At 52.5% G+C, this 122,127-nt stretch overlaps 5 protein-coding genes and 3 pseudogenes across 8 annotated transcripts; 5 read left to right on the top strand and 3 right to left on the bottom strand.

The window, feature by feature from the left end:
- Positions 1-466: 466 nt before the first annotated feature.
- Positions 467-1,402, bottom strand: LOC309603778 (olfactory receptor 14A16-like; annotated as a pseudogene). The gene has a single exon. The product of its transcript is annotated as an olfactory receptor 14A16-like (transcript).
- Positions 1,403-27,124: 25,722 nt separating this feature from the next.
- On the bottom strand, positions 27,125-28,071 carry LOC309603777 (olfactory receptor 6M1-like; annotated as a pseudogene). The gene has a single exon. The product of its transcript is annotated as an olfactory receptor 6M1-like (transcript).
- Positions 28,072-34,212: 6,141 nt separating this feature from the next.
- On the top strand, positions 34,213-35,139 carry LOC309603776 (olfactory receptor 14C36-like; the record flags this gene model as incomplete). Its single annotated transcript, XM_082338688.1, has 1 exon — positions 34,213-35,139. The coding sequence occupies one exon, from the start codon at positions 34,213-34,215 to the stop codon at positions 35,137-35,139; it is 927 nt and encodes a 308-aa protein (XP_082194814.1).
- Positions 35,140-44,155: 9,016 nt separating this feature from the next.
- On the bottom strand, positions 44,156-61,708 carry LOC309603775 (olfactory receptor 14J1-like; the record flags this gene model as incomplete). Its single annotated transcript, XM_082338687.1, has 3 exons — positions 44,156-44,803; positions 61,253-61,599; positions 61,705-61,708. The coding sequence occupies 3 exons, from the start codon at positions 61,706-61,708 to the stop codon at positions 44,156-44,158; spliced, it is 999 nt and encodes a 332-aa protein (XP_082194813.1).
- On the top strand, positions 52,327-53,273 carry LOC309603780 (olfactory receptor 6M1-like; annotated as a pseudogene). Its single transcript has one exon. The product of its transcript is annotated as an olfactory receptor 6M1-like (transcript).
- Positions 61,709-70,941: 9,233 nt separating the features above from the next.
- Positions 70,942-81,582, top strand: LOC309603774 (olfactory receptor 14J1-like; the record flags this gene model as incomplete). The annotated part of the gene is made up of 2 exons (XM_082338686.1): positions 70,942-71,166; positions 80,872-81,582. 2 exons carry the CDS (start codon positions 70,942-70,944, stop codon positions 81,580-81,582), a joined length of 936 nt encoding a protein of 311 aa, XP_082194812.1.
- Positions 81,583-108,238: 26,656 nt separating this feature from the next.
- On the top strand, positions 108,239-109,195 carry LOC309603773 (olfactory receptor 14J1-like; the record flags this gene model as incomplete). Its single annotated transcript, XM_082338685.1, has 1 exon — positions 108,239-109,195. One exon carries the CDS (start codon positions 108,239-108,241, stop codon positions 109,193-109,195), a length of 957 nt encoding a protein of 318 aa, XP_082194811.1.
- An 8,712-nt stretch (positions 109,196-117,907) lies between these two features.
- On the top strand, positions 117,908-118,861 carry LOC309603772 (olfactory receptor 14A16-like; the record flags this gene model as incomplete). Its single annotated transcript, XM_082338684.1, has 1 exon — positions 117,908-118,861. One exon carries the CDS (start codon positions 117,908-117,910, stop codon positions 118,859-118,861), a length of 954 nt encoding a protein of 317 aa, XP_082194810.1.
- Between the last annotated feature and the right edge of the window lie 3,266 nt (positions 118,862-122,127).

The raw sequence follows: 122,127 nt of genomic DNA, 5'->3' as shown, positions 1-122,127 counted from the left end.
ATGCAGCAAAAGTCACCCATAAACCTGGGGTGAGTGGAGAGTGCTGGAAGAGGCCAAATAGGGAGGCCACCAGTGAAAGCTCCCTGCAGTCCCATTCCCTAACACATTGCCTGAGCTCTGCTGCCCTCAGCCCATGGAGAACACCAGCACAGCGGCATAGACAAACGGACGCAATCCCTTTAGCCTGTTCCTGACCTCAGCTTTGGAAAAAGAGCCAAACCTCCAGACACCAGCACTGAGGAAATCCCCTTTTATTACAGAGATGTGACATGGGAGGCCAGCTGGACCATCGGGCCAGACACATGTCCAAAGACTTTTTGGGTCAGACAGACTGGGTTCATGCCTCTGCAGAAGTGGAGTGCATGCAGACATTCCTGGAAAAACACAGTGATCACAGATAAAATGCCCAAAGCACAGAAGGTTCCCCAGATATACTGGAAATCACATGGAAAGAGACACGGGCAGCTTATTGCTGCTGAAAGACTACGGATTGAATGAGCTTCTTCAGTGCGTCTTTGACCTCCTGGTTCCTCATGCTGTAGATGAGGGGGTTCACTGCTGGAGGCACCACTGAGTACAAAACAGCCACCACCAGATCCAAGGATGGGGAGGAGATGGAGGAGGGCTTCAGGTAGGCAAACACTACAGTGCTGATAAACAGGGAGACCACGGCCAGGTGAGGGAGGCACGTGGAAAAGGCTTTGTGGCGTCCCTGCTCAGAGGGGATCCTCAGCACAGCCCTGAAGATCTGCATGTAGGAAAGCACAATGAAAACAAAACACCCAAAGTCTACACAGAAACTAACCACAAGAAGCCCAATCTCCCTGAGTTAGGAGTGTGAGCAGGAGAGCTTGAGGATCTGAGGGATTTCACAGAAGAATTGGTCCACAGCATTGCCTTCGCAGAGGGGGAGTGAAAATGTATTGGCAGTGTGCAGGAGAGCATGGAGAAACCCAGTGCCCCCGGCAGCTGCTGCCATGTGGACACAAGCTCTGCTGCCCAGGAGGGTCCCGTAGTGCAGGGGTTTGCAGATGGCAATGTAGCGGTCATAGGCCATGACGGTGAGAAGACAATACTCTGCTCCTACCAAGAAGGCAAAGAGAAAGATCTGGACAGCACATCCTGTGTAGGAGATGTCCCTGGTGTCCCAGAGGGAATTGGCCATGAATTTGGGGACAGTGGTGGAGATGGAGCCTAGGTCAATAACAGAGAGGTTGAAGAGGAAAAAGTACATGGGGGTGTGGAGGTGGTGGTCGCAGGCGATGGCAGTGATGATGAGGCCGTTGCCCAGGAGGGCAGCCAGGTAGATGCCCAGGAAGAGCCAGAAGTGCAAGAGCTGCAGCTCCCGTGTGCCTGCAAATGCCAGGAGGAGGAACTGGGTGATGGAGCTGCTGTTGGACATCTGCTGCCTCTGTGCACAGGGTCCTGTTCATACAAGAAGGGTTAATGATGAGGACATTTCTCTGAGCAAAATCTAAGCCTTTCTCCTACACCTTCACCCTGCTACACTACACCCGCCACCCCGCCTACTCCTTTTCCAGGAGACCTTCCTTCAGCTCAGTGGCTGCAGCCCTGGCTGAGCATAGTGTGGGGAGCAGGGCCTCTGCCCGCTGGCTGCTGAGGAGTCAGCCCTGCTCTGTAGCAGTGGGTTCATGGGAACGGTCAGGGCAGGGGCCAGTCCTGGTGCTCGACTTTGTCAGATCAAACTGCTCCTAGTGCAGAAGAGGCTGTCAGCATCTGCACTCCCAGTGCTAAGGAACGGGGATAGCGGATGGCAGATTGAAAGTGTTAGGGGTTTTTAAAGCTCCCCCCATCTCACCTGGGGAGTGTTCTTGGATGCCAGAAAGCCTCAGCATTTCTGCTGCACTCAGGGAGAGCAGCAGAGAGTCCTGCGACGCAAAAGGATTGCCTGGGGCTTAGTGGAGACTGAGGGGAGCTGGTCTGTCCCTCTGACTTGTTCCTTCCAAGCTGCCATGGGCTTGTTCTCCATGAGATGGGGGGTGATCACACTCTTGTGTTACCCTGAAAAAAAACCCAGACACTGCTGTGAGCAGAAGGAACCAGGGCAGACCATTAAACGCCTCAGCCTTTCTCAAGGTGTCAGCACCCCACTTCTAGCCAAGGATACGCACGTCTCATTCCACCAACCCAAAAGAACGTTCTCTGTCATAACATCTCTGCACTTCTCCATGGGGATTTCAGATAACACAAAGGTGCTATAGGACAGGTTTGCATCCTGGAGGGAAGTTGGGAAGGAAACCTCAGGGAGATAGCCAAGTCTCCTAATGACACCATCTCATTAAGGAAAACCAGCTTATTCTCCAGTCCCACACACTGCATTGCACACAGCCACACAGGTTGGATGAAAGCTGGGACATGTGTTCCCATGGACAGAACTTCATGAAAAGACCCACAAGATCAGTGTGTGACTCTGCAGCTGAAACTCCACCTCCCCAGAGAGCCTGGCAGCAAGAACAAGATAACAGCAGCAATAGCACAGACCAGTGGAGGAACAAGGCAAAATACAGTGAGGGCGTGGCTGAGAGAGGCCAGGGCAGAGGCAGTCGGGCACTCAGACAGCGTTCCCCTTCCCCAGCTGTGCACGCCACCTCCCAGACCCCAACATTGCCGGGCAGCTGCTCTCAGCCCCTGTGCTCTGCAGAGGGAACTGGGCCCGTGGCTGGAGAGCTGCACCACGGCTCTGCTGGAGCTCTGGCTGCAGAGGAGGTGGTTCATGCCTTGGAGCCCCCAGCCCTGAGGGCAGAGGCTTTGGTGGGTGGGAGAGGAGGCAAGGGGGCTTGCTCAGAGGAAGGGGTCTGCATTGGAGGGGATCACACAGAGTTTTCTGCATTCTCCCTCCCACAACATTTCTGGTTTTAGTTTCCTCTCATTCCCAGAGCATATCCCTGCTGCCTGGAGATTTTCCTGCTGGGAAGTGTTTCCCTGTGCCATATCTTTTCCCTGTCAGCAATCACAGACCCCATCCCAACCTCTGTGCACTCACCTTGGCCCTCCAGAAACCTGCCTGTTTGCAGGGCACTGGCTGGGTGCATGTTCCTGTTTGCAGGTGGAAAAGGGCAGGTCAGAAGAACCCTGATGGGTCCAGCAGAGGTGATGCTGGTGCTGTCCATAGGCAGAGCAGTGGCTGAGGGTACTTCAGGAGGCTCCTATCAGACTTACTGATCACTTGCTCGGCAGTCTCCGTGGCTTCTTCAAAGTTGACAGCTCCTTTTCCATTCATCCCTTTTCCACTACCCCCCCACTCCAAGTACAAAACTGAAAACACAAATTCAGGAAATCTGCATTATCTTTATGGCACTCCCTGCCAGGACCTTCTCCTTGAAACATCCCCTAGTAAACATTCTGGGGCTGAAATGGAGCTGTGAGCAGCCCTGACCCACGCAGCACTCTCTCAACAGCAGAAGGACCCTGCCCTACCAGGGGTCCCTTCTTCCACCCACAGATTCTCCCCACAGCACCGCTGGGAGCTCCCCGGGCAGGCTGAGCACTGACCCTGGCACACAGACCGCTGGGGCACAGGGACCCTGCTCTGAAGGACAGCCCTGGGCATCCCTGGCTGTGCACCCGGCTTAACATCCTTGCAGTCATCCCCAGAGGAAGGCAGCCAGCATGCTCTGTTCCTCTGATAGTGCAGCTTCACTGCCCTGGTTCTAGGGACTTACCGTGTCAAGGGCTGTGAAGATTTTGCCCACAATGAGCTCTCAGCGTCCTCCCACTCCACACTGCCTTTACAGTCTCTCTGCCTCGCTCCTCTCCCCTCGCTGCCTGCAGGCAGTGCCCTCAGCCCTGCTGCCCTTTGCAGAGGAGCTGCTCCTGGGCAGAGCTGTCTCTCTGCAGGGCTGCCCACTTGCCATCAGCTCCCTCCATCCCAGGAGCCCAGCCCAGCTCAGCAGCAGAGGCCCAGCCCAAGGCAGCACTTTCTCTGCCCCTCTGGGCTCCCTCCAGGTGTCCCTGGGGCTCCAGGGGAACCTGCTGTGAAACAGGCTGAAGGCATCTCTGATGTTCCCTCCCTCAGCTGGGGAGACACAATTTTTACCAGCACAGTCATTTCTTCTATCAGGAAAAGATTTGGGCATGAGAATCAGCTCACCATGTCCCATCATGAGACAGGACAAGCAGACAGTGACAAGGAGGAATCTCCTTTACCCCTTGAGAGGGAAGGGATGCAGATGAGTCAATAGACAATCTCATTTGTGGGTTTGCAGTCATGGAGCTAGGAGGTGACTTAGCTCCCTCCCATGCACAACACAAACCAACAGGAGGTGAGAGTCCTCTTGCATCAGGTGTGCAGGTGGGCACAAAATAGGCACCTGCATGGGAGCTCCTTGCCTCACTTCCTATGCCTGTTAATGGAGATGGAGGGCAGGATTGGGCTGTACAGACACAACCCCTGGTGATATTGAAGGTGTCAGGAGTGGTCAAAGATCTGTGCAGGCAACTGCAAGCTCTAATGGAGCCGTTCGTAGAGACAGGCCAACATCTGGGGGAAACCTCTTAGAGGCTGCTGGGAATTTTCTTTGGCCAACTGAAATGACAGCTGATGCCCAAATGAGGGCAAGTGAACCTTCCCCCACTCATTATGTTCTGGGCAGCCTTGAGAGTTATTCATCTGAACCACTGTAGCCGTGTGCCACAGGGAGAGCTCAGGCTCCCTCTTTCTCTTCTCCATCAGCTGTATTCACTAGGTCTCCACTCACTCTACTGGCAGTTTCCTCATGTTCATCCCCACATTGCCTTACAGAGATCTAGGTGTTTAAACCCAGGCCCACAGAGCTCCATGAGATGCCAAGGCTTGCAGAGACAGCACAGGACTAGTGACGAGTAGCATTCCCCATGGGTCAGTACTGGGACTGGCGCTGTTTAACATCTTTGTCGGCCACATAGAGAGTGGGATTGAGTGCACCCTCAGCAAGTTTGCCAATGACACCAAGCTGTGGGGTGCAGTCGACACGCTGGTGGGAAGGGATGCCATCCAGAGGGACCTTGACAGGCTGGAGAGTTGGGCCCATGCGAACGTCATGAAGTTCAACAAGGCCAAGTGCAAGGTCCTGCACATAGGTCAGGGCAATTCCAAGCACAAATACAGGCTGTGCAGAGAATGGATTGAGAGCAGCCCTGAGGAGAAGGACTTGGGGGTGTTGGTTAATCAGAAACTCAACATGACCCAGCAATGTGCTCTCGCAGCCCAGAAAGCCAACCGTATCCTGGGCTGCTTCAAAAGAAGCATGACCAGCAGGTCAAGGGAGGTGATTCTTCCTGTCTACTCCACTCCACCTCAAGTACTGCATTCTGGTCTGGGTTCCCCAATAGCAGTTGGACATGGACCTGTTGGAGTGAGTCCAGAGGAGGGCCATGAAGGTGATCAGAGGGCTGGAGCAGCTCTCCTATGAAGACAGGCTGAGAGAGTTGGGGTTGTTCATCCCAGAGAAGAGAAGACTCTGGGGGCAGCTTCTAGCAGCCTTCCAGTACCTGAAAGGGGCCTGTAAGAAAGCTGGAGAGGGACTTTTTATAAGGGCATATAGTGCTAGGACAAGGGGTAATGGTTTTAAAGTGAAACAGGGTAGGTTTAGATTAGATACAAGGAAGAAATTCTTCTCTATGAGGGTGCTGAGGCACTGGAAGAGGTTGCCCAGAGAAGTTGTGGATGCCCCCTCCCTGGAAGTGTTCAAGGCCAGCTTGGATGGGGCTTTGAGCAACCTGGTCTAGTGGAAGGTGTCCCTGCCCATGGCAGGCGGGTTGGAACCAGGTGATCTTTAAGGTCCCTTCCAACCCAAACCATTCTGTGAATCTATCATAATTTTATGACCAACAGGAAAGCAATTCCCATTCAGGGTGGGTGTGTGACAGACACCCCAGAAGGCATTGCAAGCAGTGCGATTTGGTGCCTGTGTGCCGCTGACTGATACCATCAGTCAGAGGCATCAGGCATCAGATGCCATCAGAGAGGCAAGGTCCCTTCTCTTCCCAAGAGCTGCAGGCATTGCCTGAACACAAAGCACATCACACTGGGGTCTTTACTCACACCCATGATGATACAGCCAAGGAACAGATGAACCATTTTCACCGTGTGCCTGGATACACCTTGTCTTCAAAGAAAGTGTCCCCCAAGCACAGCAATGAGTCCTACCAAAACTCAACTGAAACTAAAATGGTCATGCAAGGGCACCAAGATGAGCTCTTTCTACTTCAGGAACAGAAGCTACAGAGGAATCAGAAATACTGTGGGACCACTGCTAAATGTAGTAAGAGTAGGTGTAGGTAGGCTGAGATACTCTACGCACTCTTTGCCTCAGCTGCCACCAGCAAGGTCTCCCAGACCTTTGTGCTCTGAGGCAGAACTCTGGAGGAGAACACCCAGCAGTGGATGAGGATCAAGGCAGGGGTTACTTGAGCAAACTACACCCTTACCAGTCTATGGGACCAGAGGGGCTGCACCCAAGGGTGCTGAGAGAGTGTTTTTCACCAGGAGGCACTGGTCCATTCTAATTCCAGTAAGAAAGGCACTCGGACGCTGTGAGGGATCTTTTAAAATGCTGTTCATTAGTGCTAACCCTGTAAGGAGAGAATCAAGCAGATAATCTTAGGTGCCTTTAGATGGTGGGACCCCCAGGTGGTGTAGCACTGAACAGGCCTCTGACCCCCACGCAGCATGCCATGCAGACCCTGCCCACAGAAGACAGTCTCCTGGTTTGGTCATTCAAGCTGCTCTTAGCTTTGTTTACAAGAAACCACCTCTTTTCCTCATCTCTACAGTCAAAGAGCAAGGGTGTTCTCATGAGAACTCCTTGCTGCACTGTTAGGTACAGGCAAGGCCACGGAGGAGGCGTAAGGGCTGGTCCTGAGTGGGACCTGCCTGCAGGCCCCTTGGGACAACGAGCTGCTGAGGTTGTCCTGCAGCCAAGGGATCTGTGCAGCACAGCACAGGCGTGAAGGCCAGGCTGTATGTGCAGTGCAGCCCAGCTGGCTGTACCGTGGTCTTCTGGTCAGGATCACTGCTCAGGTTTCCCTGTGAGAAGTCTGCGCTCCACCCTGGTGCCACAGCTGAGCTGCTGCGGCCAAACCGTGCACAGCCAGGAGGAGGTGGATCGCAGGCAGGAGGAGCTGGATCTCCGGGGCTTGGCACACAACTGTGACGGTTTGGGATGAAATGAGATGTGGTGGGACAGCTTGCTTACATGGGGTTCTGTAATGGAGGAAAACAGGCTCTGCTGGAGAGACAGGCAAAGAGGATGAGTCTGGCAGAGGCCCTCTGCGTTGAGGGGATGCCCCCTGTGTTCTCCTGCTGTGGAGGACGACAACCAACAGTGGATGGGGATTGACTCAAGGGTTCCTTGAGCAAACTCAAGCACCTTTACAGAAATGGAGATGGGTCATGTGACCAGATCCCTGAACACAAGTATTGGTATGCCCTGACCCCTGAAATTCCACTTTTTGGTCCAGAGGAATATGATGGCCCTTGAGAAGTCCTGGAATATCTCCTGACCCATGTGGTGGTTTAGGCTGTGAGGGGAATCCAAACAGCACCTCTGACTGGAGTAATTTCACCTTCAATTCTGAAGTACAGGGCAGATGGAGGCACTTCAGACCTTCCAGGCCCTCTGTGGAAGGGTTAGGTCTTCAGAGCTGCAAAATGAAGATAATGGTGTTGTGTCAGTGTCCATTACATAAAGATTTGCCTTGTGTTGTGCTTTTTCCCAGTTTGGGATCTGCCCCTTGACAGTTTTTGGTAAAACCGTAAACTCCTCACACACACACACACACACACACTTGAAATAAGGATGAAAGACAGGCAGCAGAAGTGAATTAAGGGCAACATCGTCTGAGAGGTATTACCATGAAATGATAACAAAGCTTCACCAACGAGCAAAAAAGCACTGTTCTAAAATCTTCATGCCAGAATCTAAATACTCTCAGGTTACAGCTATCTTGTCAAGGAAGACGGAATGACAAGAATAAAAGCAGAGAAGATTTAAATATTAAGGAAGGATAAATCATTTTTTCTTCTTTTTCCAGTTTTCTTTATTTTTCTGCTTGCAGAACAAGTGAGATCAGCCTTCTCCTATTCATATTCATCCAGACCATCTCCTGAGGAACTCTGCTTGGCCTCAGTTGCCACGGTGAGCAGCTTTGGGCTGATGAGACCTGGGCAGGGCCAGGGGTAAGAGCAGCCAAGCCCCTGCCACGTATAAAGGAAGCCCTTAGGGAGCGCGAGCAACCCAGAGCACCACCAACAGGGCGACCAAACAGGGCATGGCATGTCAGAAAGGGCGTCGTGCATCAGAAAGGGTATGGCACATCAGAAAGGGCATGGCACGTCAGAAAGGGCATGGCGCAGCAGTTCACGCGGAAGGGTGTGCAGGAAGGGCCCTGAAGATCAACCAGGGAGCAATGTTCTCCATCCGGCGAAAAAACATGGCCTCGCTAAGCTCTGCACCCACCACGATGGATGCAGCTGCCCAGACAGAGCTCTGGTGGGAACACACTGCCACCCAGGTGTCAGGCTGCAGGGTTTGCCCTGCTCTTACACCAGTACCCGATGGCAGCAGTGAGCACCCCTGTGGGAGGTGTGCCCAGGTAGAGGAGCTCCTCTGCTTAGTGATGGAGCTCCGGGAGGAGGTGAGTAGGCTGAGGAGTATGAGGGAGTGCAAGAAAGGATGGATTACTGGAATCGCACCCTACCTTCCCTCAGACAGGCCCAACAGGCAGACAGGACCCATGAGACAGAAGATGCCTTATCCTCTCTCCATCTGGCTGAACACAGTGACTTAAGGGATAGGGGGCAATGGCGACAAGTTCCTGCCCGGCGCAGCATAGGCGAGACTCCTCTGTGACTGCCCCACCTTCCCAGGTGCCATTACCAAACAGGTGTGAAGCTCTGCAAGTGGAACCAAACAACGCCAGGGACGATGGTACATCCAGCTTGGAGGTGTCACCAAGGGTAGGTCAGCCTACACTCTGCATCAAAACAGCTTCCACAAAGAAGAAAAGATGGGTCATTGTCATAGGAGACTCTCTCCTGAGGGGAACAGAAGGCCCGATATGCAGACTGGAGCCACTTCTTAGGGAAGTCTGCCGCCTCCCGGGGGCCCGGGTTAAAGATGTGAAGAGAAAGCTTCCTACCCTGATACAGCCCTCAGACTACTACCCATTATTGGTTTTTCAGGTAGGCAGTGAGGAAGTTACAACTAGAAGTCCAAGGGCAACCAAGAGAGACTTCAGGGCCTTGGGCCGACTGGTTAAGGGATCAGGAGCACAAGCAGTGTTCTCCTCTGCCCTTCCAGTTGCAGGGAATGATGAGGGAAGACACAGGAAGAGCCAGCAGATCAATACCTGGCTCCGAGCCTGGTGTCTCTGGCAAGATTTCAGTTTTTTTGATCATGGGTTGGTTTACACAACTCCAGGCCTGCTGATGACAGACAGGGTACACCTGTCTCAAAGGGGGAAAAGGATCCTAGCACAGGAGTTAGCAGGGCTCAGAGCTTTAGACTAGATTGGAAGGGGGAAAGGGGTAAAACCAGGCTTGCTAGAGATAAGCCTGGGGGCGATACACCAATATTTGAGGGACGGTGTGCTAGCGAGGTCCTTTGGTCTGTCATCTCAGTGGAGGTAGGGGATGGAGAGCCATGCAGCAGAAAACACGCAAGGGCTATGGATGTGTTAGAAACCACAGAAGTGCATCAGAATGTTCACGTAGGAACTAGGGCTTCTCTCCCCCAAAAGGAGACAGGAGCAATGGCTCAACTTAAGCACATCTACGCCAATGCATGCAGCATGGGCACCAAACAGGAGGAGCTGGAAGCCATTGTGCAGCAGGAAAACTATGATATAGTCACCATCACGGAAACATGGTAGAATGACTCGCACAACTGGAGTGCTGCAATGGACAGCTCTAAACTCTTCAGAAGGCACAGGCAAGGAAGGAGAGGTGATGGGGGTAGTCTTGTACGTTAGGGACTGTTTTGGTTGTCTAGAGCTTAATGATGGTGACCATAGGGTTGAGTGTTTATGGGTAAGAATCAGGGGGAAGGTCAACAAGGCAGATATCATGGTGGGAGTCTGTTAGAGACCACCCAAGCAGGATGAAAAGGTGGACAAAGTATTCTATAAGCAGCTGGGAGAAGTCTCCACAATCGCTAGCCCTTGTTCTCATGAGGGACTTCATCTTACCAGATGCCTGCTGGAAATAAATACAGAGAGAGGAAACAGCCTAGGAGTTTCCTGGAGTGTGTGGAAGATAACTTCCTGACACAGCTGGTGAGGGAGCCAACGAAGGAAGGTGCCCTGCTGGATCTGTTTGCAAACAGAGAAGGCCTGGTGGGTGATGTGACAGTTGGAGGCAGTCTAGGGCATAGCGATCAAGAAATGATAGTTTTTGATTCTTGGAGAAGGAGTAGGGTCAGCAGAACTGCTACCTTGGATTTCTGGAGGGCAGCCTCTGGCCTGTTTAGGATCCTGGTTGACAGAGTCCCTTGGGAGGCAGTCCTGAAGGGCAAAGGAGTCCAGGAAGGCTGGACATTCTTCAAGAAGGAGACCTTAAAGGAGCAGGAGCAAGCCATCCCCAAGTGCCAAAAGACAGCAGGGGATAAGATGGGTCTGGCTGAATAGGGAGCTTTGGCTGGAACTCAGGAATAGGTGACCCACTTAGTGGATTAGGGAAAGTCTGTGGCTGTTGTCTACTTAGACTTTAGTAAAGCCTTTGACACTGTTTCCCACAGCATTCTCCTGGAGAAACTAGCGGCTCATGGCTTGGATGGGCATACTCTTCACTGGGTAAAAAACTGACTGGATGGCTGGGCCCAAAGAGTTGGGGTGAATGGATTTAAATCTAGTTGGAAGCCAGTCACAAGCGGTGTTCCCCAGGGCTCAGTACTGGGGCCAGTTCTGTTTAACATCTTTATCAATAATCTGGATGAGGGGATCGAGTGCACCCTCAGTAAGTTTGCCGACGACACCAAGTTAGGAAGAAGTGTTGACCTGCTGGAGGGTAGGAAGGCCCTACAGGGGGATCTGGACAGACTGGATCAATGGGCTGAGGCCAACTGTATGATGTTCAACAAGGCCCAGTGCCGGGTCCTGCACTTGGTAAGCCAACAACCCCATGCAACGCTACAGGCTTGGGGAAGAGTGGCTGGAGAGCTGCCTGACGGAAAAGGACCTGGGGGTGTTGGTCAACAGCTGGCTAAACATGGGCCAGCAGTGTGCTCAGGTGGCCAAGAAGGCCAATGGCATCCTGGCTTGTATCAGGAATAGTGTGGCCAGCAGGACCAGGGAAGTGATCGTCCCCCTGTACTTGGCACTGGTGAGGCTGCACCTCAAATGCTGTGTTCAGTTTTGGGCCCCTGACTCCAAGAAGGACATTGAGGTACTGGAGCGTGTCCAAAGAAAGGCAACAAAGCTGGTGAAGGGTCTGGAGCACAAGTCCTATAAGGAGTGGCTGAGGGAGCTGGGGTTGTTTAGCCTGGAGAAGAGGAGGCTGAGAGGAGACCTTATTGCTCTCTGCAACTACCTGAAAGGAGGTTGTAGTGAGGTGAGTGTCAGTCTCTTCTCCCAGGTAACTCCCACTCCTCCCCCAGCCTGTAGCGTTGCGTGGGGTTGTTGTGACCGAAGTGCAGGACCCGGCACTGAGCCTTGTTGAATCTCATGCAGTTGGCCCCGGCCCAATGATCCAGCCTCTCCAGGTCCCTCTGCAGGGCCTTCCTACTCTCCAGCAGATCGACACTTCCACCCAGCTTGGTGTCATCTGCAAACTTACTGAGGGTGCACTGGATCCCCTCATCCAGATCATCAAGGAAGATGGTGAACAGGACCGGCCCCAGTACTGAGCCCTGGGGAACACCACTCGTGACCGGCCGCCAACTGGATTTGACTCCATTCACCACCACTCTCTGGGCTCGGCCGTCCAGCCAGTTTTTAACCCAGCGTAGAGTGCACCCATCCAAGCTGTGTGCAGCCAGCTTCTCCAGGAGAATGCTGTGGGAGGCAGTGTCAAAGGCCTTACTAAAGTTCAAGTAGACAACATCCACAGCCTTCCCCTCATACACTAAGCGGGTCACCTTGTCATAGAAGGAGATCCAAGTAAGAAAGGCACTCAGACTTTGTAAGGTATTTTTTAAAACGCTTTGCATGACAGCTAACATTGTAAGGAAAGAATCTTATAGAGGATCTTATGTTCCTTTAGATGGTGGGTACCCAGGTTGTGTAGCACCGAATGGGCCTCCAACCCAAATGCAGCACACTATGCAGACCCCATCCATAGCAGGGAGTCTCTTGTTTTGGTCATTCTAGCTATTTTAGGATTTTCTTACAAGGAAACAGCTCTATTTGTCATCTCTACAGTCAAACAGAAGCAATGTTCTCAGGAGAACTTCTTGCTGCCTTGGTCGATACAAGCAAGGCCATGCAGGGGGCATAATAGCCAGTACCGAGTGGGAGCTGCCTGCAGGCTCCTCTGTAACAACAAGCTGCTGAGCTTCGCCTGCGGCCAAGGGATCTGTGCAGCAGAGCCCAGGTGTGAAGGCTACTGTGTACGTGCAGCCCAGCGCAGCCCAGCCCAGCCCAGCACTGACTGCTCCAGGTACAGTGTTCTGGTCAGGATGACCACTCGGGTTTCCCTGAGAGGAGTCTGCGCTCCACCCTGGTGCCACAGCTGAGGTGGTGCAGCCAACATGTGCATGGGCAGGAGGAGCTGGAGCCCAGCCAGGAGGAGCTGGAGCCCCATGTCTTGTCACAAAAGACTTGGCTGTCGTGACCAGGAAATAGTGGGGTCCCAGGTGCCAAAGAGGATTCAGGAAGGCCAGCAGTGGAGCACAGATGGGTGGACCCCCGAGAAGAAGATGTTGACGTACTTTGGAGGCTGATACAGGTGGTGCCATGGGAAGCAGCTCTGAAGGCTGAAGGAGCTCAGGAAATCTGACAGGCCTTACAGGACAGCCTCCAGCAAGGACAAAACTGATCTCTTTGAATAGCCATGAAGAGAAACATTCATCTCAGGAGGCTGCTGCTATAAACTGAGCAAAAAGGCAGCCCCCAAGAGGTGGAAGCAGGGGAAGCTGCAAAGGAGGACTTGAGAGACCTTGCCCCAGAACGAAGGGAGGATGCCAAAGCCAAAGCTCCCATAGGCTTGAGAGTTGCAGGGAAAATGAACATCAAAATGAACATCAAGATGAGCTGATAGAGGCTTAGAAGGTCATACAGAATGTGTCACACTCTGCCTGGAGGCCTGGAACAAGTGGGCACAGCAGAGGTTTGCATCTTGAATGCATGCCTCAGCCTAGCAGATGGGGATTCCCCCTGATGGGGGTGGCTGTGCCAGTCCATCCCCATGGGTCTCAATGGTGCAGACTCTGCTTGAAGACATTCCTATAACCCAACCACGTTGGGATTCATGCAGAACTGGCTATTCAAAATCAAGCATTTGATTCACTTTGCCTCTTTGCTTTGACATCTTTTCACTTTGACTACACTCCTGAAATCTCTCTAGGAAGCCACATAAGAATTGACGACTAAAGGAAAGTTATGCCCACAATAGGCTCCGTAGGGTGTTTTCTGTGGCAATGAGCCCTCTGGTGCCAAGTTCCTGAACTGCAGCTCCTGAAAGACTCAGCAAGCCTCCAGAGAGGAAGCACAGCTGAAGGTTTCAGAGGGTGTTAGCAGGCCCTGGTGAAGGCCATCACTGAAGAGACCATGCAGGGAATGAGCAGACAAGGTTCCTGTCCCTGGGGGATGGTGAAGCAGGGAGTCGGAAGCACTTGGGACAGGAGGACATTTCAATGTGAGATGTTTTCACACTGTGAAAGCCCTTGATGTGCTTCACCAAGCAGGATGGCCAAGCCCTGATACCCATCCCCTGCAGAGGGGGATCCTTTCCCTCCTATGATGCTCTGGGCTCTGCCTGGGGGCATTGTGATGTGGGAGTGTGTGACGGCAGGCGCAGGTCAGTGGTAGGACACCTGCCAGGCTCTGTGGAGGGTGGGTGAGGAGGAGGCAACGAGGCGCTGGAGCTGTAACGACCTCATGTCCTCTCATGGGTCTCAGTGGAAGAGACAGAAGCCATAGCTGAGTGGACAAGGGTCCCAGTTCTGTTGGGGTTTCAAAGCCCCACCAAGGCCCTTGGCCATCGCCACCACAGCTACACTGACCTGTGCCTGTGCCTGCTTCCTTGCTTCCAGCACCAAGCTCTGGGTCTCTGAGCATTTGCCAATGCCTCTGAGCTCCCCACAACCCATCCAATTTCTTCCAAAGCCTTGCTAGTGCTGCATTCTCACCCAAGAGTTCCAAGCCCCAGGCATGCTAGAATCCTCTGTTTAGCTCCCCATCCCAGCACTCAACTGCACATCCTTCTGCTGCCTCCAAATCAAGACTCAACCTATTTCACTTCAGCATGACAGCCCCCGACATGTCAAGTCTTCTTCCTGCCTTCAATGCACTCACTGCTGCACCTGCACTGCTCCCTCCCTGCATGCCCATGTGTCTCACCAAGCCTTCCTCTTCCCCTGCAGTGGTGGGACCTCACCCCAGGAGGGCTGTGCATCCTCCAGGCTCAGGGAGGTTTCCTGACACCCACCCAAGTGTGAGGAGTGAAGGAGGGGAGGAGAGCCAGGTCAGCTCATGGGGCATGACTGAGCACAGACACCCCAAGCAGTGGGCGTTCCCCATCTGTCAGGCTGAACCATGTACTTAAGGTAAAAAAAAATCCGTATGTGGTCAGTGCAGTTTGGGGACACCTGTGAAGCAGCCCTGAACCTGATGTGAATGACTTCTGGGGTCAGGGAGAACCTGAGCGCTCTCCCTAGTTTGCAGACATGAGGGGGAAGGAAGGACAGCATCATTCTGGCTGGAAGGTACCTCGGGAGGTGTCTGGACCAACCTCCTGCTCAAGGCAGGGTCAGACAGAGTACTCAGGGCTTTATCCAAACACATCTTGATCCCATTCCAGGACAGAGCCAGTGCACACTCCCTGGGAAACAGCTTCCACCGCTTGACTATCCTTATGCTGGAATAATTTCTCCCTCTATCTAGCCTGACCTTCTCTTCTTTCAGCCCATTGCCTCTTGTCCTTGTGTCATGAACATGAGCCTGACTCCGTGTAAGAGACTGAATTGTTAAGAACAATTGTCTCAAAGCTTGCTTGTGTGTTTGTCTGATAAGACCGGACAGTAGACCACTCTTTTGTCTGACAAGACCCGAGGGCAGACCACTCTTTGGCTTATCAAGTACCACCACCTGGCAAGGAAACCTGCAAACTTGCTGAAGTAGCAGGCCATTCTTTGGCTTATCAGGCACCACCAAGAATAGGACACCAACTGGTATCTGGTCAGGCTGCTTGCCCCACCAGTAGCTGTGCATGTGTTGGGTACGTGATGTTGCCCTGGGTAACCAAACGGAAAGGAGAGGGCAAACTCCCTCTCCAACACCAGATAAAAGACGGCACAACGAAACCTGAGTGTGGCCATCCACCACCGAAAAACTGAAGACAGGACCAACGGGACACCGCTGGATCCATGGTGGTGACTATCCTTTGCTTCTCTCTCTCTGGATTCTTGCTTAATTTCCTCCTAATATTTCCTGCCTTTCCTATCGCTTTACTCTTATATATTTACCCAATAAAATGTCTGATTGGTGGCACATGACCTCGTTTGTGTCTTAATTTCTCCCTTGGGATCTTTACAAACCTTCCCCGAGCCTGACAATCAGGCTGGGACTTAACACTCCGTCTTCCTGGGAACCCTGCAATGCTGCTGCATGTTTCCTACAAGATCTTCTCTACTCCTGTCTGAACAAGCCCAGCTCTCTAAGCCTCTTCTCACAGTACAAGTTCTCCTACCCTGCTGACCTTGGTGGCCCTCCACTGAACTGGCTCCACTATGTCGAGGTTTCTCTGGCATTGTGGGATGTCAAAACCTAGGAAAATATTCTGGCTATGGTGTCTAAACTGCTCAGCAGACTGGCTGTGCTCCAGCTCCTACAGCCCAGGATGCTGTTGGCCTTCTTTCCTGATTGCTCCTCTTTTGCCTAATGGAACCCAAGGACCATCAAAGCCTTTCCACAGAGCTGCTGCCCACCTGGGCAGTCCCTGGTCTGTGTTGTGTCATGGGCTTAGTCGACCTCAAGGGCACAACTTATTGGCTATCCTGAGGTTCCTGTTGGCCCATTACTCCACCTTGTCTTTGTCCTTTGGGATGGCCACCCTGCCCTCCACTGTAGTGTCTGCTCTCCTCAATGTTATGCAAAAGCACTCTCTCATCTCCTCTGGGTCATTAAAAACATATTAAACAGGGCAGGTGGCAGCACAGACCCCTGCAGGACCCTACTAGCTAGGTGCCTCCAGGCAGAGTACCACACAGTGACCACGTCCCTCTGAACTCGACCATCCATCTGGTTATTTACACACCAATTTTTTCAAACAGGCAGACCATAATATACTAACGTGGGCACAAGAATATTGGAGCAAGTGGGTGATGTTGAAAAGTTCACTGACTTCCAGGTCAAAAGACAACCACTGGTCTCCCCGCATCCAGCAATCCTATCCTTTCAGCACAGAAAGCAAAGTGGATGGTGAGAGACAAGCTCCCCTGGGCAAATCTAATCCCCTTCTCGTCCAGAAGCCCAGAAATGGGATCCGAGTGGACACATTCTGGGGCACAGCCTTTCACTCCTCTGTGCATCCTTTGGGCATTTTGAAAGGTGCCTGCAACGTTTGTGTTTTCCCCATTGTCAGGGCGTTACCACAGACTCCCTGACCTTTGAAAGATGCTGGAGAGTGGCCTGGCTGTGACAGTGGCCTGCTCACTCAGCTCCCTGGGATGCTGCCCCTCCTGTCCCATAGGCTGGGAAGGATGGAGTTTGCTCAAGTGATCCCTGACTTGATCCCCATCCACTGCTGGTTGATCTCCTCCAGAGTCCTGCCCTGAGTCACAGAGGCCTGGGAGACCTTGCTGGGGAAGACTGAAGCAAAGAGCACACCGAGAATCTCACATCTATCTACACCTGTTCTTCCTAAATTCAGCAGTGGCCACACAGGATCTTTGTTTTCCCTTTAACTGTTCCTGAAGAGGTAACACTCCTTATGGTGCCCTTCAACTGCCTTTCAAGTTTAGACTCAGTTTCCATCTGGACCCTTGCGGAGCCTGGAGGATGCTGTCCTTGAAGAGCAGCTGTCCTGAGCTCTGCCACCATGTCACAGCTCTGTCTGCTCAGGAACAGCTCCAGCTCCTCCTGCCTGTGCCCCTGGCTGAGGGCACTGCTGCACATTTGGGCTGAAGCACTGCAGCTGTGCAACCACGCCAGCTCTGATTTGTCATAAGGAATCCTGGTGCCAAGTGTCCAAGACACTTTGAAAAGGCTTTTTGTCAGTGCAGAGACAAGGCATGGAAAAAAGAGAGCTGCATGTCTTTCTAGCCCCAGGTCTAAAGACCCAGAATGAAATACCTATTTCACTCAACTGAAGATATCCCCCTGGCTTGAAGAAATTAGATCTTTCCTTGTCACCTTCCTGGGTGTCCTGTCTAATGATGGGACAAAAAAAGGGGATTCTCATGCCAAAATCTTTTCCTGATAGGAGAAATGACACTGCGGGAAATAAGTGTCTCTCCGCAGCTGAGGGAGGGAACATCAGAGATGAGTTCAGCCTGTTTCACAGCAGGTTCCCCTGGAGCCGCAGGGACACCTGGAGGGAGCCCAGAGGGGCAGAGAAAGTGCTGCCTTGGGCTGGGCCTCTGCTGCTGAGCTGGGCTGGGCTCCTGGGATGGAGGGAGCTGCTGGCAAGTGGGCAGCCCTGCAGAGAGACAGCTCTGCCCAGGAGCAGCTCCTCTGCAAAGGGCAGCAGGGCTGAGGGCACTGCCTGAAGGCAGCGAGGGGAGATCTGCAAGGCTCAGAGAGCTAAAGGGCAGTTGGGAGTGGGAGGATGCTGAGAGCTCACTGGAGGAGAATTATTCACAGCCCTTGACGCAGTAAGTCTCTGGCAGCGGGGCAATGCACATGAGTGTCTTGGAGGGGTCTCCTAGACATGGCACATCATGTTGCAGATCGGAATTGGCAGGGTGGTTCTCAGGGTTTCTTTACTGTGGAGAAGGACATGCTCTCTCCTGCCACACTGCCAGAGGACAGGACATCATGGCTGCCTTCTCCAAAGGATTGCTGCAAGAGTGTGCATCCAAGGTTGGCCAGGGCTGTCCTTCAGAGCAGGGTCCCTGCACCACAAGGGGCTGTGTGCTGGGGCAGGGACTCTGCCACCTGCCAGGGTCAGCACTCAGCCCACCCAAGGAGACCCCCACAGCTCTATGAGAAGAAGCTGTGGGTGGAAGGAGGGACCACTGGCAGGGCAGTGTAGGATCCTTATGATGTTGAGAGGGTGCTACATGGGACATTGCAGCTCACAGATTGAGCTCATGCCCAAGTCATTTCCGAGGGGACTTTTCATGAGTCCATTCAGGGCAGGGCTCTCCTGCTTCAGTCTGTGCTTTCCTCAATTTGTGCTTCCACTTTTCTCTGGTTCAGCTTGGTGGGAATGGAAACACAGTTGTGTGCGTTAGAGAAAGGGCTGAGACAGCTAAACCATCACACTGAGGTTTACTGGGAACTTCAGCAAGTGCCTTCACCCTCACAAGCCCACAGATAACACCAGCATCACCTTTCCAGGTTCATCAGGGTTTGCGTGACCTGTTCTTTAGCACCTGCACACACAGAGCAGCTGCAGGGTGTGCTGTGCCCTGAGGGTGCCTGCCCTGCACTGTCACTGTCCGGGAGGTGGTGTGCAGTGCTGGGTAAGCGAAAGGCTTTCCTGAGTGCCCCCTGTCTCTCTCCTTGCCTCCCTCAGCTGCTCTTGGTCTTGATGTCAGGCTCTCTGGGAATGGGAGTTTCAGCTGCAGAGTCAGGCACTGATCTTGGGGGTCCTCCCATTTGGGTGTGTTTATGGCAATGAGGTGTCCCAGCTTTCCTCTAACCTGTGACGCTCTGGGCAATGCAGTCTGTGAGGCTCGAGAATGAGCTGACCCTCCCTTAACCAGATGCCATCATTAGCACAGCTGGCTACCTCCTTGGGCTGTCCTTCCAAGCTGTGAGCTGCCTTCCAGGATGCAAACCTGCCCTATAGCACTTTAAGTTATCTGAAGGCACCATGGAGAATTGCAGAGATGCTACAAGAGAGAAAATGCTGATGAGTTTCTGAAATGAGCCATGTGTGCCTTAGGCTAAAACTGGGGTGCTGAGACCTTGAGAAAGGGTGAGACATTTAGTGGTCTGCAGTGGATCCGTCAGCTCCCAGCAGTGTCTGGTGGTTTTTCAGGGTAAAGTGGGAGTGTGATCGCCCTCCATCTCAGTTAGATGCAAGCACAAGGCAGCTGGGAACTAGATGGAGAAACAGACCGGCTCCCCTCCCTCTGCACTAAGCCACAGGCACTCTTGCCTCGCAGGACTCCCTCTGCCCTGAGAGCAGTAGAAATGCTGAGGCTTTCTGACATCCAAACACACTCCCCATTGGAGATGGAGGGAAGCTGTAAAACTAACCTCTCCAACTGCCTTCTGCAATCGCTGTTCCTTAGCACTGGGAGTGCAGATGCTGACAGGCCCTTCTGCACTAGGAACGGTTTCATCTGACAAAGTCAAACACCAACACTGGACCCTGCACCGACCGTTCTCATGAACTGTTTCCTGCAGAGCAGGGCTGACCCCTCGGCAGCCAGCGGGCAGAGGCCCTGCTCCTCAAGGCACACTCAGCCAGCGCCAACCTGAGCTCCAGGCACGGAGCTGAAGGAAGTTCTCCTTGAAAAGGAAAAGGGTGGGTGCGTGTGTCAGGGAGAGGGTCCAGGGGAAATGGACTTGATTTTGATCAGAGAAGTTCATCCTAACTTGTCTCTGCCTTTTCCTCCTTGGACAGTGCCCCATGTCCAGAGGTAACAAATGTCCAACACCAGCTCCATCACCCAGTTCCTTCTCCTGGCATTTGCAGGCACACGGGAGCTGCAGCTCTTGCACTTCTGGCTCTTCCTGGGCATCTACCTGGCTGCCCTCCTGGGCAACGGCCTCATCATCACCGCTGTAGCCTGCGACGACCATCTCCACACCCCCATGTACTTCTTCCTCCTCAACCTCTCCCTCCTTGACCTGGGCTGCATCTCTACCACTGTCCCCAAAGCCATGGCCAATTCCCTCTGGGACATCAGGGCCATCTCCTACACAGGATGTGCTGTCCAAGTCTTTCTGTTTGTCTTTTTTATTTCAGCAGAATATTGTCTACTCACCATCATGGCCTATGACCGCTACATGGCCATTTGCAAACCCCTGCACTACGGGGCCCTCCTGGGCAGCAGAGCTTGTGTCCACATGGCAGCAGCTGCTGGGGGCACTGGGTTTATTAGTTCTGTGCTGCACACTGTGAAAACATTTTCCCTACCCCTCTGCCATGGCAATGCTGTGGACCAGTTCTTCTGTGAAATCCCCCACATCCTCAAGCTCTCCTGCTCACACTCCTACCTCAGGGAGGTTGGGCTTCTTGTGGTTAGGGTCTTTGTGAACTGTGGGTGTTTTGTTTTCATACTGGTGTCCTATGTGGAGATCTTCAGGGCTGTGCTGAGGATCCCTTCTGAACAGGGACGCCACAAAGCCTTTTCCACGTGCCTCCCTCACCTGGCCGTGGTCTGTCTGTTTATTAGCACGAGCATGTTTGCCTACCTGAAGCCTCCCTCCATCTCCTCCCCATCACAGGACTTTTTGGTGGCAGTTCTGTACTCGGTGGTGTCTCAAGCTGTGAACCCCCTCATCTACAGCATGAGGAACCAGGAGCTCAAAGATGCAGTGTGGAAAATGATGACTGGATGTTTTTCTGAAGCAATAAACTGTCCATTTTCTTATGCATACCACTTATAACGTATCTCATTACAGCTCAGCCTTTCTTCTGGAAGTTTGGTGGTTGTGGTATTTTTTTTTTTTTATTCAGTTTTATTTGTGATAATGTTGTGCACAAAGAAATGTCAGTTTTCATACTAATAGTGTCTAATTCACTATCTACCTTTCTAGTGTTAGCCAGAGCCTTGAAATGAGAACCATGTTCTCTGTGCATTTAAAAAATAAAGGACCCTGCAGCGACTTGTTTGTCTGAGACTTTCCTTTTTCTGAGACTTTCTCTGGAGCTGCACGGCACTGCCTGTGTGCAGAGGTGGAGGGGGAAAGAGTCTCAGCACAGCAGCACGGCCAGGCAGCACCAGCGCTTGGTCTTTCCAGAGCTGCTCTCTTAAATTCCACACTCTCTTTCTGAGCTCCTCTCTTGGTGTAAGGAAGGATTGCTCTGGCAGCTGGGTCACAGGCCTTTTGTGTGGCAGTCCTGTCACTGCAGGCAGGGACAGGCCATGGGCACTTCTGTGACAGAGCTGACCTCCAGAACAGAGTTTCCATCATACAAGGGGTTCTCCTGATGGCAGTGCCTGAAATTCTACTTTTTTCGCTCAAGAACAAGCCCAAGAAAGTGCCCTCAAGAGGAAAACACAGCTAAACTGTTTGAGTATTCAGTGTGGGAGCATGTGGCAGTGTCCTTGCACAGCCAGGCCTCCTGGGGGAGATAGGAAGGACCAGCAGAGCAGGCTCTGGGCTGAGCCCATGGTCACTGGACACCCCAGGGAAGCTGCTCCAAGGCAACCGTCACAGAGCAGCCCATGACAATCACCCTTTCCAGCACTGGACTGTCACCCCACCTCGTACAGGTTGTTTATCCCTCCGCATTTGGCACACCAAATGACTAGGTCAGAAGTCCATGTTTGTGTTGTACAGAGGTGAGATCACGGAGGAGATATTCCTGGAAGACATGTCAAAGCGTATTGAAGAGAGGGAGGTGATTAGAGAAAGCCAACACGGCTTCACAAAGGCCAACTTGTGCCTGACTACTCTAGTGGCCTTCTGCCATGGAGTTACTGCATTAATGGACAAGGGAAGAGCTACAGACATCACCTGTCTAGCCTTCTGTAAGTCCTCTGAAATGAACATAGCAGACATTTTAGAGGGATTGCCCATAGACCAAGGGACTGATCTCTGTGTGTTTATATCAAAAGAAAGGAAAAATGGTGGTGATTAATTGGAATGTATTGGAAAGTGTGGGACCTGGGCATGAGGTATATGGTACAGAATGAGGGGTGGATACTGTCCTTGGTTCGTCTGGGATACAGGTAATTTTATTTGGTTTTCTGTGGTATCTGGTATCGTGCTGTGTTTTGGATTTAGCATGAGAATAATGTTAAGAACACACTGATGTTTTAGTTGTTGCTAAGTAGTGCTTACACTAGTCAAGGGCTTTTTAACTTCTCATGCTCTGCCAGCGAGAAGCTGGGAGGGGACACAGCCAGGACAGCTGACCCAAACTGGTCAAAGGGATATTCCATACCATATGACATCATGCTCAGTATATAAACTGGGGGGAGCTGGCCAGGGAGGGAACCGTTGCTCGGGAACTGGACGAGCATCAGTCAGTGGGTGGTGAACAATTGCATTATGCATCACCTTTTTTTTATATTCTTATATCATTATTATTACTATTGTTATGATGATGATGATGATGATGACAATTTTCTCTTCCTTTTCTGTCTTATTTAACTGTCTTTATCTCAAGCCATGAATTTTACTTTTTTTTTTTCCCCCTCTATTCTCTCCCCCATCCCACTGGAGAGGGTGGGGAGTGAGCCAACACCTGTGTGGTGTTTAGCTGCCTGCTGGGTTAAACCACAACAGTGTCTTTGGAGGGGATTTCTTTTTTTTTTTGAAAGGAAGGTGTTTTCCAGAACTGGGAATGGACGTAGGACACAAATGTCTTCAGCTACAGGGACACAGACACCTGGTGCCAGCAGAGATGCCCTGGGAACGTCTGCCCAGCCTCCACCTGCAGCCTGCAAGGTGCTCTGGTCTCCCCGAGGTCCTCTGGGATAGATGCCAATCCCAGGCCAGCACCTCAGCTACACTGAGACCCCTGAAAGTGGCACTGCCTTTTTGTGGTCCGACAACTGATGTCTGCCTGGAAAGGTGCACAATGCTTTTTTTTTTTATAATTAAATAAAAAAAAATTACGAGCACATTTGCATCAGCTGAATCACTGGAGTACTTTCAAGAAACAACAATGTTTTCCCACCATGACAGAATAGGAATTTCCTGGAAGTGTACTAATGGCAGGAGAAGAAATATTGATCTTCGCCTGGACTTGTCTTACCACTACTCTGTCTAGTATCTCATCTCCCTCATCATTCAGGTGTTTCCACCTCTCCTGAGTAAGTGGCCATGCCTAAGGACATCTTCTCAGCAGACTCTCTGGATGTATGCCCTTCCCATTGTTGTCAGGTTTCCTCCTCCACTTGCTCTTGGATCATTCAGATGCCTCTCAACTTCCTGGTTTCTGCTTTGAGCTTTAGGGAGTTAGAGACTTGCCCCGTTTTTCAGGAGTCTAATTAACTCTTTAGTCAACACCTTAATCGTGTATTTATATCTATCCTTTCTTATCTGTCTAAAAGTGTTCTTGTACAGAAATCCCTTGTGAAAGGCGGACCACGTTAGCTGCTGCTTGGACTCAGCAGACAGCTGAGGAGAGAGTTTTCAAGCTGATTAAATTGCATCACGTTTAACTTTTGTTTGTTGGCAATGAAGAGAAACCTTTCAGTGGCTGTGTGCAGCCCAGTTCTCTAAGGAAAGCAGGTGGGAGCTGATGCAAAGGAGCTGTAACATCCATATGCAGAGCTCAGTCGAGAAGTCTGGTATGAGGAAAGGGATGCAAGTCCCAGGTGGCCGATGAGGGAACTGGTGGGCTTGGGGAGGTGAGGAGCAAGGTCGTCCAGGCAGACCTCAAGGGACTACTTTTCCTTCCCTTCCAGACCTCCTGACGAATCATCTTAGATCAATATCCACTGGAGCATGCTGCTTCTTCAGTAGGCTGAAAAATTAGACAAAATACCCTTAAGAAGCAAAACTGATTTTTTTTACTGAACTTTTCCTCTTTGCCTACCCCACTGAAACAGCTCCAATTAGCTGTACAAGACATGAAGACTTGAAAAAAAGTGCAGGAACAGCAAGGCACAGTAGGGCTTTCTGCATTGTAATGAGCCCCAGGGTGCATTTGGTGCTGAGTCCTTGAGCCTGAGATACTGAGGGGAGATTTGCACAAACCTTTCCAGAAGTCAAAGTCAGAAGCAAAACCCAAAGTACCCTGAAGCATTAAGGGGTCCCTCTGAGGGCCATTACTGACAAGGCCTCCCCATGGACTCCTTAGAGCAGAAAATTGGAGGCAGTGCTGGCAGGCAGGCAAAGGCAGAGTGCAAGCGGCTCTGATGCTTTCTCAAGCCTTGATGTGTTTCTCAAGCCAAACCCCAAGCCCTGACCCTTGATCGTGTCCCTCACGTGTGGCTCAGGGCTCTTCCTGGGGCACTGGGATGTGGGCTGTGCGATGCCAAGTAAAGGACAACGGTATCACACTGCCTGGCCTCTCTGCCAGGGTGCAAGGAGGCAAGGAGGTTCCGGTGGCATGAGGACAATGTGTCTCCTCACAGGCCTTGGTGTCAGAGGCATCAGCCATAGCCCAGGGGACCAAGGCCTCCATTCTGTCAGGGACTTCTCAGCACCCTTGGCCATCTCTACTGCAGGCTGTCCTAGGCTGTCCCATGCCTATGCCTGTTTCTCTTCAGGCTGTAGACACCCAACCTGCTTCCACCACACACCATCTTCCTCCCTGTACTGATGTCTCTCTGTCCTCACTGGTGACTCTTCTTTGAAACAGACTCATTTCCTGATCCAGACTCCCTCTGGGTGACCTCTTGCACCACAGCACTGGCCTTGGAGTGACATTGCTTTCTTCCTCATGTCCAGTCTGGACCTACCAAACTGCAGGTTTTGCTAGTTTTCCTTTTTCATGGTCTTTCCCAGGTGCCACCACCTCTGAAAGCATATTTCAAGCTGTCATGGCCTACACGATCCCACACTCCCCAGATCTTCTGATTCACTTGGCCTAAGAAGCCCAGGTCTCTCAGTCTGTCTACACATGGCCCCTAACCCCAACTTGGCAGACCTCTGGATCATCTTCAGTTTCTCGCCATTCCTCCAGAATGGGGACCCCCACACTGGGACACACTATTCCAGATGTGGCCACACCAGTGCTGAGTCAAGATGGATGACAACTCCCTTTGTCTGATGGCCATGCTCCTCCCAGTGCGGCCCAATATGCACATGGGTATGTTCACGTTTAGCACCATCACTGGCTGCTATGGCACCCCTTGTAATGCCCAGGCCCTTTTCTTTGAGGTTGCTCCTCATCCAGCCCAGTCTGAGCCTGCCTTGATGAGGACATACTAGTTAAATGAAATTGCAAGCCAAGACAGGTATTACCACGGAGGGCATCCCAGAAATACCACATGAGGGTACAAAGCAAGACAAACCATATCTGATGAGAAAAGGGTAACCAGAGGTGGACTATTTGTATGGGAGGGCATGAGCATGATCAAAGGGAAGAACTTGGGAGGGGCAAAAGAGGGAAAAAGAAAATACAAGGTGAAGCCAAGGACATGGCCAGGGCTGTTCAGGGGTACCTGCCAAGCAGCCCTTCACCTGCAACAGACTGATTGGAGTGGGGCAAGAAAGCTGCACTTGCTCTGACCATAGTTATGCCTGACTGACTTCCAGGGTCATGGGGAACCTGAGTGCTTTCCCTCAAATCCTCAAGAGAAAAGCCATGGTGGCTGGAAACACGGAATCGTTCAGGCTGCAAGTGACCTCTGGAGGTTTCCAGTCCAACCTCCTGCTGACAGCAGGGTCACCCATGGGGTCACACCAGGTTGCACAGGACTTCATTCACGTTGGGCTTCAAACCCACCAAAGATGGAGATGGCACCTCCTCTCTGGGAAACCTTGATCATTGGCCCTCATCATCCCATCATGCACAACAGGGAAGAGCCTGACTCTTCCGGATCACCTCCTGGTAGGTGTGGGAAGGCTGTTCCAATGGTCTCCCCAAAGCCTTCTTTTTTTCCACTGAGTCAACAAATCCAGCTTTCTTAATCTAGGAAAATTGCAAAATGACAACACTGTGACAGCGATTAGAGGAGATGTTTCTGTTTACTTTTGGAGAGACCTTAAGGTACAGTTTTAACCCTCATGTCTTCAAAGGATGGCCCCTGCTAAGCAAGAGTCCCTCGCTTGTGCAAATCACCAGACGTTGCCCAGCACGTGGGTCAGTGCACCTGGCATTAGGTATTGAAAAGTTAAGCTGCTGAGCCTGTGTTAAGTACAATTCCCTGAAGTGCCATAGATGACTATAGGAGGAGATGACACCATCCTCTGTACTGCTCCTTCCTCCTCGCTGTCAAAGGAGACCAGGCAATAAACTCATCTTTTTAGACATTGCAGTCATAAAAGTCTATGTTGGAATAAGTTAATTCCCCTGAATTTGCTAGATCAGCTGAAGTATTGGCTCTGAGAGCATTGCGTCAAGGACTGGACATTTACTTCACCAGACCTGATCTGCAGACAGCTGCCTTGTTACTCAAAACTACATTTCTGACCAATATTCAAGATTTTATACCAAAGTAGAAGAGAGGTAATTTGAGGCAGTTAAGTTGGACTTTATTTCAGGCATGTTTTTGTTCTAACCAGGAGGTTAATGGAGATGTGTCACTTGATAGAGAAATAAAGCCATTATTGTTCTTTTGATTGTCTTCCACCTATTTTCTGTCATTTCCTAAAGGCTAAGAGGTTCAACAAAGATCTGCCACCAAAATAATCAGGAAACCAGGTTTAGAAGCAAGGAGAAGTTGCATCAGAACTGGTGGAGGGTGAAGCTTGTTGAGAATTGGCTGTGCCATGGAGGGATGAAGCCCTCTGCTTGTTGCTTTCTGTCTCGGTTTCCACACATAGAAAATGCCATTGTGGTATTCACCAGGGTTTGTAAAGTGCTTGTAGGTCATTTGAAAGGCATTGCTAGGTAGGGTCTTCTTATGGTGATGTATTGCAGGAGAGAACCTGGTGTGATATTCATTTCAGGAATCTTTACACTGCTAAGAAAGAAAGGCCTCATTTCTGCAAATATATCATCATCATGTGTTTGCCCTCCCCACCCCTGTCCCCTTCCAAAATCCACCTACAAAAACTCTTGTCAGGTGGAAAAGTGTTGCCTGAAGGTGATCACCCTTCTCTTCAAGTCTGCCTTGAGGGCATCTTTCATCATCTGGTTCCTCAGGCTGAAAAGAAAGGGACTCATCAAAGGAGTTACCACTGTGTTGAGAAGGGCCGCTGCCTTGTTGTAGGACATGTGGTGACCTGAAGGCTGGGCATACATGGATATGCAGCTGCCGTAGCCCAAGATGACAAAGGTGAAGTGAGAGGAGCATGTAGAGAATGCCTTGTGCCATGAGGAAGCTGAGGGCAACCTAAGTATGGTGTTAATGATGTAAAGGTAGGGCACTGCTGTCATGCCCAGGGAGCCAAGCAGGATGATGGATGAGGCCATGAAGGTGATCAGCTCAACAATCTGTGTTTGTGCCCAGGACAACCTGATCAAAAGCACGCTGTCGCAGAAGAAGTGGTCAATATGACTGGCATTGCAGAAGGGCATCCTGGCAACCAGGACAGTGGAGACAACGGTGGCCAGGAAGCCTGCAGCCCACGAGCCCAAGAGGAGCTGAAGGCAAAGCTGACCGTTCATGAGCATGGGGTACTGCAGAGGGTGGCATATGGCCACATAGCGGTCATAGGACATGAGAGCCAGAAGGACAAACTCGATGTAGCCCAGAAGGGAGTAGAAGTAGCCCTGAGTTAAGCAGCCTGGGAAGGAAATGGCTTTGCTGCCCATCAGCAAGTTTCCTATGGCTTTGGGTATGATGGATGTAGTGATGAAGATGTCCAAGCAGGAGAGGTTACAGAGGAAAAAGTACATGGGCCTGCAGAGGTCTCTTCCAGGCAGAATGAGGGCAATGATCAGCAAGTTTCCCACTAAGATCACCAGGTACGAAGCAGGAGAGGGATTGTCATTAGGTGCTGCTGATGGTGGTGGGAGGGGAAGCCCAAGAGAAGGAACTCTGTGACAATTGTGTGGTTCAACATTTCTGCATCGGAGCTGCAGTGAGCAAGGGCAGATGGCCAGTGGAGGAAACAACGCCCGAGGAGGTTACAAGATGAGACAGAGCGAAAGAATGTAGGACGAGAAAAGGCATTCACGGAGACATTCACGCAAAGGCTGGAAGGAAAACAGAAGAGAGGAGAGAAGAATCAAGCTAGAGCAAGAAGACACCATTTTATGCCCTAGGAGCAAATGTAGTACGGGGGTTAGAGCAGGGATCCACTATAAACACGATGCAAGTTATTGTATTTGAGCCCTCTACCCAACAGTCCCTTTACAGTCAGTGGGGAAAAAATAGATGTTTCTCAACCGGTTTTATTCTAATCTATTTAAAGGTATCCTTTAGGATGAGCTACAATGCATTCTAGTGCAAGAATAAAACAGCTCAGCCAAGTGCCTTTAACCTTCTGATTAGGACAGAAAGAGAGAGAAGGTGGCATGAAGATGGTGACCAATGAGGGGGCGTGTGGGAAGGAAAGGTAAGAAGGAGAGTGAGAGAAGAGGAAAGTTTTATTCCCTGGGAAAGGTTTGGTTTTCAGGGAAAGTCAGAGCCAAAGAGGGAGAAGACAAACATTCAGTGTTTAAAACTAGTCCATTTTCAGGACTGTCCTTCCATCCACGCTTGAACTTTGTCAGGTAGACAGAAAGCTTTATAAACAGATTCCTCCTCAGTCACTGACAACTTTCCTGCTGAAAAACAGTTTTGATAAACCTTTCTGGCTGTCGGAGGGAAAAAGAAAAGAAGATTTGAAAAGCAGCAGAGAAGAGGGGAATAAACAAAGGAAAAACCTTTGAAACAAGGAAAAAAAAAAGAGCATAACAAGATTGAAAAAGATGGGGGGGCAGGAGAAGGGAGGCGGAGAAGGGAAATTCATTCAGTTGGGGGATAAAAAATACCTTGTAGAGCAAACAAATAAAGAAACTAAATAAACTAATAGGAAATTGAGCCTTCTCTCTCCTGTGGTGTTTGGTTCTTTGTTTCTTTTTCTGTTTTTCTTTTCTTTCCTGTGGAATGAAGCCTGGTTTGGTAAGGAGTTCATCCTTACCAAGTCAAGAATTTATTATCTGAGGGCTTGGAAAGTTTGAATTCTTGGTGCAGCGCTTCTTTCCAAACAGCCTTCCCCTATGCGGGCCATCTCCTTCCTGTCCTGCTGGTTTTGCTCACAAAACCTACACAAGCCTGAAAACCTTAGACCCATTGGGCTCTGTGCAGCTTAGCTGAGATGGGCCAACAAGCCCACATCAAAGGAAGGGGCAGAGATCCTGACACAGGTCTCGCTTCCCGAGAAATATCACAGGGAAAGGAGGAATATCAAAGGAGGGTAGCAGGTAAGAAGGCAGGCAGGCCAGGAATTTAAGAAACAGCCAAATCAATGAAAATCAAGATGAAATGGGACAAACCACTGACATGAATCTATGATGTGCTGGGAGCATTAGCGGGGGGAAAGAGAAGCCCAGCAGACTTTGTGTGAAGCACCATCTCCTTTCCTCCCACAACCCCTAAAGAACAGTCTATCAGGGCTCCTTTGAAGGCTCTTGTAAAGCCTTTGTGGGTCAGCTGGGAATGCCATTTGTGCTGAGGCACTTCCTCCAGACTGAAGGAGTCTCCCATTTTTCTTCCCCTTTTGTGGAGAACATTTCTAAGGCCTTCGGTATGTTCACTGAGGAGTCATGGCCTTGGGTGCTAAAGGGTTCCTCAGCAGAGCAGCTCTGAGAGGGTGAGGGGAGATTAATGACAATGATAGCTGGCAGCTCGGTGACCTAACCCCTGCAGAAGTCGAGATCCATTCTGTGAAGTATTCTGTGAGGGAGAAGCACCAAATCTTAAAAGGTGCTGTCAAGAGATGTAAACCGTGAAAGCAGCTTCTGTGGAGTGACTTCCATGCTACCTGCCTTGTCTTTACAATGTTGGACACCTAAAGGATAGGTGGTTTTTAGTGTCAGAGTAATCTCCTTAGTATTCCTGGGGTTTGCCAATGAAGTTCAGGACACAGTTCAACTTATTGCAGAAATGGATTTCTAAAGGTAGAGGAGAGGAGTCGATTCCTCTTCTGCACTTGCAAGGGGAGCCCTGACTGACAAATCAACACCTGGCTTCTTCATTGCAGACCTCTGGGAGATTTGCAGAGATCGTTCATTGCTGTCTAGGGGCCACCTGACTGTCTCCTTCCAGTCCAGAAGGAAGCCGATGTCCTGAGGGTTTGGTGCTAAAACTGGCAACATTGTGAAGGCCTCTCTGCCCATCGTAGTGCATCTCAAAAAAGGACAAGGTATCTGTCTTTGGGTGGAATTGTTCCCCTAAAGCTGAGAGAGAGGGATCTCATTCTTCAAGGCTTTGGGAGTCTCCTCCTTGATGACATGGAAGAAGACTTTCCTCTCCCTGAGTACAGATCGCCTCTTAGTCACTCTTTCTCCACAGGGCTCATGAAAATACGACCTCCTTTGCACTCCATGTCGGCAGGCCAGCCCCATCCTCTGGCACTCTCTGGCAGAGCACAAACCTCTGCCCATGGACTTCTTCCTGATCTCCTGACTTCGCAGTGGACTGGATGACCCTGCACTTGTCTCAGCTGGGCCCCAGATCACTTCTCTTTTCAACCCCTTTCTTCCTTTCCCACTGCAGGCAGGGGGTGTAGAGCAGGGGCTGATAGAACCCACTGCTCCCTCCATTTCCTCACAAGTCTTCCAGGAAAGATGGACCCATGTCTTTGCACTTCCAGCCAACGTGCCACTTTGTGACGAGCTGGCGCATAGACATGTTTAGCCAGTCTTCCCACACCTCGAGACCCATTTTGACCACAGCACTTTGTTTGCAAAGGGTTGGCAGTCGGGGGAAGTGAAGAATGCAGAGAGTGTGATGTGAGTAATTGTCCGTATTACACACATCCACTTGGACTGGAAGAGTGAAACCATGTGCACCACCGAAGGTGATGGTTAATTCACAAGCAGGGTGGCTCCTCTTCTGTGTGAGGCCAGATTGCAGGGACGAGGGGCCCATGAGCGTCCATCACTCAAGACCCAAATGCAGGACCCAAGACTTAGCCCTGTTGGACCTCATACAATTGGCCTCGGCCCATCGATCCAGCCTGTCCAGATCCCTCTGTAGGGCCTTCCTACCCTCCAGCAGATCAACACTTCCACCCAACTTGGTGTCGTCTGCAAACTGACTGAGGGTGCACTCGATCCCCTCATCCAGATCATTGATAAAGATAATAAACAGAAATGGCCCAAGTACTGAGCCCTGGGGAACACCACTTGTGACCAGCCACAAACTGGATTGAACTCCATCCACCACCACTCTTTGGGCCTGGTCATCCAGATAGTTTTTTACCCAGCAGAGAGTACACCCATCCACGCCATGAGCAGCCAGTTTCTCCAGAAGAATGCTGTGGGAAAAAGAGTCAAATGGTGTCAAACATGCAGTTGTGCTGGAGAGCCCTGGCATCTCGCATAGCACTACAGGCCTGTATTTGGTCATTGAGTAGCTGCCCTGAATTAGGTTAGGCAACGTAGGGATGTCCACGGGCGTTGTGCCATTACAGTCCATGGTGATCTAGTATATGCAGCTGATGGAGAAGATGGCTGATGGCTATGGCAATGGCTACATCTGCCCCCCTGACTACCTCAATAGGCTGCCCTGAACATAAGGAGTAGGGAAAAGTTCAGATGTCCTAAACATGGGCATCTGCTGTTGGCCAAAGGAAGTCCCCTCTAAGCTCAAAGATGATGCCTCCAGATACTGCCCTCTCTGTGATCCGCTGCATTACAGCTTGCAGTTACCTGCACATACCTTGGACCACCTCTGACACCTCAGATGTCACCAGGTGTTTGAGTCTGAACAGCTCACTCCTTGCCTCCATCCCCAGCAATTACCATGGGAGCTGAGACAAGAGGCTCCCAGGCACCAGGTTCCTATTTTGTGTCCACCTGAACAGAGGCAAGAGGAATCCCACCTCCTGTGGGTTTCTGGCACCCATAGGTGACAGCTGAGTGCCCTTCCAGCCCCAGGACTACAAGCAAAGGATGAGAAGCCTCAATTGACTCAGGTGAATCCCTTCCCTCAGCAGGGATAAAGGAGCTCTGTCACTGTCCAGGTTTCCTGTCCCATACCAGAAGTAAGGAACGGTGATTCTCATGCCCAATTCTCTCTCTGATAGGAGAAATTGCTGGAAAGAAGTATCTCTCCAGAGGTGGGAGAGGGACCACAAGTTATTGCTTCAGTCTCTTTCACAGCATGTTCCCCTGGAGCCCCAGGGACACCTGGAGGGAGCCCAGAGGGGCAGAGAAAGTGCTGCCTTGGGCTGGGCCTCTGCTGCTGAGCTGGGCTGGGCTCCTGGGATGGAGGCAGCTGATGGCAACCAGGCAGTGCTGCTGAGAGAGAGCTCTGCCCAGGAGCAGCTCCTCTGCAAAGTGCGGCAGGGCTGAGGGCACTGCCTGCAGGCACCGAGGGGTGAGGAGATAAGTAATAGAGATGTTAAAGGCAATCTGGCATGGGAGGACAGGTGAGAGCTCACTGCGGAAGAGATCCTCACAGCCCTTGACACGGTAAGTCTCTGGCTGCAGGGCAATGCAGATGGGTTTCTGGACAGGGAAACACCTCCCGGGAGGAAAATCTCCAGGCAGCAGGCTGGGAATGAGAGGAAACTAAAACGAAAAGTACTGTAAGAGGCAGAACGCAGAAAACTCCATTTGATCCCCTCCAATGCAGACCCCTTCCTCTGAGCAAGCCCCCTTGCCTCCTCTCCCACCCACCAAAGCCTCTGCCCTCAGGGCTGGGGGCTCCAAGGCGTGAACCACCTCCTCTGCAGCCAGAGCTCCAGCAGAGCCGTGGTGCAGCTCTGCAGCCACGGGCCCAGTTCCCTCTGCAGAGCGCAGGGGCTGAGACCAGCTGCCCGGCAATGTTGGTGTCTGGGAGGTGGCGTGCACAGCTGGGGAAGGGGAACGCTGTCTGAGTGCCCGACTGCCTCTGCCCTGGCCTCTCTCAGCCACACCCTCACTGTGTTTTGCCTTGTTCCTCCACTGGTCTGTGTTCTTGCTATTGTTGTCTTCTTGCTGCCAGGCTCTCCGGGGATGGGAATTTTTAGCTGCAAAGTCACAGGCGTATCTTGTGAGTCCTTTCATGCATTTGTGTCCATGGGAACACGTCCCAGCTTTCATCCAACCTTTGTGGCTGTGTGCAATGCAGTCTGCGGGGCTGGGGAATGAGCTGAATCTCCCTCACTCAAATACCATCATTAGGACCCTTGGCTATTGCCTTGAGGATTCCTTCCAAGCTGTGGAAGCAGGATGCAAACCTGGCCTATAGCACCTTTGTGTTATCTGAAAGCAACATGGAGAAGCGCAGAGATGCTACGACAGAGAAGATGCTGATGGGTTGGTGAAATGAGCCATGTGTGTCCTGGGCTAGAAGTGGGGTGCTGAGACCTTAGGAAAGGGTGAGACATTTAGTGGTCATAGATAGATCCCCCTGCTCACAGCAGTGATTGGTGGCTTTTCAGGGTAATATGGGAGTGTGCTCACCCTTCACCTCCAAAAGGTGCAAGCCCAGGGCAGTTGGGAGACAGATGGAGGGACAGACCATCTCCCCTCCCTCTGCACTAAGCCACAGGCACTCCTTTTGCCTCGCAGGACTCCCTCTGTTCTCCTTGAGTGCAGCACAAATGCTGAGGCTTTCTGACATCCAAGAACACTCCCCAGGGTGTGAGGGGAGGAGGAGATATAAAAAAACCCAAACCTCTCAACCTGCCTTCTGCCGTCTCAGTTCCTTATCACTGGGAGTGCAGATGCTGACAGCCCCTTCTGCACTAGGAGCGGTTTCATAAGACAAGGTCGAACACCAGGACTGGCCCCTGGCCCCACTCTTCCCATGAACCCACTGCTGCAGAGCAGGGCTGACCTCTCGGCAGCCAGCGGGCAGAGCCCCTGCTCCTCATGGCACATTCAGCCGACACCAACCAGGGCTCCAGCTACAGAGCTGAAGGAAGGTCTCCTTGAAAAGGTAAATGGTGTCTGTGTGTAGCAGGGCGAGGGTGTATGAGAAATGGCTTTGATTTTGCTCAGAGAAGTCACCCTAACTTGTCACTGTCTTTTCCTCCTATTACAGTGCCCATGCCCATAAACAGCAAATGTCCAACAGCAGCTCCATCACCCAGTTCCTTCTCCTGGCATTCGCAGACACACGGGAGCTGCAGCTCTTGCACTTCTGGATCTTCCTGGGCATCTACCTGGCTGCCCTCCTGGGCAACGGACTCATCATCACCGCCGTAGCCTGTGACCACCGCCTCCACACCCCCATGTACTTCTTCCTCCTCAACCTCTCCCTCCTTGACCTGGGCTGCATCTCCACCACTGTCCCCAAAGCCATGGCCAATTCCCTCTGGGACACCAGGGCCATCTCCTACTTGGGATGTGCTGCCCAGCTCTTCCTGTTTGCATTTTTGATGTCAGCAGAATATTGTCTCCTCACCATCATGGCCTACGACCGCTACGTGGCCATCTGCAAACCCCTGCACTATGGGACCCTCCTGGGCAGCAGAGCTTGTGTCCACATGGCAGCAGCTGCCGGGGGCACTGGGTTTCTCAATGCTCTCTTGCACACTGTGAATACATTTTCACTCCCCCTCTGCCAAGGCAATGCTGTGGACCAGTTCTTCTGTGAAATCCCCCACATCCTCAAGCTCTCCTGCTCACACTCCCACGTCAGGGAAGTTGGGCTTCTTGTGGGTAGTGGTTTTCTTTTTTTGGGATGTTTTGTTTTCATTGTGCTGTCCTCTGTGGAGATCTTCAGGGCCGTGCTGAGGATCCCCTCTGAGCAGGGACGCCACAAAGCCTTTTCCACGTGCCTCCCTCACCTGGCTGTGGTCTCCCTGTTTATGAGCAGTGGCATGTTTGCCTACCTGAAGCCCCCCTCCATCTCCTCCCCACCCCTGGACTTTGTGGTGGCAGTGCTTTACTCAGTGGTGCCTCCAGCAGTGAACCCCCTCATCTACAGCATGAGGAACCAGCAGTTCAAGCATGCAGTGTGGAAAATGATGACTGCCTTTTTTTTTTAAGCAATAAACTGCCCATCATATTCTGCGTAGTAGTTATAATGTAACTCATTGCAGGATCAGCCTGACTTCTGAATTTTTTGTTGTTTCTGGTGGTTTTTTGCTTGTGATAATGTTGTCATCTCCTTTCTAATTCATTGTCTGCTTTTCTTTTCTGACTGAGTGGCAGCGTAAATGAGGAGCCATGCTCCCTGTGCTTTTAAAGAAAATAAAGGACCCTGCAGCAACTATTTTTTTCCTGACATCCTTCCTCCAAGGCCTTTTTGGAGCTGCAGGGACAGTTCCTGTGTGCATGGGTGGAGGGGAAAAGCGTCCTGGCATGGCAGCACTGCCAGGGAGCACCATCGCTTGGTCTTCCAGAGCTGTTCTCTTGCCACTTCCACACTCTCCTTCTGATCCCTTGTGTTGGTGTCAGCCCTGAGTGCTCTGGCAGCTTGGTCCCAATGGGCACTTCCATGACAGAGCTGGCCTCCATAGCAGCGCTTCCATAAAGAAGGGTGATCTCCTCAGGGCAGTGCCTGAAGGCTTAGGTCTTCTTTCAGAGTTGCTGTCAAGAACAAGCTCAAGAAAGTGTCCTGGGGAGGAAAACATAAGTGAACATCTAATGTGTGTGAGTGTGCAGGGCTGGGGCACATAGCAGTGTCCTCGCACAGCCAGGCCTCCTGCAAAAGACTTGAAGGACCAGCAGAGCAGGGTCTGGTCTGTGCCCATGTTTGCTGCACACCCTGGGCAAGGTGCCCCAGGGCAATGGCCACAGACCAGCCCCTTGCAACCACCATTCCCAGCACTGGCCTTTCACTCCAGCTCGGAGAGTTTCTTTGTCCCTCCATGGAAGGACACCAAAGGAGTAGGTCAGCAGTCCATGTTTGCATTGTACAGAGGAAATGTAAGCATGCACATCACGTACATGACGTGAGATGAACCTGAGTGAGCAGAAATGCCATCATCTATTCCTTGGGGGTTCCAAGGAGGCTTGTGGGACAGACACTGCCTCCAGGTCACTTCACGTTGGGAGCAACATCCCCTGGGAAACCACCTGAATGCAGCATTGGGATGTGCTTCCTTGAGCTGAGGTCCCTGGGTCCATTCCTCATGACGAGGGGCAACTCAGATGAATGCAGAGCAGGGCGATACACCGCAGGGCTGAGGTGTCTCCCAGCCTCTGGCAGTGGCAGCAGGAGGCCAGAGAGCCATTGTGCCTGCTGCAGTGCCCTGCCTCCGCACGTGCAAGGGAAGGGCTCGTGCCACTGAACACCCCTGTGTGTATGAGGAGTGCATGAGGCCAGCTCGGATATGGGCACCTCATGGGGCCCTGCCCTTTCTGTGTGTGACTCCAGGAATAAACCCCACTGGCCCAGGGAGATTCATCTTACCCACCTCGGACAGGCTCATTGCAAATGCTGCTGTCTGCTCGCGTCACCCTTTCTGGGTTGTGCCCTCAAAGGTGTCAGAGCCATCAGAGAGGTTCTGAGGTCCTTGGAAAAGGCAGACATCAAACCTTTCTTCCAGAAGTGCAAGAAGGAGGACTGGGAGAATTACGGGCTGGTCATCGTTACATCTTTCCCCGGGAAAGGGATGGGCCAAATACTGCTGCAGCCATTTCCAGGTACTTGTAGGACAAGAAAGGGATTGTCAAACCTGTGCGGGTAGGGGAAAGAAGGGGATGTTTTGTACATGGGTCTTAGCAAGCATTATGACATGGTTTCCCATAATCTCTTTATAGCCAGATTGGTTCCCAGTCCAGGTATCTGGACTGAAGAAGTGGGTGATGTAGTGGGTGGGAAGGTGGCTGGTGAATCCAGCCCAAATGTCAGCAGTGGTAGAGTCCTGCTGGTGGCCACTTCCTAGTGGCGTCCCTCAGTGCAAGCACTGGGGCCAACACTCTTGAGTGTCTTCATTAACTGCCTGGATAATGTGCCGGAGTGCCTTTTCAGCTCCTTTGTGGATGATGCCAAACTGGGCAGACCCGTTCTGCAACCTCATCTTGTTCACCCTGCCTTGAGCAGGATAGCTGGACAAGGTGCTGTTCAGGGGTCTCTTCCAAGCTAGAGTTATTCTAGGATTCAATGAATGTTTTCCTTGGAGAGCTTTTTGAAGAGACAGAGGAAGAAGGAAAAACAGAGAGGCAAAAGTAGAGGCATATAATGCACTAATATAAATACAATGTTCCTCTGAGGAACGTTTCTCTGCTCAAATTCTGTTGGTTGGAAATCTATTAGATAAATATGATGAAACAAGCTTACTTGTATCTGCTCACGTACATCTATCTGCTTGCTGAAGGGTGATGGCTGGATACGGTATCATGTGGTCACTTGTGTCTCAGGAACTCATAATCCATTAGGAAGCCAATGGCTGTGAAGGGGGCTGTGAGGTCAGTTCTGCCTCTGGAGGTGAGAGGCCAACAGCAGGAATGTGTCTGGGAAAGGCACTGTGAGGTCACTTCTTCCTGAAACAGCTGATAGGTCAGCCCTCGACTCATGGCTGGGATATGTGCTTCTAAACTCACCTCTGCCAGTGTCTCTGACAGGCCAGCAGAAGGCACCTGGTTGACACACTGGCTGGGAGACCCCCTCTGCTGAAGGACCTAGGCTCAGTGCAGGAAGGGGGCTTGTATTTTGGCTGTCCTGTCTCTTCTGCCTGAGTACAGGATGGGACAGCCACAGGCACGCAGCTTGGTCGTGTCTATCCGAGAAGCTGAAAGGCTCACAGCCTTGGAAGATCATGGTGAGGTTACTTCTGTCTGGTCAGATGAAGGGCTGCAAGAAGGCTGATGGGTTTGGATGCCTGTTTAGAAGGGTGGTTTCCCAGATGCTGGAACTTTCCTTGGATGTAGGAAAGAGCAGAGACAGAAACAGTGCCACACAGTGCAGCTTGGATAGTGGGGACTGGACATGAGGAGGAAGAAATGTCACTCAGAGGGTGGTTCTGTGGTAGATGAAGTCCTCCAGAAGGAGTATGAGGTCAGTCCATCTCCTTGTGTTTGAAGGAACAGAGTGTGAGGGTGGACAGCCGTCAGTGAATGTATGGAAATGGCAGGGTGAGAGCAAGGTGAGGAAGTGAGATGGGTGTCTGCAGCCTGCAGGGCAAAAGAAGCAGCTGTGGGACAGTGTAGGACAAGCTGTGGTGGAGATGGCAAAGAGCGCTGGCAAGGCTGGAGGTCGCCAAGAGAACCCAAGGCTTTGTCCCCCTGGGTACGGCAGTCGTCCCTGCCACCAAGGCCTATGAGGAGACATGTTGTCCTAAGGCACTGGGGTCCTCATTGCCTCCTTGCACACCCCCAGTAAGGCTGGGAGCTGTCATAGCCTTGTCCTGCACTCAGCATCACCCCCCCACATCCCACTGCCCCAGGAAGAGCCCTGAGCAATGCGTGAGGGACAGGACCTGCCTTCCCCAGGGCTGGGGGTCAGCGCTTGGACTTGCTGCTTCATATAACAAAGCCAGGGTTTTCTCAGCATCTGAGCTGCCTGCACATTCCCTTTGCCTGCCTGCAATCATGGCCTCCAATTCTCTGCTCTAACGAGTCCCTGGGGAGGCTTTGCCAGTAATGGCCCTTAGTGGGGCTTATGAATACTTCAAGGTACTTTGGGTTTTGCTTTTGATGCTGACTCTTGGAGAGGTTTGTGCAATCTCCTCTCAGTGCCTGAGGTTCAAGGACTTGGCACCAAATACACCACAGGGCTTTTTAAAATAAAGCAAGCCCTAACGAGCCATGTCTCTTCCTGTAATTTTCCTCTACTCTTGTACAGTTTATTAGAGAGGTTTTCCTAGTGTAGTTATGGAGAAAGACTTCAAAGAACTTCCAATAAAAATGAATTTTTATTTTAAAGGGTGTAGTTTATTACTTTTCAGTGTAGAGAAGAGGCGATAACAGCATTCTCTGATTGATATTGATGCAGGGTCTCTCCTCAGGAGGTCTGGACTGGCAGAAGAAGCTGTCCCTTGAGGTCTGACACAGCATGGACAACTTGCTCCTCACCTCCCCAGCCCCCTCATGTCTCTCATCAGCCACCTGGGACTTGTATCCTTACATCAGACTTCCCCTCTGCAGTCTGCAGCTGGATGTTACAGCTCCTTTGCAGCAGCCCCCACCTGCTTTCCTTAGAGACCTGGCTGCACAAAGGCAAAGAGGGACTTTTCTGATTTTTGAACAAACAAAATAAAACTGATAAGGTTCACCATTACAGTATAACACACTCCTCAACTGTATGCCAAGTACAAGCTGCCACCAATGAGGTTCACCTTCCACAAGGGATAACCGTGCAAGAAATGTTTTACACAGAAAGAAAATTATAAAATAAACACAATTAAAGCATTGGCTAAAGACAGAATTAGACAGACTGCTGAAAGATAGGCAAGCTTTTAACTCCCTTTTGCTCAAAGCAGCTACTGGATTGTTCAGAGGTATCTGACTGATCCAAGAGTAAAGGGAAGGGAAATCTAGAGAACAACTGCAAGTGTTTATGTGCAGACAGGCTGCTGGGAAGGTGACTTCAGACATGGTCAGTTCAGTTAGGACAAGTGGAAATAGGTGAGAGATGAGGGAGATGAAATGCACGGCCTAAGAGAGAGAGTACTGACAATGCAAATATAGTGGAAGGTCAACAGTTCTCCTCTTGCGATTAATGTACATCCTGAAAACCCCTCAGTTTGATCTCATGGGAAAACACTGACTTTTTATTAAAAGTATTCAAGTGTTTCAGCTGATGAGGTTGTGCTCATAGTTTAAACACATATAAAAATTTCTCAGGTTGTCAGGCAGCGCTCCGCTGCTTGACCATAAGTATCCAGTGCTGCCTCTGGAGGACCCAGTGTCTCTGAAGTGCCCAGAGCCTGGGCCTGGCAGTGTCACAGAGGAGACACTCGGAAGCTGCAGCTGGAGCCTGTGTCCCTGTAACTGCATCCCACCCCAGTTTTAGGACCACTTTCCTTTGCAAACAAAGGCAGTACACAAAATCCCCCAGAGATCAGTATATTAAAACAAGACAAAACAAAGCAAGGAGGAGAACAACATGAACAGTGTTCAAAGCTTAAAATTGTTATAGGACATCTCCTTCACTCTACATCTTTCATTCTGTTTCTTTGTTGCTTCATTTTTTGGAAATGGTCTCAACATTTCCATCATCCTGAGGCCTACAGCATTAATTTTTGTGGCTTGCACAGAGCCCATGGCCCCAAAACAGTCCCTGCCCTGGACTGTCCATGCCACTTCTAACTCTTGGCACAGAGTGAGTCACGCTCAGAGGTGTTGACCACTCGTGCCTGATGGAGGAAAGCAGGGTATAAAGCTTCAGTGAAACTTATGGATGGCCAAATTTGCACAATTCTCATCAAATCTGTGTTATCTGTCTTTCTATGTGAGTCTACGGAAAAATCTATAGTTCTGTCCATGTAATGTAAATGTAATGTATAGAAAAATGTATAGGTGTGTCCAGTTACTCAGCAAAATACATTTCCTACCAGCACTCTCAAGGGACAATATTTGTTCTGAGGAATTACTCTATTTGTACTGGCTTTGTCTCTCCGTCCCCTGCCCCACTGGGCACTGGGACCAGCGTTCCCTCAGCTGCCTTCCTTGTGCTGACAACACATTTAGAGAAGCCCTTCTGGCTGCCCTCCCCACGCATGGCCATTTCCAGCCACTGCTGAGCTAAGGCTTTGCTGGCTCCATCCCTGCACCCACAGGCCAGGGGTCTCTGCCTCCTGGGCAGCCCGTTCCCCCTCCAGCCTCCCTGCACTTCCTTCGCGAGTGTGACCTCCTAAGTCAGGAGGGTCCCTGTTCATCCGCACTGACCTCTTGCCAGGCCCTGCTTGACTCCTTGCATCAGACTGGCTTCTTCCTGGGCTTTGAGGACGTTGTCCTTGAAGATCCAGGAGGGACTCACAGCCCCTTTGTCCTCCAGGACAGTCCAAGCAGATCCTCAGCTAACTGAAATCAGCTCTCCCGCAGTCCTGCACTGTCATTCTGCTCCTTGTCCTACTTCTCCACCATCCCATGCTCATTGCAGCCATGGCTGCCCTCATCCTTCCCAGCCCCAGCCAGATCCACCTTGTCTGTCAGTAAGAGACCAGCCTCAGTGAACTCATCGAGTGTCTGTGTCAAAATGTTGTCTTCCACACCCTCCCGGAATCTCCTGGGTTGCTTGTGCCCAGCCCTGTTGCCCTCCCAGCAGATTGTGGAGTGGCTGAACTTGCCACGTAATTGAGGACCTGTGACCACGAGGCTTCCTCCAAGGCCAGGCTCTGCGCACGCCAGCCTCCCCTTTGCACAGAGCTCACCTTCACCTCCTCACCCGCCTACCTGCCTTCCTGAGGAGCCCTTGCCATCCGTGGCTGCCCTCCCACCACTCCAGCTGTCCCAGCAGGGCTCTGCAGTCCCCGTGGGGGAGCGCGCTGCTGCCTGCCCAGCAGAAACAACAGCACTGGGGAGGGGAGAGGAGAGGCAGGTAAAGGGGAAGGGTTCTGGGCGGCTGGCTGGGAGGTTACTCCTGTTGCCAGAAGAGGATGAGGCAAGGAGAGGCATCGTAGCTGGGAGGTGGCTTCTGAAGTCACTTCTTTGGGAACAACCCACTTGGCCAGGTGCTGGGGCAGGCCCAGGGATGTCGCCTGGGTTGTCGGAAAACCCCTGCGGCAGTGCTGAGAGCCTGGGAGAGGGGAGATGCAGAGGAAGGTGAAGATGACATGGCTGGGGGGTGGATTGTGATGCCATTTCTCTTGCAGTAACCGGACTGACTTGCGGCAGGCAGGCAGATACTGTGACATCATCAAGCGCATCACAAACCCCAACATGACACAGATGGCTGCTCAGGCAGTGGAAAGGGGTAGAGGCAGGCAAAGCCAACATGGGTGGGCTGTTGCTTGTGAGGTCACCTCATGACAGCAATGTGATTGGCCAGGAGCAGGCAGGTGTCATGAGGGCATCAAGGACACCAGATGGGGAAGGCTGCAGGCAGATGACTGGGCCCCTAGTGAGGCCCTGCCCTGGGGTGAAGGCACCTGTACATGACAAGGGAACCTATGGGACGCGGCATGAGAAACTGCAGGATGTGACAGAGAACAGCGTGAGAAGGGACCAGAAGTATGGGCAGCACCGTGTGTCCCAGCTGGGTCTCGCAGGTGGCTGCAGACTTGAGAAGTGGCCAAACTGCACGGAGGAGAGCACTGGGGACCTGCTGGGCAGTCAAGTCTTGCAAGGCCATCAGTGGCTGGGGAAACCATCAGTGCTGCCATTGAAGTCCCAGAGGACCTAGGCAATGGTATCCAAACTATCAGATTTGGGTACAAACGGAGAAAACCTGAGACCATTGGGGAAAAAGAAATTGCTGAGGGTTATGAATTGGAGAGGAGACGTGGGCAGAGAGAAGCAGGAATCAAGGTGGATCATGGAAGAAGCAGCCTGTAAAGAGAAGAGAGGAGGAGGATTGTTGGGGCCAGGTGCGCATGGGGAGGTGGCTGGTCAGTGGTGGTCTGGCCAAACCCTGTGCCTGATCACCGTGGTCTGTCCTGCTTATTATACTGGTTTGAGCTGGGGTAGAGTTATCTTCATAGTAGTTTGTATGGTGCTGCGGTTTAGATTTGTGATGAAGAGAGTGTTAATAACACACCGATGCTTTAGTCATTGCTGAGCAGTCCTTGCACAGCGCCAAGGCCTTTTCTGCTCCTCACGTTGCCCTGCCAGAGAGTAGGCTGGGGGTGCACAAGAAGCTGGAAGGGGACACAGCTGGGACAGCTGACCCCAACTGACCAAAAGGATATTCCAGACCATAGGGCATCACGCTGAGCAATAAAAGCTGTGGGAAGAAGGAGGAAGTGGGGATGTTTGCAGTGATGGCATTTCTCTTCCCAAGTAACTGTTAGGAGTGATGAAGCCCTGCTTTCCTTTAAATGGCTAAATATCTGCCTGCTGGTGGGAAGCAGTGAGTGAATTCCTCATTTTGCTTTGCTTGCGTGTGCGGCTTTTGCTTTACCTATTAAACTATCTTTATGTCAGTGCATGAGTTGTCTCACTTTTACCTTTCCTGGGCTCACTGGTGTGTGTGTGTGTGGGTGTGAATGTATGTACATGCTTTGCTGGCCAAGTGGGGCTAGCAAGGAGGAGGAGGACCCCAGGATCTGGAGAGACCCAGGGCTGGAACTACCACTTGGGTAATATCTGTGAGTCTGGGCAGACCCAAAGCCCAGGCCCACACTGGAGGGACTGCGGGGGGGTGTGAGCCTGCGGGTAAGTTCTGCTGGGAATGCACAGACCACTCGTGCAACCTTCACACCAGATCAGCCTGAGAAGGGGGATGGGATGGGGACGGTTGTGTTGCTCATGGTTGTGTAAGTGCTGCTGGTGGTGTGGTGGCTGTCAAGGTGCTGTGGCCTGTTGGAGTTGGTCTGTGTAGGGTTGGCTGTGTCCATCTGTGTTTCCTTGCAGATACCTGGATTTAGTGCTTTCCCTCTGGTTGACTCCACCTCGGGCGATCTCTCACTTTGTGGGGCTCCAGTCAGTGACCACCCCAGGCACACGTGGTCCATGCACATGTCGCGGGCTCTCCAGGCAGCTCCAGATTCCACTCCTGGAGGATGTCCTCTGCCCTGTCACGCATTGGGACAGCATGATATGGCAGTATCTCAGTGACCATTCACCATCTCCACTGTCAACAGACAACAAGGGACGTGTCCTAAATCCAACCTTTGTTCTCTAACAGCTACCAAGGTGACAGTGAGCTTTTAACTCATGCCCTTTTGAGGTGAAATTCCCAGGCCTGTTGTCGACATCAGCTTTGGAAGAACAGCCAAATCTTCAGGAACTGCATCGGGGACAAATGTCATTTTACTACAGAGATGCTATGAGAGAGGCGGCTCTGACACATTTATAGGTTTCAGTGATAGAAAGAGATGAGTTTGTTTCTCAGGAGAGTGAGATGAATACAAATGATTATGTAGGAATGTAACAAGCATAAATAACAGAACAGGCACTGCTAATAATAAGAAAGGAAAAATCAATAAACAAAGTACAGGCCTGCATTGGGATACATTAGATTTCATTTGTGGAGAGTGATGGAAACATTTTCAATATTGCAAACATCCATGAAATCACTTTCCTAATGGACTCCTTGAGTTCCTGGTTCCTCAGGCTGTAGATGAGGGGGTTCATTGCAGGAGGCACCACTGAGTACAGAACTGCCACCACCAGATCCAGGGATGGGGAGGAGATGGAGGGGGGCTTCAGGTAGGCAAACATGCCACTGCTGATAAACAGGGAGACCACAGCCAGGTGAGGGAGGCACGTGGAAAAGGCTTTGTGGCGTCCCTGCTCAGAGGGGATCCTCAGCACGGCCCTGAAGATCTGCACGTAGGACAGCACAATGAAAACAAAACATCCCAATACTAAACAGACACTAACCACAAGTACCACAAAATCCCTGAGGTAGGAGTGTGAGCAGGAGAGCTTGAGGATCTGAGGGATTTCACAGAAGAACTGGTCCACAGCATTGCCTTGGCAGAGGGGGATTGTCAATGTACGGGCTATGTTCAGCACAGCAGTGAGAAACCCAGTGCCCCAGGCAGCTGCTGCCATGTGGACACAAGCTCTGCTGCCCAGGAGGGTCCCATAGTGCAGGGGTTTGCAGATGGCAACGTAGCGGTCGTAGGCCATAAGAGTGATCAGATAAAACTCTGCTGACATCAAGAAGGGCAAGAGAAAGAGCTGGGCAGCACATCCTGCGTAGGAGATGGCCCTGGTGTTCCAGAGGGAATTGGACATGGCTTTGGGGACAGTGGTGGAGATGGATCCCAGGTCAAGAAATGAAAGTTTGAGGAGGAAGAAGTACATGGGGGTGTGGAGGCGGTGGTCGCAGGCTACGGTGGTGATGATGAGGCCATTGCCCAGGAGGGCAGCCAGGTAGATGCCCAGGAAGAGCCAGAAGTGCAAGAGCTGCAGCTCCCGTGTGTCTGCGAATGCCAGGAGGAGGAACTGGGTGTTGGAGCTGTTGTTGGACATCTGCTGCCTCACGGCTTGGGACCTGTGCAAGGAGGAAAAGACAGTGACAAGTTACAGTAGACTTTTCTGAGAACAACCAATTCACTTTCATAGAAACACTTCCCCCCCACACCCCCACCTGCCTCTCCCGTTCAGGAAGACCTTGAGCAGGTCCCTTTCAAGAGCTTGGCCTGGTGCTGGCTCAGGGTGCCACTGGGAGCAGGGGGCTCTGCAGGAGTCAGTCCTGCCATATAGACAGAGGTAAATAGGAACACAGGGTGATCTCAGATTGAAGCCATTTGTGATATGAGAAAGCTTTCCAGCATTGTCATGTCCAATTAACCCAACTGCAGAGCACCAGTGTGGGGATTTTATTTTGTTAATTTTGTTATCGTTTCCTCACCACACCCGAGGAGTCTTTTCAAGGCAGAAACCCTTGGAGTTTCTGCATCACTCCAAGCAAAACCTTGTGGGTCCAAAGTGGCAAAAGGGACTGTCCCTTAGTGCAGGATGAGGAGAACCAGTCTGTCCATAAGTCCTGGTCCCAGTTGCCCTCTGCTGGCACCTCTTTCAACTGGAGGACGATCACACTCACATATTCCCTGAGAAGAAACGAGACACTGCAGAGAGCAGAGGAATCTCCTTTCCAAGTGCAGATCTCATTGCACGTGAGGAGGATCTCAGCACTGCCCTCCCAGCCAGGGACACGGGGCTCGTTACAGCTGCCTGCATACACGGTTCAGCAGCATTTCCATACCCTTAGCATCGAGGTGTCTTCTCCATGGGGCTGCTAGATAACACAGAGAGGCCATCAGAGAGATGTGCCCTTCTGGAGGGCAGCCTGCAGCTGAGCAGGACCCACCCCCACCCTCCCAGGGAAGCAGCTGAATGTCATAAAGATGGGGTATCCTGAAGGAAGGGTAAGCTCCCTCCCAGCCCCATACACTGCACTGCCCAGGGCCCCAATACTAGGAGGAGACGTGGATGCTCTTCCTCCATGGAGTCATCTGCACGAGAGAACATGCAGCATCGCTGTCTGAGCTGCACCTTAATCCTCGCCTGACACACCAGTGATTGCAAGGGGAAGGACAAGGGCAGCAGGGACAAGAGGGGAAAATGCCAAAGTACTCCTGCCAAGGGAGTCAGGACAGGGAGACACAGTCAGACACTTGAGAGTTTCTCCTCTTCTGTGCTTGGGCTGCTGGGAAGGAAGCTCATGATCAAGTCCCTGTGACATTAAGGGTGGGAGTATCTGCTGGGTGGGAGAGGAGACCAGGCATTGCTCTGGGGAAGGTGTCTGCACTGCAGGGAATGGCAGGGAGATGCTGAATCCCCCCTCCCATGGCATTTCTGGTAGAAGTTCCCTCTCACTCCCTGCCCATGCCTCTGCTGCCTGGAGCTCTCCCTGCCAGCAGCTGTTTCCTCATCCCCATGTCTCCTCCCTGTCAGTGCTCACAGAGCCCATCCCACCCACTTTGTGCTCAGCTCTGCCCTGCAGGCACCTCCTGGCAGTAGGGCACTCCCCGGACACAGCTCTGTGTGTGCAGAACCTAAGGAGCAGCTGAGAAAAGTTCTAATGAGAACTGGGGTCTCAGTGCCTTCTCCAGAGTGGAGAAAAAAAATTCCCATCCCCTCATGCCCACCCAGCCAAACAGGAGGAGAAAACTCAAAGCACAAACTCGTTCCCTTTCATGTAACCACACCTTGACCTTCCTCTTGAGAAGTCCCCTCGGAAATGTCCTGGCATGATCTGGAGCTGCGAGCGACCCCGACCCATGCAGCACCCTGCCCTGCCCTGCTGGGGCTTGCTCCTTCCACCCACAGCTTCCCACAATCCCAGGGGGAGCATCCCAGGCAGGCTGGACACTGACCCTGGCAGGCAGCAGAGTCCTTGCCCTGGCACACAGCCCCCTGGGGCACAAGGGACACTGCCCAGAACAGCCCTGGACACCCCTGCCTGCAGGACTGGCTTCACACCCCTGCAGCCATCTCCAGGAGAGTCGTGATGTCCTGTCCCTCTGATGGTGCAGCAGGAAAGCCCTGCTCCAGAGCATGTCCTCCTCCTTCACACCGGAAAAACCAGGAGAGCCGTCCTGACAGGTCCTATCTGCTGTGGCATGTGCAGGTCTCAGAGACACTTCCAGGAACCCATCTGCATTGCCCTGCAGCCAGGGACTTACCGTGTCAAGGGCTGTGAAGAACTCTCCCCCAGTGAGCTCTCACCTGTCCTCCCATGCCAGACTGCCTTTAACATCTCTATTACTTATCTCCTCACCCCTCGGTGCCTGCAGGCAGTGCCCTCAGCCCTGCCGCGCTTTGCGAAGGAGCTCTGCTCCTGGGCAGAGCTGTCTCTCTGCAATGCTACCCACTTGCCATGAGCTGCCTCCATCCCAGGAGCCCAGCCCAGCTCAGCAGCAGAGGCCCAGCCCAAGGCAGCACTTTCTCTGCCCCTCTGGGCTCCCTCCAGGTGTCCCTGGGGCTCCAGGGGAACATGCTGTGAAAGAGACTGAAGCAATAACTTGTGGTCCCTCTCTCACCTCTGGAGAGATACTTCTTTCCAGCAGAGTCATTTCTCCTATCAGAGAGAGAATTGGGCATGAGAATCACCGTTCCTTACTTCTGGTATGGGACAGGACACCTGGACAGTGACAGAGCTCCTTTACCCCTGCTGAGGGAAGGGATTCACCTGAGTCAATTGAAGCTTCTCATCCTTTGTTTGTAGTCCTGGGGCTGGAAGGGACCTCAGCTCTCACCTACGGCTGCCACAAACCCACAGGAGATGGGATTCCTCTTGCCTCCATTCAGTTGGACACAAAATAGCAACCTGGTGCCGGGGAGCTTCTTGTCTCAGCTCCCGTGGTAATTGCTGGGGATGGAGGCAAGGAGTGAGCTGTTCAGACTCAAACACCTGGTGACATCTGGGGTGTCAGAGGTGGTCCAAGATACGTGCAGGTAACTGCAAGCTGTAATGCAGCAGTTCAGAGAGAGGGTAGTGTCTGGAGGCATCGTCTTTGAGCTTAGAGGGAGCTTCCTTTGGCCAACAGCAGATGCCCATGTTTAGGACATCTGAACTTTTCCCTACTCCTTATGTTCAGGGCAGCCTATTGAGGTAGTCAGGGGGGCAGATGTAGCCATTGCCATAGCCATCAGCCATCTTCTCCATCAGCTGCATATACTAGATCACCATGGACTGTAATGGCATAACGCCCGTGGACATCCCTACGTTGCTTAATTTAATTCAGGACAGCTACTCAATGGCCAAATAAAGGCCTGTAGTTCTATGCGAGATGCCAGGGCTCTCCAGCACAACTGCGTGTTTGACACCATTTGACTTTTTCCCACAGCATTCTTCTGGAGAAACTGGCTGCTCAAGGCTTGGACACGTATACTCTCTGCTGGGTAAAAAACTGGGTGGATAGCTGGACCCAAAGAGTGGTGGTGAATGGAGTTCAATCCAGTCTGTGGCTGATTACAAGTGGTGTTCCCCAGGGCTCAGCCCTGGGGCCATTTCTGTTTAATACCTTTATCAACAATCTGGATGAGGGGATCGAGTGCATTCTCAGTAAGTTGGCAGGCAACACCAAGTTGGGAAGAAGTTCTGTTCTGCTGGAGGGTACGAAGGCCCTACAGAGGGACCTGGACAGACTGGATCCATGGGCAGAGGCCAGCTGTATGAGATTCAAAAGGCTCAGTGCCGGGTCCTGCACTTAGGTCACAACAACCCCATGCAACGCTACAGGCTGGGGGAGGAGTGGCTGGAGAGCTGCCCAGAGGAAAAGGACCTGGGGGTGTTGGTCGACAGCCAGCTGAATGTGAGCTGGCCGAGTGCCCAGGTGGCCAAAAAGGCCGATAGCATCCTGGCTTGTATGAGGAATAGCGTGGCCAGCAGGACAGGGAAGTGCTCATCCCCCTGTACTCGGTGCTGGTGAGGCTGCACCTCAAATCCTGTGTTCAGTTTTGGGCGCCTCACTACAAGCAAGACATTGAGGTGCTGGGGCATGTCCAGAGTAGGGCAACAAGGCTGGTGAAGGGTCTAGAGAACAGGTCTTACGGCTGAGGGAAGTGGGGTTTTTTAGCCTGGAGAAAAGGAGGCTGAGGGGAGACCTTCTCGCTCTCTACAGCTACCTGGAAGGAGGTTGTAGGAAGGTGGGTGTCAGTCTCTTCTCCCAAGTAACAAGTGATAGGACAAGAGGAAAAGGCCTCAAGGTACACCAGGGGAGGTTTAGATTGGAGCAAAGGAAAAATTAGTTCTCTGAATTGATAGTCAGGCACTGGAACAGGCTGCCCAGGGAAGTGGTTGAGTCCCCATCCCTGGAGGTACTTAAAAGACAGGTAGACGTGGTGCTTAGGGACATGGTTTAGTGGTGGACTTGGCAGCGCTAGGTTAACGGTTGGACTCAATGACCTAAAGGGTCTTTTCCAGCTTCAACGATTCTATGACTCTTTGATAATTTGGGAAACATCTCTTCTACCGATCCGCAGAGCCACTGCAATGGCCTCCTTCCAATTTCCCTTTAAACCTTCTCTTGACTCTCATGCCTACAGCAACATAAACTGTATATATGAAATGGAGGGAGAGTGGGTTCTATCAACCCCTGCTCTACACCCCCTGCCTGCACTGGGAAAGGAAGAAAGGGGTTGAAAAGAGAAGTGATCTGGGGCCCAGCTGAGACAAGTGCAGGGTCATCCAGTCCACTGCGAAGTCAGGAGATCAGGAAGAACTCATTGGGCAGAGGCTTGTGCTCTGCCAGACAGCGCCAGAGGATGGGGCTGGCCTGCCGACACGGAGTGCAAAGGAGGTCTTGTTTTCACGAGCCCTGTGGAGAAAGGGGGACTAAGAGGCGATCTGTACTCAGGGAGAGGAAAGTCTTCTTCCATGTCATCAAGGAGGAGACTCCCAAAGCCTTGAAGAATGAGATCCCTCTCTCTTACCTTTAGAGGAACAATTCCACCCAAAGACAGATACCTTGTCCTATTTCAGATGCACTACGATGGGCAGAGAGGCCTTCACAATGTTGCCAGTTTTAGCACCAAACTCTCAGGACACCGTCTTCATTCTGGACTGGAAGGAGACAGTCAGGTGGCCCTTAGGCAGCAATGAATGATCTCTGCAAATCTCCCAGAGGTCTGCAATGAAGAAGCCAGGTGTCAATTGGTCAGTCAGGGCTCCCCTTGCAAGTGCAGAAGAGGAATCGACTCCTCTCCTCTACCTTTAGAAATCCATTTCTGCAATAAGTTGAACTGTGTCCTGAACTTCATTGGCAAACCCAAGGAAAACTAAGGAGATTACTCTGACACTAAAAACCACCTATCCTTTAGGTGTCCAACATTGTAAAGACAAGGCAGGTAGCATGGAAGTCACTCCACAGAAGCTGCTTTCACGGTTTACATCTCTTGGCAGCACCTTTTAAGATTTGGTGCTTCTCCCTCACAGAATACTTCACAGAATGGATCTCGACTTCTGCAGGGGTTAGGTCACCGAGCTGCCAGCTATCATTGTCATTAATCTCCCCTCACCCTCTCAGAGCTGCTCTGCTGAGGAACCCTTTAGCACCCAAGGCCATGACTCCTCAGGGAACATACCGAAGGCCTTAGAAATGTTCTCCACAAAAGGGGAAGAAAAATGGGAGACTCCTTCAGTCTGGAGGAAGTGCCTCAGCACAAATGGCATTCCCAGCTGACCCACAGAGGCTTTACAAGGGCCTTGAAAGGAGCCCTGATAGACTGTTCTTTAGGGGTTGTGGGAGGAAAGGAGATGGTGCTTCACACAAAGTCTGCTGGGCTTCTCTTTCCCCCCGCTAATGCTCCCAGCACATCATAGATTCATGTCAGTGGTTTGTCCCATTTCATCTTGATTTTCATTGATTTGGCTGTTTTTTAATTCCTGGCCTGCCTGCCTTCTTACCTGCTACCCTCCTTTGATATTCCTCCTTTCCCTGTGATATTTCTCGGGAAGCGAGAGCTGTGTCAGGATCTCTGCCCCTTCCTTTGATGTGGGCTTGTTGGCCCATCTCAGCTAAGCTGCACAGAGCCCAATGGGTCTGAGGTTTTCAGGCTTGTGTAGGTTTTGTGAGCAAAACCAGCAGGACAGGAAGGAGATGGCCCGCATAGGGGAAGGCTGTTTGGAAAGAAGCACTGCACCAGGAATTCAAACTTTCCAAGCCCTCAGATAATAAATTCTTGACTTGGTAAGGATGAACTCCTTACCAAACCGAGCTTCATTCCACAGGAAAGAAAAGAAAAACAGAAAAAGAAACAAAACCCCAAACACCACAGGAGGGAGAAGGCTCAGTTTCTCATTAGTTTATTTAGTTTCTTTATTTGTTTGCTTTACAAGGTAATTTTTATCCCCCAACTGAATGAATTTCCCTTCTCCGCCTCCCTACCCCCCCATCTTTTTCAATCTTTTTATGCTCTTATCTTTTTCCTTTGTTTATTCCCCTCTTCTTTGCTGCTTTTCAAATCTTCTTTTCTTTTTCCCTCCGACAGCCAGAAAGGTTTATCAAAACTGTTCTTCAGCAAGAAAGTTGTCAGTGACAGAGGAGGAATCTGTTTATAAAGCTTTCTGTTCTACCCGACAAAGTTCAAGCGTGGATGGAAAGACAGTCCTGAAAATGGACTAGTTTTAAACACTGAATGTTTGTCTTCTCCCTCTTTGGCTTTGGTTTTCCCTGAAAACCAAACCTTAACCAGGGAATAAAACTTTCCTCTTCTCTCGCTCTCCTTCTTACCTTTACTTCCCACACGCCCCCTCATTGGTCACCATCTTCATGCCACCTTCTCTCTCTTTCTGTCCTAATCAGAAGGTTAAAGGCACTTGGCTGCGCTGTTTTATTCTTGCACTAGAATGCATTGTAGCTCATCCTAAAAGATACCTTTAAATAGATTAGAATAAAACCGGTTGAGAAACGTCTATTTTTTCCCCACTGCCTGTAAAGGGACTGTTGGGTAAAGAGCTCAAATACAATAACTTGCATCGTGTTTATAGTGGATCCCTGCTCTAACCCCCATACTACATTTGCTCCTAGGGCATAAAATGGTGTCTTCTTGCTCTAGCTTGATTCTTCTCTCCTCTCTTCTGTTTTCCTTCCAGCCTTTGCGTGAATGTCTCCGTGAATGCCTTTTCTCGTCCTACATTCTTTCGCTCTGTCTCATCTTGTAACCTCCTCGGGCGTTGTTTCCTCCACTGGCCATCTGCCCTTGCTCACTGCAGCTCCGATGCAGAAATGTTGAACCACACAATTGTCACAGAGTTCCTTCTCTTGGGCTTCCCCTCCCACCACCATCAGCAGCACCTAATGGCAATCCCTCTCCTGCTTCGTACCTGGTGATCTTAGTGGGAAACTTGCTGATCATTGCCCTCATTCTGCCTGGAAGAGACCTCTGCAGGCCCATGTACTTTTTCCTCTGTAACCTCTCCTGCTTGGACATCTTCATCACTACATCCATCATACCCAAAGCCATAGGAAACTTGCTGATGGGCAGCAAAGCCATTTCCTTCCCAGGCTGCTTAACTCAGGGCTACTTCTACTCCCTTCTGGGCTACATCGAGTTTGTCCTTCTGGCTCTCATGTCCTATGACCGCTATGTGGCCATATGCCACCCTCTGCAGTACCCCATGCTCATGAACGGTCAGCTTTGCCTTCAGCTCCTCTTGGGCTCGTGGGCTGCAGGCTTCCTGGCCACCGTTGTCTCCACTGTCCTGGTTGCCAGGATGCCCTTCTGCAATGCCAGTCATATTGACCACTTCTTCTGCGACAGCGTGCTTTTGATCAGGTTGTCCTGGGCACAAACACAGATTGTTGAGCTGATCACCTTCATGGCCTCATCCATCATCCTGCTTGGCTCCCTGGGCATGACAGCAGTGCCCTACCTTTACATCATTAACACCATACTTAGGTTGCCCTCAGCTTCCTCATGGCACAAGGCATTCTCTACATGCTCCTCTCACTTCACCTTTGTCATCTTGGGCTACGGCAGCTGCATATCCATGTATGCCCAGCCTTCAGGTCACCACATGTCCTACAACAAGGCAGCGGCCCTTCTCAACACAGTGGTAACTCCTTTGATGAGTCCCTTTCTTTTCAGCCTGAGGAACCAGATGATGAAAGATGCCCTCAAGGCAGACTTGAAGAGAAGGGTGATCACCTTCAGGCAACACTTTTCCACCTGACAAGAGTTTTTGTAGGTGGATTTTGGAAGGGGACAGGGGTGGGGAGGGCAAACACATGATGATGATATATTTGCAGAAATGAGGCCTTTCTTTCTTAGCAGTGTAAAGATTCCTGAAATGAATATCACACCAGGTTCTCTCCTGCAATACATCACCATAAGAAGACCCTACCTAGCAATGCCTTTCAAATGACCTACAAGCACTTTACAAACCCTGGTGAATACCACAATGGCATTTTCCACGTGTGGAAACCGAGACAGAAAGCAACAAGCAGAGGGCTTCATGTCTCCATGGCACAGCCAATTCTCAACAAGCTTCACCCTCCTTCAGTTCTGATGCAACTTCTCCTTGCTTCTAAACCTGGTTTCCTGATTATTTTGGTGGCAGTTCTTTGTTGAACCTCTTAGCCTTTAGGAAATGACAGAAAATAGGTGGAAGACAATCAAAAGAACAATAATGGCTTTATTTCTCTACCAAGTGGTGCTTACATCTCCATTAACCTCCTGGTTAGAACAAAAACATGCCTGAAATAAAGTCCAACTTAACTGCCTCAAATTACCTCTCTTCTGCTTTGGTACAAAATCTTGAATATTGGTCAGAAATGTAGTTTTGAGTAACAAGGCAGCTGTCTGCAGATCAGGTCTGGTGAAGTAAATGTCCAGTCCTTGACGCAATGCTCTCAGAGCCAATACTTCAGCTGATCTAGCAAATTCAGGGGAATTAACTTATTCCAACATAGACTTTTATGACTGTAATGCCTAAAAAGATGAGTTCATTGCCTGGTCTCCTTTGACAGTGGGGAGGAAGGAGCAGTACAGAGGATGGTGTCATCTCCTCCTATAGTGGTCTATAGCACCTCAGGGGAACTGTACTTAGCAGAGGCTTGGCAGCTGAACTTTTCAATACCTGATGCCAGGTGCACTGACCCACGTGCTGGGCAACGTCTGGTGATTTGCACAAGTGAGGGACTCTTGCTCAGCGGAGGCCATCCTTTGAAGACACGAGGGTTACAACTGTACTTTAAGGTCTCTCCAAAAGTAAACAGAAACATCACCTCTAATCACTGCCACAGTGTTGTCATTTTGTAATTTTCCTAGATTAAGAAAGCTGGATTTGTTGACTCAGTGGAAAAAAAGAAGGCTTTGGGGACACCATTGGAACAGCCTTTCCACACCTACCAGGAGGTGATCCGGAAGAGTCAGGCTCTTCCCTGTTGTGCATGATGGGATGATGAAGGCCAATGATCAAGGTTTCCCAGAGAGGAGGTGCCATCTCCATCTTTGGTGGGTTTGAAGCCCAACATGAATGAAGTCCTGTGCAACCTGCTGTGACCCCACGGGTGACCCTGCTGTCAGCGGGAGGTTGGACTGGAAACCTCCAGAGGTCACTTGCAGCCTGAACGATTCCGTGTTTCCAGCCACCATGGCTTTTCTCTTGAGGATTTGAGGGAAAGCACTCAGGTTCCCCATGACCCTGGAAGTCAGTCAGGCATAACTATGGTCAGAGCAAGTGCAGCTTTCTTGCCCCACTCCAATCAGTCTGTTGCAGGTGAAGGGCTGCTTGGCAGGTACCCCTGAACAGCCCTGGCCATGTCCTTGGCTTCACCTTGTATTTTCTTTTTCCCTCTTTTGCCCCTCCCAAATTCTTCCCTTTGATCATGCTCATGCCCTCCCATACAAACAGTCCACCTCTGGTTACCTTTTTCTCATCAGATATGGTTTGTCTTGCTTTGTACCCTCATGTGGTGTTTCTGGGATGCCCTCCGTGGTAATACCTGTCTTGGCTTGCAATTTCATTTAATTAGTATGTTGTCATCAAGGCAGGCTCAGACTGGGCTGGATGAGGAGCAACCTCAAAGAAAAGGGCCTGGGCATTACAAGGGGTGCCATAGCAGCCAGTGATGGTGCTAAACGTGAACATACCCATGTGCATATTGGGCCGCACTGGGAGGAGCATGGCCATCAGACAAAGGGAGTTGTCATCCATCTTGACTCAGCACTGGTGTGGCCACATCTGGAATAGTGTGTCCCAGTGTGGGGGTCCCCATTCTGGAGGAATGGCGAGAAACTGAAGATGATCCAGAGGTCTGCCAAGTTGGGGTTAGGGGCCATGTGTAGACAGACTGAGAGACCTGGGCTTCTTAGGCCAAGTGAATCAGAAGATCTGGGGAGTGTGGGATCGTGTAGGCCATGACAGCTTGAAATATGCTTTCAGAGGTGGTGGCACCTGGGAAAGACCATGAAAAAGGAAAACTAGCAAAACCTGCAGTTTGGTAGGTCCAGACTGGACATGAGGAAGAAAGCAATGTCACTCCAAGGCCAGTGCTGTGGTGCAAGAGGTCACCCAGAGGGAGTCTGGATCAGGAAATGAGTCTGTTTCAAAGAAGAGTCACCAGTGAGGACAGAGAGACATCAGTACAGGGAGGAAGATGGTGTGTGGTGGAAGCAGGTTGGGTGTCTACAGCCTGAAGAGAAACAGGCATAGGCATGGGACAGCCTAGGACAGCCTGCAGTAGAGATGGCCAAGGGTGCTGAGAAGTCCCTGACAGAATGGAGGCCTTGGTCCCCTGGGCTATGGCTGATGCCTCTGACACCAAGGCCTGTGAGGAGACACATTGTCCTCATGCCACCGGAACCTCCTTGCCTCCTTGCACCCTGGCAGAGAGGCCAGGCAGTGTGATACCGTTGTCCTTTACTTGGCATCGCACAGCCCACATCCCAGTGCCCCAGGAAGAGCCCTGAGCCACACGTGAGGGACACGATCAAGGGTCAGGGCTTGGGGTTTGGCTTGAGAAACACATCAAGGCTTGAGAAAGCATCAGAGCCGCTTGCACTCTGCCTTTGCCTGCCTGCCAGCACTGCCTCCAATTTTCTGCTCTAAGGAGTCCATGGGGAGGCCTTGTCAGTAATGGCCCTCAGAGGGACCCCTTAATGCTTCAGGGTACTTTGGGTTTTGCTTCTGACTTTGACTTCTGGAAAGGTTTGTGCAAATCTCCCCTCAGTATCTCAGGCTCAAGGACTCAGCACCAAATGCACCCTGGGGCTCATTACAATGCAGAAAGCCCTACTGTGCCTTGCTGTTCCTGCACTTTTTTTCAAGTCTTCATGTCTTGTACAGCTAATTGGAGCTGTTTCAGTGGGGTAGGCAAAGAGGAAAAGTTCAGTAAAAAAAATCAGTTTTGCTTCTTAAGGGTATTTTGTCTAATTTTTCAGCCTACTGAAGAAGCAGCATGCTCCAGTGGATATTGATCTAAGATGATTCGTCAGGAGGTCTGGAAGGGAAGGAAAAGTAGTCCCTTGAGGTCTGCCTGGACGACCTTGCTCCTCACCTCCCCAAGCCCACCAGTTCCCTCATCGGCCACCTGGGACTTGCATCCCTTTCCTCATACCAGACTTCTCGACTGAGCTCTGCATATGGATGTTACAGCTCCTTTGCATCAGCTCCCACCTGCTTTCCTTAGAGAACTGGGCTGCACACAGCCACTGAAAGGTTTCTCTTCATTGCCAACAAACAAAAGTTAAACGTGATGCAATTTAATCAGCTTGAAAACTCTCTCCTCAGCTGTCTGCTGAGTCCAAGCAGCAGCTAACGTGGTCCGCCTTTCACAAGGGATTTCTGTACAAGAACACTTTTAGACAGATAAGAAAGGATAGATATAAATACACGATTAAGGTGTTGACTAAAGAGTTAATTAGACTCCTGAAAAACGGGGCAAGTCTCTAACTCCCTAAAGCTCAAAGCAGAAACCAGAAAGTTGAGAGGCATCTGAATGATCCAAGAGCAAGCGGAGGAGGAAACCTGACAACAATGGGAAGGGCATACATCCAGAGAGTCTGCTGAGAAGATGTCCTTAGGCATGGCCACTTACTCAGGAGAGGTGGAAACACCTGAATGATGAGGGAGATGAGATACTAGACAGAGTAGTGGTAAGACAAGTCCAGGCGAAGATCAATATTTCTTCTCCTGCCATTAGTACACTTCCAGGAAATTCCTATTCTGTCATGGTGGGAAAACATTGTTGTTTCTTGAAAGTACTCCAGTGATTCAGCTGATGCAAATGTGCTCGTAATTTTTTTTTATTTAATTATAAAAAAAAAAAGCATTGTGCACCTTTCCAGGCAGACATCAGTTGTCGGACCACAAAAAGGCAGTGCCACTTTCAGGGGTCTCAGTGTAGCTGAGGTGCTGGCCTGGGATTGGCATCTATCCCAGAGGGCCTGGGGGAGAGCAGAGCACCTTGCAGGCTGCAGGTGGAGGCTGGGCAGACGTTCCCAGGGCATCTCTGCTGGCACCAGGTGTCTGTGTCCCTGTAGTTGAAGACATTTGTGTCCTACGTCCATTCCCAGTTCTGGAAAACACCTTCCTTTCAAAAAAAAAAGAAATCCCCTCCAAAGACACTGTCGTGATTTAACCCAGCAGGCAGCTAACCACCACACAGGTGTTGGCTCACTCCTCACCCTCCCCAGCAGGATGGGGGAGAGAATAGAGGGGAAAAAAAAAAAAAAAAAGTAAAATTCATGGCTTGAGATAAAGACAGTTTTATAAGACAGAAAAGGAAGAGAAAATCATCATAATAATAACAAGAATAATAGTAATGATAAAAGAATATAAAAAAAAAGTGATGCATAATGCAATTGTTCACCACCCGCTGACCGATGCCCATCCAGTTCCTGAGCAATGGTTCCCTCCCTGGCCAGCTCCCCCCAGTTTATATACTGAGCATGATGTCATATGGTATGGAATATCCCCTTGACCAGTTTGGGTCAGCTGTCCTGGCTGTGTCGCCTCCCAGCTTCTCGCTGGCAGAGCACGAGAAGCTAAAAAGTCCTTGACTAGTGTAAGCATTACTCAGCAACAACTAAAACATCACTGTGTTCTCAACATTATTCTCATACTAAATCCAAAACACAGCACTATACCAGATACCAGGAAAAAAAAAAACAATAAAATTAACTCTATGCCAGCCAAACCCAGGACAGTATCCACCCCTAATTCTATACCATATACCTCATGCCCAGGTCCCACACTTTCCAATACATTCCAATGAATCACCACCACTTTTCCTCTCTTTTGATATAAACACGCAGAGATCAGTCCCTTGGTCTATGGGCCATCCCTCTAAAATGTCTGCTGAGTTCCTTTGGTCCATGACTTTGGGCTCGACCTGGCATAACAGTCCTTCAGGGCAGGAGAGATGGTGAGTGGTGTTGGATCATTGCATGCTGAAGCCAGCTCTGGTTCCATTATCGCTGCTGGGTTAAACCACAACAGACTGAAGAAAAGCTGAGAAATGTGTTGACATCTTTCTTTGCTTTGGATCTTTCTCTTCAGTTCTTCTTGCTTCCATTTTCATTGACATGAACTGACATCTGACAGGCCTACAGGCATTAAAACAAGATCCTTTTGTGTCTTGCACAGAGCCCCATGTCCCCAGAACCTTCCCTGCCCAGGACTCCTCAGTCTTTGCACAGAGCGAGTCACACTGAGGTGTCGACCTCTCTTCACTGCTCTAGATGTTGGGTTAGATGGTCACTTACAGCGCGGGAGGATTCATGTCCCATAAACATCTGCTCTGCTCCAGTTAGAAACAGGGCCCAGCTTCATAGGTTCGTAAGAGAACTGAGGTTGAAGGGACCTCAGGAAGGCTGCAGCCCACCCTCTCAGAAGCAGGATCAGACCCAAGCCGTTCAAGGCTTGATTCAGTCCGAGTTTGAAAACCCGCAAGGACAGAGACTGCAGAACCTCTCTGGGTAACCTGTTCCAGCACTTGGCTGAGCTCATGGGGAAAAAAGGTTTCCTTATGTCCTGGCTGAACCTCTTCTCTTTCACCTTCCTCCCATTGTCTTTTGTCTTCCCACCATGCACCATGGTGAAGACCCTGGCTCTGTATTCTCCATATCCTCCTTGTAGGGACTGGCAGGCCAGGATGAGCTCCCCCTCAGCCTTCCCTTCTCAAGGCTGGACAAGCCCAGCTCCCTCAGCCTCTCCTCACCGGCAAAGTGCTCCAGTCCCTGGCTGTCCTCAGGGACCTTTGCTAAAACCACTCCAGCTTGCCAGTATTGTTCCTGAATTGAGGATCTGAAATTTGGATGGAATATTCCAGAGAATCCCTTCCCTCCATCTCCTGGCCATGCTCCTGATCACACAGCCCAGGATGCTGGTGGCCTCCCTTGCTGCCAGGGCACACGACCGCCTCCTGTCCAGCTCGCTGACCACCAGGACCTTTCCCACAGGGCTGCTCCCAGCCAGGCAGCCCCCAGCCTGTGCCATTGCCAGGGTGAGTCCCCTGCAGGGGCAGAAACTGGCATTTGTCCTTGCGGGATTTCATGAGGTTCCTGCCAATACGTGCTCTCCTCCTTGAACCCCTTCATTGAGCACAGAGACCTGGGAGTAAAGACTCAGGCAAAGAAGGCCTTGAGTCCCTCAGACCCATTGGTGTCTCCTGTTAATTAGATCACTGTTGTTGTTCAGCAGCAGCCCTGCATTTGCCTTGTTCAGCCTTGGTCTCTAACACAGCAATGGACGCTCTTCTATTTGCTCTTGACTTTTCTTGCAGCCCCAAACTCCAGGAGGTCACCCCCTGGCAGCTGCTTCATGGCCCCTGTCAGTGCCCTGTTGGCACTGGGGAGCAAAGGGTGTATTCGGTGTGAGGAACAGTTTCTCTTGCATGATCTCCATGACGTCCCTTTGTGCCCAGTCCCCCTTCTGTTCCTCCTATTTCAGACAGCCTCCCCCAGGTCCTGGAACATAATCAGCCCTATCTGCACACCATGTGGGGTTTTGCAGACATCCCTGCTCCGGGGTCTGCCAGGGTCTGGACAAGGAGAGAGGTCGAGCAGGGCTGGCCATTCCCCCAGCGCAGGCCCTGAGCCCAGCAGGAGGAGGCAAAAATGGCCGTGCAGCAAAACTCAGCCATAAACCTGTGGAGACTGGAGAGTGCTGCAAGTGGACAAATAGGGAGGCTCACTCCAGTAACTGAAAGCTCCCTCCAGTCCCATTCCCTAACACATTGCCCTGAGCCCTACTGCCCTCAGCCCATGGAGAAACCAAGCACAGCAGAACAGACTCACGGGGGCAATGGTTTATCCTGTTCCTGACCTCAGCTTTGGAAGAAGAGCCCAACCTCCAGACACCAGCACTGAGGAAATCCCCTTTTATTACAGAGGTGTGACATGGGAGGCCAGCTCTACCATCGGGCCAGGCACATGTGCTTTAGGTCAGCCAGACTGGGTTCATGCCTCTGGAGAAGTGGACTGCATGCAGACATTCCTGGACAAAAAGAATTCTCACAGATAAAACGACCAAAGCACAGGAGATTCCTCAGATATATTGGAAATCACTTGTGAGGAGACACGGGCAGCTTATTGCTGCTGAAAGACTATGGATTGAATGAGCTTCTTCAGTGCGCCTTTGAGCTCCTGGTTCCTCATGCTGTAGATGAGGGGGTTCACTGCTGGAGGTACCATAGAATACAAAACAGCCACCACCAGATCCAAGGATGGGGAGGAGATGGAGGGGGGCTTCAGGTAGGCAAACATGCCACTGCTGATAAACAGGGAGACCACAGCCAGGTGAGGGAGGCACGTGGAAAAGGCTTTGTGCCTTCCTTGCTCGGAGGGGATCCTCAGCACAGCCCTGAAGATCTGCACATAGGACAGCATGATGAAAACAAAACACCCTAAGTTCACTAAGATACTAACCACAAGAAGCCCAATCTCCCCGAGGTAGGAGTGTGAGCAGGAGAGCTTGAGGATCTGGGGGATTTCACAGAAGAATTGATCCAGAGTATTGCCCTTGCAGAGGGGGAGTGAAAATGTATTGGCTGTGTGCAGCACAGCATTGAGAAACCCAGTGCCCCAGGCAGCTGCTGCCATGTGGACACAAGCTCTGCTGCTCAAGAGGATTCCGTAGTGCAGGGGTTTGCAGATGGCAACGTAGCGGTCATAGGCCATGATAGTGAGAAGGTAACACTCTGCTACTATCAAGAAGGCAAAGAGAAAGAGCTGGTAAGCACATCTCATGTAGGAGATGTCCCTGGTGTCCCAGAGGGAATTGGCCATGGCTTTGGGGACAGTGGTGGAGATGGATGCCAGGTCGAGCAGGGCGAGGTTGAGGAGGAAGAAGTACATGGGGGTGTGGAGGTGGTGGTCACAGGCTATGGCAGTGATGATGAGGCCGTTGCCCAGGAGGGCAGCCAGGTAGATGCCCAGGAAGAGCCAGAAGTGCAAGAGCTGCAGCTCCTGTGTGTCTGCGAATGCCAGGAGAAGGAAGTGGGTGACGGAGCTGCTGTTGGACATCTGCTGCCTCTGTGCACGGGGTCCTGTTCCTACAGGAAGAGTCAATGAAGCGTTAGGGGAGACTTCTCTGAGCAAAATCTAAGCCTTTCTCATACACTTTCACCCTGCTATACCACAGCCTCCACCCCGCCTACTCATTTTCCAGGAGACCTTCCTTCAGCTCAGTGGCTGCAGCTCTGGCTGAGCATAGTGTGGGGAGCAAGGCCTCTGCCTGCTGGCTGCTGAGGAGTCAGCCCTGCTCTGCAGCAGTGAGATCATGGGAACGGTGGGGCAGGGGCCGGTCCTGGTGTTCAACTTTCGCAGATGAAACTGCTCCTAACGCAGAAGGGCCTGTCAGCATCTGCACTCCCAGTGCTAAGGAACGGGGATAGCGGATGGCAGTTTGAAATGTTTGGGGTTTTTAAAGCTCCCCCCATCTCACCTGAGGAGTTTTCTTGGATGCCAGAAACCCTCAGCATTTCTGCTTCACTCAGGGAGAGCAGAGGGAGTCCTGCGAGGCAAAAGGATTGCCTGGGGCTTAGTGGAGACTAAGGGGAGCTGCTCTGTCTCTCTGACTTGTTCCCTCCAAGCTGCCGTGGGCTTGTTCTTGAGATGGGGGTGATCTCACTCTTGTGTTACCCTGAAAAAAAAAAAACCAGACACTTCTGTGAGCAGAGGGATCCAGCGCAGACCACTAAATGTCTCATCTTTTCTCAAGGTCTCAGCACCCGACTTCCACCCAAGGACACACATGGCTCATTTTACAAACCCAAAAGAACGTTCTCTGTCATAGCATCTCTGCACTTCTCCATGAGGATTTCAGATAACACAAAGGTGCTATAGGACAGGTTTGCATCCTGGAGGGAAGTTGGGAAGGAAACCTCAGGGAGATAGCCAAGTCTCCTAATGACACCATCTGATCAAGGGAAAACCAGCTTATTCTCCAGCCCCACACACTGCATTGCACACAGCTACAAAGGTTAGAGGAAAGCTGGGACACTTTTTCCCATGGACACAAATGCATGAAAGGACCCACAAAATCAGTGTGTGACTCTGCAGCTGAAACTCCACCTCCCCAGAGAGCCTGGCAGCAAGAACAAGATAACAATAGCAATCACACTGACCAGTGGAGAGACAAGGCAAAAGACAGTGAGGGTGTGGCTGAGAGAGGCCAGGGCAGAGGCATTGGGGCACTCAGACAGCGTTCCCCTTCCCCAGCTGTGCACGCCACCTCCCAGACACCACCATTGCCGGGCAGCTGCTCTCAGCCCCTGTGCTCTGCAGAGGGAACTGGGCCCGTGGCTGCAGAGCTGCACCACGGCTCTGCTGGAGCTCTGGCTGCAGAGGAGGAGGTTCACGCCTTGGAGCCCCCAGCCCTGAGGGCAGAGGCTGTGGTGGGTGGGAGAGGAGGCAAGGGGCCTTGCTCAGAGGAAGGGGTCTGCACTGGAAGGGATCAAATGGAGTTTTCTGCGTTCCGCCTCCTACATACTTCTGGATTTTATTTCCTCTCATTCCCAGATCATATCCTTGCTGCCTGAAGATTCTCACCCTGGGAAGTGTTTCCCTGTCCCATGTCTTTTCCCTGTCAGTGCTCACAGACCTCATCCCAGTCTCTGTGCACTCACCCTGGCCCTCCAGAAACCTGCCTGTTTGCAGGGCACTGGCTGGGTGCATGTTCCTGTTTGCAGGTGGAAAAGGGCAGGTCAGAAGAACCCTGATGGGTCCAGCAGAGGTGATGCTGGTGCTGTCCATAGGCAGAGCAGTGGCTGAAGGCATGTTACGTGGCTTCTGACAGACCTACTGATCACTCAGTATTGCAGTTCAGGAGTCTCAGTGACTTATTAAAACTTCAGAGATCCTTTTCCATTGATCTTTTTCTCTCCCCTTCCCTACCCCCCTGGAACAGGAAACTCAAAAGACAGACTCAGGAAACCTCCTTATCATTCTACTAATCCCTGCCTTGATCTTCTCCTTGAGATATCCCCTTGGAAATATTCTGGGGTTGATCTGGGCCTGTGAGCAGCCCTGACCCATGCAGCACCCTCTCAACAGCAGAAGGACCTTGCCTTGCTGGGGGCTGCTCCTTCCACCCACAGCTTCTCCCTGCAGCACCGTGGTGAATTCCTCGGACAGGCTGAGTGCTGACCCTGGCAGGCAGCAGAGTCCCTGCCCCAGCACACAGCCCCCTGGGCTGCAGGGACCCTGCTCGGAAGGACAGCCCTGGGCACCCCTGGCTGCACACCCACCTTCACACCCCTGCAGCCATCCCTGGGAGAAGGCAGCCATCCTGCTCTTTCCCTCTGATGGGGGGAGGGAGTCCCTGCTCTGGAGCACATCCTCTGCCTCTACACCAGAGAATCTCTGAGAGTGGTACTTACAAATCTTGCAGCCTGTGCGACATGCCAGCTTTAGGAGATCCCTCCAGGATCTGCAGATGCAATGCCCTGCAGCCACAGACTTTCTATCTGTGAAGATTTCTCTGCTGGTGAGCTCTCAGCGTCTTGCCACTCCAGTTTTTTTTTTAAACTCTCTCTGCCTCACTTCTCTCCCCTCGGTGCCTGCAGGCAGTGCCCTCAGCCCTGCTGCGCTTTGCAGAGGAGATGCTCCTGGGCAGAGCTGTCTCTCTGCAGTGCTGCCCACTTGCCAGCAGCTCCCTCCATCCCAGGAGCCCAGCCCAGCTCAGCAGCAGAGGCCCAGCCCAAGGCACCACTTTCTCTGCTCCTCTGGGCTCCCTCCAGGTGTCCCTGGGGCTCCAGGGGAACCTGCTGTGAAACAGGCTGAAGGCATCACTCATGTTCCCTCTCAGCTGAGGGGAGACAAGTATTCCTAGCACTGTCATTTCTCCTATCAGGAAAAGATTTGGACATGAGAATCACCTTTCCTTGTCCCATCATTAGACAGGACACCTAGATAGTGACAGAAAAATTTACACTTTCTGAAAGAAGGGATTCACAGAGTCAATCGAGGCATCTCAATCAGGATCTGTAGTGCTGGTGGTGGAAAGGGACTCAGCTCCCTCCCATGCCTGCCACAAACCCAGCAGAGGTGGGATTCCTCTTGCCTCATTTCAGCTGTGCAGAACACAAGCACCTGCATGTGAGTGGCCTGTCTCAGCTCCCATGCTCATCATTGGAGAGGGATGCGAGGAGTGAGATGCAAATGTCTGGTGACATTTGAGGTGCCAGGGGTGGTCCAAGACATGGGCAGGGAACTGTAAACTGAAATGGAGCAGCTCATACAGACAGGGCAGGATCTGGGGGCATCCTCTTGGAGGCTGTTGAGAATTTCCTTTGGCCTTCTGAAAGGAGAGCTGATGCCCAAAAGAAGGGCAGTTGAACTTATTATGTTCAGGGCAGCTTACAGAGTTATTCATCTGAACAACTGGAGGGATGCGCCATAGGGAGAGCTCAGTCTCCCTCTTCTCCTTCCGCTGTATTTACCAGGTCTCCACTAACTACATTGCCAGTTGTCTCAGGTTCAGCCCCACATTGCCTAACAGAATTTAGGGCAGCAACGCAATTTAATGTTCAAATCCAGGCCCACAGAGCTACAGGAGATGCCAGGGCTTGCAGGAAGAGCAGAGGACCTCCAGGAAAGCAATTCCCATTCAGGGCGGGTGTGTGACAGACAGCCCAGATGGCATTGCAGGGAGTGCGATTTGCTGCCTGTGTGCCAGTGACTGATGCCGTCAGTCAGAGGTATCAGCCATCAGATGCCATCAGAGAGGCAAGGTCTGCTCCTCCTCTACCCAGCAGCTGCAGGCATTGTGTGAACACAAAGCACATCGCACCCATGATGGTACAGCCAAGGAACAGACCGCTCATTTTCACAATGTGCCCGGATACACCTTGTCTTCAAGGACAGCATCCTTCAAGCACAGCAATGATCCTCACAAAAACTCAGTTGAACCTGGAAAGGGAATGCAACGGGAACCAAGATGAGCTGTTGCTACATCAGCAACGCTTAAAGAAGAAACAGAGAGAATGGGGGACCACTGCTGAATTTAGTAAGAGTAGGTGTAGATAGATCTATGTCCTCCTTGCCTGAGTTTCCACCAGCAAGGTCTCCCAGGCCTTTGAGCTTTGAGGCAGGACTCTGGAAAGGAACAGCCACTGGTAGATGGGGATCAAGCCAGGGGTTGCTTTGGCAAACCACACCCTTACCAGTCCATGGGACTGGAGAGGTTGTACCCAAAGGTGCTGGTCAGCAAGGTCAGCTCATGTGGATGACTGAGCACAGCCACCCCCAGCAGTGGGCATTCCCCATCTGCCAGCCTGAGGCATGCACACAAGATGGAAATGTCTGTATCATCCCTGCTTGGCACAGGAGGGACCTTCCTTCCTGCTTTATTCCCAGGACAATCCTCCTCCTCCTCCTCTTTCACCTGCAGACATTCACTGCTTTCCATTTTGGGGCTCAGACATGGTTGTAAGGATTTGCTAACACCATCAGCCATCAGCCTGTTTCTCCCTGAAATCCCCCTGACCCCCTGTCCTAGACCTACACATGGCCAATCACTGCTGCTCAGGGCCACTCACTCTTCAGAAGAGGCCTTGAGCTTCCTGGATCTTCCTGGTGAATATTACAATCCTCCTAGCTCCCGCCAGAGCTCATGGTGAGCTTTCTTGGCAATAACTGGGCCTTTATGACCATCACTTAGGAAATTGTTGTCTTGTTATGACCTTCTGGGCAGAAAGTGTAGTCACAGAAAAGCACCAAATCAATTAAAATGGATGCCGAGTGAACTTCCAGTAAGCTCCCCCCATGGCTGTGGCTTCCTGGCAAGGAATCTGGCCTGAGAAGGGGATCCAGCCTCTGCCACTCTCTGGAGAGGGAAACCAACAGTGTCCATGCCAGTAGGGGACACAGAGGGTGACTTTTGCAAGACCACCCTTCATCTGAACCCCTTCAAACCTGTGGACTGGGGATCGTGCTGTCTATTGCAAATACTGATCCCATTGGCATTGCCCAGAGGGGCTGCCACAGATGCACATTGCTCCCCTGCAGATATTGATATTTAGGCAGATTAATGCTTTTGTCATTGTTGTTGTAGATACTGATCTTCTTAGGGAAATCACACAAACACTTGAAGGAGAATTGGGGGATTACCACCTCAGTGGTCCTCCAGTGAACTGGTTCCTGTTTGCCATTGTCTCACTGCCATTGTGCAGGGTGTGGGGTAAAAGGCGCTGGGCAGAGGGGGAGAATCACTTTTTCTGGCTCTGCTCCTGCTCATACAGCCCAGCATGCTGTTGGCCGCCTTTGCTGCTGGCTCCTGTCTTGCCTGATGAAACTCAGGGAGCAGCAGAGCCATTTCCACAGAGCTGCTGCCCAGCCACGCAGCTCCTGGCCTCCGTCACTGCAGCCTATAGTTCCTCTGCTCAGCCCTTGGGTCTTTTGAGAAGCTGTATGCTACATTTGCTTTTGGCTTTCTCCAGTCGTGATGACCTTCCAAAATGTATCAGAGTAGCCCTGCTATGACATCGGCCTGGTCTCTCAACAGCCTTGGATTCATCCCGTCTGCTCCAATGGACTACTAAGGGTTGAGGTTACCCATGTAACTCCTGACTTGGTCTCTATCCACGGCTGGGTTTCTGGGGTTCTGCCTCTTAGGCACATGAAAGTGAGAGACCTTGCTGGCGAAGATAAAGGCCAAGAGTGCCTCACACCTATCTACACCTACTCTTCGCAAATTCAGCAGTGGCCACACATGAGCTTTATTTCTTCTTTCACTGTTCCTGAAGTAGTACCAGCTCATCGTTGTGCCCTTGAACTCCCTTGCAAGTGTCAGCGCTATGGGAGCTCTGGTTTTTCTCAAACCAACCGTATTTCTGAATTCCTCCTTTGTTTTCATCCTAGCATCCACCTCTTGGATGCTTCCTTTTTTGCTATGGAGCTTCCCCATGAGTTTCCTGTTTCCCCAAGCTTCTCTCCTGATAGCTCTGCTTGTTTTCCTGACTATTGGTATGCGCAGCCTGCTACATGAAAGACACTGTCCTTGAAGACCAGCTGTACTGAGCTCTGCTGCCCTTCTGTGCTGCTGACATGGACTCCCCCACTAGAAATCACAAGACTAGGCCAAAGTCTGCTCCTCTGTGCACTCTTCTCTTCTCCTTCCCCTGGGCAGGTGAGACCCCACTATTTCATGGTCGTGACGGCCACGGCTGACATTGGCTTTCATATCCATGTCCAGCTCTTCCTTCTACAGAGTAACAGATGCATCTTGGACCACTTCCTGAACCCCAAATGTCACCAGGTGTTTGTGTCTGAACTGCTCACTCCTGGTCTCCATCTCCATTAGCACCATGGGAGCTGAGACAAGGAGCTCACATGCAGGTGCCCATTTTGTGCCCACCTGAACTGAGGCAAGAGGAATCCCAGCTTCTGTGGGTCTGTGGTCTGCAAGGGAGTGAGCTGAGAGCCTTTCCAGCCCCAGGACTACAGACCCAGGATGAGATGCCTCAGCTGACTCTGCTGAACCCCCTCCCTCAGCAGAGGTAAAGGAAATCCCTCCCTGTGACTGTCTGGGTGTCCTGTCTAATGCTGAGACAAGGAAAAGTGATTATAGGACCTAAACCTGACTCTGGAAAGAGAAACGACAGTGCTGGGAATAAATCTCTTTCCCCAGCTGAGGGAGGGAACATCAGAGATGATTTCAGCCTGTTTCACAGCAGGTTCCCCTGGAGCCCAGAGGGGCAGAGAAAGTGGTGCCTTGGGCTGGGCCTCTGCTGCTGAGCTGGGCTGGGCTCCTGGGATGGAGGGAGCTGATGGCAAGTGGGCAGCACTGCAGAGAGACAGCTCTGCCCAGGAGCAGCTCCTCTGCAAAGCGCAGCAGGGCTGAGGGCACTGCCTGCAGGCACCGAGGGGAGAGGAGTGAGGCAGAGAGAGTTTAAAAAAAAACCTGGAGTGGGAGGATGCTGAGAGCTCACTGGGGGAGAGATCATCACAGCCCCCTACATGGTAAGTCTCTGGCTACAAGACAATGCTGCTGCTTTTTGCTGAGTGCTTTCCTTAAGCTGGCAAAACCCCGCAGCTTATGGTATCTGTAAATACAACTCTCAGGGTTTCTCTAGCGCACAGGAGGAGGACATGCTCCAGGGCGGGGACTCCCTGCTGCACCATCAGAGGGACAGGGCATGACAGCTGCCTTCTCCCAGGGATGGCTGCAGCGCTGTGAAGGTGGGTGTGCAGCCAGGGGTGCCCAGGGCTGTCCTTCCGAGCAGGGTCCCTGCACCCCTGGGAGCTGTGTGCTGGGGCAGGGACTCTGCCGCCTGCCAGGGTCAGCACTCAGCCTGCCCGGGGAGCTCCTCATGGTTCTGCAGGGAGAAGCTGTGGGTGGAAAGAGTGACCCCCAGCAAGGCAGGGTCCTTCTGCTGTTAAGAGGGTGCTGTGTGGGTCAGGGCTGCTCAGAGCTTCAGCTCATTTCCAGAATATTTCCAAGAGGAGGTTTCAAGGAGAAGAGCAAGACAAGAATTACTCTAAAGATAAGGAACTTTCCTGAGTCTGTGTTTTAATTTCCTGCTCTTGGGGAATGGGAAGAGACAAATGATAAAGGAGATCTTAATTTTGACAAGTCACTGAGACTGCTGAACTGTAAATTTGAGTGATCAGTAGGTCTTCCAGGAGTCTCCTGATGTGTTTTCAGTCACTCCTCTGCCTATGGACAGCACCAGCATCACCTCTGCTGGACACATTGGGGTTAGGGACCTGTCGTTTCTTCTACATGCAAACAGGAACATGCACCCAGCCAGTGCCCTGCAAACAGGCAGGTTTCTGTCGGGCCAAGGTGAGTGCACAGAGGTTGGGATGGGTCTGTGATTGCTGACAGGGAAAAGACATGGCACAGGGAAACACCTCCCAGCAGGAAAATCTCCAGGCAGCAGGGATATGATCTGGGAATGAGAGGAAACTAAAATCAAAAATGTTGTGGGAGGAAGAATTTAGAAAATTCTGTAAGATCCCCTCCAATGCAGACCCCTTCCTCTGAGCAAGCCCCCTTGCCTCCTCTCCCACCCACCAAAGCCTCTGCCCTCAGGGCTGCGGGCTCCAAGGCGTGAACCACCTCCTCTGCAGCCAGAGCTCCAGCAGAGCCGTGGTGCAGCTCTCCAGCCACGGGCCCAGTTCCCTCTGCAGAGCGCAGGGGCTGAGAGCAGCTGCCCGGCAATGGTGGTGTCTGGGAGGTGGCGTGCACAGCTGGGGAAGGGGAACGCTGTCTGAGTGCCCCACTGCCTCTGCCCTGGCCTCTCTCAGCCACACCCTCACTGTGTTTTTCTTTGTGTTTCAACTTGTCTGTGTTATTGTTCTTTCATTCTTGCTGCCAGGCTCTCTGAGGAGGTGGAGTTTCAGCTGCAGAGTCACACACTGATTTTGTGGGTCCTTTCATGCATTTGTGTCCATGGGAACACGTCCCAACTTTCATCTAACCTCTGAGGCTGTGGGCAATGCAATCTGTGGGGCTGGGGTATGAGCTGAATCTCCCTCACTCAAGTGCCATCATTAGGACACTTGGCTATTGCCTTGAGGATTCCTTCCAAGCTGTGAGCTTCCCTCCGGGATGCAAACCTGTCCCCTAGAACCCTTTTTTTACCTGAAAGCCCTGTGCAGAAGTGTAGAGATGCTGCAATGGAGGAAATGTTTATGCCTTGGTGAAATGAGCCCTGTGTGTCCCTGGCTAGAAGTGGGGTGGTGAGATGTTGAGAAAGGGCGAAATATTTAATGGTCTGAGGTAGATCCCTCTGTTCTCAGCAGTGCTTGGTGGCTTTTCAGGGTAATATGGGATTGTGATCACCCTCCACCTCTGAAAGGGGCAAACCCAGGGCAGCTGGGAGCCAGACGGAGGGACAAACCAGCTCCCCTTATTCTGCACCAAGCCACAGGCACTCCTCTTGCCTCGCAGGACTCCCTCTGTTCTCCCTGAGTGCAGCACAAATGCTGAGGCTTTCTGACATCCAAGAACACTCCCCTGGGTGCGAGGGGAGGAGGAGCTGTCAAAAACCCAAACCTCTCAACCTGCCTTCTGCCACCTCAGTTCCTTATCACTGGGAGTGCAGATGCTGACAGGCCCTTCTGCACTAGGAGCGGTTTCATAAGACAAGGTCGAACACCAGGACTGGCCCCTGGCCCCACTCTTCCCATGAACCCACTGCTGCAGAGCAGGGCTGACCCCTCGGCAGCCAGCGGGCAGAGCCCCTGCTCCTCATGGCACATTCAGCCAACACCAACCAGGGCTCCAGCCGCAGAGCTGAAGGAAGGTCTGCTAGAAAAGGAAAAGGGCATCTGCATGTAGCAGGGCGAGGGTGTATGAGATATGGCTTTGATTTTGCTCAGAGAAGTCTCCCTGACTTGTCACTGTCTTTTCCTCCTATTACAGTGCCCATACCCAGCGGAAGTAAATGTCCAACAGCAGCTCCATCACCCAGTTCCTCCTCCTGGCATTCACAGACAGGCGGGAGCTGCAGCTCTTGCACTTCTGGCTCTTCCTGGCCATCTACCTGGCTGCCCTCCTGGGCAACGGCCTCATCATCACTGCCATCGCCTGTGACCACTGCTTCCACACCCCCATGTACTTCTTCCTCCTCAACCTTTCTCTTCTTGACCTGGGCTCCATCTCAACCACTGTCCCCAAAGCCATGGCCAATTCCCTCTGGGACACCAGGGCCATCTTCTACATGGGATGTGCTGTCCAAGTCTTTCTGTTAGCATTTTTTATTTCAGCAGAGTATTGGCTTCTCACCATCATGGCCTACGACCGCTATGTTGCCATCTGCAAACCCCTGCATTACGGGACCCTCCTGGGCAGCAGAGCTTGTGTCCACATGGCAGCAGCTGCCTGGGGCACTGGGTTCCTCTATTCTCTCCTGCACACTGCCAATACATTTTCACTCCCACTCTGCCAAGGCAATGCTGTGGACCAGTTCTTCTGTGAAATCCCCCACATCCTCAAGCTCTCCTGCTCACACTCCCACGTCAGGGAAGTTGGGCTTCTTGTGGGTAGTGGTTTTCTTTTTTTGGGATGTTTTGTTTTCATTGTGCTGTCCTCTGTGGAGATCTTCAGGGCCGTGCTGAGGATCCCCTCTGAGCAGGGACGCCACAAAGCCTTTTCCACGTGCCTCCCTCACCTGGCTGTGGTCTCCCTGTTTATGAGCAGTGGCATGTTTGCCTACCTGAAGCCTCCCTCCATCTCCTCCCCATCCCTGGAACTGGTGGTGGCAGTTCTGTACTCGGTGGTGCCTCCAGCAGTGAACCCCCTCATCTACAGCATAAGGAACCAGGACCTCAAGCGTGCAGTGTGGAAACTGATAACTAGATGGTTTTCTGAAGCAATAAACTGCTTCTGCATAGCAGTTATATTGTAGCTCGTTACAGGCCCAGCCTGTCTTCTGTGTTTTTTGTTGTTGGCGGTGGTTTTTTTGTTGTGATAATGTTGTCATCTTCTTTCTAATTCACTGTCTGCTTTGCTTTTCTGACCGAGGAGTTGTGTAAATGAGGAGCCTTGCTCCCTGTGTTTTTAAAGAAAATAAAGGACCCTGCAGCAACAGTTTTTTTCCTTACATCCTTCTTCCAAGGGCTTTTTTTGGAGCTGCAAGGACAGTTCCTGTGTGCATGGGTGGAGGGGAAAAGAGTCCCAGCATGGCAGCACTGCCAGGGAGCACCATCGCTTGGTCTTCCAGAGCTGTTCTCTTGCCACTTCCACACTCTCTTCCTGATCCCTTGCGTTTGTGTCAGCCCTGAGTGCTCTGGCAGCTTGGTCACAGTCGTGCTGCGTGGTAGTCCTGTGACCGCAGGCAGGGACAGGCAATGGGCACTTCTGTGACAGAGCTGGCCTCCATAACAGCATTTCCATAAAGAAAGGTGACCTCCTCAGGGCAGTGCCTGAAGGCTTAGGTCTTCCTCCAAAGATTCTCTCAAGAACATGCCCAAGAAAGCAGCCCACAGATGAAAACATCAATGTACAGCTAAAGAATGTGAGTGTGCAGGGTTGGAGCCCACAGCAGCGTCCTCACACAGCCAGGCCTCCTGAGAGAGACCTGAAGGACCAGCAGAGAAGGGTCTGGTCTGTGCCTGTGTTCGCTGGACACCCCAGGGCAATCATCCTGCACTAGCCCCTCACAACCACCATTGCCAGCACTGGCCTTTCACCCCAGCTGGCAGAGGTTCTTTGTCCTTCCATGGAAGGTCACCAAAGGAGTAGGTCAGAAGTCCATGTTTGCGTTGTACAGAGGAGATGTAAGCATGCACATCATGTACGTGAGCTGAGATGAACCTGAGTGAGCACAAATGCCATCAGCTCTTCCTTGGGGTTCCATGAAGGCCTGTGGGACGGATGGAGCCTCCAGGTCACTTCACGTTGGGAGTAACATCCCCTGGGAAACCACCTGAATGCAGCACTGGGATGTGCTTCCTTGAGCCGAGGTCCCTGTGTCCATTCCTCATGCCGAGGGGCATCTCAGATGAATGCAGAGCAGGGCGATACACCACAGGGCTGAGGTGCCTCCCAGGCTCTGGCAGTGGCAGCAGGAGGCCAGAGAGTCCCTATGACTCCTTCAGTGCCCTCCCTCTGTGTGTAAGAGGGAAAGACTGTGTCTCTGAACACTCCTGGGTGCATAAGGAGTCCATGAGGCCAGCTTAGATGTGGACGCCTGACAGAACCCTGCCCTTTCTGTCTGTGACTCCAGGAACAAACCCCACTGGACCAGCGAGATTCATCTCACCCGCCTCAGACAGGCTCCTTGCAAGGGCTCCTGTCTGCTAAGTCACCCTTGCCCGCGATTCTGGATTGTGCGCTCAAAAGTGCCAGAGCCATCAGAGAGGTTCTGGGGTCCCTGGAAAAGGCAGATGCCAATCCCATCTTCAAGAAGGGGAGGAACAAGATTTGGCAGAATTACAGGCTGGTCAGCCTACCTCTGTCCCTGGGAAGGGGATGGGACACGTCCTCCTGCAGCCATTTCCAGGCACTTGAAGGACAAGAAAGGGATTGCTGAACCAAAAAGGGCAGGGGAAAGAAAGGCGTGTTGTGTACATGCAATTTTGCAAGGCCTTGGTCTCTTGTGGTGTCCTTATAGCCAGATTAGTGCTACCTGGGCTGAAGAAGTGGACATTGGGTGGGAAGCTGGATGGATGATCAAGCCCACATGTCACCAGCTGTACAAAGTCCTCTGTGCAGCCAGCTGCTGTTGGCATCCCTCAGTGACCAGCACTTGGGCCAACACTGTTGAACGTCTTTATTATCCCCCTGTGTGATGCGATGGAGCGCACTTTCAGCTCCTTTCTGGATGATGCAAAGCTGGGCGGAGGCCTTGAACAGCCTCATCTGGTTCACCCTGCCTTGAGCAGAGAGTGAGGCAAGATGATATTCAGGGCTCTCTTCAGACACGATTTATTCTATGGCTCACTGAATCTTTCCCTTGGAGAGGTTTTTGAAGAGAGAATAGGTGGAGGTCTGTGATGATCGCCCTGGGGCAGCTTGCTCACGGTGTGCAGGGACTATGGCACAGACCGGGTCCTGCTCTGCTGGCCCTTCAGGTCTCTGCCAGGCCTGGCTCTGTGAGGACACTGCTGCGTGCCCCCACCCTCCACACTCACACAGCTGAGCTGTACGCTGGTGTTTTCGTTTCCTTGGAACTTTCCAGCCCAGCCCCTCCCCAGCTCTCCCCACCTCCTCTGCCCTCTCCCCATCCCATCCCAGGAGAGCAGCCCAGTCTGGGCTGGCCCCATGGCAATGCCAGCCACAGGGTGCTGCAGAGCTCTGGGCACTCACCCCACAGCCCCAGCCCCTCTGAAGGCCACAGCAGCTTTTACAGGGCAGAGAGGTGTCTCAGCCTCCCCAGCAGCCCCAGGCCTGGAGGCTGGCCATGACAGCAGGAAACAGAGGGCTGTGACAGTGTCCCTCCTGTCGTCATGCTCAGGAGATCCCCACCACCAGCAGCCTGCTTCCCCCCTGTGCCAGTCCTGCTCCCCAGGACAGCGCGAGGGTCCTGGCCCTGGGGCTCCTCTGGTAGCTCCTGCTGCCCCAGCAGCACAGCAGCCTGCCCCAGCTGGACACACAGGAACGGGGTGCTCTTTTTATTTCTCCCCTCCACAGCCTTGGGGCCCTGCTCTTCTCCCTGGACACCCCTTCTCCCCAGGGAGCCTTTCCCCACATCAGTGTGTCCATGCTGGCCTGGCCGGCCGTTCCTGCACCCCTGGCCACGTTCCCCACAGGGTCCTGAGCTGGCAGTGCTGCTCTGCAGAGCGAGGGGACTGTGGTGCCCTGGGGCCATGGGGTGGCCCTGCACTGGCCATGCTGGTCAGGGTGAGAAGCAGACCCAGCCAGGCAGGGATCACTGCTGCTCAGCCCCTTTCCCTCTTCCACTTCCCAACTGCCCTATGACCAAGGAAGGTGCTCAGTAGGACCCTGACGCATTTCCATATGCCTCTGCGTTTGGCTGCTGCACTAAACCTGACACGTGGTGTTTCAGCTAGGGTGTCATGGATCACTCTCCAGTGTCATGTCCCTTGGCCTTCTGCTTGCTAACAGCCCATCCTGGGACGGCAGAGAAAGAGCGCCCTTGGATGCAGCCCATCCGCTCAGTAGACTCCGAAGGGGTGAGTTTGCTTAAGGAGCCCCTGACCTGATCCTCATCCACTGCTGGTTGTTCTCTTCCTCCTTGAGTCCTGCCTGAGGGCACAAAGACCTGGGAGAGCTTGCTGGTGAAGACAGAGGAAAAGAAGACATCGTGTACTTCAGACCGAGCTGCATCTACTCTTGCTAAATTCAGCAGTGGCCCACTTCACCTTTCTGTGGTTTTGTCATGGTTAAGGAAGATGTAGCAGCTTACCTTGTTGCCCCTTGACATCCCTTGCAAGCTTGATCTTTTGGGGAGCTTTGACTCACCTAACACAATCCTTATTTCTCCTGACAACGTTTCTAAACTCCTCCTTTGGAGCCTCTCCCTGCTTCCACCTCCTGCGTGCTGCCTTTGGCACTGGAGCTCAGCCATGAGGTTCCTGTTCAGCTCAGTGGGTTTCCTGAGGTGAAGGGTTGTTTCCCTGCGTATGAGGACAGACCCTTCCTGTGCCCGGAGGAAGATGTCCTTAAAGGCCTCTCAGCTTTTGTAGGTTTTTCCCTTTCAGAGCTTCCTCTCCATGGGATCTCGTACTACCAGGGCTCTGAGCAGGGCAATGTCTGCTTCTCTCAGAGAGACATCCCAAACCTGAGCTCTGCTGGTCTCCTGCCTCACATCCCTTGGGAACAGGGATGCAACTATTTCATGGTCACCACAGCCAAGGCTGACACTTCAACATCCCTGACCGGCCCTGACTCACCCTCTCGGCCAGCTTGGCAGCTGGGAAAAGAAGTTGACCCCGAGACTCTCCCGGACCCCATGGGACTGTTTGCACCCACGCACTTTGCCCGTCCAGTGAGTGCAAGGGTCGCTGATCTGGAGACTTCCTTGGGCTCTTCCTACAGAAGACTTCATACAGAAGACTTCCTACAGAAGACTTTGTCCCCTTCCTCACCCTGACTGAGTGGTTCTAACTCCCACCTTCATGTCACCTTCACTGGTTTCTCCTCTGTTCCTCACCCACAAACACTCACGCAATGTGTCTTCTGCCCCACCATACATTCGATCTGCCCCATCCTTCATAGAGGGCATGCCCCGGTCTCATTCTCCCACCGTCATCAATCACCCTCAGTGTCTCCTAAAGAGCCTGTATCTAGCCATGACAGTACCCAACGCTGTGCAACCTGTCCCACCACATCACCGCAGTGTTTCCCTCAGAAGCTCTGTGATGGAGTAAGGGGCTCCAGATGCTCCTGCCTGTGTCCCAGGCTGAGGGCATTGGTGCACACTCCGGATGCAGCAGCTCAGCAAAGGCTTCTCATGGAGAAAACTGGAACCAAGCACCCAGGACCCCGCATATCCAAAGGCTTTGCTTCAGAGCAAAGATGTGCTGGGAAGGATGACAGGTGGCAATGTAATGATGAAATGAGGTGCTCATGAAGACAACAAACCCTGCAGTCCCCAAGGCAGAGAAACACAGGCCTGGGCCATGATGGCCTTGCAAGAGAGAAGTTTGCTGCCTGAGCTGACTCGGCAGCACCTTGTGCCAATCTCCAGGGACACAAGGTACCCCTGAGAAAGTCCCTAGGTGAGGTAAGCCAACACTCCAGCCAGCCTGTGGACATCAGTGGCATGGGGTTTTTTCAGTATCATCAGGTAGGTGGGTAGAGGAGAGGGGAGAAGAGAACTGTCAGGGGTTGAGAGTACCGGGATATGAGTGGAGACCCTGGTGTGATGCGTCTCCCAGTCTTGCAGCACATGTGGGTGTAGACGAGATGGACCTTGCCTTCTTACCGGGGTGTTGGCATTCAGGTGCTGGCACAAAGGCACCAGACTCCTTTGGGAGGCCCTGCTGTGTCTGCCCAGACCCCACTCCAGTGGGACATGGCTTTCCTGGGGGTCCTGTGCCATGTTTGCCAGCCACAGGCAGTTTCACTGGGCACCCCAGCCTCCCCTGGCATGGCACTAGAGGCCTTTCTGATGCCATTTAAAATAGAGCCTTGAAACAAGGTAGGTGCCTTCACTGCAGGGATGTGCACGTGCCTGAATTTTGCAGTGAGCTGAGCTCTAGGGAGTGCAGAGAATGGTGCTGCAAGACAGGTCTGACCCTCCTTCTCGTGCACTCCTCCTCTTGGTCAGCTGAAAGTCCAGCAGCTGCCATGGAAATGTGGGTCAGACAGACATTCAGATGCCCTAAACATTGGGTGTAATGTGAGGTGGCCAAGGGACCCTCCCCACCAGCCCCACAGCTGATGCTCAGGCAGGTGTGGGTGTCCCAGGTATGCTCCATCAGAGCTTGCAGACACATCCACAAGTCTTGGACCACGCCTGGCACCTCAAATGCCACTGGGACTTTGTGTGAGAGCAGCTGACTGCCACCCCCCATCCCCATGGATCCCAGTGGGTGCTGAGGGCAGGGGCTGGTCTGCAGGCACCTATTTTGTGCACCCTGAGCTGAAGCAAGAGGAATCCCAGGTGCTGTGGGTCTGTGGGGTGCATGGGGGATATCTGGACCCCACTGCAGTCTCTGGCCTCCTCACCAGAGAGGAGACACCTTATGGGCACACCTTATGGGCTCAGCTGAATCCCTGCCCTGCACTGGGGGGGAAATGACTCTGCCTGTCACTGCCGAGGTGTCCTGCCTGGCAATGTGATGGGGAGAGGGGTAAAGGGATGAGAACATTTACACGTCTCGTAGACCACCATGCCATGTAGGGAAAAATGCCACTTCTAAAATGCATCTCTCCAGCATTCAGAGAGGGACAGGCAGTGATGACATCAGTCTGTGTCAGCCCCCGCTCCCCAGGAGAGACCCTGCTGCCTCTCAGGCGCTGTCAGCCCTTAGAGCCCCAGGGACACCTGGAGGGAGCCCAGAGGGGCAGAGAAAGTGATGCCTTGGGCTGGGCCTCTGCTGCTGAGCTGGGCTGGGCTCCTGGCATGGAGGCAGCTCATGGCAAGTGGGCAGCCCTGCAGAGAGACAGCTCTGCCCAGGAGCAGCTCCTCTGCAAAGGGCAGCAGGGCTGAGGGCACTGCCTGCAGGCAGCAAGGGGAGAGGAGCGAGGCAGAGAGACTGTAAAGGCAGTGTGGAGTGGGAGGATGCTCAGAGCTCACTGTGGGAGAAATCTTCACAGCCCTTGACACGGTAAGTCCCTGGAAGCAGGACAGTGAAGCTGCAGTTGCAGGAGGGATCTCGAAAAGCTGCTACATCCCACAGCCTGTGAGATCTTTAAGGATGAATCTTATGGCTTCTCAAATGTAGAGGAGGAAGAGATGTTCCAGTGAAGGTTTTCCCTGCTGCACCATCAGAGGAACAGGGCGTGATGGCTGCCTTCCTCCGGGGATGACTGCAAGGATGTTAAGCTGGGTGCACAGCCAGGGATGCCCAGGGCTGTTCTTCAGAGCATGGTCCCTGTGCCCCAGCGGTCTGTGTGCCAGGGTCAGTGCTCAGCCTGCCCGGGGAGCTCCCAACAGCGCTGTGGGGAGAATCTGTGGGTGGAAGAAGGGACCCCTGGTAGGGCAGGGTCCTTCTGCTGTTGAGAGAGTGCTGCATGGGTCAGGGCTGCTCACAGCTCCACATCACCCCCAGAATATTTCCTAAGGGATGTTTCAAGGAGAAGGTCCTGGCAGGGGTTGCCATAAAGATAATGCAGATTTCCTGAATTTGTGTTTTCAGTTTTGTACTTGGAGTGGGGGGGTAGTGGAAAAGGGATGAATGGAAAAGGAGCTGTCAACTTTGAAGAAGCCACTGAGACTGCTGAGTGAGTGATCATTAACTCCTGATAGGAGCCTCCTAAAGTGCCCTCAGCCACTGCTCTGCCTATGGACATCACCAGCATCACCTCTGCTGGACCCATCAGGGTTCTTCTGACCTGCCCTTTTCCACCTGCAAACAGGAACATGCACCCAGCCACTGCCCTGCACACAGGCAGGTTTCTGTGGGGCCAAGGTGAGTGCACGGACATTGGGATGGGGTCTGTAAGCACTGACAGGGAAAAGACACGGAACAGGGAAACACCTCCCAGCAGGAAAATCTCCAGGCAGCAGGGATATGATCTGGGAATGAGAGGAAACTAAAACCAGAAGTGCTGTGGGAGGGAGAATTCAGAAATATCTATGTGATCCCCCCCAATGCAGACCCCTCCCTCTGAGCAAGCCCCCTTGCCTCCTCTCCCACCCACCACAGCCTCTGCCCTCAGGGCTGGGGGCTCCAAGCCGTGAACCAACTCCTCTGCAGCCAGAGCTCCAGCAGAGCCGTGGTGCAGCTCTGCAGCCACGGGCCCAGTTCCCTCTGCAGAGCGCAGGGGCTGAGAGCAGCTGCGCGGCAATGGTGGTGTCTGGGAGGTGGCGTGCACAGCTGGGGAAGGGGAACGCTGTCTGAGTGCCCCAGTGCCTCTGCCCTGGCCTCTCTCAGCCACACCCTCACTGTATATTTTGCCTTGTTTCTCCACTTGTCTGTGTGACTGTTATGTCATTCTTGCTGCCAGGATCCCTGGGGAGGTGGAGTTTCATCTGCAAAGTCACACACTGATTTTGTGGGTCCTTTCATGCAGGTGTTTCTATGGGAGTATGTGTCCCTAGCCGCCTTCTAACTTGTGTGGCTGTGTGCAATGCAGTCTGTGGGACTGGAGAATAAGCTGGTTTTCCCTTAATCAGATGCCATCATTAGGAGACTTGGCTATCTCCCTGAGGTTGCCTTCCCAACTTCCCTCCAGGATGCAAACCTGTCCTATAGCACCTTTGTGTTATCTGAAATCCTCATGGAGAAGTGCAGAGATGCTATGACAGAGAACGTTCTTTTGGGTTTGTGAAATGAGCTATGTGTGTCCTTGGCTAGAAGTGGCGTGCTGAGACCTTGAGAAAGGGTGAGGTGTTTAATGGTCTGCCCTGGATCCCTCTGCTCACAGCAGTGTCTGTTTTTTTTTTTTTTTCAGGGTAACACAAGAGTGTGATCAGCCCCCATCTCATGAAGAACAAGCCCACGGCAGCTTGGAGGGAACACGTCAGAGGGACAGACCAGCTCCCCTCAGCCTCCACTAAGCCACCGGCAATCCTTTTGCCTCACAGGACTCGCTCTGCTCTCCCTGAGTGCAGCAGAAATGCTGAGATTTTCTGACATCCAAGAACACTCCCCAGGTGAGATGGGGGGAGCTTTAAAAACTCCAAACACTTTCAAACCGCCATCCGCTATCCCCGTTCCTTAGCACTGGGAGTGCAGATGCTGACAGGCCCTTCTGCGTTAGGAGCAGTTTCATCTGAGAAAGTTGAACACCAGGACTGACCTTTGCCCTGACCGTTCCCATGAACCCACTGCTACAGAGCAGGGCTGACTCCTCAGCAGCCAGCGGGCAGAGGCCCTGCTCCCCACACTATGCTCAGCCAGAGCTGCAGCCACTGAGCTGAAGGAAGGTCTCCTGGAAAAGGAGTAGGCAGGGTGGGGGGTGTAGTGTAGCAGGGTGAAGGTGTAGGAGAAAGGCTTTGATTTTGCTCAAAGTATCCCCTAATGCTTTATTGACTCTTCTTGTAGGAACAGGACCCCGTGCACAGAGGCAGCAGATGTCCAACACCAGCTCCATCACTGAGTTCCTTCTCCTAGCCTTTGCGGACACACGGGAGCTGCAGCTCTTGCACTTCTGTTTCTTCCTGGCCATCTACCTGGCTGCCCTCCTGGGCAATGGCCTCATCATCACTGCTGTAGCCTGCAACCAGAACCTCCACAAACCCATGTATTTCTTCCTCTTCAACCTCTCTGTTGTTGACCTGGGCTCCATCTCCACCACTGTCCCCAAAGCCATGGCCAATTCCCTCTGGGACATCAGGGACATCTCCTACACAGGATGTGCTGTCCAGATCTTTCTCTTTGCCTTCTTGGTAGGAGCAGAGTATTCTCTTCTCACCATCATGGCCTATGACCGCTATGTTGCCATTTGCAAACCCCTGCACTATGGGACCCTCCTGGGCAGCAGAGCTTGTGTCCACATGGCAGCAGCTGCCTGGGGCAGTGGGTTTCTCAATTCTCTCCTGCACACGGCCAATACATTTTCACTCCCCATCTGCAAGGGCAATGCTGTGGACCAGTTCTTCTGTGAAATCCCTCAGATCCTCAAGCTCTCCTGCTCACACTCCTACCTCAGGGAGATTATGCTTCTTGTGGTTAGTGTCTTTGTGGTCTTCGTGTGCTTTGTTTTCATCATGCTGTCCTATGTGCACATCTTCAGGTCCGTGCTGAGGATCCCCTCTGAGCAGGGACGCCACAAAGCCTTTTCCACGTGCCTCCCTCACCTGGCCGTGGTCTCCCTGTTTATCAGCACTGTAGTGTTTGCCTACCTGAAGCCCCGCTCCATCTCCTCCCCATCCTTGGATCTGGTGGTGGCAGTTCTGTACTCAGTGGTGCCTCCAGCAGTGAACCCCCTCATCTACAGCATGAGGAACCAGGAGCTCAAAGACGCACTGAAGAAGCTCATTCAATCTGCAGTCTTTCAGCAGCAATGAGCTGCCCGTGTCTCTTCACAAGTGATTTCCAATGTATCTGGGGAACCTCCTGTGCTTTGGGCATTTAATCTGTGATAACTGTGTTTCTCCAGGAATGTCTGCATGCAGTGTGCGTCTCCAGAGGCACAAACCCAGTCTGTCTGACCCAAAGGTCTTTGCACATTTGTCCGGCCCAATGGTACAGCTCGCCTCCCATGTCACATCTCTGTAGTAAAAGGGGATTTCCTCAGTGCCGGTGTCTGGAGGTTGGGCTCTTTTTCAAAGCTGAGGTCAGGAACAGCCTGAAGAAGTTGCCCCCCACAAGGCCGTGCTGCTGTGCTGGTGTTCTCCATGGGCTGAGGGGAGGAGGGAATGGGGCGATGTGTTAGGGAATGGGACTGGTCTTGGCGGTCAGCGAGCTGGACAGGAGGCAGCCGTGTGCCCTGGCAGCAAGGGAGGCCACCAGCATCCTGGGCTGTACAACCAGGAGCATGGCCAGGAGATGGAGGGAAGGGATTCTCTGGAATATTCCATCCAGATTTCAGATCCTTAATTCAGGAAAGATATTGGCAAGCTGGATTGGGTTTAGCAAAGGCCCCTCAGGACAGCCAGGGACTGGAGCACTTTGCTGGTGAGGAGAGGCTGACGGAGCTGGGCTTGTCCAGCCTTGAGAAGGGAAGGCTGAGGGGGGACCTCATCCCAGCCTGCTAGTACCTACCAGGAGGTCATGGAGAATACAGAGCCAGGCTCTTAATGATTGTGTTCTTAGTGATGGTTGGGAGGAAAAAACAATGAGCATTCAGCCTGGAGATAAGAAAAGTTTTTCAGTGTGAGGCTGAGCTCCTCACTCCTGCGCTCTTCTTCCCAAGATGAAGTCCCAAGTGTGGATCTGAGGCTAATTTGGCCCGAGATACCCTCCTGACAGTGAGGGACAGATTAATCCCAGCAAGATTCAATTACCTGAACCACCAGTGCTGTCCAAAAAGGCCTTGCACAGGCATGGAAGAGGCTGAGGATCTCATTGCCTCACTTCCCCACCCCTTGCCTGGTAAGATCTGCCCCCAAGTCTCCCTGGGCCTTGAGTCCCCCAGCAGCCTCTGGGGTAGCAAAGCTTCAGCCATGTGAGAGCAGGCTGCAGCTGGGGAGCACTAGTGCCAGCTGGACACAGGCAAGTGCCTGGGAGCAGAGGGGATGCACCCAAGGGGGCTGGGGGAAATGGCTGCTGTCATTGCAAGGCTGCTGCCCTTTGGCTTTGAAATGTCATGGCAGCTGGGGGGAACATAAGGATCCTTGTTAGAAAATCCAACCGATGGCCAGTTTCTAGAGGCGTCCCTCCTGGAGAAGTGCTGGGGCCAATGCTGTCTGACATCTTTAGTGGTGGCCTGGACAATGGGACAGAGTTCACCCTCGACGTGTTTGTGGACGGCACATAACTGGGGGGAGCCCTCCATTGAGTAGGGGGCAGGGAGGGGAACTGGATGGTGCCCAGAAATATCTCCCACATTGAATTACTCAATCAATCTTTACCTGGAGTTCTCTGTAAAGACAAACGAGGTACAGGAAGGAGAAAGGGCAGAGAGGCTGAAGAAGAGATGGGAAATAGGTCACTATAGATAGAGTAGTTTTTCAAAAGAAAATTTCTCCACTGAGAGCACTGGTAGGAAATGTATTTTGATGAACAGCTGCATATAAATATGCTGGCAGAGGGGAAGTAATGCACTGTGCTCACGTGGTCCTCCCAAATACAAAAATAAAAAGAGGAAAACAGTATTAGCACTCAGCCAAAATACCTGACATTCTGCAAATGAAGATTGTTTTGAGCTGTTGCCTAGAATAAGTTTTAAGTAGGTTTCAACTCAAGACTAAGACCTACGTTCAGGTCTGGGTTCATTTGCCCACATGCAGAGACTGTTGCTCTCTGAGCTGCCCCGGGGTTACAGATGTACCCATAAGGTGCTTGGAAATGTGACCCAGGGCTCCCTTCTGGAGCATTAGTTGGTCACCAGGAAACCTCCAGGCATCTCGGTTGAGACATCTTCTGTCTCTCCATTTACTGCCAAGGGAAGCCTAGACAACTCGATTAGAGGTAGACATCTGCGTTGAGGTGTTTGGTGCTGGGTAAGGACAACCTTGTCCCTTTCTGCACCTAAAATAGAGTGACAATTCATGCACCCCGGAGGGAATGTGAAGGGAGTGTGTCTTGCTGATTTAGGGACTCCTTCCAGAAGTGCTGGTAACACAAATATGTTGGCCATGCAGAAAGAGAGCGTTTCTCTGAAGACGGTCACCCTTCTTCTCTGGAACAGTTCAGAGAGCTCAGCCCCTCAGAGTGTGACTGGCTGCGTGAAAGGGCGAGCAGTGGCAAGGCCAGTCCTGGGCAGGGAGTGTTTTAGGGCAATGAACTCCATGTGAGACACAAACATACTCTTTTTAATGTCATAGGCCTGATTACGACAGAACAATTCAGAAAATGTCAAAAAAAATAAAAAGAAGCAACGAAGAAATTAAGGAAACAATTTAAAGGGAAGGCAATGTTCTACTTCTGTGGTGGGTTGATGCTGGTTGGATGCCAGGTGCCCACCAAGCCACTCTGTCACTCCCCCTCCTCAGCTGGACAGGGGGAGAAAAATATGAGAATATGACAAAAGGCTCGTGAGTTGAGATAAGGACGGGGGATCACCATCAATTCCTGTCATGAGCAAAACAGGCTCCACTCGAGGAAATTAATTTCATTTATTGCCAATCAAAAGTCAGAGTAAGATAATGAGACATAAGAAGAATCTTAAAAGGCTTTCCCTCCCCACCCCTTCCTTCTTCCCAGGCTCAGCTTCCCTCCCGATTTTCTCCTCCCCTGCGAGCGGTGCAGGGGGACAGGGAATGGGGGTTGTGATCAGTTCATCACACGTTGTCCCTGCTGCTCCTTCATCCTCGGAGGGGGGCACTCCTCACACGCTTCCCCTGCTCCAGCCTGGGGTCCCTCCCGTGGGAGACAGTTCTCCACGAACTGGTCACACAGCTCAGCTAACATGGGTGGTGTCCTCTCCTGGGCACTTTCCAGACCAGCCCAGACCTTTCCTGGCTCTTCCCATCTCCACTGCCCTCTCCCCAGCCCAGCCCCGCAGAGCAGCCCAGCCTGGGCTGGCCCCACAGCAGTGCCCACCACAGCCCACAGCCCCAGCCCCTCTGAAGGGAGCAGAGAAGGGTCAGCCTCCCCATCAGCCCCAGGGCTGGAGGCTCACCATGGCATGAGGAAAGGGAGGTTAGGGAAACTGCAGGAAGCATGGCCTCTGGTCCAGGAGATGCCACAGACTGACCATGCCCCATCATTGCCAGTCCCCCTCCCCAGGCCAGCACAAGAGTCCTGGTCAGGGCAGAGAGCAGCGTGCCCCACGTGAATGCCTGCAGAAAGACGTTTCTCTTTCTCATGGATTCCTCCCTGCAGGCACAGAAATGCTCCCTTGCTCTTTTCCCTGGCCATCCCTTTCCCCTGGCCAACTTGCCTTGGTTCCCACCCCGCGCTCTCCACAGGCCCCTGAGCTGGCAGTGCTGCTCTGAAAAGACCAGGTCCCGCTGTTGTCCACAGCCATGGCTCAAGGGAAGCAGCAGCCCCAACGTGAAGGTGGCAGAAAGGATCTGCCCACTGAGGCAGTGAGGGGCATCCCCGAGGTCCACGAGTGCCTGCTCCTCCATGTGGCAGCTGGGCTCGTGGCTCCTTGACCCCTCCTGTATGCTGGGGCTGCACCCCCAGCTCCAGAGGAGTTGTACGGGATGGAAGCAGAGTCAAAGAATTTTCTGCTGGATTCTTTATTGTGTTTCCCTAGACAGGGAGCCTGGCTCCATATCTATGTGGGGTCTTTTGCGTCAGAAAAAACTGGCAGGGGGGTAATAATAATATTATTTAAGTGGAAGTAATATATGACGCATAATAAACAAACCCAAGAAATATATGATCAAAAGAGCATGCGAGCTTTTCCTGAGGGTGATGGCCACCTTACTGATGCTGCAGTAGTCCGTGTTCAAACAGTTTCCTCAGGGCCTCTTTGATGTCTGTGTTCCTCACGCTGTAGATGAGGGGGTTCACTGCTGGAGGCACCACTGAGTACAGCACTGCCACCACCACATCCGGGAATGGGAAAGAGATGGAAGGAGGTTCAGGTAGGCAAATGTGCCAGTGCTGACAAACAGGGAGACCATGTCCAGGTGAGGGAGGCACGTGGAAAAGGCTTTGTGGCGTCCCTGCTCAGAGGGGATCCTCAGCACGGCCCTGAAGATCTGCACGTAGGACAGCACAATGAAAACTAAACAAGAGAAAAGGAAGGTGGTGCTAAATATGACAAGCCCAACTTCCCTGAGATAGGCATCGGAGCAAGAAAGCTTGAGGATGTGGGGGATTTCACAGAACTGCTCCACAGCATTGCCTTGACAGAGGGTTAGTGAAAATGTATTGGCAGTGTGCAGTACAGCATGGAGAAACCCAGTGCCCCAGGCAGCTGCTGCCATGTGGACACAAGCTCTGCTGCCCAGGAGGGTCCCATAGTGCAGGGGTTTCCAGATGGCAATGTAGTGGTCATAGGCCATGATGGTGAGAAGAGAATACTCTGCACCAAACAGGAAGAATACAAAGAAGACCCGGGCAGCACATCCTGCATAGGAGATGGCCCTGGTGTCCCAGAGGGAATTGGCCATGGCTTTGGGAAGAGTGGTGGAGATGCAGCCCAGGTCGAGGAGGGAGAGGTTGAGGAGGAAGAAGTACATGGGGGTGTGGATGTGGTGGCTGCAGGCTATGGTGGTGGTGATGATGCCATTGCCCAGGAGGGCAGCCAGGTAGATGGCCAGGAAGAGCCAGAAGTGCAAGAGCTGCAGCTCCCGCCTGTCTGTGAATGCCAGGAGAAGGAACTCATTCATGGAGCTGCCATTGGACATCTGCTGCTTCTGGGCATGGAAACTGCCAAAGGAGACAAAACAGAAAAATTCAGAGAAGCTTCTCTCAGCAAAATTTGATTCCTTCATTGTGAAATACCTAAGGGAGCTTTTCTTTCCTGGGGGACCATTTTGCAGCTCTGAGGCTTCAGCTCTGGTTTGTGCTGGCTGAGTGTGCTGTGCAGAGCCGTGCCCTCTCCCCAGGGGCTCCTCGAGGGTCAGCCCTGCTTTCCAGCAATGACCCATGGAGGCAGCAACAGCGCAGTGTGTTTGGAGGGAGGGTTCCTGGGGAGGAGTTCCCTGTGCTGCACTACAGCACAGGGTGAAAGCTCCGAAGGACACTTTTCGCACAGAGGAAGGTGGGAGTTGAGGTGCAGCGAATGTGTCTCGTTACGCTGTGGTTTAGTATTCAGACACCCCCATCCCACTTGGGAGATGTTCTTGGAAAGGGTGAAATTGCACCGTTGCCCCACTGCTCTCAGTGTAATCCTGCGTCAGTGCTCCCATCCAGGAGGGCTGCTCTGTCCATCAGCCTGGTGCCCAGCTGCTCTGTGCTTGCACCGCTCCCAGCTAGAGGAGGACTGCATACAGAGGTTATTCAAAAAAAACCTGGACTGTCCTGGGAGCAGAGGGGTCCTGTTCCAGGTGCAGATTTCAAAACACCTCTCCTTTCCAGCACAGCTCTGCAGAGTAGGATGGAGAGCACAGGACAAGGATGCTGACTGGCATGGGCAGATCGAGTGCTCTCAGATTATCACCAAGGTTCTACAGGAGAGCTGTGCCTTTCTGGAGGGATGCTCACAGCCCCGCAGGACTCCCTCTCCAGCCTGATCAGGTGTCTGAAGGTGCTGTCTGCTAAGGGAAGCAGTGTCTCATTGCCCAACCACTCACTGCAGTGTCTCGAGGCTGGAAAACAGAAAGAGAGCTTGGGCACCTTGGTCCCATGGAAACACCTCCAGGGCAGTGCCCTCCAGGTCAGTGGCACAGCAGGCACTCAGCACCCCCACCCCTTGCCCCACACCACCACTGTTACTGCCAGGGACCCCACGAGCAGGAAGAAGAGCAGCACAAGCAGGTGGAGAAACAAAGAAAAGCTCTGTGACTCTCCTCCTAAGGGAAGCAAGGAGAGGAGAGGCAGCCGGGCACTCAGGAAAACCTTCTCCTTACCCAGCAGAGCACAGCACCTCCCGGTTAGCAAAAGCCCAGGGCAGTCGCTCTCAGCCCCTTTGCCCTGCAGAGGGAAGCGGCCCCGTGTCAGGGGAGATGCCCCTCTGCTGTGCCAGAGCTCTGGCTGCAGAGGAGGCACCTCCTGCCCTGGACCACACAGCCTTGAGGGCAGCGGCTCTGCTGGGTGGGAGACGAGAGCAGGGGTCTTGCTCAGAGGAAGGTGTCTGCATTGGAGGGGATGACAGGGAGCTTTCCAAAGTCTCCCTCCCATGACATTGTGGGTTGGAGTTTCCTACAACACTCTGCCCATGTGTTTGCAGCCTGGAGCTATCCCTGCTGGGAACTGTTTTCTCCCTCCAAGTTTTCCCTGTCAGGGATCACAGACCCCATCACCAACTCCTGTCTGCTCAGCTCTCACCTGAAGAAACCTCCCCGTTCCAGGCACTCTCTAGAGGTACTCCCCATGTGCAGGCAGTGAGGAGCAGGTCAGACAAACCCTGATGAGGACAGCAAAGGTGATGCTGGTGCTCTCTGGAGGTAGAGGAGGGGATGGAAGCAGTTCACTTGGCTCCCACCAGACCTACTGATCTCTCAGTGTAGCAGCTCAGGACTCTCAGCCTCCCTCTCCAAAGGTAGCAGCACCTTTCCCCTTTTTCCTGAAACAGCAGGAAACTGAAAGCACAGCCTCAGGAAAGCTCTTTACATTTAAGGGATCCCCTGCCTTGCTCTTCCTCTGGAAAAGTCCCCTCTGAAATGCCCTGGGCAGCTCTGGATGCACACCCTTTCTTCACCCCTTCACCCTTGTCTACCATGAGCCCCTGGGCTGGGAGGCCTCCTGACAGATCCCGTAGGCTGTAGGCTATGATAGCTTTAGGAGACCCTTCCAGGAACAGCAGCTGCATTGCCCCGCACAAAGAGACTCACCGTGACAAGGGCTGGAAAGATTTCTTCCCTTGCAGTTCTCCTCTCTCCTCCCACTCCAGGCTGCCTTTAATCTCTCTCGGCCCTACTCCTTTGCCTAGAGCCCTGCTGCGCTTGGCAGAGGAGCTGCTCCTTGGCAGAGCTGTCTCTCTGCACTGCTGCCTGCTACCCATGAGCTCCCTCCATCCCAGGAGCCTGTCTCAGCCCCGGAGGAGGGGACCTGCCCAAGACGTCCCTTGCTCTGCCCCCCGCCCCACTCGGCGCTCCCTCCAGGTGTCCCTGGGGCTCTCCAGGAACCTGCTTGGGAAGAGACTGAAGGAATCACCGATGATGCCTGTCTCACCTCCGCAGAGACGTTTCTTTGCAGCGGTGGCCATTCTCCTCTCAGAGACACAGTTAGGTCTGAGAATCCCCCTTCCTTGGCCCATCATGAGACAGGACACCTGGGCACTGGCAGGGAGGCATCTCCTTTACCCATGCTGAGAGAAGGCAATCAGCTGAGTCAATGGAGGCATCTCCTCCTGGAGTTGTAGCCCTGGGGCTGGAAGGGACCTCAGCTCCCTCCCGTGCCTGCCACAAACCCCCAGGAGGTGAGATTCCTCTTGCTTCAGTCATGGTGTCTGCTAAAAATCGGCACCTGCACTCCTTTTCTGTGGTCCCATGGTCACTGATGGAGATGGAGACCAGGAGTTCACACACAAACACCTGGTGACATCTGAGGTACCAGATGTTGTCCACGATAATGGAGCAGTACTGAGAGACTGGGAAACATCTGGGGGCATCATCCTGCAGCCTGGTGAGGATGCCAGCAGAAATGACGGCAGACGCCCACATTTAGGGCATCACCCCCTGTCCCTACTCACGCTGTTCAGGGCCGCCTAGAGAGGTGTCCAGCTGACCAAATGGAGGTCTGTGCCAGAGGGAGAGGGAAGTCTTTCTCTTTCTCCCCTCCTTTACCTGTATTGACTAGCTGTCCGTTGCCTGTAACAAGAGTTGTCTCACACAGCCCCACGGAGCCTAACCTAATTCAGGGCAGCTGCTCGTTGACTGGCCAAACACCGGCCTGTAGGGCTACATGAGACGTCAAGGCTCTCCACCAAAACTGTGTGTGGCTGGCAGGGACAGGACAGGACCCACAGGAAAGCCATGTCCACTCTGAGCGGGTGCGTGAGAGACACCCCAGGTACCATCTCAGATTCCTTCGGTGCTTGTGTGCAAGTGACTGATTGCCACCCCTGCAGTGAGGCCAGCCCTGTCCCATCTCTATCCAGCAGATGCAAGGCACCGCATGAATAAGAAGCACATTGCACTGGGCTCTCCACTTGTGGGCCTATGTTCTCAGCTTCTTCTAGTTCTCCTCTGCCCCATTCTTTACTCACCCTCTGGACGATAAAGTCTTCAAAGAGCCCAGTGAATTTCGAGTGTGCCTAGATCACAGGATGTCCACACCCAAGGACGCTTTCAGCAGCACCTTGTCCTTCCAGGAGATCAGTGCCTCTCTCCACCAAAGGCCCTCCAGGGCTGCAGAGACACCACAGGCAGCAATGGCCTCTCCTGCCAGGGCTGCCCAGCCCAGCCCTGTTTCTCTCGGACCTTGGGGACAGCAGGCATTGCTCTATTTGGAGCACCTCATGTCTCTTACAATGCCGTCTGCCATCCACTCCAGCATGTCTCTGCCATGCAGCAAAGCTTTTGCGTACGTGGGCTCTTGTGTGCTTGGTGTCCCTGTTCACCATGACAAGGCTGAGCTTGGCCTGGAGCCACAATCCGGGGCTGCAGCCCAGATGTGCAACACTCTCTGGGAACAGCCAGGAGGAGCTGGAGCCCCGCGGTCTGTCACAAGCTGTGACTTCTGAGGCACAGTGGGACACCTCCCACAGCTGGCGTGCTGCAATGGATGGATAAAGGTTCTTCATGAGACACAGGCTGGGAGCGTCAGAAGAGGAATACTTTCTGTGTGAAGGAGTTGCTTGGATGTGTGGAGCTCCTTGCTGGGAAAGTCAACAGGTTGGGTGAGCCCTTGTGGGTGAGGATCGGAGGAGAGGCCAGTTAGGGCGACATCGTGATGGGAGATAAAGAACTGGTGATCAAGGGGAGGAGGTGGACAGGCTCTTACTTAAGCAACTCAAGGAGGTCTCCAGGTCAGTGACATGGGGCTCTTTCTGGGGACTTCAATGAGCCTGACATTCACTGGAGGGGGAACGCAGCACTGTGAAAACAGACCAACAGGTTTCTGGAGGGTGTTGGAGCAATTTCTTTGCAAAGCCCCCAGCTGGACCAACAGAGATGATGCTCACCTGCATCAGGTCCTTGCAAACCATGAAGAGTGGTCAGGGATGTGAAAACCAGGGTCATCCTTGACTGTAGTGGCCATGAAATAGGGGGGTGCAGCTCTTGAGCAGCCTGAGGAGGGAGAGGAGCAGAGTGCAGGTGTCAGACCTCAGAGGGGAAGACTTTGGCCTGTTCAGGGGGCTTTTAGTGGGGATCCCATGGGCAGCAGGGAAGGGCAGCACAACTCAGTACAGCTGGTCTTTAACGAGAGAATCACCCACAAAGAGCAGCAGTGAGTACATAGCTGACAAGACCAGCTTGGGTGAAGAGGGAACTCATGAGGAAGCTCCATAGGTAATGGAAGCAGAGAGGAGGAGGGTGCAGAGACTCACTTCAGTTTGAGGAATTTAGAAATAGGAGTGCCTTTTTTTTAAAAAAAGAACAATTTTGGAAACCAGGGTTTAGTAACAGGAGCAGAGATGCCTGGTGTCACCCTCCATCTGCAGTTTCCATTGGAGGGTCCAGGTCTCCCATGGCCCCTTCTGGTCACTCCCAGTCCCAGGTGAGTGTATCAGGCACACCAGGACCTCCTGAAGTGGCACTGGAGGCTTGTGGTCAGGAACTGAGCTCGGCCTGCAAAGATGAGAACATTTTGTCAACAATTATGTAGTACAGGAACATTTTCATCAGCTGAAATGTTTGAATACTTTTCAGAGAGAGAGAATGTTTTCCTGTGCTGCCATCATGAAACTCTCCAGGATGTGTACTGCTCTCGGGAGAAGAAACCTTGATCTTCCCGACACTTGCTTGACCACTGCTCTGTCCAGTATGGAGTGTACAGAATCTCACTAATCTTCTAGGTATTCCCACATGTCCTGATTCAACTGACCATTTCTCAAGTCATCTTCTCCAGCAGACTGTCTGCACAGATGCCTTTTTGAGTGTCCCTCTGGTTTTCCTCCTCCCATTACTCTCCATTCCCTCAGACCCCTCCCAAGTACCAAGGTGCTGCTTGGAGCTTCAGGCAGTTGAAAGCTTGCTGCTCCTGTCTCCTGACTGTCTCTGTCGCCAACTCCTTCATTGCCTTTCTCTCTGCCCTTTCTTACTAATCTCACTGAAGATTTTCCCCTCAAAAGTACAAGTGGGATTTAGTGGAGGTAACCTGGACTTCATGGACACCAGAGGAATGTTTTTTCTTCTTCACTGAACCACTCTTCCTTTTTTTGTTTTTGTTCTTGTTAACTAAGAGAAATTCTGTGTGTCTGTGCAGCCACTTCTCCAAGGAAAACAGAAGGAAATGGAGGCTGAGACATTCAGCTCCAGCCTGAGTGGGAAAAGCTTCGATTTTAATGTGAGTGATGTGAGTTTCAGGTGACCGGTGAGAGAAATGGCAGGTTGGAGAGGGGTGGGTGGGATGAAGAGTGTCTCCAGAGTGTCTGACAGAAAGGGTCTTGCTTTGCCCACATGTTCATACTTCATCATGAGACCCTCGGGATCAATATGACTTGGAGATTGTCTATATTGTTTATTCTGTAAGCAGAAAAATAATGAAAATGCATAAATCTTTTCAAAATGTTATTTGTTTTTGACATCTTCTCATTTAGACTATCCTCCTGAACTCTCCCTAATGAAGCACACAAGAAGGGAGGCATTAAAGAAAACTGCGGAGCGCCATGGCATGTTAGGGTATCTGCATTTCCATGAGCCCTCTGCTACCAAGTTCCTGAACTGCAGCTACTGAAAGGAGATTGAACAAGCCGCTGAAGAAGCCTTTAAAATGTGATTCAAATCTCCAGGACTCTGAGGGTGTCAGTGGGAGCCCTGAGGGCCATCACAGCTGAAGCCATGAAGGGAAGCACGGGTGGAGGTACCCCTCCCTGGGGGCTGCCTTAAACTGGCAAGAGGTCAGCACTGGTTCCAGGTGACCAAGGCAATGTGCAGGTGGCTCTGCTGCCACGTCAGCCCTTGATGGGTTTCATCAAGAAGGATGGGCAAGCTCTGACCCGTGGCACCTGGGAAGGGAGATCCTTTTCCTCCTGTGTTGCTCAGGGCTCTTCATGGAGCAGTGTGATGTGGAGGTGTGCGATGACGAGTGCAGGACAACCCTAGGACTGCCTGGACTCTGTGGGGGGATGAGGAGGCACCAAGGCCATGGGGCTGTAAGGAAATGGTGTCCCCTCGTGGCTCTTGGTGGCAGTGACAATATTGATAGCTGAGAGGAGAGAGACCTTGGTTGTGCTGGGCAAGCCCCAGCCCCACCAAGGCCCTCAGTCATCCCCACCACCAGGGGCTCTCCCATGCTGTCCCATGCCTGCAGCAGTTCTCCTGCAGACTTTGGACACGCCCCCAGATTCCCCACCTCACTGTGTACCTAGGCTTTACAAATGTCTCTTTGTGCTCCCTGCCTTTTGCTTCTAACACAAAGCTGTGGTTTTCTGGGGATTTGCCAAAGCTGTGAATCCCCAAGCAACACATCCAGCTGCTTTCAAAGCTAATGCTCCTCAGTCACCTAAGATATCCCAGCACTGTACTTACTTATCATAGAATCATAGAAAGAATCATGGAATCACAGAATGGTTTGGGTTGGAAGGGATCGTTAAAGGTCATCTAGTCCAACCCCCCCTGCAGTGAGCAGGGCCATCTTCAACTAGATCAGGTTGCTCAGAGCCCCGTCCAACCTGACCTTGAATGGTTCCAGGGATGGGGCATCTACCACCTCTCTGGGCAACCTGTGCCAGTGTTTCACTGCCCTCATCATAAAAAAGTTCTTCCTTATATCTAGTCTCAATCTCCCCTCCTTTAGTTTGAAACCATTGCCCCTTGTCCTATTACTACAGGCCCTACTAAAAAGTCTGTTCCCATCTTGCTTCTAAGCCCCCTTTAATTACCGAAAGGCAGCAATAAGTCCTTCCCAGAGCCTTTTGTTCTCCAGGCTGAACAACCCCAACTCTCTCAGCCTTTCCTCATAGCAGAGGTGTTCCATCCCTCTGATCATTTTTGTGGCCCTCCCTAGACCAGCTCCAACAGGTCCATGTCTATCCTGTATGGAGTGCTCTGGAGAAAAATTAGAAGAAGTATGGTTTTTTCACTAATTTTCCAGGAGAAAGCATTGCTTGGGGGATATTACGAATGTGCATAAATACCTGAAGGGAAGGAATGAAGACAAGGGAGCCAAACTCTTCTCAGTAGTTCCCACTGACGAGACAAAGGGTGATGGACACAGATAAAAACACATGACATTCCATCCGAACGCAAGAAAACACTTTTTCACGGTGAGGGTGGTCAAACACTGGAACAGGTTGCCCAGAGGCTGCAGAGCCTCCATCCATGGAGGTATTCCAGACCCTCCTAGACAAGGTCCTGAGCAACCTGCTCTAGCTGACCGTGTCTCAGCTGGGGAGTTGCACTTGATGAACTCCAGAGGTCCCTTCCAATCTCAACATCTCTGTCATTCTGTGAGTGTGCAAGAGAAAAGTAAGATGGAAAGAAATGAACAACACACAGCCTTGATGGCAAACAGAGTAGGATTCTGTGCAGAGGACCCACGCTGGAGCAGGGGAGAAGTGTGAGGAGGAAGGAGTGGCAGAGATGTTCTGTGCTGACCGTAACCCCCATTCACCATCCCCCCAGCTCCTCTTGGGGTTGGGGTGAGTAGAAGAATTGGGAACAATGGAGTAATTTGAGCCTGGGAAGAAGGAGTGGGGTGGGGAAACGGTCTTGAATATTTTTGCTATGCTTTCTCTCTATCTGAATCTCTTTTAATTGGCAATAAATTCAATTGATGTTCCCCAAGTCAACTCTTCTTTGCCCATGACAGTAATGAGTAAGTGATCTCCCTGTCTTTATCTTGACGCATGAGCTAGTCCACCTTATCTTCTGCCTTTGTCCTTTTGAGCTGGGGGTGTGAGTGAGCAGCTGGGTGGGTGTCTGGCTGCTGGCCAAGGCTAACCCACTACAGGACCACCACAGCAGGACTGCTGTGTCCAGCCTGGGGCTCAGCAGCACAAGGAAGATCCTGACAGACTGAAGCAAGTCCTGCAGAGGCCGGAAGGATGGCTGGGGCCTGGATCACATAATGGAGAAGGAGAGGCTGAGAGAGCTGGGTTTATCAGAAATCCCACAGAGCCAAACACCAGAGCAAGGACCCAGGCCAGCTGGGGAGATCTCAGTCAATGGAGATTTTCAAAATTGGTTGACACAAGCACCTGATTGAGCTGGAGGTGTCTGAGAAGAGGCTTGGCTGAGAGACCAGCTGTGGCAAGAGCTGTGGGACTTGGTGTGTAATGAGAGTCAGGAGGTAACTCTTTTCCTTTTGATTACTACTGGCAGTGGAGTTGGGTATCACTAAGACCCACAGGATGATGGGGGTGACAATGCAGCAAAGGATCCTCCTCAGGGCTGGGGTGTATGGCCAGAGATGGAAATGGCCGGTGGGTGGGACTGGTCTGGGACAATTTCCTGGGGCAGTTTCCCCAGGGTGTCCTGGAAACATGGCAGAGACCAGGCCCCTCTCTTCTGCACCTTTGATGCCTTGCTTTCTTCACCATGACGCCTGGCTCTGCACTGGGAGTGCTGGCTGCCCCTGCCCTGCACACTCACACACCTTAGCTCTACACTGGTGTTTTTCTCTCCCAGGCTGTTTCCAGCCCAGCCCAGCCCCTCCCCACCTCTCCCCACCTCCCCTGCCCTCTCCCCAGCCCAGCCCAGCCCAGCAGAGCAGCCCAGCCTGGGCTGGCTCCATGGCACTGCCCAGCGCAGGCTGCTGCAGAGCTCTGGGCGCTCACCCCACAGCCCCAGCCCCTCTGAAGGCCACAGCAGCTGCTGGGGCGCAGACAGCGGGGTTCAGGCTCCCCATCAGCCCCCACGGCTGGTGCTGGCCACAAGGGCATGAGGAACCAGAGGCTAGGCACTCTCTGGCTCTCCTCAATTCATCTTGTAGGTGAGCCCCAAGCCCCAACTGAATTTTCCCCCTCCTCTGCTGCCACCAGCTTGACTCCCCAGGACAGCACCAGCGTCCTGGCCCTGGGGGTTCCTCAGGCAGCTCCTGCAGCTCTCCACTCTCCCTTCCTTGTGCCTGCTGAGTCCCCACTGACTCCCATGGCACTGCAGAGTCCTTCTTCGTGGATACCTCCATTTAGTGCTTTACTTTTGGGGGACTTCACCTTTGAGGGTGTTCCATCTTCTGCATTTCCATTCATTCCAGTCCCACGTCAGTTATGTGGTGAGGCCCCATCCACTACTGTCCCCTCCAAATTCATTTCCAGAGAGTCTGGTACGTGCCATCAGTCCTGTCATACATGAAGCAACCTGAGGAAAGAATGGGGAGCTCATGGACCATCTCCACTGCCATTGGACACCAAGAAGAGCTCCTTTAAATCAGAACACTTGGTCCAGTGGAACCCAACCTTACCATGCGCTTAACCCCAAAACCACTGAGAACAAAAGGAGAACAGAAACTTTAAAAGACCAATTCCTTGGACATTTTCTTGGAATGAACTTTGGAAGAAGAGCCCAGCCTTCAGGCACTGCACTGTTGTTGGACATTTTGTCCCTCTGGGCATGGGGATCTGTTCAAGGAGGTAAAGGAAGGGAGAAGTTAGGGCTGACTGCTTCGAGAAAATTCTACCCAAGTTACCATAGAACCCCCCCAAACTGCCTTTCACTTTTCAGGAAGAGCTTTGGTGAGCTCTGGTTGGTGCTGGCTGAGGGTGCCCCAGGGAGCAGCAGGCTCTGCTGGGGGCTCTGCAGGACTCAGTCTTGCCCTACACCAGTAGGTAAACAGGAACTCAGGGTGATCTCAGATTAAATCCACTTGTGATATCAAAGAGCTTTTCAGCATTGTGGATCCCAATTCACCTGACTGCAGAGCAGAGCTGTGGGGAGTTTGGGTTGTGCCTTCTGCTCTAGTTGCCCCAGCACAGCTGAGGAGCGGTTTGAATGCAGCAATGCCTGGCATTTCTGCTGCACTGCAAGGGAAACCTTGTGGGTGCTGAGACTGGGCACAGGGACTGTCCCTTAGTGCAGAGTGAGGACAGCCGCTCTGTCCATCAGCCCTGCTCTCAGCTGCCCTGTGCTGGCAGCTCTTCCACCTGGAGGACTATCGCACTCGGGTGTTCCCCTCAAAAGAAAGAGGCCAGTGCTGGGAGCAGAGGAATCCAGCTCCCAAGTGCAGATCTCCAAACCCTCACCCCATCTCATCGTACCTGAGGACCTCAGCTCTGCCCTCCCAACCAGGGACACAGAGGGCTCATGACAGCTGCCCACATGCAGTCGCCCAGCAGCATTTCAATGGCCTTAGCACCGAGGTGTCTTCTCCAGGGGGCTCCTGCAAAACACAGAGATGCCCTGGGAGAGCTGAGCCCTATGGGAGGGCAGCCTGCAGCCCAGCAGGACCTCCCAAGGACAGAGTCAACTGTCCTGAATTTGTTATGTCCTGAAGGGAGGGTGAGATCAGTGCCAGCCACACACAGTGCAGTACCCAGAGCCCCACAGGTGAACAGGGTGCGACCTGGATGCTTTTCCTCCATGGCCATATGTGCATGACAGCACACACAGCATTGGTGTCTGAGCTGCACTTGAATCCTCACCTCCCACACCTGTCTCTCTTCCTTTCTGCCCATGTGTCTGCTGCCTGGAGCTCTTCTTGGCCAGGACCTCTTTCTCTGTCCCCACATCTCCTCCCTCTCCATGCTCACAGACCCCATCCCTCCTGCTGTGTGCTCAGCTCTGCCCTGCAGGCACCTCCTGGCAGCAGGGCACTGCCCAGTGGCATCTCTGTGTGTGCAGGGGCTAAGGAGCAGCTCAGAAAATCCTAAAGAGAACTGGGGTCTCATTGCCTACTCCACAGGAGAGAAATAAATGCCCATCTCCCACTGCCCACCCAGCCAACCAACAGGAGAAAACTCAATGCACATACACCTTCCCTTTCATGTAATCCCCTAACATGATATCCATCTTTAAAATGACCCTCTGCAAATGGACTCCAGGTCATGTAGAAGTCTGAGCTGCCCTGACCCATGCTGCACCCTCTGGACAGCAGGAGGACCCTGCCCTGCCAAGGGTCATTGCTTCCACCCATAGCTTCTCCCCAGCGCTCTGAAGGACAGCCCTGGGCACTCTTGGCTGCACACCTATCTTCAAAACCCCGGAGTGGTACCCAGAAGGCAGCCATTCTGCCCTGTCATGACGTGCAGCAGGGAAGCCCTGCTCCGTAGCCCATCCTCTGCCTCTACCTTAGAGAAACTGTGAGAGTCCTCCTGAAAGATCCTATGTGCTGTCAGATGTACCAGCTTTTGGATATCCCTCCAGGAACACCAGCTACATTGTCCTGCACCCAGAGACTTACCATGTAGAGGGCTGTGAAGATCCTTTCCTGCAGTGAGTTCTCAGCATCCTCCCACTCCTAAATGCCTTTAACCTCTCTCTGCCTCACTCCTCTCCCATCCGTGCCTGCCGGCAGTGCCCTCAGCCCTGCTGCCCTTTGCAGAGGAGCTGCTCCTGGGCAGAGCTGTCTCTCTGCAGTGCTGCCCACTTGCCAGCAGCTCCCTCCATCCCAGGAGCCCAGCCCAGCTCAGCAGCAGAGGCCCAGCCCAAGGCACCACTTTCTCTGCCCCTCTGGGCTCCCTCCAGGTGTCCCTGGGGCTGCAGGGGAACCTGCTGGGAAACAGGCTGAAGGCATCACTCATGTTCCCTCTCTCAGCTGGGGGGGAGAGAGACTTACCTCCAGCAGAGTCATTACTCCTATCAGAAAAATACTTGGGCATGAGAATCATTTTTATTGTCCCATCATTAGAGAGGACACATGGAAGGTGACAGGGAAGGATCTAATTTCTCCAAGCTGGGAGGACATGTTTTGTTGAGTGAATTTAGGCATTTCATCCTGGGTCTTTAGACCTGGGGCTAGAAAGATGTGCAGCTCTCTTTTCTCCATGCCTTGTCTCTGCTCTGAAGCAAAGCCTTTGCACACACGGGGCCTCGGACACGTGGTATCAGGGTTCCTTAAGGCAAATATGAGCTTCCCTGGTTCCACAGCTGCAGTGCTTCAGCCCAAATGTGCAGCAGTGCCCTCAGCCAGGGGCACAGACAGGATGAGCTGGATGTTAGTCACAGACAGAGCTGTGACACTGATGCAATAAACTACCAAGGTGTGGTGGCAGACCTCTATACAGCTGGTCTTCAAGGACATCGTCTTCCAAGCACAGCAAGGGTCCAGATCAAAACTCAATTTAGACTTGAAAGGCAATTCAAGGGCACCACAATGAGTGTCTACGAGTTCAGAAACAGTTAAAGGAAGAACAAAGATACTGTGTGGCCACAGGTACAAGGCAGGGTCTGGAGGAGAAGAGCCAGCAGTGGATGGGGATCAAGTCAGGGGTCACTTGACCAAACACTCTTGGGAGTCTATGGGAGTGTAGAAGTGGCATCCCAGGGAGCTGAGTGAGCAGGCCAATGGCACAGGAAGGCCACTCTCCAGCATTATCTTTGAAAGGCCACGGAGACTCTGGGGACTCCCTGATCACTGGCAGCACCCACAAAATGCATGTACCTTTCAAGAATGCCCAAATGATGAGCAGGGGAATGAAAGGCTGTGCCCCAGAGCATGTCCACTTGCATCCCATTTCTGGGTGTCTGAAAGAGAAGGGGACTGGATTTACCCAGGGGAGCTTGTTCCTGGCCATCCTCTTTGCTTTCTGTGATGAAAGGACAGGATTGCTGGACACAGGAAGAGCAGAGATGGTCTTTTACCTCGAAGTCATCAAGGCTTTCAGCATCATCCCTCCAGAAATTTCTGGTGTCCATGTTAGGACAGTATGGGCTGCATGGGTGGATAAGTAGTTGAGTAAAAAACCAGCTGGAGAGTAGTTGGGCTTGGAGGAGTGTGGTACATGTGTGGTGCTCTGCCTGGAGGCATCTAGCTAGTAGGGTCCTGCAGGGGCCTAGCTTGCAACGTGCCCTGTTTCACATCTTTTGAGTGACCTGGAGGATAGGAGAGAGTACTTTTTGGTAACATTTGTAGAAAACATCCCATTGCAGAGAGCCGGGCAGGGCTGCCATCCCAAAGGACACAGACAGTCTAGAGGGATGGGCCAATAGGATATGCATGATATCCAGTAAAGATTCAAACAAAGTCCTGCTCCTGAAGTAGATGTAGGCTCTGAAATGTCCTAGGACAGGGACTGGCTAGGCGGGTATCAGCTCCACAGGAATGGGTCTGCTGGTCTTTGGGTTCCATTAGGCAAAAGATGAGCCATCAGCAAAGATGGCCAACACCATCCTGGGCTTTGTGAGCAGGAGCAAAGCCAGGGCAAGTGATTCTCTCCCTCTGCTCAGCACTTGTGACAATGCATCCAGAATACTTGCCCAGGTTTTGGTTCCCCGCAATGCCAGAGAGACATTGGCAAGCTGGAGGGCCACAAAAGTTCAGTGGAGGTCTACAGAGATGGTCAAGGCTAGAGCCCAGGACCTGTTAGGAGAGGCTGAGGGAGCTGCGCTTGTTCACCCTGGAGAATGGAGGGCTTTGTGGGGAGGATGGAAGAGACTTGCATTGCTTATGGTGAGGTTCCCAAGAAGACACTGTGGTGCAAGGCAGGAGCACAGGAGGCAATGAGCTGAAATGCGAGAGGGTCAGGCTCAATATAGGGAGCAACTTTTGCAAGGTGAGGACAGCCAGACATGGGAAGCCATCTCCCAGAGCGTGTGCGCTGCCTCCATCCCTGTAAGTTTCTCAGACCCATCTGGATAAAACCATGAGCAACCTGGTGTGACCCTGCATTGAGAAGGATGTTTTCTACAGATATCTAGCACGGTCCCTTCCAGCCTGAATGACGCTCTCATTCCTCACCTCTCCATGTCCTCAACATGAGGGAAAGCCCTCAGGTTCCCTCTGACTGTGGAAATAATTCACATCAGGTACAAGGCAGCAGCACAGGCACCCCAAACAGTCCCGAGGCCATCCCTGGCCTCATCTTTAATTTACTGCTTCCCTTTTCCCCCCTCTCAAATTCTTCACTGTTCTCATTCTCACACCTTCCAAAAAGGCCAGCCTACCCTGGCTGGCTGGGGTGGAGTTCATTGTCTTCATAGCAGCCCGTAGGGATCCAAGTTTCAGATTTCTGACCAAAACTCTTTTAGCTATTGCTGAACAGTGCTTAAACAACAGGAAGGCCTTCTCTGTTTCTCACACTGCCCTTCCAATGAGTGGGCTGGGGTTTTGGCTAGCAGTTAGGAGGGGAAACAGCCAGGACAGCTGACCCCAACTGTCCAAAGGGATGTCCCACAACATATGACATCATGCTCAGCAATAAAAGCTGGGGGAAGAAGGAGGAAGACGTTTGGAGTTTTGGCATTTCTCTTCCCAGGTAATTGTTACTCACGATGGAGCCCTGCTTTCCTGGAAGTGACTAAACACCTGCCTGCCAATGGGAAGGAGCAAACGTATTCCTGACTTTGCTTTGCTTGTGGGCACAGCTTTTGATTTACCTATTCAAGTCTCCTCATCTTGACCCATGAGTTCTTCTCACTTTGCCATTCCAATTCTCTCCCAACCCCTCAGGAGAGGAGAGTGAGTGAGTGTCTGGATGGGGGCTTAGGGGCCACATTATGGACTTATTTCTTTTTTCATTAAGAGCAGTAACACTACCATGCTCTAAAATTTCCTCTTCTTCTTCATGACGATAAACGTAATTTCTTCAATTTTATTTTTGTCATTCATTCTGAATTGACAAGATAGCTATACCTTAAGAGTATTTAGATTCTGGCATGAAGTGTTTAGAACACTGCTTTTTCTCTCATTGCTAACCCTTTCTTACCATTTCATGGTAATACCTTTCAGACAATGTTGCCCCTGATTCAGTTCTGCTGTCTGTCTTTCATCCTTCTTTCAAGTGTGTGTGTGTGTGAGGAGTTCATTGTTTTACTAAAAAATGTCAAAGGGCAGATCCCAAACTGGTGAAACGGACAAAGCAGGCCAAATTTTTCTGTGATGGACACTGACACAACACCTTTATCTTCATTTTGCATCTCTGAAGACCTAACCCTTCCACAGAGGGCCTGGAAGGTCTGGAGTGCCCTGTACGTCAGCACTGAATGTGAAACTACTCCAGTCAGAGGTGCTGTTTGGATTCCCCTCACAGCCTAAACCACCACATGGGTCAGGAGATATTCCAGGACTTCTCAAGGGCCATCATATTCCTCTGGACCAAAAAGTGGAATCTCCGTGGTCATGGCATACCAATACTTGTGTTCAGGGATCTGGTCACATGACCCATCTCCATTTCTGTAAAGGTGCTTGAGTTTGCTCAAGCAAAGTCGATCCCCATCCACTGCTGGTTGTCGTCCTCCACAGGAGGAGAACACAGGGGCATCTGCTCAACGCAGGGGGCATCCCCCAGACTCATCCTCTCTGCCAGTCTCTCAGCAGACCCTGTTTTCCTCCACTGCAGAACCCCACATGAGCAAGCTGTCCCACCACATCTCATTTCATCCCAAACCATCACAGTTGTGTGCCAAGCCACGGGGCTCCAGCTCCTCCTGCTTGCGAGCTACCTCCTCCTGGCTATGCACTGGTTGGCTGCATCAGCTCAGCTGTGGCACCAGAGTGGAGCGCAGACTTCTCACAGGGAAACCTGAGCAGTGATCCTGACCAGAAGACCACGGTACAGCCAGCGGTGCTGCGCTACACGTACAGCCTGGCCTTCATGCCTATGCTGTGCTGCACAGATCCCTTGGCTGCAGGACAACCTCAGCAGCTCGTTGTCCCAAGCGGCCGGCAGGCAGCTCCCACTCAGTACCAGCCCTTACGCCTCCTCTGTGGCCTTGCCTGTACCTAACAGTGCAGCAAGGAGTTCTCATGAGAACATCCTTTCTCTTTGACTGTAGAGATGAGGAAAAGAGTTGTTGTAAACAAAGCTAAGAGCAGCTTAAATGACCAAACCAGGAGACTGTCTTCTGTGGGCGGGGTCTGCATGGCATGCTGTGTGGGGGTCAGAGGCCTGTTCAGTGCTACGCCACTTGGGGGTCCCACCATCTAAAGGCACCTAAGATTATCAGCATGATTCTCTCCTTACAGGGCTAGCACTAATGAACAGCATTTTAAAGATCCCTCACAACGTCTGAGTGCCTTTCTTACTGGAATTAGAATGGACCAGTGCCTCCTGGTGAAAAACACTCTCTCAGCACCCTTGGGTGCAGCCCCTCTGGTCCCATAGACTGGTAAGGGTGTAGTTTGCTCAAGTAGCCCCTGCCTTGATCTTCATCCACTGCTGGTTGTTCTCCTCCAGAGTTCTGCCTCAAAGCGGAAAGGTCTGGGAGATCTTGCTGGTGGCAGCTGAGGCAAAGAGTGTGTAGAGTATCTCAGCCTACCTACACCTACTCTAACATTTAGCAGTGGTCCCACAGTATTTCTGATTCTTCTGTAGCTTCTGTTCCTGAAGTAGAAACAGCTCATCTTGGTGCCCTTGCATGCCCTTTTCAGTTTCAGTTGAGTTTTGGTAAGACCCATTGCTGTGCTTGGGGGACATTTTCTTTGAAGACAAGATGTATCCAGGCACACGGTGAAAATAGTTCGCCTGTTCCTTTGCTGTACCATCAAGGGTGTGAGTAAAGACCCCAGTGTGATGTGCTTTGTGTTCAGGCAATGCCTGCAGCTCTTGGGTAGAGAAGGGACAAACCTTGCCTCTCTGATGGCATCTGATGACTGATGCCTCTGACTGATGGTATCAGTCAACAGCACACAGGCACCAAATCGCACTGCTTGCAATGCCTTCTGGGGTGTCTGTCACACACCCACCCTGAACGGGAATTGCTTTCCTGTTGGTAAATAGAACCATCATAGAATCAAAGAATGGTTTGAGTTGGAAATCACTTAAAGATGATCTGGTTCCAACGCCCCTGCCATGGACAGGGACACCTTCCACTAGACCAGGTTGCGCAAAGCCCCATCCAAGCTGGCCTTGAACACTTCCAGGGAGGGGGCATCCACAACTTCTCTGGGCAACCTCTTCCAGTGCCTCAGCACCCTCATACAGAAGAATTTCTTCCTTGTATCTAATCTAAACCTACCCTCTTTCACTTTAAAGCTGTTACCCCTTGTCCTATCGCTACACACCCTTATAAGAAGTCCCTCTCCAGCTTTCTTGTAGGCCCACTTCAGGTACTGGAAAGTCTCCATGCGGCCTTCCCTTCTCCAGGCTGAACAATCCCAACTCTCTCAGCCTGTCTTCAGAGAGCTGCTCCAGCCCTCTGGTCACCTTCATGGTCCTCCTCTGGACTCACTCCAACAGGTCCATGTCCTTCTTCTATTGGGAGCCCCAGACCTGAACTCCACACTCCGGGTGGGGTCTCATGAGAGTGAAGCAGAGGGGCAGAATCACCTTCCTCACCCTGCTGGTCATGCTTCTTTTGATGCAGCCCAGGATACAGGTGGCTTTCTGGGCTGCAAGTGCACATTGCTCGGTCATGTTGAGTTTCTGATTAACCAACACCCCCAAGTCCTTCTCCTTCAGGGCTGCTCTCAATCCGTTCTCTGCACAGCCTGTATTTGTGCTTGGGATTGCCCCGACCCATGTGCAGGACCTTGCACTTGGCCTTGTTGAACTTCATGACGTTCGCATGGGCCCAACTTTCAAGCCTGTCAAGGTCCCTCTGGATGGCATGCCTTCCCACCAGCGTATCGACCGCACCACACAGCTTGGTGTCATTGGCAAACTTGCTGAGGGTGCACCCAATCCCACTGTCCCAGTCACCGACAAAGATGTTAAACAGCTCCAGTCCCAAGACTGACCCCTGAGGAACACCACTCGTCACTGGTCCTGTGCTGTCTCTGCAAGCCTTGGCATCTCATGGAGCTCTGTGGGCCTGGATTTAAACACTAAATTGAGTAGACACCCCGATCTCTGTAAGGCAATGTGGGGATGAACATGAGGAAACTGCCAGTAGAGTGAGTGGAGACCTAGTGAATACAGCTGATGGAGAAGAGAAAGAGGGAGCCTGAGCTCTCCCTGTGGCACACGGCTACAGTGGTTCAGATGAATAACTCTCAAGGCTGCCCAGAACATAATGAGTGGGGGAAGGTTCACTTGCCCTCATTTGGGCATCAGCTGTCATTTCAGTTGGCCAAAGAAAATTCCCAGCAGCCTCTAAGAGGATTCCCCCAGATGTTGGCCTGTCTCTACGAACGGCTCCATTAGAGACTGCAGTTCCCTGCACAGGTCTTTCACCACCCCTGTCACCTTCAATGTCACCAGGTGTTGTGTCTGTACAGCCCAATCCTGCCCTCCATCCCCATTAACAGGCATGGGAACTGAGGCAAGGAGCTCCCATGCGGGTGCCTATTCTGTGCCCACTTGAACACCTGATGCAAGAGGACTCTCACCTCCTGTTGGTTTGTGTTGTGCATGGGAGGGAGATAAGTCCCCTTCTAGCCCCAGGACTGCAAACCCACAAATGAGATGTGTCTATTGACTCATCTGCATCCCTTCCCTCAGCAGGGGTAATGCAGACCCCTCCTTGTCACTGTCTGCTTGTCCTGTCTCGTGATGGGACAAGGAAAGGTGATTCTCCTGCCCAAGTGTTTTCCTCATAGGAGAAATGACAGTGCTAGGAATAATTGTGTCTCCCCAGCTGAGGGAGGGAACATGAGTGATGCCTTCAGGCTGTTTCACAGCAGGTTCCCCTAGAGCCCCAGGGACACCTGGAGGGAGCCCAGAGGGGCAGAGAAAGTGCTGCCTTGGGCTGGGCCTCTGCTGCTGAGCTGGGCTGGGCTCCTGGGATGGAGGGAGCTGCTGGCAAGTGGGCAGCGCTGCAGAGAGACAGCTCTGCCCAGGAGCAGCTCCTCTGCAAAGGGCAGCAGGGCTGAGGGCACTGCCTGCAGGCACGGATGGGAGAGGAGTGAGGCAGAGAGAGGTTAAAGGCAGCCTGGGCTGGGAGGATACTGAGAACTCACCGGGAGAGAAATCTTCTTCACAGACAGTAAGTCTGTGGCTGCAGGGCATTGCGTCTGCAGATCCTGGTGGGATCTCCTAAAGCTGGCATGTGGCACAGGCTGTGAGATATGTAAGTACCACTCTCAGAGATTCTCTGGTGTAGAGGAGGACATGCTCTGGAGCAGGGCTTTCCTGCTGCACCATCAGAGGGACAGAACAGGACGGCTGCCTTCTCCCAGGGATGGCTGCAGGGGTATAAAAATGGGTATGCAGCCAGGGGTGCCCAGGGCTGCCCTTCAGAGCAGAGTCCCTGGACACCAGGGGGCTGTGTGCTGGGGCAGGGACTCTGCTGCCTGCCAGGGTCAGCACTCAGCCTGTCTGAGAATTCACCATGCTGCTGCTGCGGGGAGAAGCTGTGGGTGGAAGGAGCAGCCCCCAGCAAGGCAGGGTCCTTCTGCTGTTGAGAGGATGCTGCATGGGTCAGGGCTGCTCACAGGTCCAGATCATCCCGAGAATATTTGTCTCAAGGACAAGATTAAGGCAGGGATTACTAGAAAGATAAGGAGATTTCCTGAGTCTGTCTTTACAGTTTCCTGTTCCAGGGGGGTTGGGAGGGGGAGAGAAAAAGATAAAGGGAACAGGAACTCTGAAGTTTAATAAGTCACTGAGACTCCTGAACTGTAACTCTGAGTGATCAGTAGATCTGTCAGAAGCCACGTAACATGCCTTCAGCCACTGCTCTGCCTATGGACAGCACCAGCATCACCTCTGCTGGACCCATCAGGGTTCTTCTGACCTGCCCTTTTCCACCTGCAAACAGGAACACGCACCCAGCCAGTGCCCGGCAAACAGGGGGATGACCAAGGTGAGTGCACAGAGATTGGGATGGGGTCTGTGATTGCTGACAGGGAAAAGACATGGGACAGGGAAACACCTCCCAGCAGGAAAATCTCCAGGCAGCAGGGGTATGATCTGGGAATGAGAGGAAACTAAAACCAGAAATGCTGTGGGAGGGAGAATTCAGAAACCTTCATTTGATCCCCTCCAATGCAGACCCCTTCCTCTGAGCAAGCCCCCTTGCCTCCTCTCCCACCCACCAAAGCCTCTGCCCTCAGGGCTGGGGGCTCCAAGGCGCGAACCACCTCCTCTGCAGCCAGAGCTCCAGCAGAGCCGTGGTGCAGCTCTGCAGCCACGGGCCCAGTTCCCTCTGCAGAGCGCAGGGGCTGAGAGCAGCTGCGCGGCAATGGTGGTGTCTGGGAGGTGGCGTGCACAGCTGGGGAAGGGGAACGCTGTCTGAGTGCCCGACTGCCTCTGCCCTGGCCTCTCTCAGCCACACCCTCACTGTGTTTTGCCTTGTTCCTCCACTGGTCTGTGTTCTTGCTATTGTTGTCTTCTTGCTGCCAGGCTCTCCAGGGATGGGAATTTTTAGCTGCAAAGTCACAGGTGGATCTTGTGGGTCCTTTCATGCAGGTGTGTCCATGGGAACAAGTGTCCCAGCTTTCATCTCACCTGTGGCGCTGTGGGCAATGAAGCCTGTGGGGCTGGGGTATGAGCTGAATCTCTCTTACTCAAATGCCATCGTTAGCACACTTGGCTATTGCCTTGAGGATTCCTTCCAAGCTGTGAGCTTCCCTCCAGGATGCAAACCTGCCCTATAGCACCTTTGTGTTATCTGAAGGCACCATGGAGAAGATCAGAGATGCTATGACAGAGAACGTTCTTTTGGGTTTGTGAAATGAGCTATGTGTGTCCTTGGCTAGAAGTGGGGTGCTGAGACCTTAGGAGAGGGTGAGAAATTTAGTGGTCTGCAGTGGATACCTCTGCTCACAGCAGCGCTTGGTGGCTTTTCAGGGTAGTATGGGAGTGTGATCACCCTCCAGCTCAGAAAGGTGCAAGCCCAGAGAAGCTGGGAACAAGATGGATAAAAAGAATGGCTCTCCTCACTCTGCACTAAGCCACAGGCACTCCTCTTGCCTCGCAGGACTCCCTCTGTTCTCCCTGAGTGCAGCACAAATGCTGAGGCTTTCTGACATCCAAGAACACTCCCCAGGGTACGAGGGGAGGAGGAGCTGTAAAAAACCCAAACCTCTCAGACTGCCTTCTGCCACCTCAGTTCCTTATCACTGGGAGTGCAGATGCTGACAGCCCCTTCTGCACTAGGAGTGGTTTCATGAGAGAAGGTCGAACACCAGGACTGGCCCCTGGCCCCACTCTTCCCATGAACCCACTGCTGCAGAGCAGGGCTGACCTCTCGGCAGCCAGCGGGCAGAGCCCCTGCTCCTCATGGCACGTTCAGCCAGCACCAACCAGGGCTCCAGCCACAGAGCTGAAGGAAGGTCTGCTAGAAAAGGAAAAGGGCATCTGCATGTAGCAGGGCGAGGGTGTATGAGAAATGGCTTTGATTTTGCTCAGAGAAGTCTCCCTGACTTGTCACTGTCTTTTCCTCCTATTACAGTGCCCATACTCAGCGGAAGTAAATGTCCAACAGCAGCTCCATCACCCAGTTCCTCCTCCTGGAATTCACAGACAGGCGGGAGCTGCAGCTCTTGCACTTCTGGCTCTTCCTGGCCATCTACCTGGCTGCCCTCCTGGGCAACGGCCTCATCATCACTGCCATCGCCTGTGACCACCGCCTCCGCACCCCCATGTACTTCTTCCTCCTCAACCTTTCTCTTCTTGACCTGGGCTCCATCTCAACCACTGTCCCCAAAGCCATGGCCAATTCCCTCTGGGACACCAGGGCCATCTTCTACATGGGATGTGCTGTCCAAGTCTTTCTGTTAGCATTTTTTATTTCAGCAGAGTATTGGCTTCTCACCATCATGGCCTACGACCGCTATGTTGCCATCTGCAAACCCCTGCACTATGGGACCCTCCTGGGCAGCAGAGCTTGTGTCCACATGGCAGCAGCTGCCTGGGGCAGTGCTTTTTTCAATTCTCTCCTGCACACTGCCAATACATTTTCCCTTCCCCTCTGCCGAGGCAATGCTGTGGACCAGTTCTTCTGTGAAATCCCCCAGATCCTCAAGCTCTCCTGCTCACACTCCTACCTCAGGGAGACTGGTCTTATTGTATTTAGTGGTTTCCTTTTTTTGGGATGTTTTATTTTCATTGTGCTGTCCTATGTGCAGATCTTCAGGGCCGTGCTGAGGATCCCCTCTGAGCAGGGATGCCACAAAGCTTTTTCCACGTGCCTCCCTCACCTGGCTGTGGTCACCCTGTTTATCAGCACTGCCATGTTTGCCTACCTGAAGCCGCCCTCCATCTCCTCCCCATCCCTGGATCTGGTGGTGGCAGTGCTGTACTCAGTGGTGCCTCCAGCAGTGAACCCCCTCATCTACAGCATGAGGAACCAGCAGCTCAAGGGTGCAGTGTGGAAAATGGTGACTGGATGTTTTTCTGAAGCAATAAATTACCCATCATCTTCTGCGTAGTAGTTATAATGTAACTCATTGCAGGACCAGCATGACTTCTGAATTTTTTGTTGTTTCTGGTGGTTTTTCACTTGTGATAATGTTGTCATCTCCTTTCTAATTCACTGTCTGCTTTTCTTTTCTGACTGAGTGGCAGTGTAAATGAGGAGCCATGCTCCCTGTGTGTTTAAGCAAAATAAATAGCCTTTCAGTGACATTCTTTTTTTCTGTGATCCTTCCTCCAAGGCCTTTTTGGAACTGCAGGGACTGTACCTGGGTGCGTGGGTGGAGCGGAAAAAATTTCTGGCATGGCAGCACTGCCAGGGAGCACCAGCGCTTGGTCTTCCAGGGCTGTTCTCCTTCCACTTCCACACTCTCTTCCTGATCCCTTGCGTTGGTGTCAGCCCTGAGAGCTCTGGCAGCTTGGTCATAGTCGTGCTGTGTGGTCGTCCTGTGACCACAGGCAGGTACAGGCAATGGGCACTTCTGTGACAGAGCTGGCCTCCATAACAGCATTTCCATAAAGAAGGGTGATCTCCTCAGGGCAGCGCCTGAAGGCTTAGGTCTTCTTCCAAAAAGTCTCTCAGACCATGTCCAAGAAAGCAGACAGCAAATGAAAACACCAATGTACAGCTAAAGAATGTGAGTGTGCAGGGTTGCGGCCAACAGCAGCGTCCTCACACAGACAGGCCTCCTATGAGAGACCTGAAGGACCAGCAGAGAAGGGTCTGGCTTGTGCCTGTGTTCGCTGGACACCCCAGGGCAATCATCCTGCACTAGCCCCTCACAACCACCATTGCCAGCACTGGCCTCTCACCCCAGCTGGCAGAGGTTCTTTATCCCTCCATGGAAGGACACCTAAGGAGTAGGTCAGAAGTCCATGTTTGCATTGTACAGAGGAGATGTAAGCACGCACATCACGTACATGAGCTGAGATGAACCCGAGTGAGCACAAATGCCATCAGCTCTTCCTTGGGGTTCCATGAAGGCCTGTGGGACGGATGGAGCCTCCAGGTCACTTCACGTTGGGAGTAACATCCCCTGGGAAACCACCTGAATGCAGCACTGGGATGTGCTTCCTTGAGCCGAGGCCGCCATGTCCATTCCTCATGACAAGGGGCATCTCAGATGAATGCAGAGCAGGGCGATACACCGCAGGGCTGAGGGGCCTCCCAGCCCCCGGCAGTGGCAGCAGGAGGCCAGAGAGCCGTTATGCCTGCTGCAGTGCCCTGCCTCGGTGCGTAAGAGGGAAAGACTGTGTCTCTGAATACCCCTGGGTGCATAAGGAGACTACGAGGCCAGCTCAGATGTGGATGCCCGACAGAACCCTGCCCTTTCTGTGTGTGACTCCAGGAACAAACCCCACTGGACCAGCGAGATTCATCTCAGCTGCCTGGGACAGGCTCCTTGCAAGGGCTCCTGTCTGCCAAGTCATCCTTGCCTGTGATTCTGGATTGTGCTCTCAAAAGTGCCAGAGCCATCAGAGAGGTTCTGGGGTCCCTGGAAAAGGCAGACGCTAATCCCATCTTCAAGAAGGGGAGGAATGAGAACTGGGAGAATTACAGGCTGGTCAGCCTACCTCTGTCCCTGGGAAGGGGATGGGACACGTCCTCCTGCAGCCATTTCCAGGCACTTGAAGGACAAGAAAAGGATTTCTGAACCAAAAAGGGCAAGGGAAAGAATGGTGTGTTGTGTACATGGAATTTTGCAAGGCCTTGGTCTCCTGTGGTGTCCTTATAGCCAGATCAGTGCTATCCGGGCTGAAGAAGCGGACATTGGGCAGGAATCTGGCTGGATGATCAAGCCCACATGTCACCAGTGGTACAAAGGCCTCTGTGCAGCCAGCTGCTGTTGGCATCCCTCAGTGACCAGCACTTGGGCCAACACTGTTGAACGTCTTTATTATCCCCCTGTGTGATGTGATGGAGCGCACTTTCAGCTCCTTTCTGGATGATGCAAAGCTGGGCGGAGGCCTTGAACAGCCTCATCTGGTTCACCCTGCCTTGAGCAGGAGAGTGAGGCAAGATGATATTCAGGGCTCTCTTCAGACACGATTTATTCTATGGCTCACTGAATCTTTCCCTTGGAGAGGTTTTTGAAGAGAGAATAGGTGGAGGTCTGTGATGATCGCCCTGGGGCAGCTTGCTCACGGTGTGCAGGGACGATGGCACAGAGCAGGTCCTGCTCTGCTGGCCCTTCAGGTCTCTGCCAGGCCTGGCTCTGTGAGGACACTGCTGCGTGCCCCCACCCTCCACACTCACACAGCTGAGCTGTATGCTGGTGTTTTCGTTTCCTTGGAACTTTCCAGCCCAGCCCCTCCCCAGCTCTCCCCACCTCCTCTGCCCTCTCCCCATCCCATCCCAGGAGAGCAGCCCAGTCTGGGCTGGCCCCATGGCAATGCCAGCCACAGGGTGCTGTAGAGCTCTGGGCACTCACCCCACAGCCCCAGCCCCTCTGAAGGCCACAGCAGCTTTTACAGGGCAGAGAGGTGTCTCAGCCTCCCCAGCAGCCCCAGGCCTGGAGGCTGGCCATTACAGCAGGAAACAGAGGGCTGTGACAGTGTCCCTCCTGTCGTCATGCTCAGGAGATCCCCACCACCAGCAGCCTGCTTCCCCCCTGTGCCAGTCCTGCTCCCCAGGACAGCGCGAGGGTCCTGGCCCTGGGGCTCCTCTGGTAGCTCCTGCTGCCCCAGCAGCACAGCAGCCTGCCCCAGCTGGACACACAGGAACGGGGTGCTCTTTTTATTTCTCCCCTCCACAGCCTTGGGGCCCTGCTCTTCTCCCTGGACACCCCTTCTCCCCAGGGAGCCTTTCCCCACATCAGTGTGTCCATGCTGGCCTGGCCGGCCGTTCCTGCACCCCTGGCCACGTTCCCCACAGGGTCCTGAGCTGGCAGTGCTGCTCTGCAGAGCGAGGGGACTGTGGTGCCCTGGGGCCATGGGGTGGCCCTGCACTGGCCATGCTGGTCAGGGTGAGAAGCAGACCCAGCCAGGCAGGGATCACTGCTGCTCAGCCCCTTCCCCTCTTCCACTTCCCAACTGGCCTAGGACCAAGGAAGGTGCTCAGTAGGACCCTGACGCATTTCCATATGCCTCTGCGTTTGGCTGCTGCACTAAACCTGACACGTGGTGTTTCAGCTAGGGTGTCATGGATCACTCTCCAGTGTCATGTCCTTTGGCCTTCTGCTTGCTAACAGCCCATCCTGGGACGGCAGAGAAAGAGCGCCCTTGGATGCAGCCCATCCGCTCAGTAGACTCCGAAGGGGTGAGTTTGCTTAAGGAGCCCCTGACCTGATCCTCATCCACTGCTGGTTGTTCTCTTCCTCCTTGAGTCCTGCCTGAGGGCACAAAGGGCTGGGAGAGCTTGCTGGTGAAGACAGAGGAAAAGAAGACATCGTGTACTTCAGACCGAGCTGCATCTACTCTTGCTAAATTCAGCAGTGGCCCACTTCACCTTTCTGTGGTTTTGTCATGGTTAAGGAAGATGTAGCAGCTTACCTTGTTGCCCCTTGACATCCCTTGCAAGCTTGATCTTTTGGGGAGCTTTGACTCACCTAACACAATCCTTATTTCTCCTGACAACGTTTCTAAACTCCTCCTTTGGAGCCTCTCCCTGCTTCCACCTCCTGCGTGCTGCCTTTGGCACTGGAGCTCAGCCATGAGGTTCCTGTTCAGCTCAGTGGGTTTCCTGAGGTGAAGGGTTGTTTCCCTGCGTATGAGGACAGACCCTTCCTGTGCCCGGAGGAAGATGTCCTTAAAGGCCTCTCAGCTTTTGTAGGTTTTTCCCTTTCAGAGCTTCCTCTCCATGGGATCTCGTACTACCAGGGCTCTGAGCAGGGCAACGTCTGCTTCTCTCAGAGAGACATCCCAAACCTGAGCTCTGCTGGTCTCCTGCCTTACATCCCTTGGGAACGGGGATGCAACTATTTCATGGTCACCACAGCCAAGGCTGACACTTCAACATCCCTGACCGGCCCTGACTCACCCTCTCGGCCAGCTTGGCAGCTGGGAAAAGAAGTTGACCCCGAGACTCTCCCGGACCCCATGGGACTGTTTGCACCCACGCACTTTGCCCGTCCAGTGAGTGCAAGGGTCGCTGATCTGGAGACTTCCTTGGGCTCTTCCTACAGAAGACTTCATACAGAAGACTTCCTACAGAAGACTTTGTCCCCTTCCTCACCCTGACTGAGTGGTTCTAACTCCCACCTTCATGTCACCTTCACTGGTTTCTCCTCTGTTCCTCACCCACAAACACTCACGCAATGTGTCTTCTGCCCCACCATACATTCGATCTGCCCCATCCTTCATAGAGGGCATGCTCCGGTCTCATTCTCCCACCTTCATCAATCACCCTCAGTGTCTCCTAAAGAGCCTGTATCTAGCCACGACAGTACCCAACTCTGTGCAACCTGTCCCACCACATCACCGCAGTGTTTCCCTCAGAAGCTCCATGATGGAAAAAGGGGTTCCAGATGCTCCTGCCTGTGTCCCAGGCTGAGGGCATTGGTGCACACTCTGGATGCAGCAGCTCAGCAAAGGCTTCTCATGGAGAAAACTGGAACCAAGCACCCAGGACCCCGCATATCCAAAGGCTTTGCTTCAGAGCAAAGATGTGCTGGGAAGGATGGCAGGTGGCAATGTAATGATGAAATGAGGTGCTCATGAAGACAACAAACCCTGCAGTCTCCGAGGCAGAGAAACGCAGACTTGGGCCATGATGGCCTTGCAAGAGAGAAGTTTGCTGCCTGAGCTGACTCGGCAGCACCTTGTGCCAATCTCCAGGAACACAAGGTACCCCTGAGAAAGTCCCTAGGTGAGGTAAGCCTGCACTCCAGCCAGCCTGTGGACATCAGTGGCATGGGGTTTTTTCAGTATCATCAGGTAGGTGGGTAGAGGAGAGGGGAGAAGAGAACTGTCAGGGGTTGAGAGTACCGGGATATGAGTGGAGACCCTGGTGTGATGCGTCTCCCAGTCTTGCAGCACATGTGGGTGTAGACGAGATGGACCTTGCCTTCTTACCGGGGTGTTGGCATTCAGGTGCTGGCACAAAGGCACCAGACTCCTTTGGGAGGCCCTGCTGTGTCTGCCCAGACCCCACTCCAGTGGGACATGGCTTTCCTGGGGGTCCTGTGCCATGTTTGGCAGCCACAGGCAGTTTCACTGGGCACCCCAGCCTCCCCTGGCATGGCACTAGAGGCCTTTCTGATGCCATTTAAAACAGAGCCTTGGAACAAGGTAGGTGCCTTCACTGCAGGGATGTGCACGTGCCTGAATTTTGCAGTGAGCTGAGCTCTAGGGAGTGCAGAGGATGGTGCTTCAAGACAGGTCTGACCCTCCTTCTCGTGCACTCCTCCTCTTGGTCAGCTGAAAGTCCAGCAGCTGCCATGGAAATGTGGGTCTGACAGACGTTCAGATGCCCTAAACATTGGGTGTAACCTGAGGTGGCCAAGGGACCCTTCCCACCAGCCCCACAGCTGATGCTCAGGCAGGTGTGGGTGTCCCAGGTATGCTCCATCAGAGCTTGCAGACACATCCCCAAGTCTTGGACTACCCCTGGCACCTCAAATGGCACCAGGACTTTGTGTGAGAGCAGCTGACTGCCACCCCCCATCCCCATGGATCCCAGTGGGTGCTGAGGGCAGGGGCTGGTCTGCAGGCACCTATTTTGTGCTGAAGCAAGAGGAATCCCAGGTGCTGTGGGTCTGTGGGGTGCATGGGGGATATCTGGACCCCACTGCAGTCTCTGGCCTCCTCACCAGAGAGGAGACACCTTATGGGCTCAGCTGAATCCCTGCCCTGCACTGGGGGGGAAATGATCTGTTCCTGTCACTGCCGAGGTGTCCTGCCTGGCAATGTGATGGGGAGAGGGGTAAAGGGATGAGAACATTTACACGTCTCGTAGACCACCATGCCATGTTTGGGAAAATGCCACTTCTAAAATGCATCTCTCCAGCATTCAGAGAGGGACAGGCAGTGATGACATCAGTCTGTGTCAGCCCCCGCTCCCCAGGAGAGACCCTGCTGCCTCTCAGGTGCTGTCAGCCCTTAGAGCCCCAGGGACACGTGGAGGGAGCCCAGAGGGGCAGAGAAAGTGGTGCCTTGGGCTGGGCCTCTGCTGCTGAGCTGGGCTGGGCTCCTGGGATGGAGGGAGCTGCTGGCAAGTGGGCAGCGCTGCAGAGAGACAGCTCTGCCCAGGAGCAGCTCCTCTGCAAAGGGCAGCAGGGCTGAGGGCACTGCCTGCAGGCACCGAGGGGAGAGGAGCGAGGCAGAGAGAGGTTAAAGGCATTTGGGAGTGGGAAGATGATGAGAGCTCATTGTGGGAGAAATCTTCACAGCCCTTGACACGGTAAGTCCCTGGAAGCAGGGCAGTGAAGCTGCAGTTGCGGGAGGGATCTCCAAAAGCTGCTACATCCCACAGCCTGTGGGATCTTTAAGGATGAATCTTACGGCTTCTCAAATGTAGAGGAGGAAGAGATGTTCCAGTGAAGGTTTTCCCTGCTGCACCATCAGGGGAACAGGGCATGATGTCTGCCTTCCTCCGGGGATGACTGCAAGGGTGTTAAGCCAGAGGCACAGGTAAGGATGCCCAGGGCTGTCCTTCAGAGCAGGGTCCCTGTCCCCCAGCGCTCTGTGTGCCAGGGTCAGTGCTCAGCCTGCCCGGGGAGCTCCCAGCGGCGCTGTGGGGAGAATATGTGGGTGGAAGAAGGGACCCCTGGTAGGGCAGGGTCCTTCTGCTGTTGAGAGAGTGCTGTGTGGGTCAGGGCTGCTCACAGCTCCAGTTACCCCCAGAATATTTCCTCAGGTATGTTTCAAGGAGAAGGTCCTGGCAGGGATTGCCATAAAGATAATGAAGATTTCCTGAATTTGTGTTTTCAGTTTCCTGTTTGGAGTGGGGGGGTAGTGGAAAAGGGATGAATGGAAAAGGAGCTGTCAACTTTGATGTAAGCCACTGAGACGGCCGAGCGAGTGATCAGTAAGTCTGATGGGAGCCTCCTAAAGTGCCCTCAGCCACTGCTTTGCCTATGGACAGCACCAGCATCACCTCTGCTGGACATATTGGGGTTAGGGACCTGTTGTTTTTTCTACATGCAAACAGGAAAATGCACCCAGCAAGTTTGCCCGGCAAACAGGCAGGTTTCTGGAGGGCCAAGGTGAGTGCACAGAGGTTGGCATGGGGTCTGTGAGCACTGACAGGGAAAAGAAATGGGACAGGGAAACACCTCCCAGGGTAAGAATGTCCAGGCAGCAGGGAGATGATGAGGGAATGAGAGGAAAGTAAAACCAGAAATGTTGTGGGAGGGAGAATTCAGAAGACTCTGTGTGATCCCCTCCAATGCAGACCTCTTCCACTGAGCAAGCCCCCTTGCCTCCTCTCCCACCCACCAAAGCCTCTGCCCTCAGGGCTGGGGGCTCCAAGCCGTGAACCACCTCCTCTGCAGCCAGAGCTCCAGCAGAGCCGTGGTGCAGCTCTGCAGCCACGGGCCCAGTTCCCTCTGCAGAGCACAGGGGCTGAGAGCAGCTGCCCGGCAATGGTGGTGTCTGGGAGGTGACGTGCACAGCTGGGGAAGAGGAACGCTGTCTGAGTGCCCCAATGCCTCTGCCCTGGCCTCTCTCAGCCACACCCTCACTGTGTTTTGCCTTGTTCCTCCACTTGTCTGTGTTATTGCTATTGTTATCTTCTTGCTGCCAGGCTCTCCGGGGTTGGCAATTTTTAGCTGCAAAGTCACAGGCTGATCTTGTTGGTCCTTTCATGCATTTGTGTCCATGGGAACACGTCCCAACTTTCATCTAACCTCTGAGGCTGTGGGCAATGCAATCTGTGGGTCTGGGGTATGAGCTGAATCTCCCTCACTCAAGTGCCATCATTAGGACACTTGGCTATTGCCTTGAGGATTCCTTCCAAGCTGTGAGCTTCCCTCCAGCATGAAAACCTGCCATGTAGAAACTTTGTGTTATCTGAAGGCACCATGGAGAAGCGCAGAGATGCTACAACAGAGAAGATGCTAATGGGTTTGTGAAGTGGGGAGCTGGGACCTCAGGAAAGGGTGAGACATTTAGAGATCTGAGGTGGATCCCTCTGCTCACAGCAGTGCTTGGTGGCTTTTCAGGGTAATATGGGAGTGTGATCACCCTCCAGCTCAAAACGGTGCAAGCCCAGGTCAGCTGGGAGCCAGACGGAGGGACAAACCAGCTCCCCTTATTCTGCACCAAGCCACAGGCACTCCTCCCGCCTCGCAGGACTCCCTCTGTTCTCCCTGAGTGCAGCACAAATGCTGAGGCTTTCTGACATCCAAGAACACTCCCCTGGGTGCGAGGGGAGGAGGAGCTGTCAAAAACCCAAACCTCTCAGACTGCCTTCTGCCACCTCAGTTCCTTAGCACTGGGAGTGCAGATGCTGAAAGCCCCTTCTGCACTAGGAGCAGTTTCATGAGAGAAGGTCGAACACCAGGACTGGCCCCTGGCCCCACTCTTCCCATGAACCCACTGCTGCAGAGCAGGGCTGACCTCTCGGCAGCCAGCGGGCAGAGCCCCTGCTCCTCATGGCACGTTCAGCCAACACCAACCAGGGCTCCAGCCGCAGAGCTGAAGGAAGGTCTGCTAGAAAAGGAAAAGGGTGTCTGTGTGTAGCAGGGTGAGGGTGTATGAGAAATGGCTTTGATTTTGCTCAGAGAAGTCTCCCTTAACTTGTTACTGTCTTTTCCTCCTATGACAGTGCCCATGCCCAGAGACAGCAGATGTCCAACAGCAGCTCCATCACCCAGTTCCTCCTCCTGGCATTCACAGACAGGCGGGAGCTGCAGCTCTTGCACTTCTGGCTCTTCCTGGCCATCTACCTGGCTGCCCTCCTGGGCAACGGCCTCATCATCACTGCCATCGCCTGTGACCACCGCCTTCACACCCCCATGTACTTCTTCCTCCTCAACCTTTCTGTACTTGACCTGGGCTGCATCTCCACCACTGTCCCAAAATCCATAGCCAGTTCCCTTTGGGACACCAGGGCCATCTCATACTTGGGATGTGCTGTCCAAGTCTTTCTGTTTGTCTTTCTGATGTCAGCAGAATTCTGTCTCCTCACCATCATGGCCTATGACCGCTACGTTGCCATCTGCAAACCCCTGCACTACGGGACCCTCCTGGGCAGCAGAGCTTGTGTCCACATGGCAGCAGCTGCCTGGGGCACTGGGTTCCTGTATTCTCTCCTGCACACAGCCAATACATTTTCACTACCCCTCTGCCAAGGCAATGCTGTGGACCAGTTCTTCTGTGAAATCCCCCACATCCTCAAGCTCTCCTGCTCAGACGCCTGCCTCAGGGAAGTTGGGCTTCTTGTGGTCAGTATCTTAGTAGTATTCAGCTGTTTTGTTTTCATTGTGCTGTCCTATGTGCAGATCTTCAGGGCCGTGTTGAGGATCCCCTCCGAGCAGGGACGCCACAAAGCCTTTTCCACGTGCCTCCCTCACCTGGCCGTGGTTTCCCTGTTTATCAGCACTGTCATGTTTACCTACCTGAAGCCCCACTCCATCTCACCTTTGCTGGACTTTGTGGTGGCAGTGCTGTACTCAGTGGTGCCTCCAGCAGTGAACCCCCTCATCTACAGCATGAGGAACCAGCAGCTCAAGGATGCAGTGTGGAAACTGATAACTGGATGTTTTTCTGGAGCAATAAGCTACCCATGGTCTTCTGCATAGCCGTTGGTCATGGTTTAATTGTGATAATGTTGTCATCTCCTTTCTAATTCACTGGTTGGTTTTCTGACTGAGTAGCTGTGTAAATGACGAGCTGTTCTCTCTGTGTGTTTAAAGAAAACAAAGGGCCATTCACTGACTTTTTTTTCTGGACATCCTTCCTCCAAGAACTTTTTGGAGCTGAAGAGACATTTCCTGTATGCATGGGTGGAGAGGAAAAGAGTCCCAGCATGGCAGCACTGCCAGGGAGCACCAGCGCTTGGTCTTCCAGAGCTATTCTCTTGCCACTTCCACACTCTCTTCCTGATCCCTTGCGCTGGTGTCAGCCCTGAGTGCTCTGGCAGCTTGGTCACAGTCGTGCTGCGTGGTAGTCCTGTGACCACAGGCAGGGACAGGCAACGGGCACTTCTGTGACAGAGCTGGCCTCCATAACAGCATTTCCATAAAGAAGGGTGATCTCCTCAGGGCAGTGCCTGGAGGCTTAGGTCTTCTTCCAAAGCTGCTGTCAAGAACAAGCTCAAGAAAGTGCTCTGGTGAGGAAAACACCAGTGAACATCCAAAATATGTGAGTGTGCAGGGCTGGGGCACACAGCAGTGTCCCTTGCACAGCCAGGCATCTAGGGACCAGCTGGAAGGACCAGCAGAGCAGGGTCTGGTCTGTGCCCGTGTTTGCCTGACACCCCGGGCAAGGTGCCCCAGGGCAATGGCCACAGACCAGCCCCTTGCAACCACGATTCCCAGCATTGGCCTCTCACTCCAGCTCGGAGAGGTTCTTTGTCCCTCCATGGAAGGACACCTAAGGAGTAGGTCAGAAGTCCATGTTTGCATTGCACAGAGGAGACTTAAGCATGCACAGAGCGTGTGTGTGGGGAGATGAATCTGAGTGAGCCTAAATGCCATGTGTGTCAGAGCCATCAGAGAGGTTCTGGGGTCCTTGGAAAAGGCAGACATCAAACCTTTCTTCAAGAAATGCAAGAAGGAGGACTGGGAGAATTACAGGCTGGTCATCGTTACATCTTTCCCCGGGAAGGGAATGGGCCAAATACTGCTGCAGCCATTTCCAGGTACTTGTAGGAGAAGAAAGGCATTGCTGAACCTGTGCGGGTAGGGGAAAGAAGGGGATGTTTTGTACGTGGACCTTAGCAAGGGTTTTGACATGGTTTCCTGTAATCTCTTTATAGCCAGATTGGTCCCCAGTCCAGGTATCTGGACTGAAGAAGTGGGTGATGTAGTGGGTGGGAAGGTGGCTGGTGGATCCAGCCCAAATGTCAGCAGTGGTAGAGTCCTGCTGGTGGCCACTTCCTAGTGGCATCCCTCAGTGCAAGCACTGGGGCCAACACTCTTGAATGTCTTCATTAACTGCCTGGATAATGTGCCGGAGTGCCTTTTCAGCTCCTTTGTGGATGATGCCAAACTGGGCAGAGCCCTTGAGCAACCTCATCTTGTGCAACCTGCTTTGAGCAGGATAGCTGGACAAGGTGCTGTTCAGGGGTGTCTTCCAAGCTGAGTTATTCTAGGATTCAATGACTCTTTTCCTTGGAGAGCTTTTTGAAGACAGAAGAGAAAGAAGAGGAAGGAAAAAAAAGAGAGGCAGAAGTAGAGATATTAAATGCACCAGTATAAGTACAGCAGGTCCTCTGAGGAACATTTCTCTACTCAAACCATTGGTAGGAAATCTATTAGATAAATGTGATGAAACAAGCTTACTTTTATCTGCTCACATACTGGGCCACAAGGAGGATGATGGCTGGGTATGGTACCATGTGGTCAAATGTGTCTTGGGAACTCATAATCCATTAGGAAGCCAATGGCTGTGGAGGGGGCTGTGAGGTCACTTCTGCCTCTGGAGGTGAGAGGCCAACAGCAGGAATGTGTCTGGGAAAGGCACTGTGAGGTCACTTCTCCCTGAAACAGCCGATAGCTCTGCCCTTGACTCGTGGCTGGGATATGTGCTTCTAAACTCACATCTGCCATCAGAAGGCACCTGGTTGCACATTGGCTGTGAGACCCCCTCTGCCGAAGGACCTAGGCTCACTCCAGGAAGGGGGCTTGTATTTTGGCTGTCCTGTCTCTTCTGCCTGAGTACAGGACGGGACAGCAGCAGGCATGCAGCTCAGTCATGTCTATCCAAGAAGCTGAAAGGCTCGCAGCCTTGGAAGATCATGGTGAGGTTACTTCTGCCTGGTCAGGTGAAGGGCTGCAAGAAAGCTGATGGGTTGGGGTGCCTGCTTGCAAGGTTGTTTCCCGTGTGGTTGTTGGAAAGAGCAGGAGAGAGAAACAGTGCCACACAGTACAGCTTGGAAGGTGGAGATTGGACATGAGGAGGAAGAAGTGTCACTCCAAGGGTTGTGCGGTGGTAGATGAACTCCTCCAGAAGGAGTATGAGGTCATTCCGTCTCCTTGTGTTTCAGGGAACAGAGTGTGAGGGTTGTCCTGGTTTCAGCTGGGATAGAGTTAATTTTCTTCTTAGTAGCTGGTAGAGTGCTGTGTTTTGGATTTAGTATGAGAATAATGTTGAGAACACACTGATGTTTTAGTTGTCGCTAAGTAGTGCTCACACCGGTCAAGGACTTTTCAGCTTCCCATGCTCTGCCCAGTGCATAAGAAGCTGGGAGGGGGCACAGCCAGGACAGCTGACCCTGACTGGCCAAAGGGCTATTCCATACCATATGACATCATGCTCAGTATATAAACTGAGGAGAGCTGGCCGGGGGGGAAGGCGATCGCTGCTCGGGAATGGGCTGGGCATCGTCGGTGGGTGGTGAGCAATTGTGTCGTGTATCACTTGCTTTATATTATTATTATTGTATTATATTATTATTATTATTACTACTATTCTATTTCGTTTTACTTCAATTATTAAACTGTTCTTATCTCAACCCACGAGTTTTTCTTACTTTCACCTTACCAATTTTCTCCCCTACCCCACACGGGTGGGGGGGGAGTGAGCGAGCGGCTGTGTGGTGCATAGTTGCTGGCTGGGGTTAAACCACGACAGGGTGGACAGCCGTCAGTGAATGTATGGAAATGGCAGGGTGAGAGCAAGGTGAGGAAGCGAGATGGGTGTCTGCCGCCTGCAGGGCAAAAGAAGCAGCTGTGGGACAGCGTAGGACAAGCTGTGGTGGAGATGGCAAAGAGCGCTGGCAAGGCTGGAGGTCACCAAGAGATCCCAAGGCTTTGTCCCCCTGGGTACAGCAATCGTCTCTGTCACCAAGGCCTATGAGAAGACATGTTGTCCTAAGGCACTGGGGGGCCTCATTGCCTCCTTG

Source organism: Platalea leucorodia (assembly GCF_965183815.1).
Source record: "Platalea leucorodia genome assembly, contig: HAP1_HAP1_SCAFFOLD_195, whole genome shotgun sequence".
In the NCBI taxonomy this organism is placed as follows: domain Eukaryota; kingdom Metazoa; phylum Chordata; class Aves; order Pelecaniformes; family Threskiornithidae; genus Platalea; species Platalea leucorodia.
Note: the sequence above shows the minus strand (reverse complement) of the source record. Positions and strands in the feature narration are given on the sequence as shown.